The sequence below is a fragment of the Cetorhinus maximus genome, chromosome 12 (genome assembly GCF_964194155.1).
Source record: "Cetorhinus maximus chromosome 12, sCetMax3.hap1.1, whole genome shotgun sequence".
Lineage (NCBI taxonomy): Eukaryota > Metazoa > Chordata > Chondrichthyes > Lamniformes > Cetorhinidae > Cetorhinus > Cetorhinus maximus.
Genome location: NC_135890.1, coordinates 59,404,893 through 59,530,357, shown reverse-complemented (window position 1 = coordinate 59,530,357; position 125,465 = coordinate 59,404,893). Strand labels below are relative to the sequence as shown.

The 125,465-nt window shown below is 44.9% G+C and overlaps 2 protein-coding genes across 2 annotated transcripts; one reads left to right on the top strand and one right to left on the bottom strand.

Annotated features, from left to right (window-relative positions):
- Positions 1-4,747: 4,747 nt before the first annotated feature.
- LOC144687078 (uncharacterized) lies at positions 4,748-65,434 on the top strand. Its single transcript, XM_078552842.1, has 9 exons — positions 4,748-4,849; positions 5,378-5,445; positions 19,038-19,118; positions 32,802-32,977; positions 41,871-41,970; positions 48,126-48,183; positions 54,627-54,778; positions 61,630-61,835; positions 64,810-65,434. Exons 4-8 carry the CDS (start codon positions 32,908-32,910, stop codon positions 61,685-61,687), a joined length of 438 nt encoding a protein of 145 aa, XP_078408968.1. The 5' UTR covers positions 4,748-4,849; positions 5,378-5,445; positions 19,038-19,118; positions 32,802-32,907; the 3' UTR covers positions 61,688-61,835; positions 64,810-65,434.
- Positions 65,435-78,383: 12,949 nt separating this feature from the next.
- snrpf (small nuclear ribonucleoprotein polypeptide F) lies at positions 78,384-82,143 on the bottom strand. The gene is made up of 4 exons (XM_078553723.1): positions 82,024-82,143; positions 81,257-81,382; positions 79,834-79,898; positions 78,384-78,695 (listed from the first exon to the last, which is right to left on the bottom strand). Exons 1-4 carry the CDS (start codon positions 82,024-82,026, stop codon positions 78,629-78,631), a joined length of 261 nt encoding a protein of 86 aa, XP_078409849.1. The 5' UTR covers positions 82,027-82,143; the 3' UTR covers positions 78,384-78,628.
- Between the last annotated feature and the right edge of the window lie 43,322 nt (positions 82,144-125,465).

Below are 125,465 nucleotides of genomic sequence, written 5' to 3'. Positions count from 1 at the left end.
GTTTTGGTTTCCTGTCTCCTTTCTTTTGCAGTTAGATAAGAACAGCACTAAGGCCTGTGGAGGAAGCATCAGCTACAACTGTGGGTGAAGTGGGGCCGTAATGTGCCAGGACATCCAAGGAGATTAATTAGTCATTAATGGATTGAAAGGCTATGCATTGTTCATTCCCCAAAAGCATTGCTGGACTTTCCTTAGGAGGTCTGGTATTGGTTCTGAGTGTGGCTAAGTTTCAGATACACCTGCCTGCCTGGTTTACCATCCCTAAGAACCACTAGATGTCTCTGATACACATCAGTTGGGGAAAATCGGTAATGTCCTTTGTTTTGTGCAATACCATATTTTTGAATAATATGGCCTAGAAATGTTATGGTGGTCTTGTCGAATTCATTCTCGTCTTTCAGCATGAAGCCTGCTTCCTGGAGAAGTTATCTTACCCTAAGCTCATGCTCTGCTCTTGTAGAGCCAGGTATGAGGATGTCATCCATATGGTAGGTAATACATTAGTTGCCCCCTAGGATTGTGGACATGATGCGTTGAATATCTCGGGGGCAGACGAGATGCCGAAAGGGAGGTGATTAAAACAAAACCGGCCTAAAGATGTGATAAAGGCCATCACAAGTCTGGACTCAGCAATGAACAATGAGCGAGAGGTACTTGCCAAAACCCACTGTTGGCACAGGTTTGGTAAAAAGGATGCTATTGGCGTGCTTCTCCGCACTTGTCAATGGATGCCATTTGCTGGACTTCCCTCTGCACAGCTTTGTTTAATTAAGTGAGATCCACACAGAGCCTGAGTTGACTATTGGGTTTGGGAACTATAACCAGCCCGGAACACCACCAGGCTGGTTGTGTGGCCAGTGAAGTAACACCTCTGTGCAATATGCAGTCAAGTTCCTCTTTGACCTTCAGTAGTAGAGGATGTGGTACCCTTCTGTATGTGAACAGGCAGACTGGCATGGCCTCTGGGAGCAGAGAAATGTGATATTCATTCTTCAGCTTACCCAGTCCCTGAAAGAGTCATGGAAATTCATGCGGAATGTGGTCCTGACGTCCAGTGAAAGGATCTCATCGACTTTCTGTAGGATACACAAATCGTATGTAGACATCCCTGCTGAGTAAAGAAATACTTTGGTGACACAGAATATAGAGGGTCTCTTTGATCTGTCACCCCTTGTGGCATAGAGTGGATGTAATCTGATCCTTGACGTACAGATTAGTTCCTCCCAGCCCTTGGAGTTTATTTTTGAAGGTGGAACAGGAACTGTGTTGAGCGATGCAAGGTGATCAGCCAGTATGGATACCCCTGCGTGTATTGAGTTTGAAGTGGGTTGGAAACCCTTTGACTTCTCAAGTGACCAACCAGAAGTCTTGGGAATGATCTTGTACTTCTCCTAGAAAGTCTGAAATGAGCTTTGTCTGTTTGTGGTTTATCTCCTGGGAGAATTGCGAGCAGCAGTAATTCTGCTGTTTTTTTCTGCTTATTGGAGGTTTTAAATGAATGGAAGAACTGGAAATGCCCCATCCTCCCACATCTGAAACATTCTACACTCCATGTTGGGTAATCCTGCCGCCTGTGTTGTTTCGTGCCACAGCGTAAGCACTTCAAGATGGTGACGGCACAGGTTCCCAACTTTTCGACCAGTTTGGTGGGCTTTGGTGTGGGCGGGGCTACTATGTTTGGGCCTGCAGGATGAGTGGACCTTGCCGACTGTGTCGTGGAGTGATGGGCCCAATTCGCTTGGTTGGAATGGGCTGACTAGCCTGATCATCTGCCACGAGCTGCTTTAGGCAAGGACTAGCTACTGGAGCATGGAGTAGTAGGAAGTGATTCAACAACATCCTCTGATTTGTGGGAATTGTGATTGTAAGGTTTTCTCCCTGCAGCTGGATCCCGGGATGAAGTGAAAAATGCATTAAAGGCTTTCAACACGGAGTCAAAATCTGCAGAGGTTTCATTGAGCCTCTAACTGCCAACGATCTGGTCAGTGGCTGAACCAACAAAGTAAAGAAATGAACTGACCTGGAGTTTTGTGTTTCAGTAAGAAGACCCAAGGCTGCTTGGCCTTCAGAAAATTACTGTGCCACGTCTTCCAGCGGTGAGCTCTGTGCATGCCTTTGAGGCTTGGAAACGGGCGGGGAAGGGGCAGTGACTGCTTGTGCAGTGCAGCCATCACTACCCTTCTTCAGTTAGGCTGTTGCTGAGGGGCACTTACAAGATGTCAGTCCGACCAGGGATTGTTGCCATTGTGGACCATGGGTGTTCATTCTATGGCATCAACTGTTGCTTAGATTTGTGCCACTATCACTGCTGCTATGTTTGAGGAAGATGCCAAGTCTAGTATATTGTGAAGAGAACCTGTAGCCAGACTCTGGTATTTATGCTATGTATTATATGTACAAGGTGGGTTACTGAGTAGGCACATCTCCTCTGACAGCTGCCTGTTTGCTGCACAACGTCTCCAGCACATGACAGCTGCTGTCACAGGTGCATCAGTTGTTGGCATGTCTACTCCATTAACCCTTTACACTACATAGGTCATGTTGCATTAGTTTATTATGTATGTTGTACTTTTATATTGTATGTTTATTAGGAAACTTCTAATTATGTTTAATCATGTTTTCCCCTCCTCCCACTCACCCACCCACTCATGCAACAACCAGATGAGGATAAGAAGCATCATCTGACAAATTCATTTACTATTCCTTCCAACGTGAAAGCAACCCGAGAAAAATTACAACTGCAACAAAAGGTAAAAACTGAGCATTCTGCAGCTGCTAGGAGACCAGAGTTCTAAGTACACCATCTCTGGAATCTTAGTAAATTTGCTGAAACTCATGCCATGCCCCCTACAATAATACAGGAATGATTGATTGATTGTAGGCTGTCCCTTACATAAACAGAAGGAATAGCAGCAGGCGGAGGCCATTCAGCTCATCAAGCCAGTTCCGTCATTCAGTAAGATCACGGTTGATTTTCTAACTTAACCCCATCTTCCCGCACTATCCCCATATCCCTTGATTATCTTAGTATCCAAAAACCTGTCAATCTTTGCCTTGAATATACTCAACAACTGAGCATTCACAGCCCTCAGGAGCAGAAAGATCCCACAGATTCATAATCCTTGGAGTGAAGAAATTTCTCCTCATCTTGGTCTTAAATAGCTGATTCCTTATCTGAGTCTGTCACTTGTAATTCTTGACTTCCCAACCAAGGGAGACATCCTCTGAGCCAACGCTACCTTAAAATTTAGCCATTGTGCACAGCCAGCATTTTCAGTATTGCGATTCCTTTAAAAAGTTTTGCATGCACATTATTTAATACAGAATAAGGCCTGTGCAGTACCTTCCAGGCTGCTGCATGGCCACACACCTGTGCAACTTAATGGAAACATTGTTCACAAGCCTCTTAAAAATTTTATAGCTTTCAATCAGATCATCTCACATTTTTTTCGAAATTCTAGGGAATTTACAATTCAATCTCTCTGCATTGGACAGTCCCAGGAATCAGTCTTTTTTCCATTCATAATGGAATTTGAGCATCACTGGCAAAGGCAGTATTTACTGCCCATCCCTATTTGCGAAGATGATGGTGAGCTGCCTTCATGAACCGCTGCAGTCCATGTGGTGTAGGTACACCCACAGTGCTGTGAGAGAGGGAGTTCCAGGTTTTTGCAAGGCTTGTATGTGACTGGGAGGGGAACTTGTAGGTGGTGGTGTTCCCAAGCATCTTCCAGGGGTACAGGTTTGGAAGTTGCTGTCAAAGGAGCCTTGGTGAGTTGCTGCAATGCATCTTGTAGATGGTATACCCTGCTGCCGCTGTGTGTCGGTGGTGGAGGGAGTGAATGTTTGTGAATGGGGTGTCAATCAAGCGGGCTGCTTTGTCCTGGATGGTGTCGAGCTTCTTGAACGTTGTTGGAGGTGCACTCATCCAGGCAAGTGGAGGGTATCCCATCACACACCTGACTTGAGCCCTGTAGACAGGCTTTAGGGAGTCAGGAAATAAGTTACTCACCACAGAATTCCCAACCTCTCACCTGCTCTTGTAGCCACAGTATTTATGTGGCTGGTGCAATAAAATTTATGGTCAGTGGTAACCCCTCAGGATGTTGATAGTGGGAGATTCAGTGACGGTAATGCCATTGAATGTCAAGGGGAGATGGTTAGATTCTCTCTTGTTGGAGATGGTCATTGTTTGGCACTTGTGTAACACAAATGTTGCTGTGAGAGCTTTAATCCCCCTGAGAGGGTAGATAACCTTGGTTGAATGTCTCATGTGAAAGACATACCTCGACCAGCATCCCCTTTAAATTTATTTCTCTTGTGTGTGGCCTGTTTATTTCAACACGCTGTACCTTTAAATTTCTTTTGTGTCATGTGTGGTATGTTAAAGGGGATGAGCAGCCTACATGGTACCTTCCAGTTGCTGCATGACCATGCACACGCACAACTTAGCAGAAACATTCTCTGACAGTGCAGCATTCCCTCAATACTACATTGCAGTGTCAGCCTACATTTGGTGCTGAAGTCTCTGGTCTGTGAATTGAACCCATGAGATTTTCACACTGGATGCCTGGTTCCCCGTGTTTAGAGATTTGGGAACTCCAGCGAAGTAGCATTTCAGTCAGTGTGTAAGTGACCATCACATTGTTGCCTGTTGTTGAACCGAATTCTTGTGTTTTTATTTAGGAGACAATAACTGCTGAAGGTGTTCCAGGTTATTCTAAAAGCACCCTTGCGTCAAGAAAAAAAGTTATTTCTAGCAGCCAGAGAAGATTTATTTTGGAGAAGGAGGTTGAAGGGAAAGGCGCAGGAAAAGAAGATTCCATGCCTGCATGTTTTATTATTGGAGGTAAAAGTTTGTTTGCGCTGGAGAATTCCTTTCTATATTTGTCCTTGGGATGTGGGTGAGTGTCAAACCTGCCCATTCCTCTGAGTGGGTGGTCACAAGCCTTTTCCTTGAATAGCTACAGTCCATGTTTGGTGAAAATGTTCTCAATAGCGTTGGGTAGGGGAATCCTAGATACTAGTCCAGTGATGATGATAGAGCCATGATACATGTTTGAGTCAGGACCCTTCATAAATTGCTGCAAAGCATCCTGGAAATTGGACATTCTACTGCCATGCTGTAATAAAACTGGAAAAATTAATGTAATTACTAACTAATTTTATAAAGGAATCTTTTTTGTGGTCAAACACCTACTGACGCAGTGAGATTCAACACTGACTGGGTTGGAGCTGGACAGATGGTGAGGTTATGCCCAAAAAGGAGACAGATGTAGATTGAGAAACCAAGAGACATAAGCAGGGGAAAGCAATCCAAAAAGGACCCCACAGGGAGACAGGGCTTCTATATTAAATATACTTTGTTTTTTAACAGGTGTTTCCACTGACAAATCTGGAGCGAAGGAGTACATTGATCAGCAGCGATATTTATTCTTGCTACAGGTATGGGAACTTTTCACAATACTTTTGTTTCTTGATAGTGTAATTTCTTCACCCCTGAAAATTACGTCAGGATCTGGATGGGTGAGTAACCCCCAGCAGTTGCTTCTGACGCAGCCAATATGCAAACTTTGTGTTGCCTGCTAATTTAAATGATTGCAGCATGCAGCCAGTATTAAATGTGCTGTTGATTAGCTGTGCATCTGAGCAGAGGGCACAAAATCATGAGAGAATGGTACAAGTTCAAACTAGCTTGGACCTCTTAAAGGGGAGGTGCATTTTGGCTGGAGCAGGTGCCATTCCAAAAGATTTTGACCTGGGAAAGACACAAGAATGACACAACGTGGTTTTCCAATGCTGCACTAGAATTCTTGGTGCAGGAAGTGGAGAGGAAGAAAAAAGTCATCCAGCATAGTGGGCCCTCCAGACAAATCTGCAGCAGGAGCAGATACTTGTGGCAGTCAATGCCAAGAGTTTAACTTTTAGGACCTGGTGTCCTCTAGTGCCACAAGAAACTCATTGACCTCACACGAGTGGTCAAGATCAGTGAATATATCTTCAAATGTCATATCCCACCCACTGCACCACTAGCCTCACACTGTTCAATGCACCATTAAACCCCACCACTCACCAACGACAACCTCTATCAATCAGGACTCATATACTAAGATTCATAGCTTCACCCCACCCTTACACACTCGCATTGCTGCAAGTCTCACACCCACAGCACACAGTTTGCACACATTGCCAACTATTCATTCATGACAGCCACATCACTCAAACACATTGCTGCACACTCATTGGCACACTTCCCTCTCTCTTACAGGACAAGATGGTGTGTAACTGAAGGTAGCGACACCTAAACAGTGAGGGACAGACGTTTCCTTATCCCCGATGGAGGAGACAGTACTGTCCATAACTGGAGTGACCATCAATGAAACCATTGATAATACACTCATTCTTAACTCTCCTTTTCAAATCCCACTTCTCCCTCATGCCACACTCTCTTCTGATTTACAAGTTGCAGATAGTGTAAGCATACACCTTGTTTCCCCCTCCTCTCTCCTCACCACAACCATATCTTTGTGATTTTCTCCTTTCAGATGCTAAGGAACTGCAAGCTGGGCAGGCAGAGGTAGAAGAGCAGGATACTCATGATGAAAAAGGAACACGATCACTCACTCTAACCCTCACAGCCACTGGCTCCGATACTGATACTGAGCCTTATTTAGAGGGTAGCTTAGAGGTGGGACCTGCTGCGATGGATCACCAGGCACCAGTGAGCTGCAGCCAGGGCTTGGGGCAATGGTAGCACAGGGGTCAGCTCGTCAGAAGATGGGTGTACACAAGTTCTGCTGAAGAGGACTTGGATGAAGAAATTGATAGACTGGCCTTCAGAATTCTGATGGGAGCGCACCATGAAATGCTTGCAGGGCTGCCAGAAAGCCTGTGGTTACTGTCAAGAAGCATGAAGGATTCCAGATTCCTTTACACAGAACTTGGAGCCCATTACCAGCATGAAAGTGTTGGCCAATTAGCACATCCGATCATGCAGCAACTGATGGCTAGAGAGGCCACTGTCAGAGCTCAGGAATACTGTACCACCACCATGCCTCGCGCATATGTATGCAGAAAAATGGTTACGAACTTAAGGTGAGGCCTTAAACCAGATTCCATTTTATATATCATCCAGGGGTGCAGGGTGTTTGGGTTTTGAAATGCAACAGTACTACATATCCTAACTGGCTTGCTGTAGTCATGTGACCTCTGCATGAGGCAATCTCTCTGTAAGCTGCCATTTTAGCCTGTCTTTATTGAACTGATCTATGAGAAAGCACTGCAATCTTTGAATAGGAAACATGGTATCAGGAATGGGATTTAAAATAGTTTTAAAATCCTGGGACTGCTACAGAGAAGCCACAGCTCAGAAAGACACACGGAATTGTTCAAATCTGCTGAAAAAAGAGAAGAAAAAGCAAAGATACAAACCGAAAGCAACAAATAAAATACTGGGTGAGTTAACTTGGCTGTAAACTTTCCCCTCCCTGCTCCTGTTGAAATGAGAGGTGATATGTGATAGTACTAGCAGATTTTCCACTTGCAATGGCTAAACTACAAGATTGCAACAGATTTGATTAACAAGCCAGAGCCGATAAGAGTAGCCACACTTCTAACACTGCTGGAGAGGGACTGCTACAAATTGTATTCCACCTTAAATCTATCTGACGAACAAAGGAAACAGATGACAGAGATTTTGAAAGCCTTGCACACACATTTTGAGCCCTAAGTGACTTATGAACGCTATGTACTAGAGCTCAAGGTGGAAAGGAAAACACAAATCGGTAGGTGACTACGCTAACCCAGCTTGCAGAATCATGTGAATTCAGGCAACGAAAAGATGATCTGATTAAAGATAGAATTCTCCTAGGCTTACGAGACCCCTCAGTGAGAGCAAGTCAACTGCAAGAGGAGAAGCTTATGCTCAGGAAAATGATAGACATGTGTAGGAATGCGGAGCTTGTAAAACGTCAGTTGGAGAACATGTATGGCAGAACAGACCAGGAGATACATTATGCTAAGAGACTTTTCCAGGCCAAAAGAGCAGAACAATCGCAGACAAAGGGTAGGATGCAAATACTGCAGACGACATCGTACAAAGGAAAAGAAGGATTGCCCAGCGTGGGGAAAGCAGCGTTTTAACTGCAAGAAGCCGAATCATTTCGCACACAAGTGTTTAGCTAGAAAGAAGCAAAACAAGCCTATACAGATGGCCACTAGAGATATCAACAGAAGAATCTGATGAAACACTATACATGATACAACAGGTTGGTTCTGTCAAGTCTATAGGTGACAAATGGTTTGTGACTGTTACAATGATGACCGTAGAAGGAGAGTATCAAGTGAACAAAAAGTGTCGACACTGGTGCATCATGCAACATCGTGACCTTCACAGGCCTGTGCGAAGTGTCTCAACACGTTGATCCAAAATTGAAGCCCTCGAAAGTAAGTTTGAGGCTATATGATAACTCATACCGAGAGGACAAATTAGCCTGAGAGCCCAATGCAATGGTAAGAAGGAATATTTAGAGTTCCAGATCATAAATGGAATGCAACAGCCATTCATCCCAGCAAACCTAAAGCTAGGACTGGCAACCCTGAACATGCCAACAGAGGTTTACAATGTGTTGCAGCACACAACATCATTGACTGCTAAACAGATCCTAGAGGAGTACAAAGATGTGTTTACAGGGTTGGGATGTCTGCCCGGAGAATATTATCTCAAAGTAGATATGAGTGTAAGATGGACACTGGTGGTAACTATTTAGCAAAATTTTTGCCTAATTTGTCATCAGAGTGTGAACCATTGCGCAAACTCACTTCCAAAGAGGTACAGTGGTATTGGAGCACAGGACAAGAAGCAGCATCACTAAAATCAAACAACTAGTGACAAGTGCTGAAGTGCTATGACATCAATGAGGAACTCACCTTGCGGTGTGTACCATTAAGATACCTGCACGATTTAAAGGCTGTATATACAATGCAAATGCAGAGACTGACTAGTAGAACAAGCAGTTAACAATTCATGAGAACAGTGAGTAACTTGGGTAACTCACAGTTACACATGATTGTGCATGCAAATGTGTCTTCTCATTAGGAAAAGGAGGGATCTTCATTATGAAAAAGGGGATGTTTGGATTTTGAAATGCAACAGTACTACATGTCCTGTCTGGCTTGCCTTAGTCATGTGACCTCTGCCATGAGGCGCTCTCTCTCTCTCTCTCTCCCCCCCCACTCCCCCCTCCCTAAACTGCCATTTTAGATCAGTTCAATAAAGACAGACTGTGAGAAAGCACTGCTGTCTTTAGAGCTCAGGAATACTGTACACTCTCCGCTACCAAGCCTCACGCATGTGCAAATGGAAAAATGATTACAAGCTTAAGGCCAGGCCTTAAACTGGATTCCATTTTACATAACATCCAGGGGTGCGGGAGAAGTAGTTTACAGGTACACCCAGCAATGAAACTCACTGAAACAATATCAACACACACCTGAAAACAGCCATGTTCAGCGAGAGTTTTGTTTAGTCAGCATCATAACAGAAAAATTAAACCTTTTCTTTGTCCTTAAAGGGAACGGGCATTTCTCTCTACAAGGACTGGCTGGTATGGTGGCCATTTTGGAATCATCCAACCTCTAATCTTCATTGGTTAATAGCAATGTCATTTAAAATGATTTACTGTAAATTGTGGCATTAACATCGATCCAGTGCATAAGACAACCCCATCATGTTTTTGCTTATATTCAGCATATGAGTCGACCCATACTTTTCAGCCATGACATGCTATACTCGCATTAGTAGTCAGCCTCCATTTTCCATCCCAAAAACGCATTTTTTACTTATCAGTACTTCATTGGCTGCAAGGGATCAAGCAGGCGATATGGGCTGTGTTACAAAGATGCATGGGAGTTTAAGATGCCCACACGGAGCAGACCCCGCCTGGCAAACGACAAAGATGTTGACCACCTAGGTGGTCACTTTTATACTTGGTGTATGAGTTGACCCCTTTTTTTTCCTGAGGATTTTTTTTTGAGGCTTCAAAGGTTGACTTGCATGCTGACATCTACGGTATATTGGTTGGCGAGTGCCTGTGAACAAATATCTTTATGGACCTGCCTCAGGCTGGGTATTTACAAATTCAAAATGCTGGACATTGGACAGACCTGCCGAAAGCTGGACTCTCCAGTACAAAAGCAGACAAATGGGCACCCTCCGGATGGCCGATGTCTCAACTTCCATTGCAGCGCAAGGAGAAGCCATCCAGGGTCGGGGTGCTGCAATAGAAGCTCAGATTGAGGTTAGGCAATATCAGTTTGCCGCACTCAAGCTCAGACTGCTGCTACCATAGCTGAGGATACCAGTGTTCAAAGGGCCTTGCAGCAGCCCAGCATTCTGTCCCCAACAGATTATTGGGATCGCTGAAGCACTGCCTCAGGAGAGTGGCAGTGGCTCAGTAGGGCTGCCAACTGTGATTTAAATGTATTCCTGGAGGTTTCAGCACTACTTGACCCCCATGCTGTAGCCCTTAGTCGGCCAACACATCCGTCCTTGTGATGTACTGCCTTCCTACGCCAATTGGAAAGCAAAAAGACTCATTATCCAATTGGATGATGCTTGACTGTCAGCCAAACAACCTTTTCCCCCATTTTCAATATTTTTATATCTGGTAAAGAGAAATGTTCAAAGAAATTGACAAAAAACAAACTTTTTCAATGCTTTTTAAAAAATTTATTCTTTCATGGGATGTGGGTGTCACTGCCCAGCCCAGCATTTGTTACCCATCACTAATTGCCCTTGAGCTGGGTGGCTTGCTAGGTATTGCAGAGGGCAGCTAAGAGTAAACCTCGTTGCTGTAGGTCTGGAGTTTCATGTAGGCCAGACAAGGTAAGAACAGCAGATTTCCTTCTCATAAGGACATTAATGAACTGGATGGGTTTTTACAACAATTGATGATATCTTCTTTCAACTTCAGATTTTTTTATCAATTAAATTTAAATTCATGTAGCTGCCATAGTGGAATTTGAACCAGTGATCCCAGAGGATTCGCCTAGGCTTCTGGATTATTACTCCAGTGATATTACCACTACGCCACCATCTCCCCAGAGTTGGTCTTCAATTCCCAGAGACTCCAGGCTAATCCTGGAGGGTTGGCAACCCTATGGCTCAGTGGGGCACACACCTGCAGCCCTGTCTCTGAGGGTGATCCTCCTGCTACTGCTGCGCCAGTATGTCTGCTGTTGCCTATCAGCCAGCCAGTACAGACTATTGGTGCCCATGTCAAGATGATGCAGTGCAAAGCTGGGCCTTCTAGGTCCAGAGCAACTCAAGGTAATCCTGCAAGGCCATCTGCAGTCTCCCCAACTGAACATCAATGGCCTTCCACCAGCCATGCAGCAGCCACTGGGGAAACAATGTGTAGGAGCACTAGGACAGGCAAAGCCAAATGGAAGGGCAAATTGTTGACTTGTGTTTGGAATATTGGATAGTTTGAGTTATAAATTTGGTTTGGAATGTTTGTTTGGTCGTGGCTTTTATTTCAGTATTGTGACCAAGAGGACACTGTGATGGTCATTATCAGGGTGAAGGTGAGATGTTGGGCTGTTGGTCAATGAAGAATTTGGATTGCATTCAGTGGTTATCACAATCAAATGAGTCAGTCATGGACCTCGCATCCAGAAAGATCTGTCTTAGTTACCTCTTTCCTTCCGTCACCTCCCTTCCTCCTCTCCAGATGGTTGTGGTGCAGCTTGTGGTATAGTATGATGGCGAGGTTGTTCAGCATGCAGCACATCACCACTTGATATGAGCTCTGCTGAGAGCTGCAGGACTCCTCAGTGCGTTTCAGGCAGTTGAACCATTGCTTGAGCACCTCAATGGTCTGCTATGTCGTGTTTTGTGTGGCAGAATGGCTTTTGTTGTACGCACATTGCTCTCGTGTGTGTGGGTTACACATTGGAATCATGAGCCATGTCATCAAAGGAAAGCCACTGCTGCTCAGTAGCCTCCCTGAAATTTGTCATGATGGCTCAATTGTAGCTGGTACAATGAACAGTCACAGAATGAAGGCACAATAACTGCCACTAGGATCCCAACCATTGACCTACATGATACACTGAGTATGGTCACTCACCAGTTAAACATGAGGGAGTGGAATCCCTTTTGGTTGTGGTATACCTTGCCTACAAAGCAACATATGTGTGGTCAATGTCACTTTGCACCATGGGAAAGCCTGCAGTCCCTGCCATGCTGCATGCTCGCTCTGCCTGCTCCGCCACGCAGGCCCTGTGTATGTATTTGATCATTGTGCATCTGCTGGCTTTCTAGGTACTTTCTGTTCCTAATGGGCACTACAAGTTTTCGCATGTGTTTCCTGTTGTCACATTTTTACTGTAGCATTTTCCTGGTTGGCTCAAAGTAAAAACAAATAGAAGGGGTAGAGAATCAAAGGAAAAATTATAATGAGACAAGTGAGCTCTTCTGAAATCCTTCCAAACGTTTTTTTAAAAGTCAAAGGAAAAAAGTGAGCTAATAGAATTGCTCAAAATGCATTTTTTTAAAAAAAAACTGACTCTTTTTCAATAACCGAAATTTCTAATGTCCAAATTAAAGGCCGGAATTTTGCGGCCCCTCCTGCCGGTGAGATCTTCCGGTCCAGCTGAAGCCTTTTGAATGGTTTGCCACATTTTCCAGCCCCGTCCATGCTGCAACAGGGCCAGAAAATTCCACCCAAAGTTTCTAACAAAATATGGATATCTAAAGATTGTGTCATTTTTACAGCAATAGATCTTCTCACTGAAATGTATTTTAATATCTTGGTTAAAATTTTTATTTCAAGGCTTAGCCTGTCTCGAAAATCTAGGGCTGAATCTTCTGGCTGGCGTGTGGGTGGCAGAGTCCGCAAGCCAGCGCTTAAAATGTCGCGCAAGCGTCCCGACGTCAGTGCGCAGCATCGCGATATTTCGGTCGGCGGGCACGCTGTGCAGCGGGACACGTGCCCACCATTAATTAAAGGCCTTGTTAAGGCCATTAACTCTCCAATCGACCAGGATTTTGAGGGGCCCATGCGAACTTCGGCTCGGCGCATGGGCCCAACGGGCAGGCAGGTAAGTGATATTTTTACAAACCTCATCCAGTGGCGGGATGAGGTTTGATGTCGGATTTAAAAATGTTTAATAGAGGTTTTGTGTACTTCATTAACAAGTCCCATCTCGTGTGACATTTTCACATGAGGGGGACATGTTAATGAATTTTTTATTGTTCTATTTTTAATATTTGACAGCCTTTCAGCGATCTCCCTGAGGCAGCACTTTCCCCCAGACCAGGTGAACAGGAGTTAACAACCACAAATGTGCTCTTTGAGCAAGAGAAGTTTTCAGGACAAACCAGCATGTACTAGTTGGTTTCTCTGAGTTAAAACTGAGAGGTGTTCTCTTGCCCCGTGAGGATTTTAAACTCTCAAAGCTTTATTTCTGGTACTTTACACATTTGAAATATGAATAATTGTTTTTCTAGTATAAACTGCTTAGCTTTAACCTCACATGCTAACAGGTAGGAACATGGCAGCTAGTTGTGGAATCGGAGAACCAGACTGCACAGGGACCATTTGGTCCAAGGTGTTTATTCCAGCTCCTTCAAGCAGCCAGCCAATAGGTCCCTATCTACTGCTCTTTTCCCAGAGCCTGACCAACTCTTTTTTTCAAGCATATATCCATTCCCCTTTCGAAAGTTATGACTGAAACTGCTTCCAAGACCCCTTCAGTTAGTGTATTCCATTTCATCATAATTCACAAGGTAAAAACATTTCTCCACCTGGATTTTTGGCTGTTTATTTTATATCTGTCTCCTCTGGTTACTAATATTCCTCCCACTGCAAACCGTTTTGCTCCACCTAATCTATCAAAATCCTTCATATTTTTGAGCATCCATATTAAAGCTCCCATTAATCTTCTCTGCTCTAATGAGAACATTCTCAGCTGAGATTGCAACAACAGAAATTGCGAGCACCACTCAGCAGGTCAGGCAACGTCCACATGAATGATCTTTTATCAGAATCTGCTGAGTGTTTCCAGCATTTCCTGTTTTTATTTCAGATTTGTAGTATCTGCAATATTTTGCTTTTGTCTGACTTTTCTAGTCTCTCCATCTAACTGAAGTCCCTCATTCCTGGAACCATTCTAGTCTTCTGCACCATCTTTCCTAAAGTTTGGGACCAAGAATTGGCCTGTCCAGCGATTTTATAAATGTCTACCATAACTTCCTCGCTTTTTGTGATGGTCTGAAAGGCCAATTAAGGCCTCATTTTTCTAGATCACCTTACCCCTGGAGGCTGCCAGAACCTTATCAATACCCTAGTGCTCACTTCCCAAGATGTTCCCTACTCCCCAATTACCTCCCACCCCCACTCCTCCCACTTCCTCATCCCTGCAATGATGCCAAAGCTGCTAGGTTACTCCTGTCCCTCAGCCAATTCTCCAAGAACTCCTTTCCACGGTGCTCCCAGATCACAGGACCCACTATCTCCCTCTCAGAATAATACTAGACACTGAACTTGCCCAAACCTGCTCCTGCCATCACCAGGGGCACCCCCACCTCCCAAAAAAAACTTTTCTGCACCCCCAGAAATTCAATTATACATATATATGTTAAAGTACAAAATTCGACCTCACACTTGTAACATGCTGCAATTATCAAATAACCACATGAATATAGTGATTTATTAGGAGTTCCTCTGTAAATGACCTCAGATACAAATTGAAATGCTGGGCTTTACATAATTTTTTTCGTTCTGCATATTATATAAAAGCAAGTTCAAATTGCCTTGGCTGATTCTAATAATGAATTCATTGCAAGGGTCTTTTGTTGCCCTCCCTTCTCCATTGGGGAGGGCTTTCAGACCATCACAAAAAGCAAGTCCTGGCCTGTTTCATGATTAGCCAGATTCTCTGTCACTTATGTGGCGGTTGCTGACACAAGTACATCCTGGGAGCCAAGGCCAACTGCCTGGTTGAATCACTGCAGCAGAGTGTGAGTGGTATAAGAAACCCTATGAGTTCGAGACTGGATTCTTGCACTGGCGCAGGCTCCTGACAAAGTTTAACGAAGGTGTTTCCCACACACAACAGTGAACAGTATCATTCAGAACAATTTTTTAATATATCTTTAATCATGTACAGAAGTTATTTCCTGTAGTAAATCCTCTGCAGCAAAATGGATAAGAAAGATTTGTAGGGCAGAAATTCAATTAATAAAATCTGGAATTGAAAGCTAGTCTCAGTAATGGTGACCATGAAACTACCATCAATTGCCGTAAAAACCCATCTGGTTCACCAATATCCTTTAGGGAAGGAAATCTGCTGTCCTTACCTGGTCTGGCCTACATGTGACTCCAGATCCACAGCAATGTGGTTGACTCTAAAATATCCTCTGAAAATGGCCAGTAGGCCACTCAGCTCAAGGGCAATTAGGGATGGGCAACAAATGCTGGCCTTGCCAGCGATGCCCACATTCCATGAAATAATTTTTTTATAATTTGCTAGTTTGTCCTCGCTATCCCTGTTTTGTTTTAAAAATTGTCCTTTGGTAACACTGGAGAGACATGCATTTATTGCCTTTAACTTGTAGTCCCAAAAATATTAAGAGTCAATCACAGTTCAAAGAACTGGAATCACCTATGTGCCCAGTACAACAGTAAGTATGACAGATGTCCTTCCCTGAAGGACATAGTAAACCAGTGGGGGGTTTTAACAGCAATCCGAGAGCTTTCAAATTGTGCTTACCCACAAGTTATTGACTAATTTAATTTCCCAACATGGCATGGTAGGTTTTGAACTTGCGACCTCTTGAGTTTCTGGTCCAGCACCTTAATTACTAGGTTCAGTATCTGCTCCCGTACTGCCCAGACCCAAGAGCCTTTCAAGTGGCATGTTGCCAAATCAGTTCAGTTATGATTTGTTGCTCTTTGTTTGAAATTTGAGCCAATTAGTGAAAGTATGACACTGAAATGTAGGTGTATGATAAATGCTGTAAATTGTATGGATATAATGAGATTTTAAATCCACTCAATTGCCAAATAAATAGATTGTGCTGCTCAACTTCAAATGATCGGGCCTGATTAATTTATACAGACAATGGCAATCTGTCTATCTACTGAAAGTCCCTAATTCAAACTCTGTTGGTTGTCTGTAGTATACGTTAGGAGTGAAAGAAAAATCGATAGCAGCCTTGGAACAAACAACCCACGAAAACCAGCAACAGCTGCTTGATGACGAAAAGCAATTCACGCAAAATAAAATCGCCATTGAAAATTTAATGGTGGAAAGTCAGAGTAGGAGAACAGAGGCATTGTTACGGTACTTTAGGAGTGGTAGTCATTTGTTGAATTGAGTAATTGTTTAAAAATAATTAGCTCATAGCCTGGCATTATTGAATGAGTGGGTGCTTACATGATTTAAAACTGACAACACTCTGTAATGTAGCACACAGAAGAGATTAGACGGATTTTTGATCTACACTGGAATCAAAGGTTATGGGGGATAGGTAGGAAAGTGGAGTTAAGGCCAAAATCACATCAGCCATGAGGCAGGCTTGATGGGCTAAATGGGCTACACTTGACCCTATTTCTTATGATATGATTAAGCCTGTAGTTGTCAGTCATTTTTTCACTTATTCTTTTCATGTTGCTCTTTTAGTTTCCGACACCTTTACTTTCTCTCTGACTCCCAATGGGTGGCTTGTACACTCTCCCTTATTGTCAAACCTACCTGCTTCTTCAAGGGAGCTGATGCCTCCTCAGCTGCTCCCTTTGGTGCCACTCCCACCACCTCCACCCCCCACCCAAACTCCCCCCTCCACCTACACCACCCCCCCCACTCTGAGGGGTGTCTGGTTAAACTTGGAGGCAGAAGAAGAATGACAGGATGAACGGAGAGGGAGGCTGTTGGGATGAACAGGGGAGGGAGGCTGTCAGGATGAACAGGGGAGGGAGGCTGTCGGGATGAACAGGGGAGGGAGGCTGTCGGGATGAACGGGAGGGAGGCTGTCGGGATGAACAGGGGAGGGAGGCTGTCGGGATGAACAGGGGAGGGAGGCTGTCGGGATGAACAGGGGAGGGAGGCTGTCGGGATGAACAGGGGAGGGAGGCTGTCGGGATGAACAGGGGAGGGAGGCTGTCGGGATGAACAGGGGAGGGAGGCTGTCGGGATGAACAGGGGAGGGAGGCTGTCGGGATGAACAGGGGAGGGAGGCTGTCGGGATGAACAGGGGAGGAGGGCTGTCAGGATGAATGGGGAAGCAGAAAGAGCGAGAGTCTATCTGGACTAACCCTGGAAGTGAATTCCTCTGTCTCACAACTGTGTTGTGAAGTTTCTCCTGTCCTCTGTTCTAAATCTCTTGTATTTAATTTTGTAGCCATGACCCCTCCTTTCAGATCCCTCAGCCTGGATTTTTACTTCCAGGTCAGGAGCGCAGAGTCGGGATGTTTCCCTGCTCTGCAAACCCAAACCAGGAGGAAGTGCCCCTTCAGGTTTATATTCTGGGGAGGCCTGGGCTTCTGGGAGTCGTGGTGGGTTACCCCGGAAACAGTGCGGAGACTGCTGGCTGTAGAGGTGGGCTGGGTGAAAGGTCTGCCTCAGTGCACCGGCACTTTGTTGCAGCTGTTTTAAACAAAAAAGCAAAAGAAACTGCCCTCCAGTCTTCACCCCTCACACCCCCACTCTCTCCCCATGCCCCCTTCATGCCAACCTATGTCCCTCTACCCACCCCCATGGCCCTTTATAGCCCCTATGTCAACTTAATGCCAAACCACATCAACCCATGCACCCCCATCCATCCTTACACCTACCATGCCAACTCACCCAGAATCCACCAGGGGAAGACCTCAAGGCCCATGCTGAGATGAGATTAAATAGAGTTCTTAAGTGCCTAGTGAAGAATTCACTATTTTTAAAAAAACACTCCCATTGATAAAAACTCATTCACTACATTTAACTTCCTTTAATCCTTTATAAGAACAAGCACTGGAATTAATAGTTCTACTTAAGAGTCTATAACCACTTGGAGCTGTTAATCAAACTGCGAAATGGTAGGCACTATACTGTGATGTACTCAGTCATGCAGCGCTAATCCGGTAATGATGGTCCCCAGGCTTATGTCAACAGGTAGAGTGAAATAGTAAGCTTTTTTTTAACACTGCAGACGGTTTTTAAAAAATATTTCAAGGGCAGGAGTTGAAATGCCTTGACAGCTTGTTGGTTATTTTGAACAGTTCCAATAAATTTATGTACATTCATGTCTAATTTTAGCAATCCCAAAGGGCAGCTTACCTTTCCAACAGGGTGTCCCGGGACCATATCCAAAGGGGCATCCCTCTCCAAAAGGATACTGTACCTATCCAAGCAGCACCACAAAGTTTAGACCTGCTCCTACCAGGTCTCATCTGCACACATTGTATTTCCCAGTCCTAGTTGACGAAAATCAGACATGACTGGAGGCAGCTGCTGTTTAATATGGGCAATATATGCAATTTGGAACCCACCCTCATTCATCCCTCTGCAAAAATAGTAGGTGCTGTGTTTGAAAGCATGGCCTCAGGAGCCATTTTCACAGCTCCAAAATAAGAGTCATGTTGGACTTGAAACTTTTCCCTATCTTAGATGTTAAAGCTAACTGGTCTGTGATTCCTTGAATTAGCTCTGTCTTTTTATAAATGGATACTATGTTGACCATTCTCCAATCCTACAACTCACATCCACACACTATAGAACCTGATGTACAACTTCTGGGGTCTTCTACCTCTTCACCTCTCAGTCAACCCCAGGATCTTATGGTATATTCCTTCTGGACCTGGCACTTTGTTTCCCTTTAACTTCAGTTAAAATTTTCCTTTCACCCATAAGAACCTGGGAGAAGGAAGGGCAATGGGACTAATTGGACAACTCCTTCACTGGGACAATACACAGAATGGCTTCCTCTTGTGCTGTATATATAATTCTATTAGATACTTTATAAGTGATGTTAACATTTTAATATATTCTTCTAGGGCAGAAGACAATACGAAAGATAAACTTCGTACAATAGCTGAAATAGACAAAACTGCTGAGGAAGTGCAAAGGCTTAAAAGGTGTGTAACATTTATTTTAAATGTCAAAGTATGATATAAACTGTGTTGCATAACTATACCATTTAAAAGCTGCTCCTGAGTATTTATCAAAAGGCCTAATGTTGAGGTGTAACAACACATTAATTAAGAAGTGGAGCTCAGTGGTACCACTCTTGCTTCTGAGTCAGGGTGGGGCGAGGCCATAGACGGATTTGAAAACAAGGATGAAGATTTGAAAATAGAGGCGTTGTTTAACCAGGAGCCAATGTAGGTCAGCGAGCAACAGGATGAGAGGTGAACACAACACAAGAATTAGGAGCAGAAGTAGGCCATTCAGCCTCTCAGGCCTGCTCCCCCATTTGATAAGATTATGGGCGGGATCATCCCAGGTTTGCTCTAAGTGCGGCAGCGGGCGTGAAAAATGTTGTTTTACCCACCAGCCGCAATCGCCATATCGTCCCATTCCTGGCAAGTCCTGCCTCGTTAATAATGCATTCATGGGAAACATGCTGGATCGCTGGCAGGGTGGCCTCTGATTCACCCGCCCACCATCAACTCAGGCCTTCAATAACCTGGGCGCCCCTGCACAGAGCCAGCACTCTCTAAGGGATCGAAAGCTGCTAGAAAGTCATGGCTGCCAAAGGGAGGAAACATGCTACCCCACATTTAACGATGCCTCACTTGGGCACCTGCTGGACACAGTGGAGGCCCATCGTGAAGACCTCTACCCCCGCTTTGGGCGAGGACCAGCAAGCAAGAACACCAATCCAGCATGGGAGGTGGTGGCAGTGATGGTCAGCGCCACTCAGTGCCAAAAGAGGATGAATGGTCTCCTCTATTCTGCCAGGGTAAGTCACTCCTCACAATCTCAACTCTCACACTCACAAACCCATCACACATTCGCAGGGCCCTCACTCACTGTCAGTTCAAAGGACATCATCATTCACTTTCTCTCACACACCTTCATCTGCCCTGCGGATGTGACCTCATCCCATCCATGTCACCACTCAGCACTCAGTACCCACACATGCTAGACATCCTTATTATCTGGCCTGGCAGGCATCCTGCTTATACTTTCTCCATCTCTATTCATACAGGACAAGCTGGCATACAACAAAAGGGAGAGGTCGCAGACTGGTGAAGGAATGCCCAACATCAGGGTCCTCACAGACTTTGCAAACAGAGCCATCCAGCTGGCCGGCGAGGATCTGGACCACTCCTGTGGTGACGGTGAGGTTGGCAGCGCCCAACCAAGTGAGGATCCAGCAGTGCAACATCCATCAGACAACCAAGGTGTGAGTGAGTTTCCCGGTTACACAGTCCCCTGCAATGCACTAATTATCTTTTCTCAGACACATCTGGGAAGCTGGCAAGGGGGTCCACAAGCGAGCACCTCGATTCAAGCCCCAAAGACACCTCTGAAGAAATATCTGATGACACCCGAGTTGAAGTCCCATCACAGCACTCATCCACACCCTTCACCAGTGCAGAGACACACACCTCAGTGGGACCTAGTTCTAAAATAGCCTCAGGGTCACAATCTGGTGAGCACACTGCACTGTCTAATCTACAGCTGGTGGTAACAGGGACTTCCCAGGTTTCCGGCACTCAGAGGACTGCTGGAGGCCAGAAACTTGCTGAGTCCGAGTCAGATGATGAGCCTCTGGACTCGGTCATACCTCAGTTTCTGGAGCTGCAAAGGCAAGCTCGGGAACATCAGGAAGGGATGTCCGCTGCAATCCTCAGATTGGAAGGCACGATGGAGGAGTTTGTCCACCTGCACTCTGAGGTGATAGCACCAGTTTGCCAATGCACCGAGTTCAACACTGGTAGGATGGTGGCCGCCATGGAGACCTTGGTCCAGGATATCAGTCCTGCTCTGCTGCGCAGGCTCAACTCCACCACTGATGTCATAGCTGGCCTCCAACTGTGTCAATGCTAGAGGGGTGCAGGGCAGCTCGATCTCACTCCAGCTTCCCCTTCTCAAAGAGTCAGCCAAGGGCCCTTGGGCACCCATAGGGAGGAAGATCAGCAGGTGCACACCCCCTAGGCCCATCCATCTAGGTGACCCTGGGAGTGTATGGCCCACCTGAATCCCTTCTTCCTGTGACCCCAGCAGCTCCAGCTCCACAGACCGAGGACGGTACCACTGCCACACAGCAGGACCCCGCAAGCAAGACGGGGCCCTCCATGTCTCGGCCCTCCAGAGGATGGCCGCCAAGGTCATCATAGACAGGGCGTAGCAGTCAGCAGGCTGCTTCCATCTCCGCTGTGGATGTCCGGGGAACACCCCGGGCAGGGTTAGGAAGGTTAAGAAAATGTAGTTGCACAGCCTAGTCATGGGTGTTAATCACTTGTACATAATGTTCACTATTGTAAGTAAACTCCCAAGAATGTCTCCTTGTCTATGGCTCCTTGTTCTGATGAGCAGTGTTCGTGTCACTCACATATGAAACTTTTCTGCACAAGATAAAGGCAGGTGTCTCAGTCCAGGGCCTATTCCCCATGCATTATGTAACGTTCAGAGCAAAGTGATGGTCCGGCTTCACACCCATTGGACACATCACTGATGCCTGCACCTCGGTGGTGCTTGTCATTGCTTCCAGAATATAGTGGGGAGGTGTCACAGAGTTCCGTCATTCTCTGTGTGTGCTCTCAGCACCTTTTAAGATGGGGCTGGCCCTCATCTCTTCAGCATTTGTGTCCAATGACTCTGCGCTCCTGAAGGGCTCAGGTGCTGAAGACGGACAAAGGATCAGATGCATTAAAAGTTTCATGGTTGCATCTCCGTGATATGACCCTGATCACAGAGCATAAGCGAGCTGCCTTCAGCCAGATAGGGGTTAAATGTTCACAGAGGCTATGTGAAGACCTATGGCATGTCCTCACTGCATGTTGTCATCATACTTCTGGAATCTAGCTAATATTAGGCCTCCGCTGTGGCTCCATGACACGAGCCTGAGCACTGATGGTATGTGCACTGCCATCAGTCACACAGGAGTCAAATGTTCACAAATGCAAGGTGAGGATGTCAGGACTGTCCTCACTGCATCTCATCGTCATCCTCCACGAATCTTGCGGCTATGAGGGCCTCCTGAGCGTCTGCCTCATCTGGCCAGTGCGATGGGCCTGTCGAGGCATCAGAACCTAATTTTCAAGATGCCTTTTGTTTGTTGCACCAAAACCTGAGTCATGACATGAGCCTCGTTGTAGCGTCGCTCTGCTGCAGTCTGAGGCCGCTGCATGGACATCATCAACCACGGCCTCTGTGGGCAACACTTGTCCCTGAGGAACCAACCCTGCAGCCTATCTGAACCCTGGAAGATGTCAGGGAACTGAGACCTGCTAAGGATGTAGGAGTCACGGATGCTCCCTGGAAATCATGCGCAGACCTGTAGGATGCGTTTGTGGTGGCCACACACCAGCTGAACATTCAGCGAGTGGAACCCCTTGCATTCGATGTAGTTGACTGCTTGTTGCCATGGAGATCTAAGTGCTACATGAGTGCAGTAAATGGAACCCTGCACCTGTGGAAAACCAGAGATCTGTGCAAATCCCAGCACTCTTGCTCCCTGGCTTTCCTGATCCCAGGCGAAATACTCAAAGTTCTGTGCCTTTGCGAAGATGGCGTCCTTGACCTAGCTATACTTGTGTGTGGAGGCTTGCGAGATCCGGCACAGGTCACCTGTGGAGCCCTGGAAGAAGCCACTGGCGTACAAATTGAGCGCCTCAGTCACTTTCACGGACACTGTCAGTGGATGCCCTCCATGTCCCCGTGGCGCCAAATCCTGCAGCAGGTGGCATATGTGACTGACCAGTTCCCTGGACCTGCACAGTCTTCAGTGACACTGGTTCTCAATCATCAGCAGGGATGACAAGCGCTGTCTATAGACCCTATGCTTATGAGTGATGGCTTATTGTGGATCTTCAGCTGCATGCGCAGCAGGCCCTGCCACCCCTTCATCTAGAGGGAGATGCTCTTCCCTTTTCTCAGCCAGCTGCTTCTTCTCCTCTGCTCCCTGTAAGCCATGAGGCATACTGCTAAATCACCAGGTACCATGATCCTGATAAAAGCAAAATACTGCGGATGCGGGAAATATGAAATAAAAACAGAAAATGCTGGAAAAACTCAACAAGTCTGACAGCATCTGTGGAGAGAGAAACAGAGTTAATGTTTTGAGTCCACACAGCTCCTCTTCAAAACTGCTCTGAAGAGTCGTGTGGACTCGAAATGTTAACTCTATTTCTCTCTCCATGATCCTGATGTTCTCCTCCTGCAGGATCGAAGAGAGAGAGACGCGTGGGTTAGCTTAGGTGTCCTAAGAACCTCTCTTGGTTAAGTGTGAAGGCCCCTTCACACAAGCAGGAGAGTGTTGGCAATCACTTGGATGGCCAGTGTGTAGTGCGCTGCTTGGCTGTCCAAAGCCCCACCCACCTCCGCCCCACTCCACCCGGCCGATTGGCAGCAGTTTGCCCACTGGACTGCCTGATGTGCTCTCAGCTCAGGCGCAGGCATTCTCCTAACCCACACTGCAACGCTGCACTGTCAGCTTGACCCATGAGGGATACTGGTCCAAACCTTAATAAAGACATTGCAAGGGGCTGTGAGCGCCTCCACCAGTGACTGGGCCATGACCACCTTTCACAAGGGGATTGTACAACATGCCCAGTCAGCCAATTGCTCTGCTACCCCCTAAAATGCACATTAATTTGTAGTCTGCACCCGAGGGGTGAAAAGTTCTGCAGCATTTATTAGCATTTCATGTTTTTGTGTTGCTTGAGTGGGCAGAAATGCTTCAGAGGCCGGACTCCAAGCTTTTCAATGGAGCTGGTCTCAGCTGTGGAAGAATGTTCACTTTTGACAAGCTTTCCCTCACACCCCTTCCCCACATCCCCGCAGCATGTGCTTGTGTACTTCCTTCAGTCTGTGCTGCTTTGCCACCAGCACCCCACACCCCCAAGCCTGACCTGCACTGGAGCCCTTGCCCTGTTACCTCTATTGAAAGCCAGGCTGGGGAAAAAAGGACTTACCTGTGCCGCCCACGAATGTGCGGCACATCTTCCTTGATGTCCTACGGGTGATGCCCGCGAGCGCTGCGCATGAAGCATGTCATTCTGAAGTCATACTGACATGGGCAATAAATTTGACGTGGGGAGATGATTCTGTGAGCAGGGCTTATAATTAGATGCTAAAGTATCGAAATTAGGTTCCTGATGTGCAGCGGTGGAAAATGTGGCCCACCGTTGATGGGTGGAGCAGATGATCACAAACTGGTTTCACGATGGCGTGAAACCGACATTTGGCCTTCTCGTCATATTGCCCACGCCCCCCCACCTGCCATGATGCCCAATGCCAACGGGAGCGGACGATTCTGCCCTATGGCTGATCTGCTTGTGACCTCTACTTCGATTTCCTGTCTGACCTCCCCAACCCTCCCTCCACCCCCCATAACTCTTGACTCCCTTGTTGATTAAAAGTCTATTTACCTTAGCCTTAAATATATTCAATGACCCAACCTGCACTGCTCTCGGAGGAAGAAAATTCCACAGACTAAAGACCTTCAGAGAGAAAAATTCCTCCTCAATTCCTTCTTAATGGGAGACTCCTAATTTTTAAACTGTGTCCCCTAGTTCTAGATTCCTCACAAGGAGGAACATTCTCTCAAGCCCACTCAGAATCTTATGTTTCAGTAAGATCACCTCACATTCTTCTAAACTCCAATGGATACAGGCCCAACCTGCTCAACCTTTCTGCATAAGATAACGTCTGCATTCCAGGAATCAATCAAGTGAACCTTCTCTGAACTGCTCCTGGTGCAGTTATATTCCTCCTTAAGTGAGGACATTAAAACTGTACACAGTACTTTAGATGCAGTCTCACTGACGCCCTGTACAACTGCAGCAATACTTCCCTACTTTTATGCTTGATTCCCCTTGCAGTAAATGCCAACATTCCATTTGCCTTCCTAATCACTTGCTGTACCTGCATACTAACTTTTTGTGATTCACGTACCAGGACATTCAGATCCTTCTGTACAGTAGAGCTCTGCCGTCTCTCTCCATTCAATTAATATACTGCTTTCTAATCTTCCTGCCAAAGTGGACAAGTTCAAGCTTTCTCACATTGTACTCCATCTGCCAATTTTTTGCCCACTCACATAACCTATCTATATCCCTTTTCAGACACTCTATCTCCTCATGTCCTCTTGACAACTTACTTTCCTGCCTATCTTTGTGTCATCAGCAAATTTAGCTCCCATACTTTCATCCAGGTCATTGGTATCGATTGTAAATAGTTGAGCACTGATCCCTGTGGCACTGCACTAGTAACAGCTTGACAATCCGAAAAAGACCCATTTTCAAACAGAAACTTGGGGAGGCTAAGGGCATGGGCAATGGAGTTTTGGATGGCCTCAAGTTTACCAAGAGTGGGACATGGGAGACCAGCCATGAGTGCATTGGACTGGTCAAGTTTAAAGCTAACAAAGGATGAGGAATTCAGCAGCAGATGAGTTGAGGCAGGCATGGTGCCAGGCAATGTTACAGAAGTGGAAATAGCCTGAGAGGATGGTGGAGGCAGATTCAATCGTGGATTTCAAAAGGTAATAGGAAAATTATCTGAGGATGAAAAGATTTGCATGACTACAGGAAAGAATGGGGTAGTGGGACTAGCTCAATTGCTCTTGCAGAGAGCTTGCATGAACCCAATAGGCCAAATGGCCTCCTTCTGTGCTGGAACTGTTCCATGATTCTAAGTAAGACATTGTTGGCAGACTGTGTGGAGTCATCTCTCTCTACTACTTAGCTGCTGAGTTCCTTTGCTGTGGCCACCACCTTGTCAGTCTCACTCACTGGTATGTGATCTTATCATCCGTCAAAAATATATCAGAGCATTTTGTCAGAGATACGGGCAGCCTCCCTGTTCCTTCAATGACCTTTACATCAACATAAATAGTGTCCTTTTTTTTTGTATTTCTGGTTTAGTAGTAAAAGAAAGACTTGCATTTCTGTGGTGCCTTTAACAACCTCATGATGCCTCAAAGTCCTTTATAGCCAATGAAATACTTTTTGAAGTGAAGTCACTTATTGTAATGTAGGAAATGAGGCAGCCAATTTTGACACAGCAAGCTCCCAAAAATAGCAATGTGACAGTGACCAGATAACTCGTTTTCATGACATTTGCTCAGAGATAAATATTGGTCAGGACACTGGGGAGATGTCTCTCCTGATCTTCGCATAATCTTTTATGTGATCTTTTATGTTCAACCTGTGAAAGTAGACAGTTTAACAGCAAACTACATCAACTTTTTCAACCTTTGACATTAAATCTAGTTTTACCCATGTATTTTCTTCCTTGCATTTCAAAGCGTAACTATCTTGCTCTAATATTTAACTACACCACCATGTTCATTCACATGTGTGTTTTAGCTACCACTCTGGATCTGAACGCAACACTTCCATTTCTTATTTCTCTCTCTTTTCCACCTTCCTCATTGTGGTTCCCTGCCATCATGCCTCCTTTTCTTTGCCTTCGGGTACTCTACCCTCATGAACCACAATCCTTCAATGTTCACCGACTTTCCTAATCTCTTGACGCCATTACAGGCTTTATTCCCTCCTAAATCACCCCACGGCTTCTATCTGTGCTTTTCTTGGCATCCTCCAAAGGGGCCCTCAAGGCACTCTTCATTGTCTCCTAATGGGCAACAATCCCAATTGGCCCATTCTACTTTCTCCCTGCGCTTCCCACCCTCCATGCCTGACCAGGGCTAATTTACCAACTTCTTTTTGGACCCTCTCATAATCCCATCTCTGACTCCACGGTCTCTGCTAGTAAATTGGCTATTACTGATCATTTCCTTTCTATTACTCTTTATCCATATTCTCCTTTCCCCTATTAACATCACTTCTTTCTGTGTCTGTTCCTGGAGAAACCTCACCCTTGAGTCTCTCATCATTCCAATAATCTAACCTTTGGTCTATAATTCATCTTAAAATTTCTCCAGCTACTGATTTACTTAATCTCATACTCTCCACCACCTTTAATGCCCTTGCCCTCTTAAGAACTTTTATTCTGTCTCACTCTAATCATTCCCCAGGTATACACCTCACCTTCAGTCCTTTAAGTCCAGGGACGAAGATTTGAATATCTGGTGAAAAATTGGTTTAACCATCCATTGCCTGATCAGATCTCGTTGGAAGAGTCAATTACTAGGGAACATAGATTTAAGGTGAGAGGAGAAAACTTTAGAGGAGATGTGCGGGGCAAATTTTTTACACAGAGGGTAGTGAGTGTCTGGAATTCGTTGCCAGAGGAGGTGGTGGAAGCAGGTACAATAGTGGTGTTTAAGAGGCAGCTTGACAAATACATGAATAGGATGGGAATAGAGGGATACGGACCCTGCAAGTGCAAAATGTTTTAGTTTGACAGGCAATTTGATCGGCGCAGGCTTGGAGGGCCAAAGGGCCTGTTCCTGTGCTGTACTTTTCTTTGTCCTTTGAAAGATCAGACCACTTAAAGTATTATTGGATCATGCTCACCATCACCAAAATGGCTCATTATTCAAAGATCATCAGAAATGCAAAGTTAGTCCTGGCTTCTCTTCACCCCAAACTATCTTCTAAGGCATCGTCTCCTGCCTCCTTCACCTTCACCTCCAGCAGTAAGCATGAGGAGTGCAAAGATCGAGATAATACATTCAGCTGCCTCTGCCATTTCCCTCCCCTCCCCTAACCTTCAGGACAGATGTCCCCAAATGTTTGCCCTGCACTACCCCTGAACTCCTGTCTTTCTCTGGATTCTGTTCCATTTCTTAGAGTCCTCTCTGACTTGTCGATGAGATGCACTTTCTCCTCCCTCATTCCTATTCTGACCCAAACTATTGACCATTCAACTGCCCTTCCTGGACCACATTGTTAACAGGTCCCTCTCTTGTAGGATTGTTGGACCCTCCCTTCACCGACACCACCCTTCAAATTTTTTCTCATCACCCCTTTCTTCAAAAAATACCATTCCATTCCCAACCTCCCTTTCCTTTCAAATCCTTGAACTTGTTGCCTTCCAAATCCATTTTCATCATTACTACAGTGCTATGTTTGAATCCCTCCAGTCAGCTTTCCGGCCTGGCCACAGTGCTGAAATGACCTTTATTAAAGTCACAATGACATTCTTTATGACTATGATTGTGTTAAACTATCCCTTCTTAATCTATCTACAGCCTTCAACATAGCTTTATGCTTCTCCAACGCCTCTCTTCTGACATCCAGCCAGAGCAGGGAGCCGCCCTAGCTTGGTTCTATTCTTAGCTATCTAATCATATCCAAAGAATTACCTCCAATGAATTTTCTTCCTATTATCCCACTGTTACCTCTGGAGTCCCCCAAGGATCCGTCATTGTGCCCATGTCTATTTCTCGCCTGCATATTACCCCTCAGCAAAATCATCCAGAAACATCTCATACATGCGTGCTGATGAAACTCAGCTCTGTCTCACTACCACCTCCTTGGACCCTGATTTGCCATACTGCTTGTCCAATAACCAATATTGAATGAGCAGAAATATCTTCCAATTAAATATTAGTAAGACTGAAGCCATTGTCTTTGGCCCCTGCCACAAACTTGATTCCCTGTCCATTTTTTCCTTCCCTGGTAACTTTCTCCAGCTGAGCAAGATCATTCTTAACCTTGATGTTGTGTTTGAGTTGGTGATAAGCTTCCAAACACACATCCACTCTGTCCTTTGACTTCCATAACTTAACTTCCGTTAAGGGAAGACATTGGTGTAGTGGTATTGTCACTGCACTAGTAATCCAGAGGCCCAGGCTAATGTTCTGTGGGCATGGATTAAAATCCCACCATGGTAGCTGGTGGAATTTAAATTCAGTTAATAAATCTTGAAATAAAATGCACAACTAGAGGTAATCGTGAAACTATTGTTGATTATCATAAAAACCCATCTGGTTCACGAATGCCCTTTAGAGAAGGAAGTCTGCCATCCTTACCTGGTCTGGTCTACATGTAATTCCAGACCCACAGCAAAAATCCCATCTGGTTCAGGAATGCCCTTTTAGGGAAGGAAGTCTTCCATCCTTACCTGGTCTGATCTACATGTGACTCCAGACCCACAGCAATGTAGTTGACTCTTAACTACTCTTTGAAATGGCCAAGCAAGCCACCCAGTTGTGCCAAACCACTACAAAGTCTACAAAAAGAAATGAAACCAGATGGACACCTGGCATTGACCAAGGCACTGGAAACGACAAAAGCAAACTGAGCCCTGTCGACCCTGCAAGGTCCTCCTTACTAACATCTGGGAGCAATTGTGCAAAAATTGGGAGAGCTGTCCTACAGACTAGTCAAGCAAATGCCTGACATAATCATACACTCAGAATCATACCTTACAGCCAATGTCCCAGATGCCACCAACACCATCCCTGGGTATGTCTTGTCCCACCAATAGACAGAGCTAAGCGATCCCACTTCCAATGGATCAGATCTAAGCTCTGCAGTCCTGCCACATCCAGTTGTGAATGGTGGTGGACAATTCAACAACTTATTGGGGGAGGAGGCTCCACAAATATCCCCATCCTCAATGATGGGTGAGCCCAGCACATCAGGGCAAACGCATTGGCAACCATCTTCAACTAGAAGTGCTGAGTAGATGATCCAAATTGGCCTTATCCCAGCACCACAGATGTCAGTCTTTAACCAATTTGATTCACTGCACGGGATATCAAGAAATGGCTGAAGGAACTGGATATTGCAAAGAAATATGGGCCCTGACAACATTCTGGCAATACTATAGAAGACCTGTGCTCCAGAACCAGCCACACTCGTGGCCAAACTGTTTCAGTACAGCTGCAACACTACATCTACCCAGCTATCTGGAAAATTGCCCAAGTATGTCCTGTACTCAAAAGGCAGGACAAATCCAACCCGGCCAGTTACCGCCCCATCAGTCTACTCTCGATCATCAGTAAAGTGATGGAAAGGGACATCAACAGTGCTATCCAACAGCATTTACTCAGCAATAACCTGCTCACTGATTCTCGGCTTGGCTCTGCCTCAGCTCCTGACCTCATTACAGCCTTGGTCTAAACATGGACAAAAGAGCTGAACTCCAAAGGTGAGGTGAAAGTGATTGCCCTTGACATCAAGGCTGCATTTGACCAAGTGTGGCATCAAGGAGTCCTAGCAAAACTGGAATCCATGGGAATTGGGGGGAAAACTCCACTGGTTGGAGTCATACCTAGGACAAAGGAAGGATGATTGTGGTTGTTGGAGGTAAATCGTCTCAGTTCCAGGAAATCATTGCAGGAGTTCCTCGGGGTAGCATCCTAGGCCCAACCATCTTCAGCTGCTTCATCAATGACCTTCCTTTCATCATAAGGTCAGAAGTGGGGATGTTCGCTAATGATTGCACAATGTTCAGCACCATTCACGACTCCTCAGATACTGAAGTAGTCCATGTCCAAATGCAGCAAGACCTGGACAATATCCAGGCTTGGGCTGACAAGTGGCAAGTAACATTCGCACTACATAAGTGCCAGGCAATGACCATCTCCAATAAGAGAGAATCTAACCATCACCACTTGACATTCAATGGCATTACCATCACTGAATCCCCCACTATCAACATCCCGAGTGTTACCATTGACCAGAAACTGCACTGGACTGGCCATATAAATACTGTGGCTACAAGAACAGATCAGAGACTAGGAATCCTGCGGCAAGTCACCTCCTGACTCCCCAAAGCCTGTCCACCATCTACAAGTTACAGGTCAGGAGTGTGATGGAATACGCCCCTCTTGCCTGGATGAGTGCAGCTCCTACAACAGTCAAGAAGTTTGACACCATTCAGGACAAAGCACCCCATCCACCACCTTCAGCATCCACTCCCTCCACCACCGACTCACAGTAGTAGTAATGTGTACCATCTACAAGATGCACTGCAGGGATTCGCCAAGGCTCCTGAGACAGCACCGTCCAAACCCACGACTACTACCACCTAGAAGGACAAGGGCAGCAGATAGATGGGAACACCACCACCTGGAAGTTCCCCTCCAAGCCACTCACCATCCTGACTTGGAAATATATCACCTCTCCTTCACTGTCGCTGGGTCAAAATCCTGGAACTCCCTCCCTAACAGCACTGTGGATGTACTTACAGCACATGGACAGTTCAAGAAGGCAGCTTACCATCACCTTCACAAGGAGCAATTAGGGATGGGAAAAGTGTTTTTTCGATTTATTCCTTCATGGGATATGAGCATGACTGGCAGGGCTAACATTTGTTGCCCATCCCTAGTGGCCTTGACAGCAATGTCCACATCCCAAGGATAAATATATATTTTAAAAAGTAGCCGAGGCATGGAACATAAGAGCAGGGAGGTTCTGTGAGAACTGTATAAAACACTAGTTTGGGCTCTGCTGGAGTACTGCGTACAGCTTTGGTTACCACATTACAGGAAGGATGTGATTGCACTATGGGGAGGGTAAAGAGGAGATTTACTAGGTTGATGCCAGGAATGGAGAATTTTAGCTATGAGGAAAGATTGGACAGGCTGGGGTTGCATTTTTGGAACAGAGGAGGTGGAGGAGAGATTTAATTGAGGTGTATAATATTATGAGGGGCCTATTATTATATGATCTAATATTACATAGAGTGGATAGGAAGGAGCTATTTCCGTTTGCAGAGAGGTCAATAACCAGGGGGATTGGATTTAAAATGTTGAAGGATTAGCGGGGAATTGAGCTGAAATTCTTTCACTCAGGGTAGTGGGGGTCTGGAACTCACTGCCTCAAAGGCTGGTAGAGGCAGAAACCCTCATCGCATTTATGAATATCTTGGATAGGCACGTGAAGTGCTCTCACCTACAGAGCAAAAGCTGGAAAAGGTTGATTAGGCTGGATTGCGTTTTCTCTGGCTGGCACAGATATGATGGGCTGAATGGCTTCCATTTGTGCTGTAACTTTTTCTATGTTTTATTGGGCAGAATCTTGTGGAAGTGATGGGAGGTTCGGCGACCAGCTAGAGAGCTGGCAAGACCCCGCGTCATTGCTTTTCAGGAAGGTCTGGCCACCACACCTTGTACCAATCAAGCACTTAATAGGCCAGCGGCGGGCCTACCCTTGGGTTCAACGACCTCAGTGATGGAAGTCCCACCCACCAAGAGCTGCCAGCCAGTCAGAAGCCTGTAGCTATTCTGTACTCAGCAGCGCCACCAGCGAGGCAGTGGTTGCTGTTGGTACTACACCCACTCAAGGACTCTGATTGAGTGGGCATCTAGGCACAGGTTGAGTGATGGTGGGAGGGGGATTGCGGGGTGGGGGCTTTGGGGGAGGGGGTGGAGGCGGGTGAGCAGCAAGGGCGGGGGCATGACTCTCAGTGGGGCCCCCCTTCCCGATGCTGGGTCCCTCGATCAGGTACTGAGTGCTTTTAAATGAGGGCCTCCCTGGTTTACTATATAAAATGTGGTATAGAAATGAAAGTTGTTGTTGTCTTATCTACAAGATGCCGACTCCAACAGTCTAACACTCCCTCAGTACTGCACTGGAGTGTCAGCCTAGATTATTTGCTCAAATCTCTGGAGTGGCCTTCTGACTCCGAGGCAAGGGTGTTAACATATCAACCAGGTATTTTTGGTGATTGCAATTGTTACACAATTTGCTTCATATAGTGCTTTTTTTTTAAAAATTATGCAGCTTCATTGAAAAACAGCAACAAGAGCTGAATTATTGTATTGCTGCTAAGAACTTTTTTGAAGAACTAGCACCTGAGGAATGGAAGGAGAAGAAAAGGAAAGAGAAAATGGTTGCTAATAATAATAATAAAAACAACGGAAAGGAAGCCGTTCCCTCCAAACCACTTCCTCCAAGAGGTGTGTTGTTCTGATTGTCTAATGGAATATATTTTGTTCTTGATATGAAGTTAACATGATGCTAACGTCCTAATAACAAAAGCGAGGTGGGAAAGGAACTTGTAGGTGGGGTTCTGTTTAAATACTTTCAGCTTGTTTCCATGCTGCAGCCAGATCTGTAGTCTTACTGTTGGGCAGGAGGTAATGTGAAGTTAAGTCTGATGGAGGGAAGGATGGTAAATTGGGGAGTGGAGATGGGGGGGCGCGGCTTTGGCCAATCATGGGGTATGTCAGTCAGTCATGAGGGTCTTGTAATGGAGGCAGGGTTGGCTAAATGCCCACGTCCAGCTTCATTCCATGTTCTGCACCGTAGCCGGGATTATTGTACATTAATTAGTAATGGTGCCATTATCATGATCCGTTGAGTAGGGCAATACACAGAATCACACAGTGCAGAAGAGGCCCTTCGGCCCATCGAGTCTGCACCGACACGTGAGAAACACCTGACCTACCTACCTAATCCCATTTACCAGCACTTGGCCCATAGCCTTGAATGTTATGACGTGCCAAGTGCTCATTCAGGTACTTTTTAAAGGATGTGAGGCAACCCGCCTCCACCACCCTCCCAGGCAGTGCATTCCAGACCGTTACCACCCTCTGGGTAAAAATGTTTTTCCTCACATCCCCCCTAAACCTCCTGCCCCTCACCTTGAACTTGTGTCCCCTCATGACTGACCCTTCAACTAAGGGGAACAGCTGCTCCCTATCCACCCTGTCCATGCCCCTCATAATCTTGTACACCTCGATCAGGTCACCCTTCAGTCTTCTCTGCTCCAATGAAAACAACCCAAGTCTATCCAACCTCTCTTCATAATTTAAATGTTTCATCCCAGGCAACATGCTGGTGAATCTCCTCTGCACCCCCTCCAGTGCAATCATATCCTTCCGATAATGTGGTGACCAGAACTGCACACAGTACTCCAGCTGTGGCCTCACCAAGGTTCTATACAACTCCAACATGACCTCCCTACTTTTGTAATCTATGCCTCGATTGATAAAGGCAAGTGTCCCAAATGCCTTTTTCACCACCCCACTAACATACCCCTCCGCCTTCAGAGATCTATGGACACACAGGCCAAGGTCCCTTTGTTCCTCAGAACTTCCTAGTGTCATGCTGTTCATTGAATACTTCCTTGTCAAATTACTCCTTCCAAAGTGTATCACCTCACACTTTTCATGGTTAAATTCCATCTGCCACTTATCTGCCCATTTGACCATCCCATCTATATCTTCCTGTAGCCAAAGACACTCAACCTCACTGTTAACCACCCGGCCAATCTTTGCGTCATCTGCAAACTTACTAACCCTACCCCCACATAGTCATCTATGTCGTTTATATAAGTGACAAATAATCGGGGACCCAGCACAGATCCCTGTGGTACACCACTGGATATGGGCTTCCAGTCACTAAAGCATCCTTCTGTCATCACCCTCTGTCTCCTACAACTAAGCAAATTTTGAATCCACCTTATCAAATTACCCTGTATCCCACGTGCATTTGCCTTCTTTATAAGTCTCCCATGTGGGACCTTGTCAAAAGCTTTGCTGAAATCCATATAAACTACATCTACTGCACTACCCTCATCTACACACTTGGTCACCTCCTCAAAAAATTCAATCAAATTTGTTAGGCATGACCTCACTCTGACAAAGCCATGCTGACTATCCCTGGTCAAACGTTGCCTCTCCAAGTGGAGATAGATTCTCCTTCAGAATTTTCTCCAATAGTTTCCCTCCCACTGACATGAGACTCACTGGTCTGTAGTTCCCTGGCTTATTTGTACAACCCTTCTTAAATAGCGGAACCACGTTAGCTATATTCCAGCCCTCTGGCATCTCCCCCTTGGCCAGAGAGAAATTAAAAATTTGGGTCAGAGCCCCTGCGATCTCCTCCCTTGCCTCCCTCAGCAGTCTGGGACACAAATCATCTAGACCTGGAGATTTGTCCACTTTTAAGCCTGCCAACACCTCCAATACCTTGTCACTCCCTATATCAATTTGCTCAAGAATCTCACAGTCTTTTCTCCCTGAGTTCCATACCTTCATCCTCACTCTCATGGGTGAAGACGGATGTGAAGTATTCATTCAACATTCTAGCGATGTCCTCTGGCTCCACCCATAGATTGCCCCCTTGGTCCCTAATGGGCCCTACTCTTTCCCTGGTTATCCTCTTCCCATTGATATACTTATAGAATATCTTGGGATTTTCCCTACTTTTACCATCCAGAGCTTTCTCATATCCCCGCTTTGCTCTCCTAATTGCTTTAATTCCCAATTAAAGATATTTCTTTAACACATTTATCATCAGGAATCATTTCATTCTGAATTAGTTGCCTCCCATGCTATTAATTTCAATGGTGAATATCGGAAGGAGAATAATCGCTCTCAAATGTTAAAAACAAGAAACTAGTGATAAAAATCAAAATGCTCTCTTTGTATTTTAACTATGTTTTGCCTCATTGATAATGGCCCATGCCCCCACTTCACCTCTGATGTTGATAGTTGCGTACATTTCCTGCGGTGACCTCCAGACCAGAGATAGGGCTTTGCTGGGTTAGAAATACAAGTATTTGCAGAATATTTCTTGGGTGTGTATTTTTATTGCTAACAGATTATTTAGTTTCTAACAGCCTGTATAAACAATGCAATTGAACATCACTATATTTTGCTGGCAAGTGCTTTTCTTTTAAAACACTTTTGCTTTATCATTTTATAGCAACTGTGTATTGATCTCCTTTTGGATAATAAACTCTGTGGGAGCAAAAAGGTTTGACGAATCTTTGACTTTCAATTAGACCTCCCAGCTTTTGTGAGGGATATAGAATGACACCAAAGCTTAAAAAAAAACCTGCCCTCCAGCTTGATTGTATTCACTTCCTGTAGCCTACTACCTTCTGATGTTTTTGAAACTTTTCATGCCAGTAACATTATGGCCGGGATTTTCTGACCCCACCCACCACTGGGACCTTCTGGTCCTGCCGAAAGTCAATGGACCTTTGGCTGACCTGTAGTATCCCCCGCGGTTGATGCTGCCACGGTGGGGGGTGAAAATCCTGGCTTTTGTCACTACTTTCCGCAGGTGAAATGGATATTCGTCCATTGTATTTTATGACTCGTGAGGAAACCTCAAGTTTTTGACATTTCCATGGGTGGGATATGCTGTTCTTCAGAATCCATTATGGTAGTGCCAAGAAAAAAATAGCAGTTAAATTGTGATACACCTATGGTGATAAATAATGAGCAGTTTCAGGACCATTGAATCAAACACAGAGCACAATAGGAGGCCATTTGGCCCACCAAAAGAGCTATCCAATTAGGCCCACTCACCAGCTCTTTCCCCATCGCCATGCAAGCTTTTCCTCTTCAAGAATTTTTCCAATTTCCTTTTGAAAGGAAATTCAAGATGTACAGTGATGTAGAAATGTGTCCCAAGTGCTTCACAAAGGCATGAGAGCACTACAGGCAGCTACTTTTACAGCTATTAACAGTTAGCACACACGCCCTTTGCAAGCAAGGTCACATGCCCAGTATATTTGTCAGTGGCTGGTATATGAACATACGAATTAGGAGCAGGAGTAGGCCATTCAGCCTTTCCAGCCTGCTCTGCCATTTATCATGGCTGGTCTGATTGTGGCCTCAACTCCACTTTCTGCCTACCCCCGATAATCTTTGACTCCCTTGTTAGTCAGGAATCTATTTACCTCTGCCTTAAAAATATTCAATGACCTGCCTCTACTACTCTCCGGGGAAGACAGTTCGAAAGATTCACAACCCCCTGAGGGAAAAATAGTCTTCTCATCTCCATCTTAAATGGGAGGGGCCTTATTTTTAATCTGTGCACCCCAGTTCTAGTCTCTCCTGTTGTAAGTTTGTTTTGTATCTCACTGAGAAGTCTGGAAGCTTATGTGGTTGAACATAAACTGTTTGTTATTAACACATAACTATATACACCTCCAAGGGATAGCCCTGACCAGGTAATATCTCAATGCTAGCTTCTGCTGGACTACTCTATACCCACAGTCTACCATCATGTGACTCTCTACATCATAATGTGGCCAGTACTGTTTCCCCATTCCCACATTGGCCCTTACTAACCCAAACAACCTTACACTACACCTGCCCCCAGTCTTTACCTAAATATGCTTATAATACAATCTTTATTTCAATACTACCCCTTCTCCCCCCACTCCCCCCTCAAGCCTCTGACTTTATAAATTCAGACCATCTGAAGGCTTTACAATTCTTGAAGATCTCATTCTTGTCACATTCAGAGGGGTGGTAGCCTCAGTTGCTTCGAGCAGATTTTGTTGGTTCAGATTTGAAATCATGGTATTTGGTGTTTCTGGCACTTAGGTGTCTCCATCTAATTCACTTTTCATGCCTCACACCGTGGGTTTGTCCTGTTTCTCCCAGAGGAACTGTTCACTCCGTTCATTTGTGGAATGGACTCGGGCTTTCTTTTTCCATAGGGTCCACCATGTTCTTCCTGGAAGTTGACGTCTCAAAAATGGAATCTTAATTTCCACATCTTTCCCAATTTTAGCCTAATATTTGTTTACTCTCTTATTTTCCAATTCTTTTTCAAACTTATGAATCCTTTCGTTCAGCCCAGCCACTACTCTGGTGAGTTCAGTTGTCTTTTTTTCAGAGTTATCTGCAGAACCCTTATACAAGTTTAACAACTTCACCTGGGCATTCAGTCTTTTTGGAAACTTTCTTCCATGGTCACTAACTGCTCCTTAGACTCTTTCAATTCATTTGTTAGATGCTCAATCTGTTCCTTAGAATTTCCCTTTTCTGCTTGGATTTGCTTTTCCATACCGTGCGTCTTATCTTTCATATTCACCAGATTGGATCGAAGTTCAAGAATTTAGTAAGATTTGGTTGTTAATTCTGCATTCAACCAACTGTTCTGATTCATCAGCAATCCCTTTTCCTATTCCAGCCAATTTTCAATGATACTTAATTGAGACTTCTGATCCTTGAAGTTCATCCAGTTCTAATTTTTCGTTAGCAAACTCATCTTCCGTATGTGAAAATCAGTTCTCTACACTTTCGTTAGCAGAGCCTAATTCATGTGTGCTATCCTTCAAGCTCACATTCTTTAATTTGAATTTGCTAATTGTTTCCAAGTCTTCATGCTCCCTTGTGAGAACTTCTATTTTCTCTTGCAACTGTTCAAATTTGTCTTGACATTCCAGGTTCTTGATTTCATTTCAACCATGTCATTTTTCAACAACTCAATGGTTCTAAGTAAGTTAGAGGCATCCAGTGCTTTTCCTTCTAAGTTTCTTGGTCTTCCGCATCAGATTTACATTTTCTGATCTTATTTTCGTCTTTTCTTTCTCTGTCTGCAGGAGAAATTTGTCCTTGTCCCTCATTTGGGTTCACTTTTGGCCAGCTCTGTCTCCAGCAAAGTTTTAATGTGTTTCAGTTCTGTAAATGTGCTGCTCATGGCTTCATTATCTGCTCGTAGCTTGGAAAGTTTTATTGCTTTTCCTTTCAATGCCTCTTCTCCATTCAGCTGGTTCATCAGCTCTTCGGTCTCTTTCTTGGACCTCTTGGCTTCCTCCTAGAATATTGAACATTGCTGAGTCTTCTTTGCCAGCTGGTTCTTCAGTTTGTTCAGAGTGACATTAAATTCATTTTGCTTCTCTTTGTAATTTACCAGACGAACAAACTTTGATCTGGGGGATCCTTGTCGTGTGTGAAAGTCCTTCAACAGGTTTTCCTTTTCTTTGCGAAGCTCAATTGCTTTGTCTTGAGTTTTCTTGTAATTCAGCAGAGCCTCCTTGACTTTGTTCTGCTGTTCTTCCATTCTGCTGTTCAAGACAGTCTTCATTTCTTCATGCTGCTGAAGGGTTATGCATTCCTTTTGCATTTGATTTTGAAGGACAATTAGCTGTTCTTTCAACTGTTTATTTTCTTGTTGACCTCTTGCCAACTCACACTGCACTTCAGTGCATAGCTTTGTCGCTACAGATAATTCAAACACTGCTTTTTCTGAATTAGTATCCAACATCCTTTTAAACTCCTCATGTTTTTCCATGGGTACATATTGATTCTTCAAAGAGTCTTTCAGGGCAGTGACTTCTTTGAGTCCCTTTTCTGCCTGCTGTTGTGCCTGGCTGTACTTTTGGTTGAGTTCTTCCTATTCAGCTTTGATACAAACATTTTCCTGTGATATAGCTTCATTTTTTTGCAGGTTTTGTTTCTTTTGGGTTACATCAGATAGCTTTCCTTCATTCACAGCCTTCTGCTTGCTCCACACTGCCACCTGCTGTTGCAGTTTGGGTACTATGCCGGCATTTTCAAAAAGCTTTATTTTTAAGCCTTTCAGCTATTTCTCAGCCTTTCTCCTCTGCATAAACTCTTTGGCTCATACACTTCATTGTGTTGACATGGTCTGTGACCATCTTGTGCTTTTCTTGAGTATTGTCTCCCTCACCCTGGGGCTCCTTGCCCTTTTGGTGCTTTATTGGGGCTTTTCTATACATTTTTTTAAGGTCTGTGCTCTCCACAACTTGGAGTTTAAAACATTGGTCAAAGGCTTTTAATAGCTCACCAAATGTGGTTGAGGATTTGTCTACACCTTGTCTTATGATTACATTGTCGGCCATTTCACCAAAGAAGTACAAGAATATATTAACTTGCACTTCCTCTGATTTCCTACCTGATGTATTTCTATAATTTAAAAATTTTATTCCCTAAGGTGCCCAATTTTGCATCTGGTTTGGCCCTTGTGTCAGTCAAAATTGGTCTGTTAATTTGTTGTCCATTTTTACTTTAAAGTTTAGGTGAGTACAGCTTTGAATGCAACTTTTAAAGATAGTGCTGCAGTAACCATTTTTTCAAAGAGCCTTCCCACACTTGTCGCATTTTGGCGGGCTCCCTTGGTGATGTGTTCCAAAACCTCTTTGGGGATTCGATTTTGCAGTGATTTGTTAAATCAATCATATGGGGCCTTCCCCACGATTTTGATGGATTTTCAGGTGTATAATAATCGATTCCCGGTTTTGGCTGAGGTTTTTAAATCTTCCACTTCTTTTTATTTCTTTTAAACGAGCTCGGCCACCACGTGCAATAGCACCAGTTGTGGACTGGGCTGCAGCGTTCTTCCAGCCGCGTTCTTTAAACAGTTGGTATGCTAGTTCTAATCCTGATTACTGCCAACTTTAAAAGGTAATTTCTGCCTGTTTACTGTATTTTGTGAACTGGCTAGGTCCTATAACTCTGCATTCGGCCATGCCTGGCTTTTCATTTACACAGTAGATTCTTCTGCTGCCCTTCAGCCCTTTTTTCCCTTTTTGAATTTTGCTCAGCCTTTTGTGATCTGGCTAGGTCCTATAACTCTGTGTTTGATCAGTTCTGGCAATGGAGCTTTTTTAGGTGATCTCCAGCTGTGACTTCTCACAGGTCAGACTATTGTTTCTTTACTTTTTCACGCTTTAAGATTCTAGGGTCATTCTCCAGCTTCTTTGAGGTTATGGGTTCATTCCTTCACTGCCACCATGTTGTAAGGTTGTTTTGTGTCTCACTGAGGCTTGTGTGTTTGAACATAAACTGTTTATTGCTAACACACAACTATATACATCTCCAAGGGAAAGTACTGTCTAGGTACTATCTCCATGCTGGCTTCTGCTAGACTACTCTCGACCCACAGTCTACAGTCATACGACCCACTACATCATAATATGGCGGTACTCTTTCCCTAGTCCAGCATTAACCCTTACTGACCCAAACACCCAACGCCCTTATACTACATCTCCCACAAAAGGAAACATCCTTTAAGCATCCATCCCATCAAGTCCCCTCAGGAACTTGCATGTTTCCATAAGGTCACCTGTCATTCTTCTAAACTCCAATGGATACAGGCCCAGCCTGTCCAATTTTTCCCATAAATATCACCACCCCAGGTATCAGTCAAGTGAACGTTCTTTGAACTGTTTCTAATGTATTAATATCCTTTCTTGAATAAGGAGACCAAAACTGTACACTGTACTCCAGATGTGGTCTCACAAATGCCCTGTACAACTGTAGCAAAACATCCCTACTTTTATATTCCATTCCCCTTGCAATAAACAACAACATTCCATTTGCCTTTCTAATCACTTTCTGTACCTGCATACTAACTTTTTGTGATTCATGTACTAGGACATCCAGATCCCTCTGTACCTCAGAGTTCTGCAATCTCTCTCCATTTAAACAATATGCTGCTTTTCTGTTCTTCCTGCCAAAGTGGACAAGTTTACATTTTCCCACATGATACTCCATCTGCCAAATTTTTGCCCGTTCACTTAACCTATCTATGTCCCTTTGCAGACTCCTTATGTTCTCTTCACAACTTACTTTACTACCTATCTTTGTGTCATCAGCAAATTTAGCAACAATACATTCAGTCCCTTCATCCAAGTCATTGATATAAATTGTAAATAATTGAGGCCCTAGCATGATCCCTTTGGCACTCTGCTCATCACATCTTGCCAACCCAAAAATGACCCACCTATGCCTACTCTCTGTTTCCTGTTAGCTAAACAATCCTCTATCCATGCTAACATGTTGCCCCCTAAACAATGAACTCTTATTTTGCCTAGTAATCTTTAATGTGGCACCTTGTCAAATGCCTTCTGGAAATCAGCCCATCCACAGATTCCCCTTTATCCAAGTTGCTTGTTATTTCCTCAAAGAATTCCAACAAATTAGTCAAACACAATTTCCCTTTCACAGGTCTATACTGACTCTGCCTGATTGCATTGAGATGTTTTAAGTATCCCATTGTGTATAGAGCCCAGAAAAATAATGAAATACAACAAGTTATTAGTTGTTAACATTTGTTACACTTGTCATATTTCAGATCCGTCATCTCGTAAATCAAGCGTGCTTAGAAAGAAAAGGGCGCAGTGGATCTCAAAGCCCACAGCACCTCCACCAATTGTTACTTGGATGGAAATAGGGTGAGGGAACACAAGACAAAATGGTAATGCTTCAAAATCTTTTTCGCTTCATCAACTTTACAGGGAAACAGAAAAGGGATAACACCAGAAGAGCTGGAAACTCTGTGATTCCTGGTTCCCCCATTGCTGGCTAGGGAGCGACTTTAATGCAGTAAAACATCCCAAGGTGCTTCACAGGAGCATTATCAGACAGTTTGATATGGAGGCATATAAGAAAATATTCGATCAGATATCAAAATCTTGGTTAAAGAGAAGCTTCTTAAAGGAGGAGAGCGAGAGTTGTAGATGTGGAGACGTTTAGAGAGAGAATTCCAGAACTTTGAGTCCAGACAGCTAAAGGTGGAGCAATTAAAATCAGAAGAGGCCAGGATTAGAGTAATGTAAAGACCTTGAATGATTATAGACCTGAGGGAGGTTACAGATATAAGGAAGAAGATCATGGGGGCATTTGAAAATTGGGATGAGAATTTTAAAATTGAGGTGTTGGTGGATCAGAAGCCTCTGTGGCTCAGTGAGCACAGACGTATTGGATGAATGAGATTTAGTGCAACTTAGGATAGGTTCAGCAGAGTTTTGGATGAACTGGAGTTTACAGAAGATGTAAGACCCACCAGGACAGAATTAGTATAATTGAATCTGGAGGCTAAAAACTGAATGAATGGGGGTTTCAGCAGCAGGTGGAATGCAGTCAGTAGCCCTTGGTCATTCGCAGATAGTTGTGCAAGAAGCCTTGAAACCTTGTGACATTGGTGGCACAATAGTAGGTGGGGCAACCCAGCTCTGGTGACACAAGGGCCTAGGTTTTTGAGCAGTCTTCACTGGTTTTCCAATATGACGCTGGGTACCTGGATCTGGAAGTCCTGCCCCTATTTCCAATGGATCCTATTTTCACCAGTAGGGGAAAGGGGGCGGGACATGACTGATACCTGAGGGAAACCTGAATCCAGCGGGGCCATTTGAACTCCATGCTGAGTTCATATAGGCCCCATTTTCACTGGACTGAGGGCCTTGTTCCTCAGTGTGTGAGTTAAGATTTTTTAGAGAAAATGTAAATGCTCATAATGGTTGGATAAAGCCTTTGGAACTGTCAAGTTATTTAAATAGCCTGCCCTTTAAATTTAGAAAAACATAATAGCCTGCCTGTGTCTGAGAGTTGAAAAGAAAATCTGTGCTTGCAGTTTCAATATGTTTGTTGACATAGCTGTAACTGCTATCATTATAACATCATTACTGCTTGACTGCTTCCACAACCTGTCATTATCACAGTGGGGGCTCTGTAAGTCCACAGTTTGATTGACAGCTCTAAGAGGATATTAGAGGATTAGCTGTCTTTGATGTGGGGTTATGGATACAACTGTTTGTTTTTTTATAAGGAATTAAGTACTTAGGTGGATTTAAATGTATTGAATGGACATTAATGAATTAGACTTGTTTATGTAATGAAATTTGTAATAGGAACTTAGAACTTATTTCCCCTCAGCATGGTTCCTGAGGTCTGCCCATGGTGGATGCTGGGTGAGTTGGCATGGGGGAGTGTATGGGCAAAGTGTGGTGGGTGGGAAGTCATGAGTTGGCACTAAGTTGGTATAGAGGGTATAAGGGGCCATGGGGATGAATGGTGCGGGGGGGGCATTGTAAGTTGGCACTGAATTGCAATTGGGGCTATAAGGGGCCATGTGAATGAGTGGGGTGCATGAGTTGGAATGGAGGAAATGAGGGTCCATTGGAGGTTGATGGAGTGCCATGGGTTCGCGAGGAAAGTATGAGGGGCCACTGGGGGTGGATGGAGGGGCATGGGTTGGTATTAGTTGGCATGGAAAGGGCTTGGGGTAGGGGTGGGGGTGGGGCCTAGAGGGCTTAATATTTAACAACAGAGAACCTTTTAACCAGCTGCCTCGGTATTTGGCAGCCCCTGTGCCATATTTGAACTGTGTCCGGGGCGGTGGGCCTGACTCCAGCAGGCAGGAACCCCCCCGCCCCCAGCACTTGCTGAACAAAGACCCCACCATCCAGGACACTTTTCCCCAAGGCAAGTGAAGCGAGCCAGAAAATTTCCCAGCTCTGCGCACCTGCCTCAGCACGAAAGTTCAGGTCAGGATCTCCCTGTTGTGCCACCATCCATGGGGGGTCCATGTACATCATTTGTTAAAATGTCATGGAAAGGTGCAGAAAATAATGAAAAAAAAATTAATGAGATGCTGGCCCTTAACGCTGGAAAACTAGAATACAGAGGGAATAAAAGTTATACTCCAGCTGTAAAGCCCTGGTTGGACCATACCTGGAGTTACTGTATTCAGTTCTGGGCACTGCGCCTTAAGAAGGATGTACTGGCCTTGGAGAGATTTAGATTTAGATTGGGAGTAGATTTACAACAACAACAACAAAACGTATTTATATAGTGCCTTTAATATAATGAAATGTTCCAAGGTGCTTTACGGGATTGTTTGAAAGCAAAGTATGACACAGAGCCATATAAGGAGATATTAGGTCAGATGAACAAAAGCTTGGTCAAAGAGGTTGATTTTAAGAAGTGTCTTGAAGGAGGAGCGAGAGGTGGTGAGATTTGGGGAGGGAATTCCAGAGGTTGGAGCCGAGGCAACTGAAGGCACAGCCACCAATGCTGGAGCAATTATAATTGGGAATGCGCAAGGGGCCAGAATTGGGAGAGCGCAGCTATCTCTGAGGGGTGTGGGGCTGGAAGAGATTACAGAGATTGGGAGGGGCGAGGACATAGAGGGACTGGAAAACAACAATGAGAATTTTAAAGTCAGTTAAGACATTGCTTAACCAGGAGTCAGTGTAGGTCAGGGGGTGAATGGGGAATGGGACTCGCTGCAAGTTAAGACACGAGAGCAGAGTTTTGGATGACCTTAAGATTACAGAGGGTAGAATGGGAGAGATCATCTAGGACTGCGTCAGAATAGTCGACAGTCTAGAGTTAACAAAGGCATCAGTGAGGGTTTAAGCAGCAGATAAGCTGAGACAGGAGTGAAGTTATGGCAATGTTATGGAGGTGGAGAGGCAGCCTTAGTGATGGCATGAATATGAGGTCAGAAACTCATCTTGGGATTTACCAGAATGATACTTGGACTTCAAAGGTTAAATTATAAAGGACAATTACATATTTACCTGGAATTTAGAAGGTTATGGGATGAATGATTTCAAAGTATTAAGGGGAATTGATAGGTTAGATAGAGAGAACCTATTCCTACTGGTTGGGAAGTCTAGGGCCAGGGGGGATAGTTTGAAAATTACGGTGAAACCCCAGGGCGAAATTAGGAAACACTTCTGCACACAAAGGGCGGCAGCAGTTTGGAACACTCTTCCGTAAATGGCACTTGATGCTGGGTTACTTGTTAATTTTAAATCTGAGACCACTAGATTTTTGTTAACCAAAAGTACTAAGGGATATGGAGCAAAGGTGGCTGTATGGAGTTAGGTCACAGACCAACCATGATTTCATTGAAAGGGAGAACATGTCTGAGGGGCTAAATGGCCTCCTGTTGTTCCTATCTTCTTAATCAACTGCCCTATGATTCTCAATGTGCCAATTTAGCTACTTTTCTGTTACCATACACATTTAAGATCTGAAACAAAAACAGAAAATGCTGGAAAAACTCAGCAGGTCTGACAGCATCTATGGAGAGAAAGACAGAGTTAATGTTTCGAGTCCATATGTAGTCATACGGACTCAAAACGTTAACTCTGTCTTTCTCTCCACAGATGCTGTTAGACCTGCTGAGTTTTTCCAGCATTTTCTGTTTTTGTTTCAGATTTCCAGCATATACAGTATTTTGCTTTTATGCTTTCATTTAAGATCTGTTCAGGTCAACAAAAAGCAATAAAATCTCCAAAAGATGGAGACAGAAAATCATGGAATAGCATAGGACAGAAGTTGGCCATTCAACCCTTCAGGACTGTGATATTTCTTTAGTAGAGCTAATCCATTTAGTCCCTTTCCTCATAGCCCTGTGAATTTCTCCTTTTCAAGTACTTATCCAATTTGCTTTTGAAAGTTGCTACTGAATCTGCTTCCACTGCCCTTTCGGGCAGTGAGTGCATCCAGATTGTAACAACGATCTTCCCTTGTGATTCAGTTGCCAATTACCTTGAATCTGTGTCCTCCAGTTACCAACCATCTTACTAGTAGAAACAGTTTCTCCTTATTTACTCCCAAAGTCCCTCATAATATTGAGCCATTCTACCAAGTCTCCCCTTAATCTTCTTTGCTCTAAGGTGAACAGTCCCAGGTTCTCCAGTCTCTCCATATAACATCAGTGATGACCTTTGACCAGAAGCAGTACAGGAAGAAAAATTTGTAATTTATTTAAAATGTCTGTGGAATGTGTAATTATTTGTAAGAATGACTGGACGGATTATTAAGAGTTTGTATCAATTGTAAAGGGATCAATTGCACCTTTCTTGGACAATAAGAAATACTGGTCCATGTGATTTGGTGACCCATGATCTGGAAGCAGTGCCAACAGGAAGGAAGTTTAAGATATGACACCGTATGACCACACACACAGGAGAACTGAAGACACAAAGGAGAGCTACAAGCAGAGGATCTGGAGGGTGAATGTGATCAGTACACAGAAGCAGATCACAAAGAGAAAGCAGATAGAGACAGAAAGAGGAACACAGAATTCTTGTGAGGAGAAGAAGCAAATCACTTTCAGGAAGAGATCAACTTTTCTGTTTGGCAGAAAACAAGACAGGTCTCTTGGGGCAAAATGCAAGTTGATTAAAGAGGTCAAAAACCTGGAAAGCTATGTGAATAGGTTGGAAATACTAACGAGCTGGGTGTTTTCCCAGAAGTGGCCAAACCATGAACCAGTAAAAAGGAATTCTGGAAAGCTACACCATTAGGATTGTTGTGATCTGAGGGAGCGAGGGTTCGTAGTGCCTTGCTGATGATAATCATATCCGTGAAACCTGGAGCTGAAAGCTGTTCTCGGATCGGATTCCTATTCTACTTCCGTGAATAAAGAACAGCATCTTGTGGAACTGTGCAGCTACGTGGTGCCACTTTTATGTGAAGAATGATGCGAGTGCTTGTAGTCTTGTAAGACATATCTTTGTTGCATTGACTTTTTAAAGTGTAATTTAACTTTTTATTTGAAGCATCATTTTCCTGTTAATTGATGTTTAATTTGTGTTGATTCTGATTCGTGTTAAAATAAAAGTTACAAAAAGTGAAATATTTTTGGTAAACTCTTCTTTGGGGGTCATTCGGTAAATTTAGTTAATTTGATTAATGGTTTCTCCATGGAGATTGTAACACATTGTAAAAACATTAACAGCAATTAGCAGTCAATGTACCTTTAAAAGCTCCCTTTAACATACATTTGGCCTGAGGGGGTTGTCTTATGATGAGAGGCTGAATAAATTGGGTTTATATTCTCTGGAATTGGAAGAATGAGAGACGATCTCATTGAAAATTCTGAAGGGGCTTGATAGGGTGGACCCTGAGAGATTGTTTCTGCTGGTCGGGGAGTCTAAAATACGGGGGACACAGTCTCAGGATAAGGGGCCGATCATTTAGGACTGAGATGAGGAAAAATTTCTTCACTGAAAGGGTTGTGAATCTTTGGAATTCTCTACCCCAGAGGTTTGTGTATACTCCATCATTGAATATATTTGAGGCTGGGATAGACAGGTTTTTAGTCTCGCAGGGAATTAAGGGATATGGGGAGTGGGCAGGAAAATAGAGTTGAAGCCCAAGATCAGCCATGATCATATTGAATGGTGGAGCAGGCTCAATGGGCCGTGTGGTCTACTCTTGCTCCTATTTCTTATGTTCTTATGTTACCACCCTGGTCAAATGTGCACAAATAATTTTGGTTGGGGTAAATCTTTAATTGCTGCTCCAGACCTTCATTTTCTAAAATTAAAATTTTTGGACTTTCTGTGTGAGGTCACTGTGGTTTGATAAGTAAACTCACCTGGGAGCGCAGGACAACCAGTCTGCATTGTGGGGTGCCCAATTTTTCCAGTCCCCGAATCATGACAGCATTGAGCCTGTTGTTTGGCAAGTTGATCTCATGCTCACCAAGGTGGTTTGTGAGGTTGCTGAGCACTTAGCTGTGTCTAAACATTCTCAATTTATTGTTTTAAATTTGTAATGAAATTAAGCATATTTATTTTCTTATCAGAAGTGAATTTGATTCTGAAGAAGAGGCAAAGGAAATGAAGTTTGATGACAGTCCGATGGTATGTTAAAAATTACTTTAGCATGGATGTCCTGAACTAAATGGTTGTTTTCCAAGTTTAGTATCTCTTCCCGAGTAGGAAAGCCATTCTGATTCATGGCTGATAGTTACAAGATATTACTCAGAATTTTTATAAACCGTACTTTGCCATGTCCTGTTTAGAATGAGCAGTGCTGAGGGAGCGGTGCACTGTCAGAGGGGCAGTGCAGAGGGAGTGCTGCATTGTCAGAGTTGCAGTACTGATGGAGCACTGCACTTGAGTGGGGCAGTACTGGGACAGCATTGCATAGTCAGAGGGGTCAGTACTAAGAAAGCACTGCACTATCAGAGGCCAGTACTGGGGGAGCGCCATATTGTCGGAGGATTAACACTGAGGGAGTGCTGCACTGTCAACAGGCAGTGTTAAGGGGGTATTCACTGTCAGAGAGGCAGTACAGAGGGTGCTCTGCACTCTAAATGCAGCACTGAGGGAGTGCCGCAATGTCAGAGGTGCCATATTCCAGAGCTTCTACTTTTTGAATGATGTGTTAAGATGAGGCTGTGTTGAGGTGGATGTAAATGATCTGATTACAATGTTCGATGATGAATGGGGACCTCTTCCAGTCTCTTCCTACCTACAATAGTGACTCTTCTGATGGCCTCCATCACTTTAACAATTTCCAGTTTCCTGTCCCGGATTGCCTCTTTTTCACCAAGGACATCCAATCTTTCTACATCTTCATCCCCTGCCAGGATAGTCTGAGGGTTCTGATTTTTCCATGAACGGATGCCTAACCAGTCTCTGTCCATCACCCCTTCCTCCACATGGCTGAACTTGTTCTCATATTGAGAACTTCTCCTTCAACTCCACTCATTTCCTCCAAATCAAAGGTGTTGCTTTATGAATGTGATCCCAGCTAAGCCTGACTTTTTATGGGAAATGTGGAACATTCCTTGTTCCAGTCCTACTCGGGTCCCTTTCCTCAACTCTTTTTCCATTACATTGATGACTGTATTGGTGTTGCTTCCTACTCTGAACTGGAGAATTTAGTCAACCTTGCATCCAATTTCCAGCCTTCCCTTTTATATTGTACATTTCCCTTCCTCAACATCTCTATCTTCATTTCTGGTGTTAGGCCATCAACAAATATACACCCTAAGCCCACTGATTCCCACAGCCACCTTTATTACACCTCTTCCTACCCGGTTCCTGCAAAGATTTGCTTCCATTCTCCCAGTTTCTCCGTCTCTGTCACATGTTCTAATGATGCCATATTCCGTAGCAATGTTTCCAATACATCTTCCTTTTTCCTCAACTGACAGGTCTCCCCCACCATGGTTGACAGAGCTCTCGTCCACGCCATTTGATTTCCCACACTGCTGCTCTCATCCCTTCCCCTGGCTCCCAGTACCACAATAGTGTTACTCTTGTCCTTACCTTCCATCTTACCAGCCTCCTTATTCAACAGATCATCCTTCATCGAGGGTCAATGAGAGGAGGTCAAGGGTCACTGAAGGGAGAACAGAGTCACTGAGGTGAGGTCAAGGGTCACTGAGGGGTGATTGAGGGTTACTGAGGGGAGGTCAGGGGTCACTGAGGGGAGGTCAGGGGTCACTGATGGGAGGACAAGAGTCACTGATGGGAGGACAAGAGTCACTGAGGGGAGGACAGGGGTCACTGAGGGGTGGTTGAGGGTCACTGAGGGGAGGACAGAGGTTGATGATAGGAGGTTGATGGTCACTGAGGGGAGGACATGGGTCACTGAGGAGAGGATTAGGGCGAGCTCGGGAAGACCAGAATGAGCTCAGGTCCTGGTGCTTCATCCACAGCCACAAGTTTTTGTTGAAGGCCAGGTCACCATCGGAGTACTCACACTTACAAAGTTCTGACCTCTGCTAAGCTTCTGGGCTCAAAATGGGCCTCGTCTACTCAGTGTTCCTGGAGCCTCAGGAGCAGTGCAGAGGAAGAATGGAACTGGGTCCAGGTGAACAGTGGCCAGAAGACCATCGAGGAGCACAACCTGCAGCAGGACCACACATTGGAGGCAGTCAGGAGGGGGCCAATCAGGGGCCAGTTCAACAAGGATCAGTGGCATATCCCAGAGTTTACTGCCTCAACAACCTGCAGATGTCTGAGATTCAAAGCCAATGACAGCTGAGGGATGCCTAGGGAGGCAGTCACTGACTGCGTTCTCTACTGCAGAACGAGCTATGGCCCCCAGGATTCGGAGGGAACCCAATGTCAGTGTTTTTAAAAGTCACTGTGGCATTAAACTTCCACCCCAGTGGCTGCTTCCAAGGCTCCATGGGGAACATGTGCTCACCTCACAGGCAGCCACACATCACTGCATCAGAGAAGTGACAGATGCCCTGTTTAAAAGGGACGGAGAGTTTGTGCATTTCAGAATAGATTCAGAAAACCAAGCTGAAAGATCAGTGGGCTTCAGGACCATCGCAGGCTTCTCACGGGTTATTGACTGCACGCATGTGGTGATAAGAGCTCCCTGGGACCAGTCTGCAATGTTCGTAAACAGGAAGGGGTTCCACTCTATTAACCTGCAAATGGTGAGCAACCACAGGAGTATCCTCCAGGTGTGTTCCCAGAGACCTCTCATGATGCATGCTTTCTACTCCACTCCCAGGTGCCACAGCTCTTTGAGGCCCCACAGACTTGCACGGATGGATTCTGGGTGACAGGGGTTATCCCCTCAAGACCCAGTTGATGACACCGGTCAGGGACCCACGAACTCCAATGCTGCATTGAATCCCATGATTCCACAAGGACCATTATAGAGTAGACCATCGGATTGTTAAAAATGATGTTCTGCTGCCTTGACTGCTGTGATGGAGCTCTCCAGTATGTGCCTCAGAAGGTCTCCAGGATTCTAGTTGTCTGCTGCGCTTTGCACAATCTCGCGTAGTGAAAGGGGGAGGCCTTGCTGACCACAAATCTAGAGGAACCACACTCCAAATCTGATGGGGATGGATCAAAGCAGGCAGGCCTACATGTTGAGGTTCCAGCACCACGTGTCAAGGCCATGGAGAGACACATGAAGGAACTCTGTGAGTCCCTCATTCTCAACAGATTCCAGCAAGCACAATGCTTTGGAGAGCCATCAGCTTTAGTCCTTACATCCACAGGACCATTGCATCTCCACCCAACATCAACTCACCATGTTCACCAACAAGTCAGTGCATCCTTGCCAATCCAATCATGGAGAGGTCCAAATTCCCCCTTAACCCATACTGGCTTGCTATTTATTCTGCAAGCAATCACACTGCTAACCAGGTCCCAACAACAAGACATCCACCACACATGAATAAAGTGAACAAAACTATTTAATCACACACTAATATAGACTCCAATCCAAAGTTTGAATACCCATGCCACCCCTGGTGTGCTCTTTCTTTTACACTTATGGTCACTATGACATAGTGCAATCCCCAACATCTACGGCTGAAATGGAGGCAGGCATGGGGAGGCGGTGGCATAGTGGTATTGTCACTGGATTTGTAGTCCTGAACCCAGGGTAATTCTTGGGGGACCCAGGTTCGAAGTTGGAATTTGAATTCAATAAAAAATCTGGAATTTAAAGTCTGATGATGACCATGAAACCATTGCCATAAAAACCCATTTGGTCCACTAATGTCCTTTAGGGAAGGAAATCTGTCATCCTCACCTGGTCTGGTCTGGCTACATGTGACTCCAGACCTACAACAATGCAGTTGACTCTCAAATGCCCTCTGAAATGGCCTAGCAAGCCACTCCGTTCTCAAGGGCAATTAGGGATGGGCAATAAATGTTGGCCTAGCCAGTGACAACCCCATCCCATGAATGAATAAAAACAAAGGCTGCTGAGTGCAATGTCTCATTGCCTGAAATGACCTTGGCAGCCTGAAATGACCTCTGCCCAAGGCTTGGAAGACCGCAGCTTGCTGAGGGACTCTTGCATGGGTGATGGTGTATCCCCTTTGGCTTCAGCTATTGGGGTCACTGGCAGATGGGCTGAGGATCTGGTATTCCTCCTCCCTTTTGGTGTGTGATGGCACCTCCCTGATTATTGGAGGAAAAGGGGCACCTGGAGGGAGGCCCAAGTGCTTTGCCACCCTCTCGCCTAGCCACTACTCTATTCAGCCCATGACCTGTCTGAACTCAGATCCTCTGACTGCTCTGCTGAACCTGGCTCTCCATAACATTTGCCAATCTCTCCATGGAGGAAGCCAAGTGCTCACCCACCTGCAAACACCCCCACCCTATAAATAGACCATTGCTTGAAATGCATAATGACAACATTCAAGACAATTGTGCCCTTGTTGAATCATGCTGCCTTTGAGGAGCAGCCATATTCAATTCCCTCCTGCATTCACGAGTACGCCCTCTTGCACACTGTCCCAAGATTGTTCATAGTGAGGCCATACTCACCCTGGCCAACCTCATTAGGTCATTGAGCCTTTTCTGGCACTTGGACCAAGTCCTTCTGACCAAGTCAACACTGTTGACCACCTCCTGCCACGCTGCTTGTGTCTGACTCGGCTTCCTCCTCGTGCCTGAGGTTGGCATCAGCTGTTCACGTTGGTCCAAGACTGCACGCAGGAGGGCACTGAGTGAGTCCTTGCTGAATCAAGGGCCCTTCTAGCCTGCCTCTTCCCTTCATCCAATGGTGTTGACATCTCTGCATGGAAATATGTAATAACTGTACTACTCCTCCATGCAAAGACTTGGGAAATTTGCTGACTGCCAAGGTTGGGAGTCAGAACTCCAAATTAAATTCTCTCACCATACAGGCCAGCAAACTGCACAAATACAAAAGATTTCCAGAGATGCTTCACACTTTCCTGCATCGGCTGTGTCCCCTAACACTCCCATGACAGGGTGCCCTTTAAAGGATTGGCCATGACCTTGTTCCAGGTCTCAGACAGTGACCTCAGAGACTGGGCATCCCACCCTCCAGCAGTCATTGAGTGGGTTGAAAGCCTCAGATTTGCCCTTCAGATTATTGAGGCCCTATCAGCATATTTTCGGGCGTGTTCTAAAGGCAGGCCCAGAAGCCGAAACACCACCAACTTCCGGGTGTGGAATCCCCCTCGGTGCGCCAGTGTATTATGCCGCCCATTATCTTCATCACAGGAAGTTAATTATGTGACAGATTTTGTGACACACCCACACTGCATAACAAAAAGTAACAACACCAAGAAAAAGGCACTACCTCCAACAGTGCAGCACTCCCACTGGTGTGTCAGCGTGAATTATGTGCTCAAGTCTTTGACTTGAGTTTTGAACCCACAACCATTTGACTCTGAGTGGAGAGTGCTACCTACTGAACCAAGGCTGGTGCCAAACTGGCTGCCGCAGATATTTGAGCTACAGTCACAAAACCTGGTCAGGTGTGGGCGAGTCCTCAGAGGCAGATGATGCCTGGTTGCAGCTAGCCTTTCCAACCTAATTACAGTCAAACCTGGAAGTTTGGGTGGGTTTGGCTGTGCACAAATAGTTGGTGGAACTTCCACAGTGCCGGTCTAAAGAAATGGGAGATAGCTCTGCGATCCCAGGGGAAGCTATGTAGTAAGGATTGCTGGATCAGAGGTGGACCTACAAAATCGTAACCCGAATTCACCGAACCATGTCCTGTGGCTGTGCAAGGTTATGGAACCAGCCCTGGACAGCAAGTTAAGCCTTTTAATGTCACATAAGATATCCAGAGGTGAGGCAGGGCAAATAAAATAATGGATTGTATTTGTTAATAAACAAGAGATATTTACCAGATCGTGTGACAAAATTCCATTTAAACAATTTTAGTATGTTTCTCATTGAAGATAACTGGTGTTATACCAATTTTGTGAGGAAATAGAACTAGAGAGTGGGATAGGCAATCAGATTCTGGGGTAGAGACATTTCTGGAACATTTTTCTGGTAACTCTACGGTTCTCATTTGTATACTAAAATAAACTGCAGACCATTGCTCATTACACCATGATAACACTTACAAGCAGTTCATAACTAGAGTATGAGGAAAGCCGGGTTGTGAAGTGTAATGTTTGGAATGATATCCTTACATTTTACCCAGGTTTGACCGACTTTATAATGATAAAATGATCACCCTTATTATTAACAAAATGCTTAGTAAAAAAGTGGAATGTGTGCAGTGTCTTTACATTTGTATAAAGTGAGCCACACCAGAATGAAACTTACACTAATCAGCAAGTTTACTTTTCCTGTGTTTTTTTAACATTAATCTGCCAATGTATTGTCAAAATATGTAATAAATTTCTACAAAAGATGCATTTTTAATAAAAGTAAATGAAGTGTTGCTGAATATTAGGAATATTATATTACGATCTTTATATCTAACATAGGTTCCTCCATATGCTTCATAACTACTTTAGGTGGTTTTCTTACTTTGGGGGGTGGAAATGCAAGTTGTTGTTGCAATGTGGGCTAACCTGTTGTTTTTATTTAATTCTAAGGACGGGGAGCTGTATTTTAAGGACTCACAGGAAATACTGGACATTTTCTTTCTTTTGGAAGAACAGATATTTTTCATTCTCCAGTATTGCCAAGAAGCTGAGGAGGACATTCAGAGAGTTAATCAGAAATGGACAGAAGCACAGGAGACCATGTATGTGTGACCTTTTGATGTTTGTCTACTGCAAAAGATATCATCCATATGTTTGTGGATAAACTGTTTGAGAATGAGGGGCAACAGTAACATAAAATAGTCACCGACAGACAGGTAAAGGATTTCGGAGGGATTTATTTGAATGGTGAGAATGTGGGACTCGGTGCCACAAGGAGAGGCTGAGAGTTCAATCCTGCATGATAGACTTGAGCACATAGTCCAGGTTGTAGCCCTAGTGAAGTAAGGGAGCCTTGCACTGTCGAAGGTGCCATCTTTTGGATGAGGCATTAAACCTGCCCTTTCTGATGGAGGTAGAAGGTCCCTTGACACTATTTAAAAGAGAGTGGAGTTTTCCAGTGTCCAGGTCAACATTTGTTCCTCAACCAAGATCACCAAAACAGATTATCTGGTCATCTATCTTATTGCTGTTTGTGTGAGCTTACTGTGTGGCCTGTTTCCTATGTTAAAACAGTGACTATAATGAATACATATTTATGGTTTTAAAGAGAGGTGAAAAAGGGCTTTTCATTCTACCCAGTGGATTCCGCTGACAACCTCTTGAGTTATGAAGAAAAATCCAATGGCTAATGGCCTCCCCCACTAGCCAAGCTGTTCCAGTACAGCTACAACAGTGGAATCTATATCGCAATGTGGAAAATTGCCCAGTGACGTCCTGTCCACAAAAAGCAGGACAAATCCAATCTGACCAATTACTGCCCCACCCCCCGTCTACTCTCAATCATCAGCAAAGTAATGAAGGTGTCATCAACAAGTGCCATCACGTGGCACTTATTCAGAACACCAATGCTCAGTTTGGGTTCTGCCAGGACCACTCGGCTCCAGACCTCATTACAGTCTCGGTCAGTTGTTATCATCATCGGCTGTCCCTCACTTTCAGGATGACGTCTATTCAGGCACGAGTTCCTGCCATGGGTCTTCATGCGACTGAACAGGTCGATTCTCAACCCACGGATCTTCAGACACATGGGGCAGGATGTTCCATGAGGTACTGGGACCTGGAGTGCAAGATTTGCTTCTTTTTCTTTCCTACTTTGTCGATGTTTTGCCTCATCATTACGATGTTATGACTGAAAGTGTGATACAGTTTGATGGCCCATTTTGTCATCATTTTGAACAATTGGTAGCAAGTTCCTCCAAGTCATTAATGTCAATGCTGCTGTGCATGATAGGCTGAATGGCCTCCTCCTGTGCTGAATAATTTGAATCACCTGGTGCTTTAAGAATAGTCATCCTCATGGAACATTTTCTTCAGCAGGCAGTTTGTGCCACAGGTTAAATTGAAGTGCATTGAGTAACATTTATGCTCCATTTCTCAATTGCAGTTTAATTTGGCTCATGTTGGTCCCTCTTAGAAGGCTCCATTTGCAGACTTACAATCTCTAATCATTGCTGAAAAAGTGACATGTTGTTGAAGTTTTTCGTCTCGACAGAAGCAAGAATACCAAATTTCAAAGGGAGCAACAATTTATGCCACATGAGAAAAGGGTGCTGATTGGTTGGCAAGTCGACTCTGATTGGTCAAGACATTGCCATGGAAACTGAACCAGGGAACTATTATCCCCATGCTTTTGTTCGTTTGCAAGCAGAAAGAACATGTCCAGGCATTGTGCCTATTTTGAATTAAACGAAAGCTTTGACAGCGTGTCTCTTTTTCAACAATACTCAATTACCAATTATCTAATGAGCTTAGCCCCAACAACCAGCTACATGACTGGTCAACATTGTATTCCATAGTTTAGTCAATCAATTTTAACAATCAAAAGCAGCCGTTGAGGATTGAATGATGTTTGTCATGACTTTTTCAATCGATCATTTGTCTTGGAATCTCATCACAGCCTCACTGCGGTTAGAGTCTTCTTTTGCTTAACAATAAGTTTGTCAAAGTATACATACTATGTATATTTTGATTGAATAATGTTAATGATGCACACAGACAAAATCCAAAGCCTTGGGCTAGTGATAACCAATGAGATATCTGGTCCTTTGGTCAATAATGAGGACTGAAAGTCAAAAGTTGGAAATCCTTGTGCAAGTGATTAATAGGTTATGTTACCCTATAGGAAGATTAAAATACATTGTGTGAAGAATCAGGTTAAACACTATGAGGATACCATTGAGAAAGTGGAAAGTGAAATAGCAGATAAAGAGTTTCTTGCCAAGATGTTCTCCTGGGGGGTGTCTACAGGTGAAGATGAGGTAAACACTGCTTTTTCAATCCTTGTTCCTATATTATTTTCATTGCAAACACTGAAAAAGAATGTTAATGGCACATTTCTTCTTAAATTAAGTGATTAGGTTTGCTGAAATGTCGGAGATAAATTAATAGACTACAGATTCATCAGTATCACTGTACCATTTATACAAAGATATAGAAGTCTGGCATCCAGCACATCCATCAGCCTTCAAAGGGTCACTTGCCCAATCTATGGCATGCTTGCACATGATTGGCCCAAATAGCATATCTCTAAAACAGGATCAATCACAACATTATCCTCCAGCGCCTCTCTTCTGTCATCCAGCTGAGTGAGACTGCACTCACCTGGTACCATTCTTATTTATCTGGTCATAGCCTGAGAATCACCTGCAATGACTTCTCTTTCTGCTCCCACGCCGACGTCTCATTAATGTCAATGCTGCTGTGCATGATAGGCTGAATGGCCTCCTCCTGTGCTGAATAATTTGAATCACCTGGTGCTTTAAGAATAGTCATCCTCATGGAACATTTTCTTCAGCAGGCAGTTTGTGCCACAGGTTAAATTGAAGTGCATTGAGTAACATTTATGCTCCATTTCTCAATTGCAGTTTAATTTGGCTCATGTTGGTCCCTCTTAGAAGGCTCCATTTGCAGACTTACAATCTCTAATCATTGCTGAAAAAGTGACAGGTTGTTGAAGTTTTTCGTCTCGACCCAAGGATCTATGCTTCACCCCCTCTTATTTCTCGCCTACTTGTTACTCCTCGGCAACATCATTTGAAAACACATGATGTATGCTGACAACACCCAGCTCTACCTCACTATCAATTCTCTTGACCCTGCCACTGTCCTTGATTTGCCACACTGTTGTCTGATGTTCAGTGCTGGATGAGCAGAATTTTTCACCAACAAATATCAGGAAGACCAAAGCCATTGTCTTTGATTTCCAGCCACCAACTCTATCCTTCTTCCTGGCAATTATCTGAGGTCGAACCAGACTTTTCACAACCTTGATATTCTATTTCATCTGAAGAAGAGTTATCCACACGCACACATCATGACCAAGACTGCCACATCCACCTGCATAACATTGTCCAACTCTGCCTCTGCTCCAGCTCATCGGATGCTGAAATCCTCATCCATGCCTTTGTTACCTCCAGACTTGACCATTCCAGTGCTCTCTTGGCCAGCCAAGATCTTCCATTCTTTTTTTAAAATTCATTTACGGGATGTGGCGTTGCTGGCTAGGCCAGTATTTATTGCCCATCCCTAATTGCCCTTGAGAAGGTGGTGGTGAGCTGCCTTCTTGAACCGCTGCAGTCCATACTGCTGTTAGGGAGGGAGTTCAGGATTTTGACCCAGAGACAGTGAAGGAACAACGATATATTTCCAAGTCAGGATGGTGAGTGGCTTGGAAGAGAACCTCCAGGCGGTGGTGTTCCCATGTATCTGCTGCCCTTGTCCTTCTAGATGGTAGCAGTCATGAGTTTTGAAGATGCTGCCTAAGAAGCCTTGGTGAGTTTCCACAGTGCATCTTGTTGTGGATGGTACTCACTGATGCCACTGTTTGTCAGTGGTGGAGAGAGTGAATCTTTGTGGGTGGGGTGCCAATCAAGTGGGGCTGCTTTGTCCTGGATGGTGTCAAGCTTATTGAGTGTTTTTGGAGCTGCACTTAAATTTAAGCTCATCCAAAGCTTTGCTGCCCATATCTTAACTCACATTAAATCCTACTCACCCATCACCCCTATGCTCACTAATCTACATTGGTTCCCAGTTGAGCAACACATTGATTTTAAATTCCCCATCCTTGCTTTCAAATCCCTCCATGGTCTCTCCCCCTTTCTATCTCTAATCTTCTCTAGCTCCACAGGCAATGTTCCCTCAAAGCAGGCAGCTGTGCAGCAACCTGAAAGTTACACGAGTTGGCCCCTTAATTTTACCGTTTATGTACAACCATGCAAAGAAAATTAAAGGGGCTGCACACAAACAAATCTCTTGCACACTCCAAAACAAGTTAGATGGCATGTTGCCTACAATCCTTCCATGTTTGCATTCTTCCAATTCTGGTCACTTGTACATCCCCAATTTTAATCACTCCACCACATGTTGCCATGCCCTCAGCAGACTGGCCCTAACTCTGGAATTTCTCCCACCCCCACCCCACCAACCCTTAAACCTCTCTCTTCTTCTTTAAGATATTCCCTAAAATTTACCTCCTGACCAAGCTTTTACTTATCTGACCTAATGGGCTGGATTTTCATCGCCGAGGCAGGTGTCAGGAGTCAGGAAAGTCCCTGGCTTGGCCGGCCCACCTTGGGAGAAAGTGCCTGCAGAGGCGGGATGTGCATTGAGGAGGTGGGTGGGGGTAGTGAGTGCGGGCTGGAGTCAGGCCAGCCAACTCGGGAAATTTTGGAGGCAGCCTCAGGAGCTGCTGGGTGCGGAGGCAGGCTGTTTAAAAGGTCCACCTTGATGACGTGGGTCTTCATCCCAGTTAAAATAAAAACACAATGGCCCTCCAGCCCTCACCTCTCACACCCCCACACACTCGCCATGCCATCTCACCCCTCCTCCACCCACCCCCCTGTAGGGCTTCCCCATTTTCCTCAGAGACCCACCCCAGACCCAAGTTCGTGACACCAGATTCACAAGTGTATGGCTTGAACACAATGACAGCGAGACGTTTCTTCTAATAATTCACCATTGCTTTATTAAATCACTCACAACCCCACAGTACAAACCTAAATTTAAAACAACCCTTTCCCAGTACCCGACAGGAAGTCACCATGACCCGGGCTTTAACTTACAAAAAACACAAGCAAAACACATGCGTCTTGTCCTGAAACCTTAAGGAAAAACCCTCAGGCCAGTATCACCAAGATATGGCTGAAACAAATTACAAGTTACCGGCAAAAAAAAACACCAATTTTTCAACCCAAACCTTCACAAAACCCTCAGACCAATATCACTATGATTTGGCTGAAACTTACAATCCCCAATACCGCTGGTCTGTCCAGTGTTGACTGTAGGCCTGAGTCAAGGTGACCAAATTCGACATTTCTTCCGACTGCAGCCCAAAACCTTCAGGCCAATATCACCACGATATGGCTGAAAACACTGACAATCCCCAACATGGCTGGTCTGTCTGGTGTAGAATGAGTCAAGGTGACCAGCCCTGACCCCCCTTCCAACTGCAACCCAGATACCTAGTTCTGCTCTTCTTTTATAATAATTTAACTCAGACATGTCAAAACATATTTCCTATTGTTCCAATGTCCATTTAGTTGATTCCACACAAAGTCCAGACAAATATTATCAGCTCTTGCTGGTTGAAACAATATGGGGTTTTCCATGGAAGATGTACCTAGAAGAATATTATCACTTCTCATTGTATGAGCAATTCTCCTGATGTTTAAGGAAACACAGTAACATCATACTGGCTCCAAAGTTAATGAGGGTTTGAATGACCCTGTTGCTGTACCATTGTCTGTGGTGCAGACCTTAGTCGCATAATTCCTTGAGTGTATTGTATTGATGATATTCCCTTTGTGCTATTGTATTGGGTAATCAGACTTCTTGACTACATGAGCCAATGGCAGGTAATGGCAGTTCCCTGGTACCATTGTTCCCCGATAGCAGTCAAAACCCTTTTGATGAGTCACTTTTTTTTCACTAAATGTCTAAATTAACCCCTTGTTGCCCACGTCCGTACTGCTGACTGCAGCTTGGCCTTTGTAATTTATAGTTCCAATCATGAGATCAAAACATCTCCATGGGTTTGAAATTATATTCCATAAATTTCCCAGTTAAAGAGGATTCTGATCCTACACCATGTCCCCTCATGCCCCCTATAACAAGCATTGGCACTTCCATGTCTATTGACCCACTCTACACTGCATAGAACCAATGAACCCTATAGTGATGGTAGTATGTATAAAAATAAGCTTTAAAAAAAGTCATTAATTCATTCCTTTGCAATGTCAAAAATGTCATTTCACTACAGAGCAATAAAAGTGTCAATCATCCAGATGCTTTAAAGTAATAGAAGCACAGAAATCAAAATCACTTGAAACCACTTAACCTTGTGTAAATATACATTGTGAATTTGACTGTAGAGATCAGAGAGCCAGAGGTGTCAATCAAGCAATGTTTTCCCTGGGGCTCATGTGTTTCAACAAGAGTAATGGATGTCTGGGCTCTCAGCCAAGCATACATAATGAGGTTCCTGAGTCATCCTGACTCGGTGAGAATCCAACCCAATATCTCCTTATATGGCTCTGAATCAAGTTTTGCCTGATAACATACCTGTGAAGCACCTTGGAATGTTTTATGATGTTAAATCACAGAACTGTTACGGCGCAGAAAGAGGCCATTCGACCCATTATGTCTGCACTAGCTCTCCAACCCAGCATTATGACTTAGTGCCATTACCTTGCCTTTTCCCCATACCCGTGCACATTGTTTCTATTCAAATAATCATCTAATGCCCTCTTGAATGCCTCGATTAAACCTGCCTCCAACATACTTCCAGGCAGTGCATTAAAGGTACTATATAAGTATAAGTTGTTGCAAAATTAGAATAAAATTATTTGAAGGATTTTAGAACCGTGTTGTCACACACCAACTATTTCTATTTTAGGAAAAAACATTTGAACAGTTGGATCTGGGCCTCAATAAACTGCATCAGCTCTACTTGAAGGATGCCAATGTACCTGTGGATGCATTTCAGAAACTGAAAAATATTGAGAGTGAGATCAACAGACTGTTGGATTGCATTGACTCAGTTGCAACACAGAAGAGGGTCAGTGGCATCCTGAAAAGAAAAAAGCAAGAAAACCGAGAAAGGTGAAGACTTTTAATACTAACGTTTGTCAGATTGGCCTCATGTTAGATTACTTACAGTAAATCCCATGACTCTTCAAAAGACGTTCAGCTTCCCCAGTGCAAAGATGATTGCACCTATCTGTTAGAGGAATTGGCAGGGACATTGTCACTTTAAGAGGTTTCTGACGTGGGCAGACAATTGATCAGTCCTGTGGTGTGTAGGGTCTGGTTTTGCTAGAAGTCCTGCCCAGGTACTAAAAAACTGAGCTTTAGTATGTGGCTGCATCAAGCTGAGCATAGACCCTTGGTATGCAAACACCAAGGCCAGGATTTTATGGCCCATCCCACCCGGCAGAATATTACAGTCCCTCCGAACTGAATGGAGATTTAAATGGCCGCCGCATCCACCAGAGAGAGACACACTGTGGCGGGGCCATAAGATCCTGGCCCAAGTGTCACTATGTGTTGAGGTTCTATTTGTGCTTGGTGTTGTGAAGGATGGGTTTGACCATGTTGCCACAGAACACTCCATTCAGCTGGACTGTGTGTACCACCTATCCCTCTTGGAAAAGTTTGTACAAAAGAAACAGCTTTGGCCACAAGTACATCAGGCAGTGGTCAGCACATAACATCCTAGAGGCCCTGTGGGAAAAGGAGATGGTGGATCCTGTCAGATGATTCCCTGAGCAGACTGTCAAAGTCATTTGGCAGAATGTCTCATCGCCAAAACCCTCAAACAAGCACCAAGACGTAGCTGGGCTGGTGGTAACGTGGGCCCTCCCTGTCAGATCCTTCATGCATACCCAGTGTCTCACCCCTATGCACACTGCCTTTGAAGCGACTGTGGTTGGGGAGAGACTGTTGCCTACTTCCTTCTGGAATGTGCCTTTCCAAAGCAGGTCTGGAAAGACTTGCAGTGGTTTTTGTCGAGGTTCATCCTGAACAGCTCTGTAACTCTGTGTTCTATGGACTGTTCCCAGGGCCACACACCAAGATAAAGATCAACAGATGCTGGAGGATCACCGACTTGGTGAAAGACGCTCCTTTGTCTGACCGAAACTTACTGGTCTTCCAGTGCAAAGAGCTGTTGATGAGCAATAGTTACAGACTGGCATATTCCAAGGTCCAGGACTCTGTGCTGACAAACGCATTAAGGCTTAGGGCAGCCGCCGCAAAGGTTCAATGGGGAAAGACCACTGTCTAAGGCCCGCATACCAGAGTACAGCGAGGGGCTAGAATCCGTGCAACACCCCTTGGTGTAAAACGTATACTGTAAATATAAAATGTAATTAATTGTAAGTGTAGTGAGGCACCTCTAAGTGCCATATATTGTATGGAAAAAATCTGAACTATATTGTACTCTGCATCATAAGGTCAGAAGTAGGGATGCTCACTGATGATTGCACAATGTTCAGCACCATTCTCAACTCCTCAGACACTGAAGCAGTCATTGTCCATCTGCAGCAAGACCTTGTCAATATTCAAGCTTGGGCTGATAAGTGGCAAGTAATATTCGTGCCACAGAAGTGCCAGGCAATGACCATCTCCAACAAGAATCTAACCATTTCCCCTTGACATTCAATGGCACTACCATCACTGAATCCCCCATTATCAACATTCTAGGGGTTACCATTGACAAGTAACTGAACTGGACCAGCCATATAAATAAATACTGTGGCTACAAGAGCAGGTGAGAGGCTGGAAATTCTACGGAGAGTAACTCAGCTGCTGACTCCCCAGGGCCTGTCCACCATCTTCAAGGCACAAGTCAGGACTGTGATGGAATACTCACCACTTGCCTGGACAAGTGCAGGTCCAACAACACTTAAGAAGCTCAACACCATCCAGGACAAAGTAGCCCGCTTGATCGGCACCCCATCCACCACCTTCAACATCCACTCCCTTCATCACCGACACACAGTAGCAGCAGTGTGTACCATCTACAAGATGCATTGTAAGAATTCACCAAGGCTCCTTTGACAGCACCTTCCAAACCCATGACCTCTACCACCTAGAAGGACAAGGGCAGCAGATGCATGGGAATACCACCACCTGCAAGTTCCTCTCCAAGTCACTCACCATCCTGACTTGGAAATATATCTCCGTTCCTTCGCTGTCACTGGGTCAAAATCCTGGAACTCCCTCCCTAACAGCATGGTGGTGTACCTACACCATGTGGACTACAACGGTTCAAGAAGAGCAATTAGGAATGAGCAACAAATGATGGCCTAGCCAATGACACCCACATCCCATGAACGAATAAAAAAGTCAAATTTGAACAATTATGGAATATACTTTTACAAGTGTTATGTATAAAGTATATTTTTGGAAACAACCTGCCAACACTTGTTGCTGGTGTTTCATGTATGAACTGCAGTGGTTCCCTCACTGCGGGACTACATTCCAGCATGAGGCACTTGAGATTTTCAACCTGCCGTTTAGTGTAAAAGTACTTTTCTCAATGGCATTGAAAATTGGGCAATCTCTCTAACAAAAAAAGACTTGCTTCTCTATAGGGCCTTTCATATCGTCAAGACATCTCAAAGTGCTTTACAACCAATGAAGTACTCTTTGAAGTCTAGTCAGTATTGTAGTTTAGGAAACACAACAGCCAGTTGCCACAGCAAGCTCCCACAAACAGGAATGCGATAACCCTCAGTACTGCGCTGGAGTTCAGGCTGGATTTTGAGCTCACAGCATGGTATAGTGGGGCTTGAACCCTTCTATCAGAGGTGAGTATATTACCAACTGAGCACAGCCACACTTAGAGGCAAACAATCTGATACACCAAGTTTATGCCAGATTCCAAATTGAAAACATGCTCCCTACTGTTTTCATGACAGGAGAACAGAAAATTGAACAAGCAGAAGGTTGGTTCATCAATGGTCACGGGCGTTTTAAGGCATGTCCTGCGCTCATTCATGTTTTTTTTTGTACACTGTGCACTTGAATTAATTCTGATCACCTAAGATGCATGTTCTGTACTTTACCATAGGCTGCATGAAGAAGCGATGGCTCAAATGAAACTTCCAGCAGAAGCAAGACAGAAATCTTTGCTGAAGCTGGCAGCACAAAAAGTGACACACAGATGGGTATATATTTTCTGGATGCAAGCCGTTCTGTAACATGTGAAGTGCTTTCATCTCCAAACTGAGCAGATTACCAAATTTCTTTAGTAATGAGGCAACGAGTTGCTGATGGTGTAAATGGATGCATCCATCCTAAAGCCAAGGGATGAAGGCAATCCTCCAACTCAGCCAACACAACCCTGCCTTCCTTACTTGCTGCCTCGCTCGGTTTGAGTTGAATGGGCCTGTGGGGGTATGCAAACAGCTGCTTTTGACACGTTACCTCATTGCTGGATAAATTCTGAATCAGAGATCTATTAATGCCTACAACTCCAGATGTATCATCAAAATATATAGGAGACCATTGGGCCCATCTTGCCTGTGCTGGGTCTTTGAAAGAACTGTCCAATTAATACCACATCCCTGTTGCTTTCCATAAACCCTGCAATTTTGTCCTATTCAAGTATACATTCAATCCCCTTTTGAAAGTTACTATCCAATCTGCTTCCACCAGCACTTTAGGTAGTGTATTCCTGATCATTATTCACTATGTAAAAAAAAAAAAATTCTCCTTGTCTCCCCTCTGGTTCTTTTGCCAATTACCTTAAACCTGTGCCCTCTGGTTTCCTATTCTCCTCCCAATGGAAATAGTTTGTCTTATTTCCTCCATGATTTTGAACACCTTTATTAAGTCTTCCTGTCAAGAAGGTATAATAATTTTCATAATGTATTGGAATTTATTGTAAAATAGAGTAATAGTGGGATGTGACTATGTGTCTATATGTATGTGTGTGTGTGCGTGAGATTTAATTGAATTAGAGGCAACTAGCTTTGATCTAAGAAGAGAGGTTAGGTTTGAAATTTAATTAGATAAACACGGGGAAGTTTAGAAACATGGGTGTCAAGGGAACATTTGCATTTTGAAATAAACCAGGCTAGATCGTTTTCAAAGGAGGGGTGAAATGTGTCACCTAGCCAGGCAAAGTTTAGAAACAGTGGGCTGGATTTTGCCATCGGCAAGCAGGGGGGGGGCCTGCTCGCCGACGCGCAAAATGACGCGGGATGACATCAGGCGGAACCCCCGACGTCATCCCGCCCCATTTAAATTTTCAGGAAGGCGGGGGCACAGCAAAATCAGCGGCGGGCCCGCCGACCTGTCAATGGCCAATTGAGGCCATTGAAAGGATAATTAAAACAATTAAAGGACCTGCCCGTCTAACCTTAAGGTTGGTGGGCAGGCCAGGAGCCCAGGATGGGTTTCTGAAAAAACATGAAACCTCATCCACGGGCAGGATGAGGTTTCATGTAGGGTTTAAAAAACTTTAATAAAGTTTTAATGAAATTTATTAACATGTCCCATCTCATGTGACATTGTCACATGAGGGGGACATGTTAAGGATTTTTTTAATTTTCTATTTTTAATGTTTGAACAAGTGCAGGTGATCTCCCTGAGGCAGCGCTTAGCCTCAGGGAGATGTGCGCACTTTCGCACATATGCATGAAAGAACACACTCTCGCATTTGGGGAATCCCCCCCGCCTGCACAGGAAGCACATAGCGATTCCCGCCGGGCATCACGCTGGGCAGGACTTAATTGACCCGCCCACTTAAAATGGCAGCGGGGCCCGCTTCTCCGGCGGGGATCGGCTCCCCGCCCGCCCGGTAGGCAGAAAATTCTGCCCAGTGTGTCTATTTTCCCAAAGATTACTGGTAAAACTTAGTGTTATGAGAGCATTTTATTATCAGGGAGATAAAGTCCAAAGACATAGTCAAACAATGGGTATTTGCATCCAAAGAGGAAGATTTTACAAGTGTGTGAAGAAGCCTTCAGCATCTATGCCTCAAATTGCTGTCTTCAAAGGACTGAAGTTAAGAAAACTCACTTGGAAAGGCATTTGTTCAGGGGATCATTATTCTTTGCCTGGGTCTTTTAAAATTTATGTGCCTTACTGTTGCCTTAACGAAAGTGTAACTGGGAGTTAGATTGATTAAGGGGATTTAGAAATCATCATAGTAGTAGCTTGTAGATCAATGTATATATTTAAAATAATTCCTCTTGTTAATAAATGTTTAATCTTGTTTTATAAAAGCCTATAAGATTTGGTGGTCTTATTACTACTGAATTCAAGGTACCCATCTCGAAATTTTTACAAATTGAGAATTAGTCGTGACAGTTGTTTCAAGTTTCCCTCTGGGATTTGAACAGCTCAGGATTTACCATCTGCTGTGTCATAACATAGTTGAGGGCTCTTTGCGGGATATATTTGAAATGCCTTTTTTTTTGGACTTGGTGAATCTTAAGGTTACGAGTACGAGAAGCACTTTGAATTCAGGAGTTGGTGAGGTTTTTTTTAAGCGGTGATACTGAAATATGGCTTTGGCAGTTGCTCAGATTTGGTTGTGATTTGAGGTTATAACTTTGGCTGGTTTACAAAAGGCAACCAAAGTTGAGTTACTGGAATTGGCGGATAAATCACAATTGGGGCCACCTGCAGGGGCTAAGAAATAATTGAAGGTGTAGCACAACAAGTTGGAAGTGATACCTGACACTAGTGAGTCACAGCTGGAGGTAGTGAGACTTCAGTTAGAAATGAAAAAGCTTGAACTTGAAAAAAAGGAAATGAAAAAACTTGAGCTAGAGGCAGCAGAAAAAGAGAAAGAAAGGGCATTTCAAGGGAGCAAGCGGAAAGGCAGGAGAGAGAAACGAAGCTGGAATTGGAATTCCAGGCAAGAGAGAAGGATATAGAAAGAGAGGCAAGGGAAAGAGAGAAGGAAGGAGAAAGGGCATATCAACTTAAAAGACTGGAAGTTAAAAAAGAGACCAAAGAGACCTCAGATTCTAAGGAAAGTTCTGATGATGAAAATACCTTTAACTTAAAACCCAGTGGAGAGATGTTTCAATTTGTACAAGTTCTTCCAAAGTCCAAAGGTAAAAGATATTGAAGCATTCTTTATTTCATTTGAGAAGATAGCTAAACAGATGAAATGGCCACAGGAAAACTGGACATTGTTGTTATAATCCAGGTTGGTGGGTAGAGGACATGAGGTTTATGCTTCGCTGTCAGAAGAAATGTTAGTGAATTAAGATGTGGTAAAAAAAGCTAGAGGCATACAGGCAGAAATTTAGGAATATGAGAATACAGCTTGGGCAAACTTATATTGAGTTTGACAAAGTAAAACAAAGTAATTTTGAACAGCGGATATGGACATTAAAAATAGAGACAACATATGCAGCTCTTAGAGAAGTAATTCTTTTGGAAGAATTTAAAGATTCAATTCCTTTGGTAGTGAGAACTCATGTAGGAACAGAGGGTTCAAACGGTAATATAAGCAGCAGAGATAGCTGATGATTATGAGTTAGCTCATGGAGCTAAACCTTTTTTTCATCACCCTTTCACATCGGAAAAGGATAGAAAGTGGAAAGGTGAAAGGAAGGTGGGTAGTCAGGGAAAAGGAGGAGCAGGTGGAAATTCCCAGGAAGTTTTTTCTCAGAATAAAAAGGAAGGTGCTGAGGGTAGAAGTGACATTCAAAAATTGAGGTGTTTTCATTGTAATAAAGCTGGACACATATAATCAGTGTGCTGGAAATTGCAGGGAAAATCTGTTTGAATTATAGGGGTGTAGAAATGTTCTGGAAGTAAAAGTACTGTGGGTTCTGAGGTTCAGGCACAGGAAAAAAACATTGGTTTAGGTACAGGTAAAACAGGAAGAATCAGTGATAGGTAAAGAAGTAGGAATGTGTTCATAATTTACCCAAGAGAATTCAGAGGAGCAGGTTGCAGGAATGTTTAAAGATTTTGTATGTGAAGGGAAAGTCTTTCCATATGTACAGGGTGGAGTAGGTAAAGATGTTAAAATTTTAAGAGACACTGGGGCTAGTCAATCCTTAATGTTGCGGGTTGTGATATTTGTTGTTCAGGGGAGTATTTCAGGAACAGGTAATAATAAGTGGAATTCATGGAGATGCTAAACCTATTCCATTTTGGAAGGTAAATTTAAAGAGTAAGTGGAAAACAGGCGAAGTAACTGTTGGGGTGGTGGGAAAATTGCCCATTGCAGGGGTTCAATTTAGTCTGGGTAATGATATAGCTAGATCACGAATGTGGGTGATGCCTGTGGTAGTTGAGCAGCCTGTAGAGGTGGCTTCAACAGAAGTGTTACAGGGAGAGCATCCTGGATTGTTTCCAGATTGTGTGATAACAAGATCACAGGCTCATAGGTTGAAACAAGAAAAAACAGGAAGGACAGGCAGTTCAAAGGCAGGAAGGTGTTAAAATCCAATTAGCTGACACTGTGTTGATAACATTGTTCAGAAAGAGAGACTAAAGGATAATTCAGCTGAAGTGTTTAACTCAAGATAGTTAGTGGAGTTACATAAAAAAGATTTACAAATACAACACTTATATTGGACAACTTATTCAGAAACAGAGGCAAAATGTAATCCAGAATGTTATTATCTTAAGGGTAATATTTTAATCAGAAAATGGAGGTTGTATCATGTTTCTGAGGATAGTTAATGAAATTCCTTTGGGGGACATTTAGGAATTAGAAAGACACAGGTGAAGATGCAGAAACATTTTTATTGGCCTGGATTGCATAGGGATGTAGTCAAATCCTGTAGAACATGTCATACATGTCAGGTGATAGGGAAACCACAAGCAATGATTAAGCTGGCACCTTTAATTTCAATTCCAGCATTTGAAAAGCCTTTTACTAGGGTCATAATTGATTGTATAGGACCCCTTCCTAAGATAAAAAGTGGAAATCAATATTTACCGACAATAATGGACGTGTCTACCAGATTTCCTGAAGCAATATCTTTGAGAAACATTACAACAAAGAAGATTGTGGAAGAGTTAACTAATTTTTTTACGAATTATGGTTTACCTAAGGAAATATAATCAGATCAGGATTCAGATTTTATGTCACAGATGTTTAAGGAAGTAATGAACAGTTTGGGGATAAAACAATTTAAGTCAACAGCTTATCATCCTGAGTCACAAGGGGCTTTGGAAAGATGGCATCAAACTCTAAAAACTATGATGATAGTGTACAGTCAAAATTATCCACAGGATTGGGATAGGGGAATTCCATTCTTGTAATTTGCTATTAGGGATGCTCCTAATGCATCGTTTGGTTTTAGTCCTTCGAACTAATCTATCGTCATGAGGTAAGGGGACCACTGAAATTGATTTATCAGAAAATGGTGGGTCAAAATTCAGAAACTGTTCTCCTGGCTTACATATCAAACTTCAGAGAGAGATTAGACAGAGTGTGTGAGTTGGCTAGGGAACATTTAAAGACAGCACAGCAGGTGATGAAAGTGAGAGCAGACAGGAAAGCTACAGCTTGGAATTTTGTTGCTGGAGAGAAAGTTCTCTTACCAGTACTGGGTGACTCTTTAAAGGCAAGGTTTATTGGGCCTTACAGGATTGGAAAGAAACTGAGTGAAGTAAATTATTTAATAAATACTCCAAGTAAAAGAAAGAAGCAGAGGGTGTGTCATGTTAACTAGTCTCTCATTCCTGGAACCATTCTCGTAAATCTTTTCTGCACACTTTCTAAAGCCTTCACGTTTTCCTAAAATGTGATGTCCAGGGTAGCGTAGTGCAGTGCTGAGACCTGAATGAATTTTGGAACTACTTATTTTTCAACAGTTGGGTCGAAAGCTGATGTATCGCTCACAACCACCCAAAGATAAAGATGAAGAGCAAGATTCAGCGGTCAAAGGAGCTGAGAAGGACAATGACGAAAGAGAATTTTTCACCTAAGAACCAAGATTTGAAAATCATTGCACAGCAAACAGGTCTTTATTTTGTAACCTGTGAATTGTTTAATTGATATTTATCAGTTCATTATTAATGTTGGTATCATAGATGTAGCTGGCAAGTTTATATATTAGGATGCTGCGGTCTACATACTGCCTTTATATGCAGGCCACTGTAGGCCTAAAGGCAAAGGGCTCTGGGAATTTGCAAGACACCTGGCCTTTTTTTACAATGTGTGACACATTGCATGGTTATCATTGCATCTACTACTGCTCGTTTTTTATTGGAGTGGGAACTAAATGCTTTTAAATCAGTATTGTCCAATACATGAACCTCAGCAGCTCACTGGGAATGCAGCTGTGCTAATTGTAATTTTGAATAAAAGTAAGTAGTATACATTGTCATTAGGCATGCAACCTTAATACTGTTTGAGCATTTCTTGGTAATTGTGAATATTTTACTTCTGGATTGCGCTGAATCTCTTGGAGTTAAAGGTTAATCCCCTAAACATACCTGAATACAATCTGGGAGAAAAATTATAAGAACATTGTAATTGCCAAACTAAAAGCAAAGAGTGTGAGTGTTTATTGATTGTGGTGAGTGCTTTACTTCCTAGGTTATTGACTGAATGGTAGGAGATGTTTGAGTAAATGTGCACATATGAAATACATTTACCTGGATTGTGTGTGTATGTGTGTTTACTGCATGAGGCCAAAACAGTGTCAGCATAGCCACATGTGGCCACACCAACACTGTTTTGGCCACGTGCAGTAATTTTAGTAGGAAATACCTGGAGCACATGCACACACACACAGACACAGAGACATACACACGAACACACAGAGACACAGACACAATCCAGATAAATGTATTTCATATGTGTACATTTACTTTAACATCTCTTACCATTCAGTCAGTAACCTAGGAAGTAAAACACTCACCACAATCACTTAACACTTACACTCTTGCGATCTGAGGCTGTAGAAATGCAAGTTTGTTCTTTCTTGTTGACCCAAGGTGCCACCTTATTATTTTTCCATCATATTATTGACTCTAGAGTTTGTAGAATATTGCAATACAAATTGTAAATGATACTGTAATGTTTATATCTATCCTAATTTAAGTAAATAGGCTGATTATTTTTAATTTAAAAATTCCAAAAGTAAAAGCTGTTAAAAAAAGTGGTCTATCTTCCTCAAAATAAAGGTATACATTACTGTGAAAGACAAGTAATCTTTAAATGATAAAAGACTATTTCTGTTCATTTTTCTAAACCATAGTGTTGACTGGTGGCCCAGCTTTAGAGAATTTTGGACCCCTCAAAGTCAAGTTGTTGGTGACAAAGTTTTCTTACAAAAGACTTCTGTATATTCATGTGGTGATGCAGGCTCCTGTACTCTCACTGTGCAAAGCTGCAGGCCAGGAGTGCTCATTGTAAAACCTCTGAAAATTGCCTTCCATTCTCAACGGCTGTCGTACTTCTCCCAGTGCAGTATTTTTTAAAATTATTGTTTTGTTTTTAAACAGACCTGTGAAATTTTACTGTGGCCCAGCTGAACTAGCAGCAGATTTCTTTTCCCCCACATACATCTCCAAAAATTTTACTGTACCTGATCCCATCCCTGGCCATTCTCCTGAGCAGTTTTTTTCACTCCGTCATGGGATGTGGGTGTCGCTGGCTAGGCCAGCATTTATTGCCCATCCCTAATTACCCTTGTGAAGGTGGTGGCGAGCTGCCTTCTTGAACTGCTGCAGTCCATGTGGTGTAGGTACACCCACAGTGCTATTAGGAAGTTCCAGGATTTTGACCCTGCAACAGTGAAGGAACGGTGATATATTTCCAAGTCAGGATGGTGTGTAGTTTGGAGGGGAACTTACAGGTGGTGGTATTCCCATGTGTCTGCTGCCCTTGTCCTTCTAGGTGGTCGAGGTCATGAGTGTGGAAGGTGCTATCATTGGAGGCTTGACGAGATACTGGATTGCAACTTGCGGATGGTACACACTGCTACCACTGTGTGCCAGTCGTGGAGGAAGTGGATGTTTAAGTTGAGGGATGCCAATCAAGCAGGCTGCTTTGTCCTGGATGATGTTGAGCCTCTTGAGTGTTATTGGAGCTGCACGCATCCAGGCAAGTGGAGATATTCTATCACACTCCTGACCTGTACTATTAGATAGTGGACAGGTTTTGGGGAGTCAGGAGGTGAGTTACTTTCTGCAGGTTACCCAGCTTCTGACTTCCTATTGTAGCCACAGTATTTATATGGCAGGTCCGGTTCAGTTTCTGGTCAATGGTAACCCCCAGGATGTTGATAGTCGGGGATTCAGCGATGGTAAGGCCATTGAATGTCAAGGAGAGATGGTTAGATTTTCTCTTGTTGGAGATGGTCATTGCTGGGCACTTGTGTAGCTGGAATGTCTGTTATCTTCCCCTCTAGCCTTCTAAAGCCAGAGGGTCACCTCTGCAGTACATAGACAAAATAGCACAGGGAATTTCAAACCAATGGCCTGTACAAGCTCACAAACACCCCTGTGAATTATATTCTGACCATCTTAGCCTAGTGTTAGCCAATACAAACCGATGACCAGCCACAGTGAGGATACTGACACCATTTTAACCAAATGCACTAATTTAGGTAAAATACACATACAATACAAATGTATTTCATGTGCAAATTTACTGAAATATCACACAACACCATGCTCAAAATCCTGTTTACATCTCTAATTTTTTTCCTAGTTCTAATGAACTGTCATTGACCTAAAACGTTAACTGCTTCTCTCCTCACAGATGCTGCCTGCTGTGTATTCCAGCATTTTTTTTTTGTTTTTATTTCAAACATCAACCACCTATTCAGTGACCAAGGAAGTAAAGCACTCTTGGTAATCAAGGTGCTCACAATCTTATCATCTCACCATTTTACCAATAAATGCATACAAATTTTAAAGTTCACATGCATATAGCATGCAAATGAGTGATCGGATCCCAGGAACATTGAGCACCTAATATGCATTTAAATTTATTGATCAGAAATGCAATTACACATGCGTATTATTAATGTATTGGAAAATATGGGTCGAGCTCAACACTGTTATATTCTCGTTGCAGTTGTCACACATGATTTGTGGTTTTAATGAGCTAAGGACCAGAACTCCAGATTCTACTTCCCACGTATGCAACAGGGATGGTCCCTGAATCCTTGTTAATTTGTACGTGCTTTGTTATGTCCTCCTTCAGGATGCCATCTATTACCTTTCAGTTTTACCTTTCTGTGGGAAAGCAGATCCTTCTCTCCTACCTCTCATTATGTTTTACCACCTGGTTCCTGGTAATTTATTCTATTCCTATTACATGAGCCTTTTATGTGGTACTTTATCAAACACTTTCTTAAAATCCATATAGACATCATCCATTGCATTCCCTCCATCTGTTACTTAATCAAAAAACTTAATTCAAGCATGATCTGCCTTTTACAAATCTGTGCTGGCTCTTCTTAATTAATTTAAAACACTCCAAGTGCCTGTTGATTTCTTCCCTGATTATTGTTTCTAAAAACCGTACCCACAATGATGTTAAACTAACTAGCCTATTCTTTGACTTATATCACTTATATAGGACCAGGAAGCCATTCAGCACCTTGAACCTGTTCTGCCATTCAATCAGATTATGTCTGGTCTGTACATCATCACCATTTGTATTTTTGAGATGACTTACTTGGCTCTGCCAGCACATCCAATTACACACAGACATACAAAATAGGAGCAGGAGTAGACCATTCAGCCCCTCGAGCCTGCTCTGCTATTCAATAAGATCAAGGCTGATCTGTTTTTGTTTCAAATTCCACATTCCCATCAACCCCCGGTAACCTTTGATTCCCTTGCCTAACAAGAATCTACCTATCTGTGCCTTAAAAATATTCAATGACCCCGCCTCCACCATCTTCTGAGGCAGAGAATTCCAAAGTCACACAACTCTCAAGAGAAAAAAATTCTCCTCATCTCTGTCTTAAAAGGGTGACCCCTAATTTTAAAAGTGTCCACTAGTTCTGGACTCACCCACAAGAGGAAACATCCTTTCCACATCCACCTTGTCAATACTGTTCAGGATCTTATATACTTCAATCAAGTCACCCTTCACTCTTCTAAACTCCAGGGGAAACAAGCCCAGTCTGTCCAACCTTTCCTCATAAGACATCCCAGTCATTCCAAGCATCAATCTAGTAAACCTCCTTTGAACCACCTCCAATGCATTTACATCATTCCTTAAATGAGGCCAAAACTGCACACAGTATTCAAGATGTGGTCTTACTAATCTGACGTGCCACTCATCTTTGTGCAGTTATATGCTTTTTCCTTAAGTTTGATGCATTCCTTAACTTCTTTAGTTAACCACGGATGATGGATCGTCCCCTTAGAATTTTTCTTTATAGTAGGGACATACTTATTCTGAGTATTCTGAAATATATCCTTAAATGTCTGCCACTGCTTCTCTAATGATCCATCCCTTAGCCTAGTATCCCAGTTCACTCCAGCTAGCTCAGCTTTCATGTCCATATAGTTGCCCTTATTTAAATTTAAAATACTAATCTTAGACCCACTCTTCTCCCTTTCAAACTGGATGTAAAATTCAATCATTTTGTGGTCACTGCTACCTAGGGGTGCCTTTACTCTGAGGTCATTAATTAATCCTGTCACATTACACAATATCAAGTCTAATATAACCTGCTCTCTGGTTGGTTCCAAACGTGCTACTCTAAGAAACTATCTCAAAAGCATTCTATGAACTCCTCATTCAGACTATTGCTAATCTAATTTTTCCACTTTATATGTAGGTTCAAGTCACCCATGATTATTGCCATCCCTTTATCAGAGGTACCCAATATTTCTTGTATACTTTGTCCTACATTGTGGTCACTGTTAGGGGGCCTATAGACCAATCCCACTAGTGATTTCTTTCCCCTACTATTCCTCATCACCACCCAAAACGATTCTACATCCTGATCCCCTGAACCAAGGTCATCTCGAACTATTGCACCAATGCATTGTTGATTAATAGTGCTACCCCTCCACCTTTACCTAGCTTCTTGTGCTTCTTGAATGTCATATACCCCTCAATATTCAAGACCCAAGCCTTGTCATCCTGCAGCCACATCTCCGTAATGGCTAGCAGATTATATTTAATTACTTCAATGTGTGCTATCAATTCATTTACATTGTTATGAATGCTATGCGCATGCAGGTACAGAGCCTTTAGTTTTGTCTTTTTGTTATCCTTGTAACATCTAGTCTTGATTGTTGGTGCATTCTTAGGTTTTTTTCTCTGTCCCTTCCTGTCATTCTCTGACCTGCATTTCCCATGTTACTATTTTGCTCTCCTGCCTTCACTCTATCCCTTGATTTGCTACATCCACCCAAGCTTGATCCCTCACCCCCTTGTTTAGTTTAAAGCCCTCTCTAATTCTCTCGTTATGCAGCTTGCTAGAACACTGGTCCCAGCACTGTTCAGATGTAGACTGCCCAATGGTACAGCCCCCACTTTCCCCAGTACTGATGCCAGTGCCTCACGAACCAGAACCTACCTCTCCCACACCAGTCTTTGAGGCACACATTCATTTCCCTAATCTTATTTGCCCTATGCCAATTTGCACACGGCTCAGGTCATAATCCAGAGATTATTATCTTTGAGGTTCTGCTTCTTAATCTGGTGCCTAGCTCTTCGTACTGACTATGGAGAACCTCTTTCCTTGTCCTGTCTATGTCGTCAGTGCCTACGTGGACCAAGACAACTGGAACCTCCCCCTTCCTGTGCAAGTTCCTCTCTAGCCCTGAGCAAATGTGCTGAACCTTGGCACCGCGCAGGCAACACAGCTGCCTGGACTGTTGCTCTTTGCTGCAGAGAACAGTGTCAATACCCTTCACTAATCCTGATCTGGAATTCCTCTAGCTGCTTACATTTTCTGCAGACGTGTTTGCCCTGGATCGCCTTGGCATCCAATAGCTCCCACATTCCACAGCTGCAACATAAAAAAAAATGGTAGGACAGGTGTTATGTTATTTAGTTAATTTAATTGCTCTCTTAATTAACTTAGAATAATTCCTACATACACTACAATTTACTGTACTTATTAACTAGTACCATCTGCAACTAAAAGTTAAATGTTACTTCATTGCACAGGTCTGTGTTTCAGGTATTTATTTGAATTATTTTATTTTAAAGTTTGTTATTTTTATTTATTTTCTTTATCTTAATAAACCCTACTACTCCCTAAAAGTTTTACTACTATTACAGAAACCTATGAAGGAAAACTTAGTTATCAATAAATTGTACCAGTATTTAAAAGATAAATGAGCAAATCAAGCAAAATACTCACCAATCACTTACCTAGTTTCCTAAGATGTCACACTTGATTTTCTCGTTTGGTCGATCCACTGAGACCCACATTGCCACCACCACCACCACCGCCGGCAGCAGCAGTAGCATCTTTCTGAACTCCCAGCTCCCCTCTCACTCCATCTCGCAGTCTTTTATCTCCCCGTTCCTCTCACGTTCTTTCATTGAGCTCCATTTTGGTATATCTTTTCATACAAGGTGACAGTTTGGCATGTATCTCAAATGGCAGCAATTCAACCAGGAGAGACACCTGAAGGATTGGAGTACCAACACGGACTCATTATTCCAGTCTACTTTAACCACTATGCAGGGCATCAGAGATACATCACAGAGACACTGATGTTGTGGCAAGCCATGTCACATCTAGAAAATACTTGAGCACTTCCCCTGCTGCCAAACAATCCCCTCATTCCTTCTTGTGAAGATCAGGATAATCTTGTTATTCTCAAGGTCTCAGGTACATCATTTGTATCTATTGAGTTACAGCCGTTCGCTTTTTAGACTTTTGAGAAATACAGAACACATTCCATCTAGAGCTGCTGCCAAATCCACCCATCTTTGTCAACAAGTTTACAAATACAAAAGTTTACAATTGCCTACTTCCTCAAATGTGGAATACTATTGCATAGATTGTGAAAGAATCAGCACTATGGTAAAAAAAAATCAAATTTTATTTTAGGGGAAAGAAGACACTAGTGGGAGTGGTCTATTTTTTATTAAAAAATCAGGTCCTATGGGTGGGAGTTTGGGCGTCAGTCTCAGTGGTGCTCTGAATAGTTATCACTGTTTTGGATGTCTGTAACAAATCAGACAGAATTTCCACGCAGGCTTGCTCACAGCAGTGAAATTAGGAAGTGCTTAAAAAAATTAACGGTGGTAGAAGTTTGGAACTCCCACAAACGGCTGTTGAGGTTGGATCAATTGTTAATTTTCATTCTAAGATCAATAGATTTCATTTAATCAGAGGTTTTAAAGGAAATGGGGCAAAGGACTGTATATTGAGCTAGGTCACATATAAGTCATGATCTCACTGAATAGCAAAGCAGGCTTGAGGAGTTAAAAGGCCTACTCCTGTTCCTATGTGCAGGTGACAGTGCAGGCCTTCTTAAACATCAGTACAACACCGAGCCATTTTTGGAAATATCACATCCACCTAAGCAATCATTAAGCTAGGATCTGCAATGGAGTGAAAGATGCAGGTGTTTACCTGCTATAAGGACACCTGGATGTTGTGTAGATCTCAGTTTAGAGAATGAAGATGCCAAACAGGAAAATGTACCATACTGCTTCAAGCAAAGGCATTGGCCAAGTCCTGGGAAATGACTTGTTCACGCTACACAGTAAACTACGCGATTGAAAAGTTTTTATTAGTTCAACTTACATCCAAATTCACATTTGAACATGTGCAGAGAGTCAAACTAGAAGAGTCGTGTCTACAATTAAATTACAGTTTGTCCTGAACACTTTGCACCATAATACAAACCCCCTGACCTAGTCAGTACAGCCCCAAATACAGCATATTTTAATTGCTGGACATAAAAAAAGTATTCAAAAATTGTACACATGGTTATTCTTCAAAATAAAAGGAAAATTACTCTCTCATTTCTCCATCTTCTTCTTCTTCCTCAACTCCTCTGATGTACAGAACATTGTTACACCTGTTGAACAGAAGGGAAATTGTCAGTATCCAACAATGTTTACTCTGCAGTGTTACTACCATCACTCTAAATGTGATTAAAAAGTAATGTAAAGGACATATCTTTATTTCAGTTGGACTGTGGATTAAAATTACACTGGCTGCAGTTTGAAGGACATATCTACTGGAACAGTGAGAGGAATATATACAATGTTGCTGTCCTGGAACAGTGTGTGCCATGAAAGACAGGATGGTGCCGAGGAAGAGTCCGGGCTAATGGGGCAACAACATTTTAACTGGCTTCTGACCAGGTGACCAGGGTTTGAGAGAGAGCAGTGCAGCAGAATAGCTCCTAGCCTGAAAGGAAAAATACCTAAAACCTCTCTCTCCTATGTGTAAGATTCCAGTAATTCTACAATAATATCTAGCTGGCTTTTTCTCCTCATATCTCTATAACCTGCTCCCACTCTCTAAAAACCCCTGTCAAGAGAAAAAAGGGAAAATCACTGTTAGAGACACTGAAAGGCAAGTGCTCAACAGTGACTGAAAGTGCTGGAAGGCCACCTCATGTCATCAAAGGAATTTGGAAGACATCGATCAAAATCAACTCATCGAATCCTATACTCCGGAACTGGTGCTATTGAACTGTTTTATCCCACCCTTAAAATCCACATTTTTGTGTGTCTTGTCTGTGTGTGTATAGCGATTTAAGAAGGGGTAGAGTTTAGGTGTTAGAAGTTAGCAATTCATATTTCTTTTGCCACTGGTTAAAGACAATTTGTTCATTAAACAGTTATTTATTTATTTATTAAGTTTACAAACCTTGTGTTCATATTCTGTAAACCTAAATTAAACAATTAGGTGGCTTGATCAAACTTTTTCATACTTGTTATGGCTCGGAGAGCAGTGGGGCATGATATTGCAGCGCACTATCCCCAGTGAGTCGTGACAGTAAAATGTGCAGGTAGGGGAGGTGGGGGTCATTATCACATTGCTGTTTGTGGGAGCTTGCTGTGTGAACACTAGCTGCCACATTTCCTATATTATGTTAGTGAATACATTTCAAACAAGTACTTCATTGGCTGTAAAACGTTTTCAGATGTCCGAAGGTTATGAAAGGTGTTATATAAATGTAAATCTTTCCTTCAAGTAATTCTCACCTTATTAGGACTTCGCCAAGGTGACCCGCTAAAGCACCATCAATATATTCTTCTGTGTTCGCCAGCTTGAACAAGAGGAAAATAATTCAATGTTTTCTCCTGCTGAAATCTACATAGGTTAAAGAATCCATCTGAACAGTGGAATACATTGAATATTGAGATGGATAACAACATCTTTACCCATTTGACAAAAACAACACTGGGTCAGCCCTATGTATAGCATCAGTTGGCAGTCCTGGAGAAAAACTCCATAGTTTGGAGGAAAGGGATTTATTCCAAAACTTTCCTCACTATAGTCTTCCATACTAATGTCTGTGACACAGGATCCCAATGCTGCTTTGAACCAGACACCAAGAGGCATACCAGTCTACCAGTGCCTGCTTCAGAGCTGAGTTGAGAGACAAGGCTCTCACATTCACAACACTTCCAGAGATCAGGAGCACAGCAGAACAGGCGAGGGCTTTACTCAGCACAGACCTTCCATCACTACACATCCAGCAAGACAACTGGTGAATCCCAGATAAATGCAAACTTAGATGGAGGATTATTTCAAAAACAAAAGGGCTCTGTTCCTAAATGCTTGTTGGTTGAAAGGAAGATAGTTACAATCATGGAATGGCTACAGTGCAGGAGCTGGCCATTTGGCCTGTAGAGTCCACGTCAGCTCTCTCAGAGCAATTTAGCCACTCCCACACCCTTTCCCTGTACCCACGCAAATTTTGTGCCTTCAGCTGCTTATTCAATACCCCTTTGAAAGCCATGATTGAATCTGCCTCCACTACATACTCAAGCAGTGCATTCCAGATCCTAAACACTCACCATTTTTCCTCAAGTTACCATTAGCTCTTTTGTCAATCACTTTAAATTGGTCTCCTTTGCTTCTCAACCCCCTTGAAAAAGGGAGCAGTTTCTATCTACTCTGTCCAGGTCCCTCATGATTTTGAAAACCTCCTTTCAACCTTCTCTCGGGAGAACAGCCCCAGCTTCTTCAATCTAACCTCGTAGCAGTATCCCTCATCCCTGAAACCATTCTCTTTTGTGCATCGTCTCTAACACCTTCACATCTTTCCTGAGGTGTGGTGCCCACAACTGGACACACAATACTCCAGTTGGGACCGAAACAAATTTTTATAAATGTTCATTCTAACGCCCTTGCTATTGCATTTGGTCATGATTTATAGCCTTATTCAAGTTAACCAGACTGTAAAATCCAGATTTACTTTGTACAATTGTACATCTTACCTCTCAGATTTTACAGTTAAATACGAGATGATTCCGTATGATTTGCGATTTCAGCAAGTTGATGGTTATGATTAACAGATTGAAAAGTAGCGCATAAAAAACAACAATGTCACCAAAGCCATACTCTTGGCTAGTCAGCAATATCTATGGCTGACGGTGGAATTGTCAACTTATTCCTTACCTGCATATTCATATATCCATCAACTGACACCAAATAGCCCTTGTATTCCATTCCCCATTTTAACTTCACCATCACCGGTTTGCCAGTTAACCCGTTGAGGAAAGGTTTTGGATTCAATGGTAAACTCTGGAGAAAAAAGGAGCAGTCAGAGAGGGGCCCAACTCCCAACACATATAATTCTGTCAAAACAGATCACCCTGGGGAGGGGGCGGTAAGGGGGGAGACACATCACCCTGGGGAGGGAGGGTGGGGGGGAACAGATCACCCCAGGGAGGGGGCAGTACAGGGGGAGGGGGAGGCACCACCCCGGGGAGGGGGCGCGGGGGGAACGATGACACACAGATCACCCCAGGGGAGGGAGGGGGGGTGCAGGAGAGACAGATCACCCCGGGGGCGCGGAACGATGACACACAGATCACCCCAGGGGAGGGGGACAGGAGAAACAGATCATCCCGGGGAGGGGGCGGGGGGAACAGATCACCCCGGGGAGGGGGCGCGGGGGGCAGGAGAGACAGGTCACCCCGGGGTGAGGGCGCAGGGGGGACAGATCACTCCAGGGATCGGCACGATGGTTGGGGGACACATCACCCCGGAGAAGGGGCGCGGAGTTGCTGGAGCTGAGCGATTATCAGCCCTGGTGCAGCCTGGGGTACTAGGCCGTTACCGGCCCTGGAGCCTCCTCTTCCCTGGATACGGGAGTGTAATTTGGAGCGGCTCCTCCTTCCCTCCCTCACACTCCTCATTCATTCACTCATTCCCTCCCTCACCATGCTGATGTCTGGCTGAGGCTGTAATGGCGGCGGCCCTGAAGCTGACTCTGTCTGTCTAACGCGCGCCAAGGGCCGAGAGCAGAGGCTGCCGGGATCTGCACACTTTCACCTCTCACCTCTCACCTGGCGCCCTGATTGGACAACAGTTACCATGGGGATCCTTCGACAGGCCATCAATGCACTAATAACCCACAGAGAGAGGTGTAAGCTGTGGCTCAGTTCATAGCACCCTCGCCTTTGAATCTGTGGGTTCATGTCCCACTCCCGGAAACTAAGAACTGTGATTGTACTCGAAAGCGTTGCAATCTGTGACTGTTGATAACTCGAAAGAATAACCCACAGAGACAGTTAAAGAATCAAGATCCTTCAATCCGCACAGAGCAGAACCTCTCAAACTGATCCCTGTGAAATAATCAGTGATTTTGCTGAACAGATTTTAAAGCAGTGTTAGCTCCTGACAATATTCATCATAAACTGCAGCAACAGGACTTATCCTAGAATGGTTCATGTGGAAGAGAGCTCTTGGGAATAGTGCAGTTTGCAAAGCCTCCTGCAGGGGTAGGGGTGGTTTGTGCTGTGGTCTAGAGAGGTATAAGTGAATGGGCGGTGGCTGAAGATAGGTTTGGTGCCAACTGTGGACAGAGTGCAGCCACCACATGATCAGCATGGAGCGGACTGGCTGTGTCACCTCGGAGTGGAGCACACATTGAAGAGCACTGAGAGCAGCACCAAGTTCGCCAGGTGGTGGGCACCAAAAATTTGATCAACAGTTAGCACATGAACTGCTACTCTGCGGTTTTCTGGTGAGATGGCAGATTGTAGAATTCCAGACCTTTTGGTGGAAAAGAAACATGTAGTGGCAGCCTTGATGGTTTGCCCTGTGGTGATCAACTTTGTGTTAAGCCTGTCTCCAGTGCTGTGTTAACACTCTGCAGTGAAACAGGGTGCAAGCCTGGACAAAATTTATGGAGACTTTGGGCTGCCCAACACCAGAGTCTCCTTCTCAACCTCCCTGGTTGAGTCCAAAGGAATGCAAAGCACTACATTTGACATCAACTTGGCTGCAGGAGTTGCCAGAAAGATGACCCTTTTAGACATCAGTCCACTTTTGGGCTGGACTCCAGATTTTTTGCCCCTTAGCCTTCAACTCTCCTGAGATACCCACAAGGCAGTGGAGCTGTTTGCTGGGAAGTTGGTGCATGGAGAAACATATTTTAGACCATATTAATCCAGAATTTATTGCTCCTGATATTAAAATCAGCAGATTCTAAAAGTTACTACTTGATGTGGTGCTGACTCCATCCCTTCCCCTGGCAGCAGTCTGAGATTAAGTTGGTCTGTTCTCATCCTTGGTGTCACATTTGATCCCAAGATGAGCTCCCAACCTCATATTTTCACCATCATTTAGCCTGCATATTACCACCTGTAACATTGCCCAATTTCATCCCTGTCTCATCTGTTCTGCTGCTGAAGCCCTCATCCATGCCTTTATTACTTCTAGACTCGACTATTCCAACAGATTCATGGCCAGCCTCTCACATTCTACCCTCTGTAGACTTGAGATTGTCCAAAACTCTGCTGCCCATGTCCTAATTCACGTCAAGTCCCATTTATACATCATCCCTGTGCTCGCTGATCTACATTGACTCCTGGTTAAGCAACATCTTGATTTATAAATTCTCATCCTTGTTTCCAAATCCCTCCATGCCTCACCTCTCCCTATCTCTCTCATTCCCTCCTGCTCCACAGCCCTTTGAGATAATCTGCGCTCTTCTAATTCTGACCTCTTGAGCATCCCCGATTTTAGTCACTCCACCACTGGTGTCTGTGACTTCAGTTGCCTAGGCTCAAAGCTCTGGAATTCCCTCCCTAAACCTCTCCACCTCTATCCCTCGCTTTCCCCTTTAAGATGCTCCTTGAAACCTACATGTTTTACCTAGTTTTGGCCATCTTCCGTCGTATCTCATCATATGGCTCAGTATCATATTTTGTTTCATAATGCTCCTTCATTTTGTTAAAGACGCTGTATAAATACAAAAAATTAAATAAATACAAGTTGTTTTAGGACCACAGGTAAGTGCAATTGTATTTGTGATCCATTTTCAACATTTGTTACATCATCATATGCCATAAGTGGGAAAAGAGAAGAGCTGATGGAACTGACCTGTGATCACTCGCTGAAAATTATGTTTCAGGAACAAACCCCTCCCCAGTTTGGTCATCTGTTACTGCAATAAGCTTTACAAGATTAGGGGTGAATCAGAGTGGCTATGAAAATAACAAGTAGGTTGTGGACAGAGTTTTAAAGTAGGTAAAGTGGTAAAAAGGCAGAGGGGTTTAGAAGAAGAATTCTAATAAGATGAGGGCTGAGGATTGCAAATAGCCTCATTCAGAAAAGTAGAGGGTATTGTCAGGGCGTATAGCTAAAAGGAGGTTGGCGAGTAAAGTAGAAAATTGAGAGATTTATATATGGGGACAACAATTTAAAATGGAAGTCAACAAAGATGAAAGTAACAGCCATAAGATAGAATGTGTATGTAAAAGCTTTGATTGACCTGGAGTTTGTATGATGAAGTTTGAAAGGCAAGGTCAGCAATTAGATTGTTGAAGTAGAAACTGGAGATTGCCAAAGTGTGTATGAACATATTGATGTCAGTGGGGACAGCAGTTATCACAATTTCACAAGTTTTAATGGGAATATAGAACTTAAAGGAGTAGGCCATTTAGCCTTTGTGCCTGCCCTACCAATCAATAAGATCATGGCTGATCTGGTCCTGGTCTCAATTAGGGGGAGGCAGTGACATACTGGTATTGTCACTGGACTAGTAACCCAGAGACCCAGGGTAATGCTCTGGGGGACCTGGGTTTGAATCCCACCACGGCAGATGGTGGAATTTGAATTCACTAAATATCTGGAATTAAAAGTCTGATGATTACCATGAAACCATTGTTGATTGTCATAAAAACCCATTTGGTTCACTAATGTCCTTTAGGGAAGGAAATCTGCCATCCTTATCTGATCTGGCCTACATGTGACTCCAGACCCACAGCAATGTGGTCGACTCTTAAATGCCCTCTGAGCAGGGCAATTCGGGATGGGTAATAAATGCTGGCCTAGCCAGCGACACCCACTTTCCATAAGTGAATTTTAAAAAACCCACTTTGCCATCTACCCCCACAACCCTTGACTCCCTTGTCTATCAAAAACCTGTATAATTCAATTCAATGACCCAGCCTCCACTGCTTTCTGGTGAAGGGAATTCCACATACTAACGACCCATTGAGAGAAAAAAAGTTCTCCTCATCTCTATCTTAGACGGTAGACCTATTCTTAAACTGTGTCCCCTGGATCTAGTCTCCCCCACAAGTGGAAACATCTCTAACTGCCAGATAGGAGGTTCATCTGATTCTCAGTAGCATAAATCAGAGAGGTTAAGTGCACTGTCACAGAGTGCAATGGTACAGTGTGGAATTACGCTGATTTTGGTGAGAAGGGGAGGGAGGTGCTCTTTTTCTTTCTCAGCCTGCAGGAGATCAGGAGTTAAAAAGCTGCATGAGTTTTGAAAATATCCAAGAGTGACATCACAGGAGACCAGGAGAAACGTAAGTTCATCAGTTGGTGAGAAACTGCTGTTAGGAGGATCTTCAAGTAGATGAAAATGAGAAAAATGCATTATTTTTAAAAAGAGCTACTTAGATTTCAGTAAGAAACACAAGCAATAGGGAAGTAAAGTTAAGTCAAGGCCAGATAAAGTAGTATAAGTAAACCAAAGTAAGATAAAGTTAACATAAGGGAAGTAGATTGAAGCCAAGGCAGGACAGCTCTGTCATGTGGAATATGTGTCCTGTAATATGTGGGAAGTCGTGGACGGTACCAATGTCCTTATCGACCACATGTGCAGGAAATGTCACCAGCTGCAGAACCTTGAGCTCCAAGTTTCAGAGCTTGAGCGGTGGCTGGAGTCACTCTGGTGCATCCTCGAGGCTGAGAATTACATGGATAGCACATTCAGAGAGGTGGTCACACCGCAGCTTAGGAGCCTGGAGGCAGAAAGGAAATGGGTGATCACCAGGCAGTCCAAGAGAACTAGGCAGATAGTGCAGGGGTCCCCTGAGGTACTCACCAATCGATTTTCCGTTTTGGATACTGATGGTTGCTCAGAGGAGTGCAGTCAGAACCAAGTTTGTTGCACCACAGGTGGTGGTGGAATTCCTGTACAGCAGAAAATACAGGAGGGGAGGAAGAAGAGGGGAAGAGCAATAGTGATAGGGGATTCATTAGTTAAGGGAACAGACAAGCGTTTCTGTGGCCGTAGATGTGACTCCAGGATGGTATGTTGCCTCCCTGGTGCCAGGGTCATGGATGCAATGGAGCGGCTGCAGGACATTCTTCTGGGGGAGGGTGATCAACCAGAAGTCGTGATCCATGTTGGTACCAATGACTTAGGTAGGAAAGGGGATGGGGTCCTCAAAGCAGATTTTAGGGAGCTGGGAAGGAGATTGAAAAGCAGGACCTCTAAAGCAGTAATCTCACGATTACTCCCAGTCCCACATGCAAGTGAGTATAGAAATAGGAGAATTGAGCAATTGAACACATGGTTGGAAAGCTGGTGTAGGAGGGAGAGCATCAGATTTCTGAGGCGCTGGGAACAGTTCTGGGGAAGGTGGGACCTGTATAAGCTGGATAGTTTACACCTGAACAGGACTGGGACGATTATCCTCGCAAAGAGATTTGCTAATGCTATTGGGAGCAGTTTAAACTAGATTGGCAGGGGGCTGGGAACCTGAGGGCAAATTCAGAGCAGGGAACGAGAAATGGGGAATTAGTGAGTGACTGTGAAGGCAGAAGAAGCACAGGTTAAAAAGTGTACAGCACAGGAATTTGACAGTGTTAAAAGGTGTATATGGAAATGTAAGGAGTATAGCAAATTAAGCCGATGAGCTGAAGGCACAGGTAGACACATGGCAGCATGAAATCATCACTATAATGGAAACTTGCTTAAAGAGAGGCAAAAATGGCAGCTCAACATCTTTGGATATAGTTTTCAGGCAGTATAGAGAGGGGGATAAAAAAGATGGGAATGTAGCATTATTGGTTAAAGAATCAATTACAGCTGTGAGAAGGGATGATATATGAAGCATCAACTGAGGCCATGTGGGTTGAACTCAGAAATAAAGAAGGGGCAGCCACATAGTATAGTGCACTGTAGACCCCCAAATAGTGAGAGGGAGATAGAAGAGCAAATAAGTAGGCAAATTTCTGAGTGCACAAACAATAGGGCAGTAATAGCTGGAGACTTCAACTACCCTAATATCAGTTGGGATACAAACAGTATGAAGGGCACAGAGACTACAGAACTACATTCAAGAGAACTTTTTCAGCCAGCACGTAACAAGCCCAACGAGAGGGGGTGCAATTCTAGATTTAGTCATGGAAATAAAGCTGGGCAAGTGGATGAAGTAGCAGTGGGAGACCATTTTGGAGATGGTGACCATAATACAGTTAGATTTAGCATCATTATGGAAATTAAGGACAAAGATAGAACAGGAATAAAAGTTCTAACTTGGGGGAAGACAAATTTTATAAAGCTGAGAGGTGAATTGGTGAAAGTGGACTGGATACAGCTACTAGAAGGGAAAATGGTGTCAAATCTGTGGGAGGCATTCAAAAGTGAGATTCTATGGGCACAGTGTAGACATGTGCCCACAAAGAAAAAGGGTGGTACTGCCAAATCTAGAGCCTCCTGGCTATCCAGAAACATACAGGGTAAGATAAAGCAGAAAAAGAAAGCTCATGACAGTCAGAAAAAGCTTAATACTGTAGAAAGACTAGAGGAGTATAGAAATTATAGGGGTGAAGTAAAAAAGGATATTAGGAAAACAAAGAGAGGATACGAAAAAATATTGGCAGATAAAATCAAAGAAAACCCAAAGATGTTATACCAGTACTTTAAGAGCAAGAGCATAACTAAAGAAAGTGTAGGGCCTGTCAGAGATGTACATGGTAACTTGTGCGCTAATGCTGAAGATGTGAGCAGGGTTCTCAATGAGTACTTTATCTCTGTCTTCACTAAGGAGAGGGATGATGCAGACGTTCTAGTTCAGGAGGAGTGTGAAATATTAGATACAATAAACATAATGAGAGAGGAAGTACTGGACCGACATTCTCAAAGGTGGATAAATCACCACGGCTGGATGGATTGTATCCCAGGTTGTTAAAGGAAGCCAGGGAGGAAATAGCAGATGATCTGAGGATCATTTTCCAATCCTCACTAGATACAGGTGAGGTACCAGAGGATTGGAGGTCTGCGTATGTTGTACCAATATTTAATAAGGGTGTGGGAGGTAGGCCAGAAAATTATAGGCCAGTCAGTCTGACTTCAGTGGTGGGCAAATTATTGGAACCAATTCTGAGACACAGGATAAACTGTCACATAGAAATGCATGGATTGACGAAGGATGGTCAATATGGTTTTGTTAGGGGGAGATTGTGTCTTACTAACTTAAGCGAATATTTTGAGCAAGTAACAAGGAGGATTGATGAAAGTAGTACAGTGGATGTTGTCTACATGGATTTTAGTAAGGTACTCAAAAAAGTCCCACATGGCAGAATGGTCAAAAAAGTGAGGTCCCATGGGATTCAGGGGAATGTGGCGAGTTGGATCCAAAATTGCCTCAGCAACAGGAAATAAAGGGTAATGGTTGATGGATGTTTTTGAGAATGGAAAACGATTTCAGTGTTGGGTTCCTTACTTTTTTTGTATATATTAATGATTTGGGCTTAAATGTAGGAGGCTTGATTGGGAAATTTGCAGATGACACAAAACTTGGCCTTGTAGTTGATAGTGAAGAGGATAGCTGTTGTCTCCAGAATGATATCAATGGTTTGGGTGAGTGGGCGAAAAAGTGGCAAATGGAATTCAATCTAGAGAAGCGTGAGGTAATGCATTTGAGAAGGGTAAATAAAGCAAGGGAATACTTAGTAAACAAGAGGATATTGAGAGGGATTGAGGAAGTGAGAAACCTTGGAGTACATGTCCACAAGTCCCTGAGGGTAGCAAGACAGGTGGATAAGGCGGTAAAGAAAGCATATGAGGTATTGAACACAAAAGCAGGGATGTAATGGTGGAACTGTATAAAATGTGATTAGGCTACAGCTGGAATTTCGTGTACATTTTGCGGTCTGGTGACCACATTACAGGAAGGACATAATTGCTCTGAAGAGAGTACAGAAGAGATTTACGAGAATATTGCCAGGGCTTGAAAATTGTAGCTGTGAGGAGAGATCGGATAGGCTAGGGTTGTTTTCGTTAGAACAGAGGAGGCTGAGGGGTGACCTAATTGAGGTGTACAAAATTATGAGGGGCCTAGATAGGGTAGACTGGAAAGACCTGTTTCCCCTAACTGAGGGGCAAATTACCAGGGGGCATAGACTTAAGGTGATTGGTACAAGGATTAGAGGGGACATGAGGAAAATCTTTTTCATCCAGAGGGTAGTGGGAGTCTGGAATTCACAATCTAAATTGGTAGTTGAGGCTGAAATGTTAGTCTTATTTAAAAGGTACCTAGATCTGCATCTGAAGCGTTGTAACCTGCAAGGCTATGGACCAGGTGCTGGAAAGTAGGATTAAAAATGGGCGGCTAGTTTCTTTTTTCTTCTTTTTTTAGCCGGCGCAGACACAATGGGCTGAATGGCCTCTTTCTGCATGTAACTTTTCTATGGGCAGAATTTTCTGCCTGACATGCGGGGGCCAGGCCCCACATGTCATTGCGTAAAATGACACGCGGTGACGTTGGGCGAGCGCCATCGCGATATTTTGCGCAATGAAGTTCGATACACACCCACTATTAATTAACGGGCTAGTTAAGGTCCTTAAGTCATCAATCGACGCCGATTTTCAGGCGCCCATGTGATCTTCGGCTTGGCGCACAGGCGCAATGGGCAGGCGGGTAAGAGACTTTTTAATAAATCTCATCCACGGGCGGGACAAGAGGGCTCAATCTGGCCTGTGAGTATTTATTGGAGAAAGTTTTTTAAACTTGCCTGTGTGATCTGCAGCAGTTCAGAACGAATTCCAGCAGCTTTCTGTGTACTTTGAACCTTCAGGTCAGCACTCTGCAGTCAGTAATCTTTATCGGGCCTGCAGCTTTCCGGAGGCCTTCCTTTAGCCTGGGTATGGGTTCTGACATGTCCACTGGAGGCAGATCCTCTGAGGAGGAAGGGAGGGCTAGAATAAGGAGGAGGCCAGGAGTGCACAATCAGCCTCCAAGGGAGCCACCTTTGGGAGTACAGGCACATGCATAAGGGGCACAGGGCCAAGAGGTAGCCCAAGGTGGAAGGTGCCACAGAAGATGTCACTATCCTGCTGCCAGGGTATACAGGCGACGAAGCAGCTACCTCAATGACTGAGGTGCAGTGCCGAAGGAGGCTCCGACTGTCAAGGGAAACAGTCAACTACATCTGTCAGATGATTGGCCCTGAGATCTCCCCTAACTGTGTGGGTGGACACCCCATGCCAGTGGCTCTGAAGGCCACAGTTGCCCTCAACCTCTATGCCTCTGGCTCCTTCCAGGGCTCGGTGGGTGATCTTTGCGGTGTCTCCCAATCAGCTGTGCTCACTTGTGTCAAGCAGGTTACAGACGCTCTGTTCAGGCGGGCATTGACCTTCATCCACTTCCGCTGCGACCAGGCAAGTCATACACAGCAAGCCAGAGGCTTCGTGGCCATTGCTGGCTTCCCCCGCGTCCAGGATGCAATAGACTGCACACATGAGGCCATCAAGGCACCAGCAGGTGAGTCCAGTGCCTTTGTCAACAGGAAGGGCATCCACTCCATGAACGTGCAGATAGTGTGTGAGCACAGGATGCTGATTCTACAAGTCTGTGCAAGGTACCCAGGCAACTCCCATGACGCCTACATCCTCAGACACTCGCAGGTGCCGGGGCTCTTCAGTGCTCTGGCTCGGGTTGATGGATGGCTGCTGGGAGACAAGGGCTATCCCCTCAGAAGGTGGCTCGTGACGCCTCTCTGCTATCCAATATCAGAAGCTGAGCAGCAGTACAATAGGAGTCAAGCCTCCACAAGGGCTGTGGTGGAGAGAGCCATCGGTCATCTCAAGATCCGCTCCTGATGCCTAGACTGCTCAGGGGGCGCACTCCAGTTACCCCCAGATCGTGTGTTGGTGATAGTGGTTGCATGCTGCGCTCTACACAATCTTGCGCTGGGAAAGGGGGGACGCAGTGGACGATGAAGACGTTGACACAGTGGATGCACCTGTACATGATGAGTCCAGCAGTGATTCTGAGGATGAGGAAGCACAGGGGAATGCTGAGGGGCTAAACGCTGACCCGGGACTACACCAAGGAGACAGGGATACCCGGGAGGCTTTAATCCAACGATCCTTCAGCTAGCTCCACACACATGGATCAGCAGGACCAGCCTTGCCTGGCGCTTCCATACTCGGCACCTAAGTGCTAAATCTGCCACTTCATCAGCTGCAACTAAGGGCTTTGGACATAAACCTCAATGTCCACTCAAACACTCATGACATGTATGTAAAACATACAAATGCAGCACAAAGGAGCCCCCCTCAGCCATGGTAACACATCAGGTTTTAATTTTCACCATCATAAGGTCACACAAAGTCAAAACAAAACGTTTTTCAAGCATAAACAAATAATAATTCCCTAATCTAGGGCCAACACAAAAGCACCAGTGAGAAACCCATGGTGTGCCTAAGGTGCCTTATGCTTACGTTTACGGGTGCTATGTCTTGGTGCCGCCCCATCGCTCGGAGTGGCATCTGAGACAGCCTGCTGACTGTGCTGACCTGTTGGCCTTGATGACCTTGGCGGCCGTCCTCTGGCCCGTGGAGCCTGTGCTGGCCCCGCCTGGGAGGGATCTGCCAGGTCCACAGCTGGCATCACCCCAGTCGTCGCAGCCTCACCAGATGAAGCGGTCACTGGGAGAGGGGCGGAGCAGCTGTTGCCCTTATCCGGAGCGCCGTGAGAGGAGCCCGCAGATACGACAGGCAGCTGCTCCGCTGATGTGAGGTCGCCCCGGACCTCCCTGCTCACCATTTATGGATGGGCAACGAGCTGGGAAGCTTGAAGCCCACACCATCTCCCACATTGGCACTGACCAGCTGTGGCCACTGGCGCTGTGAGGGCTTGCATGTCCGAGCGTAACCACAGGAGAAGCTACTTGTTCTCCTGGAGGCCCCTTTCTGTGAGAGTCACCACTCTCTCCATGGAGGAAGCATGACGCTCTGCCATGAGGCTCATTGCATCAGTGATGCTCCACCTGGACTCCTTCACCACGGACACCAAGCGAAGCACAGCCTCATGCAATACTCCCAGATGCTCCCGCACACTTGGCCGCATTTCCTGCAGCTGCTGCGTCATGGACGACTCCAGAGGCACATCATCACGCACCGACTGATCATATGCCTGGTCCCCGGCAATCCTCCGACTGCTGGAGCCATCGGCACTCTGTCTCTGCCAGCTCCTCCAGCAATTGTGAAGCGCCCTCTCCACTGTATCCCAGGACAATAACCGATGTTGCAATGCCCACCAGGTGCCAGTATCTGTGCTGGTGCCTGCCTCACGGAAATGGTGTGACGCAGGTGACAGTTGAGGGCCCTCAGGTGTGAGAGGGGGCATCTGGAATTGCTCCTGGTAGACAGGCTCTGATGATGCTAAAAATAACAACAAGGACAGTGGATCAGTTAGCGTACACACAGTGACACACTTCATCCCTTTCCCCCTGGCTCATTGTGTGCTCAACTTTCCAGAACCTACGGAGACGAATATTGGTGGGGTGGCAAATAGTCAGGAGGATACCCTAACATTATAGGTGGATACAGACGGGCTGGTCAGATGGCCTAAGGAATGCCAAATGGAATGTTATGTGAATAAGTGTGAGGTGATGCACTTGGGCAGGAAAAACAAAGTACTGGAATACACGAGGAATGGTAGGACCATGGAAAGTAAGGAGGATCAGATGGACCCTGCTGGGCATGTCAACAGGCCCGTTAAGGTATCGGGACAGGTACATAAGGCGTTTAAGAAGGTAAATGCCATATTTGCCTTTATTAGCCGAGGAATAGAATATAGGAACAGGGAGGTCATGTTGCAAGTGCAGAAAACGCTGCCTAGGCCACAGCTATAGTTCTGCGTGCAGTTGTGATACATGCTTCACAGGAGGGATGTGATTGGAGTGGAGAGAGTGCAGAGGTCGTTGACCAGGATGCTGGCTGGGCTGGAGAGTTTGACTTATGAGGAGACATAGCATAGACTGGGGTTATTTTCCCTGGAGCAGAAGAGATTGAGGTGTGACATTATTGAGGTTTATAACATTATGAGGGGCATAGATAGGGTCGACAGAAAGGTAAGGGGAATGAGGTTGACAGGTGAGGTGATGTGCAACTTTTGCACACAGTAATGTGGGACGCAATGGCTGAAAGGGTGGCGGACGCAGAAACCCTCCTAACATGTAATAAGTATTTGGATGTGCAGTTGCGATGCCATGGCATACAAGGCCATGGGGATAGTGGTTGGAAATGGGATAAGACGATTTTGGAAGGCGCTTGACACGTGCATCTTCAAAGGGCTGAGGGACCTTTGTCTATGACCCACACCTCTGACTCTATCAGTCTGTGATCGAGCAATGTTGCAACAATAACAAATCAATCAATCATCAGTGCTATGGATGGTGGGAAGACAGAGCGGATGTCACTGTTGGCCTCAAATACCTGGCCGCTCCACCCCAGCATCAATGACACCAGTGGACCTGGGCGCATGGCGCCTCTCAAGCTCCAGGGCCTCCTGCTCGAAACGGCTTAAAATCAGCAACTGGGCCTGGCCGCCTCCAGTCCATGAACGCTCACAGGCATTGTGAGCATTCTTCTCCTGAAAAACAGAGAAGACCATTCATTGTGGCTAATCGCACATGGATCGCACATGCACGCGTACGCTGCACCCCAACCACAATGGCCCATCTCAGGCCTCCAGTGCCTCCTCTCCCCACTATTGCTGATCAGTCACACAAAGATAATACGCCTGCTCCCAACACCCCCTAACAGTCACCTTGGACACATTCTGCGTCCATCACTTTAGGAAACACTCGGTCTTTCCCCCCATAGCATGGAAGCACAACTACGTGCAGCATCGAGGGCAGCAGATGGCCCTTGGCCACGAGACCTTGAGGTTCTCCTTCCACAATCTCATCACTGTGAATAGGACATGTGTTGGAGTTCTGAGTATGTGCCTAGCTGCATCTCCTGCAGGTTGCACCCAGGCTAGTCATGTGCGACGAAGAGCAACATGGTGCAGGGGAGAATTCATCTCCTCATGAACCACTCAGGCTGATCTAAGCATGGGCACTATCTGCTTGCCCACCCAGCGTACAAGAAATGCCCAACATGATTCAATGCGGTCACGACAGTAAGACTTGCGTTCCCTCAAAGGCTAAAGCTACCTGCTGGGTTAAATGCCCAAAGCCAACATGGTACTCACCCTGCCAGAGCGCAACAAATCGTTGAAGTGCTGACGGCACTGGATCCAGGTGCGCCGCACCACGTCGCGGGAGCTCACCACCTCCGCCTAGGCGCGTTTGGTCATGTGGGAGGGGCCTCCTCCTCCCATTCTGGGGGAACAACACCTCCCGCCGTGCTGCCACCTCCTCGAGGAGGGCAGCAAGGCAGTCATCAGAAAAGCTAGGGGCTCATTGGCCCCCTCCTGGCCTATCCTGCAGCCTGCCCTGCTCCTGTGGCAGACCCTGCAGCCTGGCCTGCTCCTGTGGCAGACCCTGCAGCCCGGCCTGCTCCTGGGGCAGACCCTGCAGCCTGGCCTGCTCCTGGGGCAGACCCTGCAGCCTGGCCTGCTCCTGTGACAGACCCTGCAGCCCGGCCTGCTCCTGGGGCAGACCCTGCAGCCTGGCCTGCTCCTGTGACAGACCCTGCAGCCCGGCCTGCTCCTGGGGCAGACCCTGCAGCCTGGCCTGCTCCTGTGGCAGACCCTGCAGCCTGCCCTGCTCCTGTGGCAGACCCTGCAGCCTGGCCTGCTCCTGTGGCAGACCCTGCAGCCTGCCCTGCTCCTGTGGCAGACCCTGCAGCCCGGCCTGCTCCTGTGGCAGACCCTGCAGCCTGCCCTGCTCCTGTGGCAGACCCTGCAGCCTGCCCTGCTCCTGTGGCAGACCCTGAAGCCTGCCCTGCTCCTGTGACAGACCCTGCAGCCTGCCCTGCTCCTGGGGCAGACCCTGCAGCCTGCCCTGCTCCTGTGGCAGACCCTGCAGCCTGCCCTGCTCCTCTGTCCTTCCCTTCAGTGTGCCCTGCTCCCCTGCCCTTCCCTCCAGCCTGCCCTGCTCAGCCAACCTCCTGCAGTGTGACCTGGAAGTGGCCATTGTGAGCAGCCTACAGGAGGCTGCCAGGCCTTCCTTTAAACAGACTGCCGGGTCACCATTGGCCGCAGCCCACACACTCCCGCTATTCACAGGAGTCGGAAATGCGCTGGGCGGGCACGCGTCCGCTCCTGCTCCGCCCGCCCGACAGGCAGAAAATTCAGCCCTATGGTTCTATCCTCCCGGTATCTACCCTATCAAATCACTTCAGGATCTTATATACTTCAATAAGATTGCTTTGTTCTTCTAAACTTCAATGGTATAGGCCCAACCTGTTCAACCTTTTTTCATAAGATAAGCTTAATGATGGGATTTTTGGTTGATTTTGACTATCCCATGGTGGGCTATAATAAAAGTAATACACAGTTAAATTGGGGATACCTGTACTCTTCAGCACGTGTCCAGCACTGCCTCCTCTGTATTTCCATTTCAATAAAGAAAGAAACAATGCTTGATTCACTCTGGGAAATGAAGTGGAGTTTCAAAACTGATGAGAAAGTAGGAGAACAATTGGAGAATAGTGATTTAAACAGAAGAAAGGACAATATGTCAAAGATAAAGTGCTGGACTGGAAAAATATAAGTTCAGTGAGATGAGAAGGCTTAAGTTAGATAAACAGTAAAGGTAATAAACAGGTTGATAGAACACCAATATGAAATCGCCAAGTGAGATAGAGTATATAAATTCCTATGGGGAGAAAAGAGGTTTATTAAATAAAGTTGCATGGATAAATAAAGAGATTAAAACTAAACTGAAACTTTAAAGAGAATGGGATGGTAAAGTTAAGGTTAACAAAAGTAAAAATAAAAGGAAGAGAAAATGTAGGGAGCTGGAAAGGGAAATTAGAATGGCTAAAAGGCAATATTAAAAAAACATCAAGGAAATCCTAAGCTTTTCTAATTATAATTAAAAGGGTCAGGCTGACCACGGAATGAAGGAGGAATGTCTAGTTATGGAAGATGCTAGTATGACAGAGATATTAAATATTTTGTAGAAGCAGAGATTCTCAAGACATTTGCAATCAAATTAATATGTAACAGTATTTCTTCAAATCCCCTTCCCATGACATTCCATCCATCCCTTGTCATCTCTCTCATGCACATTCTTTCCTTCCATATCGTTCCCACCTCATCCCCCAAATTCTTCCTATGCATCCTGCTCACCCATTCCACACCATGCTGTCCCCTACCCCCCACTTTCCTCCCAAACCATCTACCCCCTCCCTCCCATCCCCTTTCGCCCTTCCTGTCTTCCTCTCATAACATCACCCCTCCTTTCTCCCCTCATCTCCATGCCACCTCTCCCACCCCCATACCATCTTCCTCCCGTTCAATGAAGACTGTATGGCACCATGTCAGGACCAATTACCATCACTAATAGTCTGCTTACCAATGCTCAGTTTGGATTGTACCAGGGTCACTGAGCTCCAGACCTCATTACAGCTTTGGTCCAAACATGGACAAAAGAGCTGAATTCTGGAGGTGAGGTGAGAGAGATTACCCATAACATCAAGAATTGGTGGGAGAGGTGGCATGGAGATGAGGGAAGAAAGGAGGGGTGATGTTATGAGAGGAAGACAGGAAGGGCGAAAGGGGATGGGAGGGAGGGGGTAGATGGTTTGGGAGGAAAGTGGGGGGTGGGGGACAGCATGGTGTGGAATGGGTGAGGAGCCAGGTGACTCTGGGGAACCCAAACTGAGTAGAAGTGAGCAAGTTATTACTGAATTAGTGCAGCTTTATAGCACTATCGATGACACCTTTCATCACTTTGCTGACAATTGAGAATAGACTGAGGGGGTGTTAATTGGCTAAATTGGAGTTTTTCTGCATTTTGAGAACAGGACATATCTGGAGAAGTGCCCACATTGGCAACACCATCATGTGCATGTTCCCCTCCAAGCCACTCACCACCCTGACTTGGAACTATATCGCTGTTCCTTCACTGCTGCCGGGTCAAAATCCTGGAACCAAGCCAACCTGTTCCAGTACAGCTACAACACTGGCACCTACCCAGCAGTGTGGAAAATTGCCCTGGTATGTCCTGCAGGACAAGTCCAACCCAACTAATTACCGCCCCATCAGTCGACTATCAATCATCAGTAAAGTGATGGAAGGGGTCATCAACAGTGCTATCAAGCGGCACTTGTTGATTAGCAATAACCTGCTCTTTGACGCTCAGTTTGAGTTCCGTCGGGGTCACTCAGCTTCTGACCTCATTACAGCCTTGGTTCAAACATGGACAAAAGAGCTGAACTCCCGAGGTGAGGTGAGAATGACTGCCCTTGACATCAAGGCCACATTTGATCAAGTGTGCCTTCAAGGAGCCCTAGCAAAACTGGAGTCAATGGGAATCAGGGGGAAAACTCTCCACTGGTTGGAGTTAAACCTAGCACAAAGGAAGATGGTTGTGATTGTTGGTGGTCAATCATCTCTGTTCCAAGGGCATCACTGCAGGAGATCCTCAGGGTAGTATCCTAGGCCCAACCATCTTCAGCTGCTTCATGAATGACCTTCCTTCCATTATAAGGTCAGAAGTGGGGATGTTCACTGATGATTGCACAATGTTCAGCACCATTTGCAACTCCTCAGATACTGAAGCATGTGTAAATGCAGCAAGACCCAGGCTTGGGCTGACAAGTGGCAAATAACATTCACAGCACACAAGTGCCAGGCAATAACCATCTCCAACAAAAGTGAATCTAACCATCACCCCTTGATATTCAAAGGCATTACCATCACTGAATCCCTCACTATCAACCTCCTGGGGGTTACCATTGACCAGAAACTGAACTGGACTAGCCATCTAAGTACTGTGGCTACAACAGCAGGTCAGAGGCTAGGAATCCTGCAGCGAGTAACTCACATCCTGGCTCCCCAAAGCCTGTCCACCATCTACAAGGCACAAGTCAGGAGTGTGATGGAATACTCCCCACTTGCCTGGATGTGTGCAGCTCCAACAGCACTCAGGAGATTTGACACCATCCAGGACAAAGCAGCCCGCTTGATTCCGCAAACATTCACTCTCTCCTCCACCGACGCAGAGTAGCAGCAGTGTGTACCATCTACAAGATGCATTACAGAAACTCACCGAGGCTCCTTAGGCAGCACCTTCCAAACCCACAACCACTACCATTTAGAAGGACAAGGGCAGCAAATACATGGGAACACCACCACCTGGAAGTTCCCCTCCAAGCCACTCACCATCCTGACTTGCAAATATATCGCTGTTCCTTCACTGTCGCTGGGTCAAAATCCTGGAACTTCCTCCCTAACAGCACTGTGGGTGTACCTACACCACAGGGACTGCAGCAGTTCAAAAAGGCAGCTCACCACCACCTTCTCAAGGGCAATTAGGGATAGGCAATAAATGCTGGCCTAGCCAGCGACATCCACATCCCATGAATGAATTTTTAAAACGTCGGCTAGTTGTCAGTGTTGTAACTGTACTGGAACTGCTTGGCTAGGGCTGCAGCTAGTTCTGGATCACAAGTCTTCAGTACTCCAGCTGGAATGTTATCAGGGCCCAGGGCTTTTGTCATATCCAGCGCCTTCAGCCCTTGCTTGATATCATGTAGAGTGAACTGAATTGGTTGAAGTCTGTCATCTGTGATGCTGGGGACTTCAAAAGGAGGCTGAGATGGATCATTTACTCAGCACTTTTGGCTGAAGATGGTTTCAAATACTTCAGCTTTGTCTTTTGCACTGACAGGCTGGGCTCCCTCATCATTGAGGATGGGGATATTTGTGGAGCTTCCTCCTCCTGTTAGTTGTTTAATTGTCCACCACCATTCACGACTGAATATGGCAGGACTGCAGAGCTTAGATCTGATCCATTGGTTGTGGGTTTACTTAGCCCTGTCTACCATCTGTTGCTTCTGCTGTTTGGCATGCAAGTAGTCCTGTATTGTAGCTTCACCAGGTTGACACCTTATTTTTAGGAATACCTGGTGTTGCTCCTGACACGCCCTCATGCACTCCTCATTGAATAAGGGTTGATTCCCATCTTGATAGTAATGATAGAGTGAGAGATATGCTGGGCCATGAGGTTACAGCTTGTGGTTGAATACAATTCTGCTACTACTAAAGACCCACAGTACCTCATGGATGTCCAGTTTTGAGCTGCTAGATCTACTCTGAATCTATCCCATTTAGCACAGTGGTAGTCCACACAACACGATGTGGGACGGGACATCATCTCCACAAAGACTGTGCAGTGGCCACTCACAATACTGTCATGGACAGATGCATCTGTAACAGGTAGATTTGTGAGGGTCTTGTTGGTTCTCTCGCTCAGGCCCAATCTGACAGATATGTCCCTCAAGATTCACCAACTCGGTCAGCAGTCCTGCTACTGAGCTACTCCTGATGGTGGACATTGAAGTCCCGCATTAGGGTATGTCTGTGCCCTGGCTACCCCCAATGTTTCTTCCAATTGGTATTCAACTATTTAAAGGTAGCCTTGACCTCTTAATAGGGAGGTATATTATGGCTGCTGAAGGTGATGAGAGTATTTTCAGAAGTGAGCTGTGGAAGATACAACAATGGCTGACCGCAGTAGATGAGGACCACATTTATCATCCAACTTCTGTCACTCTGCCTCTCTGTTGCCAGTTAGTCAGCTCAGACTGCTGTCACTATGGTAGCCAGTTCCAGAGGCCACCAATATCAAACAGTGTTGCAATGCGTGGGGATAATGTCATCACATATGGTGTGGCATCATCACGCACAGAGTTTCATTGACAGACATTTGGGGACGTGGTTAGAGAGGTGCTGGTGGGAAAGAAATATGAAAACTGACTTATGTTCTGTGTTCCAGTCACATCAAAGCTGCTGCAGACGGGGAAAGGAACAAACACAGGCCCCTGTCAGTGCTTCACTGAGGTAAGTGTACTAAGGCACAAAGTACCGGACATAAAGCCATCTGGTACCAGACAGTAGCCAGGCCTGCTAAATACTGGGCTGTCTGTAACAAAACTGGATATCTGGCCACCCTAGTTCCTACAGGTTCCTAGATGGTGCAGTTCAAAGCGCTGGGCGGTTCTAAGCCAAGAGCTGCTTGAGATCACTCTCCAAGGCCATTGCAGCCTCCCTCTCTGAAAGTCAGCAGCTGTCCACCATCCATGCTGCAGTCCCTAGGGGTAGCACTGCATAGGAGCACTAGGCCAGTTAAAACCACACAGAAGATGCACTGAGGGGATGTATAAGGGTGCTTAGTTTATTTTTGTATGTGTTATGTCATGATTTAATTTAATTTGATTTAATTTAGTGTTGGCTTTTATTTTTACATTATGGGAAAGAGGACGATGTGATCATCAGTGACAGGAAAGGTAAAGAGTGTGGGACTGTTGGTGAATGGGGAGGTGTGGTTGAGGTTACTGGTATCATGCGTTAATTATTTGATCATGTAGAACTCAAGCAGAAATGGGCTATCAATGTTATAGACACCCATCCTTTTCCTGTTCCTTCATATACTACTCTTCCACTTCCACCTCCTTGTCCTTCTCGTGTTCCTCGTCCTCAGCTTCTTGTCTGATAGATGGTGGTATGAACTGTTCCCTCCTAATAACCAGGTTAAGCAGCATGCAGCATGTTCCCACAAATCTTGAGAACTGCTCAGCTATGTACTCCAGAGCAGTCTAGACAAAGGAAGTATTGCTGAGGACCCCAATGGTGTGTTCTGTAATATTCCTGCGGCAGCATGGCTCTCAATGTGGTCCCGATCTGCACTTGTGCATGGATTCTGGACCAGAGTCATTTGCCGTGCCATCTGTGGATAGCCAGCCTTTTATTTGTCATGGTGTGTCAAATAGAGCTGGCACAGCGGAGTACTGCAGGATGAATAAAACCCTGCTGCCAGGATACTGAGTATTCACCTGAATGAGGCACTGTGGTCACACAACAACTGCACATAGAGGGCAGAACTTTACATCCCACAGGCAGGTGCGCACCCAACCCACTCAGGCATAGAATAGCGCTTGATGATGTCAGGCAAGTGTCCAGACATCATCACACACTTGCGCGATATTTAGGTCAGCAGGCGAGTGAGCCCGCCAAAAAGTAAGAGGCCTATTAAGGCCATTAAAGTATTAACTATGAGAGATTTTTTGCTGCCTGTCCAACCTTATGGTTGGCAGGTGGGCAAATTGGCCAGGCGGCCTTTGCATTTTTGAGGAAACCTCATCCATGGGCGGGATGAGGTTTCCGACATTAATTAAAAAAAAATGTTTTGACATGATTTTTATTAGGTATATGTTCATGTGAGTAAGTCCTATGTGGGGACATATTTTTCAGAATTTCCAAACCTTTATTTTTGATTTCAAAAATCTTCAGCTACCTGAGGCAGCTCTGTGCCTTTGGGAAGCTTTCAGTGCACGGTCCCCCACGCCTGCACAGACTTCAGTGCTTCCCCTCCTCCTGCCCACACCCCAGCAGCACTGAGCCTTTCAGTGCCCCTTTCGTGCTGGCTGACCGTTAATTGGCCAGCCAGCGTGAAATTGCGGCCGGGAGCCGATCGCGTGCAGCATTCAGTTTACCGGCCCCCCCGCTGCGTCCACCCAACGACTTGAAAATCCTGCCCAGAGGGTTGGCATGATGTGCGCGCAAAGCAATGCGGGTGCAGTCAATGGCATCTTGTACTGTAGGGAAACCTGCAATTCCTGTAAACCTTCGATGCTAGAACTGTATAAAACACTGATTAGACTGCAGCTAGAGTTCTGTGTATAGTTCTGGTCACCACATTACAGGTAGGATGTAATTTCACCAGAAAGGGTACAGAGGGGGTTTATGAGGACATTGCTGACAATGTACAATTTTAACAATGAGGCAAGATTGAGTAGGCAGGGATTGTTTTCTTTGGAGGCTGAGGGGAGATTTAATTGAGGTGTATAAAATTATGAGGGGTCTGAATAGAGGGGATAGGAAGGATCTATTTCAATTAGCATAGCGATCAATAACCTGGGAGCATAGATTTAAAGTAATTAGTCGAATTAGCCACACTTGGAATATTGCGTGCAATTCTGGTCGCCACATTACCAGAAGGATATGGAGGCGTTGGAGAGGGTGCAGAGGAGGTTTACCAGGATGCTGCCTGGTCTGGAGGTTATTAGCTATGAGGAGAGGTTGGAGAAACTCGGATTGCTCTCACTAGAGCGACGGAGATTGAGGGGCGACTTGATAGAAGTTTACAAAATTATGAGTAGCATGGACAGAGTAGATAGTCAGAAGCTTTTTCCCAGGGTGTAAGAGTCAATTACTAGGAGAGGAGAATTACGTGAGAGGAGAAAACTTTAGAGGAGATGTGCGGGGCAAGTTTTTTACGCAGAGGGTAGTGAGTGTCTGGAATTGGCTGCCAGAGGAGGTGGTAGAAGCAGGTACGATAGTGGTGTTTAAGAGGCAGCTTGACAAATACATGAATAGGATGGGAATAGAGGGATACGGACCCCGGAAGTGCAAAATGTTTTAGTTTGACAAGCAATATGATCGGCGCAGGCTTGGAGGGCCAAAGGGTCTGTTCCTGTGCTGTACTTTTCTTTGTTCTTTGTTCTTGTTCTAGAGCGGAGTTGAGGAGTAATTTTTTCACCCAGAGGCAAGTGGAGTCTGGAACTCACTGTCTCAAAGGGTGGTAGAGGCAGAAAGCCTCATTGCATTTAAAACATTCTTGGATATACATTTGAAGTTCTATAAGCTACAGGGCTACTGACCAAGGACTGGAAAATGGGTTTAGACTGCAAAGCTCTCTTTCAGCTGCATAGACATGACTGGCTGAATGGCCTCCATCTGTTCCATAACTCCTTCTAGGTTTCTGTATTTATAACTCATTCATTCACCAAAAAATGTCCTTTGTCAATGTCAAATGTATATCTAAGAATGTTTTAAATGCAATGAGGCTTTCTGCCTCTACTGCCCATTGAGACAGTGAGTTCCAGACTCCACTTGCCTCTGGGTGAAAAAATTACTTCTCAACTCCTCTCTAATTTGACTAATTACTTTAAACCTATGCCCATCCAGACCACTCTCTATAAACCAGGAGTCCTCAAACTGTGGGTCACAATACCTCATGGGGTCACAGATGTCACATTTGGGGTCACAAGCTGCCGCTTCTCTGAGCAGTAATGGCAACCGTGGAGAGGAGACAACCTAGTCTTGAAGCTCTGGTGGGATAGCTCTGGACCCAGTGGGTCAATTCCACCAAACAGCACAGGGCGAATGGTGAGCCCTAGGTGTTCCTTAACTTCAGAAACACTCTAGCAGCAAGGCCACGTGGAATGTTTGTGCGCTGACTTGTCACAGGCAGAGGCCAGCAAGTGTGACTCAGTAACTTCCTGAGAGGTCCTGCAACTGAGCCAAGAAGCCCAGTGGCAGCTTCAAACTTTACTGTGTTTGTGCTCTTGTCTGCTCCTTCCCCAGGATAGTGACTCTGCTTCACAGACACCAGTAACTAGACCTAAAAGGGGTAAGGGGAGAGGGGCTAGTGAGTGAATGTGTGGGGTGGGGGGGATGGGGAGGGGGGCTGCTGAGTGAGTGAATGCATTGGGGTGGGTGGGGGTTTGGAGGAGGGGCTGCTGAGTGAATGAATGGGGAGGTGGGTTGGGAAGGGGGGCTGCTGAGTGAGTGAATGGGGAAGGGGGGTGGGGGTTTGGAGGAGGGGCTGCTGAGTGAGTGAATGGGGAAGGGGGTTGGGAAGGGGGGCTGCTGAGTGAGTGAATGGGAGAGGGGGGTTAGGAAGAGTGCTGCTGAGTGAATGAATGGGGGAGGGGGGTTAGGAAGAGTGCTGCTGAGTGAGTGAATGCATTGGGGTGGGTGGGGGTTTGGAGGAGGGGTTGCTGAGTGAATGAATAGGGAGGTGGGTTAGGAAGAGTGCTGCTGAGTGAATGAATGGGGAAGGGGGTGTGGGGGTTTAGAGGATGGGCTGCTGAGTGAATGAATGTGGAGGTGGGTTGGGAAGAAGGGCTGTGAGTGAGTGGGTGGGTGAGAGGGGTTGGGAAGGGGGGCTGCTGAGTGAATGAATGGGGAAGGGGGTTAGGAAGAGTGCTGCTGAGCGTGGGGGTTTGGAGGAGGGGCTGCTGAGTGAATGAATGGGGAGGTGGGTTGGGAAGAGGGACTGCTGAGTGAGTGGGTGGAGCAATGGGGTTGGGAAGAGGAGCTAATGTATAAGTGAATGGAGGGGATGGGGGTTGAGAAGAGGGGCTGGTGTATGTGGGGAGGACGGGGTGCTCTGAAGAGGGGCATGAGTGTGCATGTGTGTGTATATCTGTGTGGGGTAGGGGAGAGGGGCTGACTACAATGGGTCTGTGGGGTGGGGGGAGAGGGGCTTCACTAAGACTCCTGTCACCAGGGAATATGGAGGGTTTAGCTAAAACTTCCATGAGTTCATAAAATAATAACATTTTTACAAAGTGCTTTAAAACACAGATTTTCATATTTATGTGATATATGTAGATCTATAATATGTGAACATTAATAATTTTATACTGAATGTTATTATGCTGCTTTGTTTTTGCTAGCATCTGAAAATATTAATTTTCAGATGTTAAAATGGGGTTACATTAGAAAATAGTTTGGGAAACATTGCTGTAGACTTGGAGCATTTAGTCAAGTATGGAAAAGCTTGTAGAATTGCAGCAACAGCCAGAAGAAATAATCCAACACCTAACCTGTAAGGTGTTCATGATCCCTTTAAGCAGCAATTTTAGGGGGTCCTTCATACTGTTTGATATGGTGTTCTGCTCTGCGCGATTAAGAGGAGGCATAAGCTGGAGCTTTTTTTATTCTTTCATGGGATGTGGGCATCGCTGGCTAGGCTGATTATTACAGATCCCTAACTGCCCTTGAGAAGGTGGTGGTGAGCCGCCGCTTTGAACCGCAGCAGTTCAGGTGGGGTAAGTACACCCACAATGCTGTTAGAGAGGGAGTTCCAGGACTTGACCCAGTGACAGTGAAGAAACGGCGATATAGTTCCAGGTCAGGCTGCGGTGTGACATGGAGGGGAATTTCTTTATTGACTCTTTGAACCATTTACAAAAATACAGTAAAGAGTACAAGCTAGGAGCTGTCTGCAAGCTTGCTGATACAAATGGCTCTGTCCAACATTAGACTGACCCTGGCTGCTGGTCATGTGCTCTCTTACATCACTGTGTGGACAGTATTCCACATTAACTCTATATGTGCCAGACCCTTATACTGCAGGAGAGAGGGTCGTTGAACAGTGACAGTTTTTAATATGGATCTGGAAAGATTTTTTTCCCAACCTTCCTCAACATCTGTTGCCCCTGGTCCTAACAGCCCCACATTAGCCCACCTAGGCTAGCCTCTGCTGAGAGCCTGACAGGCTATTGGGGAAGAGGTGCGAGGCAGCTCAGGAATCAGAGCTCAGCTTGAACCTGCCTTCTACTTGTCCACAAAGACACTTTCCTCCAGCGATTACTTCATGCTAAATAGCAGTGTGGCAATCCTGACCAATATCTCCCCTTCTCAGCCCAATTTAGCCCCTTGCATCCCCCACACTCTGCCAGAGGGTGGCCAGAGACCCCCTGATACCGGACACCTTCGTGACAGGGAACATCATCACGTTTGGAGATTCCGTGCCATTGGAGAAACAACGTAAGGGCTGAGGGTGCAAAAACAGTATCGAAACAAACCTGACCTTCACATTCCCATCACATTGAGGCTGCTGCAGACGAGGCAAGGAACAAGCACAGGCCCCTGTTAGTGCTTCACTGAGGTCAGTGGACTAAGGGTTAAAATGCTGAATGTGAAGCCAGCTGGTACCAGACAATGGCCAAATTGGCTAAAAAGCGGACTGTCCAGCACAATACCGGACGCCTGGCCACTTTACCCTGCCCCTGGCTGAGACTGACCAATTGACCACATACTAGAGATTGCACTTCCTGGCTCGAGCACTTGGGGGAGCTCCAATTCTGCACATGCCTTTGAGAGCTCCACAGCCAGTCAGCACATCTTCACACCCGCCACACAGGGGTTTCTTTACATTTGATTCGGGAAAACCATGGCAGCTCCGAGGGCAAAAAAAGAGAATTCTCCTGCTCTTTTTCCAATCCTGCCATGGGATTTTTTTACATCTCGCTAAGAGGCAGACAGGATCTCAGTTTAATTCTTGTTCAATAGACAGCACCCCCAACAGTGCAGCACTAAGGTGTCCACTTGCATTATTGAAGTCTCTTGTGAATCAGGGACCAGAGTGTTACCGCAGAGTCAAGTCTGACTTTCTTAACTGGGGTCTGAAGAGATGGTGAGTGAACCATTCGCAGTCTGTTTAACTGCGTGATACTTGATCCTTTACACATGAAGATCATGTCTTGTTGTAATAATTTGGGGAATATGGAATCACGCATTAATCTTCCTGTTTATTCATTGGTCCTCCCCTGAACTTTATGTTTGTAGAGTATTGTACGCACAGTTACACCATTGCATCAATAAATAAGAAGCTCTCCTTGTTAATGTGCTTCCCCATCTGTAAATATTGATCTGTATCTGAGCTGAAGAGGGGTCTTTAGACGTAATTTAAAACAGGATTCATACTTCAGCAGAGTCACAGAAGGGCTATTTCAACTCAGAGCGGGTTTCCAATGGGTGTCTGCTCCAGTGAGTTAATTTCCCACCTGCTAGGGACAGCAGGAGACTTTTGGTAGCTTTAAGCGCTAGGTCACACACTCGGCTCTCGACCAACTACCACCCACAGGCAAGTGGCAGGAGGAGGGGGTGGGGTTGTGGGGAATGGGGTAATGGGGAGTTTGCAGGCAAAGGAGACCATGATTTTCCTTGTGGGGTCCGGATGATCTCTGCTCTTAAATAGAAAAGCAGAATATTATTTAAATGGAGAAGGATTGCAGAATGTTGCAGTGCAGAGGGATCTGGATGTCCTCATATGTGAATCGCAAAAAAGTTAGCATGCAGATACAGGAAGTAAGTGGGAAGGCAAATGGAGTTGGCCTTTATTCCAAGAGGGATGGAGTATAGAAGTAGGGAAGTCTTGCTACAACTATGCACACAGCATTGGTGAGACCATACCTTGAATACTCTGCAGATTTTTAAAAATTCATTCACGGGATGTGGGCATTGTGGCTAGGCCAGCATTTATTACCCATCCCTAATTGCCCTTAAGGTGGGGGTGAGCTCCCTTCTTGAACCACTGCAATCCATGTGGTGTAGGTACACCCACAGTGGTGTTAGGGAGGGAGTTCCAGGACTTTGAACCAGTGACAGTGAAGGAACGGCGATATATTTCCTAGTCAGGTTGGTGAGTGGCCTGGAGAGGAACCTCCAGGTGGTGGTGTTCCCATGTGTTTGCTGCTCTTGTCCTTCTAGATGGTAGTGGTCGTGGGTTTGGAAGGTGCTGTCTAAGGAGACTTGGTGAGTTCCTGCAGTGCATCTTGTAGATGGTATACACTGCTACCACTGTGCATCGGTGGTGGAGGGAGTGAATGTTTGTGGATGTGGTGCCAATCAACAGGCTGCCTTGTCCTGGACCGTGTCAAGCTTCTTGAGTGTTGTGGAAGCTGCACTCATTCAGGCAAGTGGAGAGTACTCCATCACACTCCTAACTTGTGCCTTGAAGATGATGAACAGGCTTTGGGGAGTCAGGAGGTGAGCTACTCGCTGCAGGATTCCTAACCTCTGACCTGCTCTTGTAGCCACAGTATTTATATGGCTAGTCCAGTTCAGTTTCTGGTCAATGGTAACCCCCAGGAGGTTGATGGTGGGGAATTCAGCCATGGTAATGCCATTAAATGTCAAGGTGTGATGGTTAGATTCTCTCTTGTTGGAGATGGTCATGGCCTGGTACTTGTGTGGTGTGAATATTACTTGCCACTTGTCAGCCCACCCCTGAATATCGTCCAGGTCTTGCTGCATTTGGAGATGGGACTACTTCAGTATCTCGGGATCTAGAACTAGGGGAGCGCAGTTTCAGAATAAGAGTCTCCCACTTAAGATGGAGATAAGGAGGAATTTCTTCTTTCAGAGGATCGTTAATCTTTGGAATTCCCTACTCCAGAGAGCAGAGGAGACTGGGTTATTAATGTTGAGTTAGTCAGGTTTTTGATTGACAAGGGAGTCAAGGGTTATGGGGGTGGCAGACAGGAAAGTGGAGTTAAGGTCACAATCAGATCAGCCATGATCTTATTGAATGGTGGAGCAGACCCAAGGGGTAAAATGGCCACTCCTGCACCTATTTCTTATGTTCTATGTTCTTCATGAACTCATAAAGGAAAGTTTCTTATCTTTTAGACTTCTTCTTCCTTGCCAGCCTTCCTTCCCCTGGTGAGAAAAGCAACTTCCCCACTCAAGTCCCGGGTTAAATATTTTAAGCATTCTTTCATGGGATGTGGGCATCATTGGTAAGGTCAGCATTTATTGCTCATCCCTAATTACCCTTGAACTGAGTGGCTTGCTAGGCAATTTCAGAGGCAGTTAAGAGTCAACCCTATTGCTGTGGGCCTGGAGTCACATGTAGGCCAGACCAGGTAAGGATGGCAGATTTCCTTCCCTAAAGGACATTAGTGAAGCAGATGGGTTTTTACAACAATCAATGATAGCTTCATGGTCACCATTACTGAGATTAGCTTTCAATTCCATATACTATACATATATATTTATTGTTAATTGAATTTAAATTCCACCAGCTGCCATGGTGGGATTTGAACATGTGCCCCAGAATATTAGCCTAGGCCTCTGGATTACTAGTCCAGTGACATTACCACTACATCACCATTGCCCCTAAAACTCAATTGGGGTATTGTAAGTTTCCTAAATTCCTTCTTTATGCGGCTGTCACAAAGGCCTGTGGGTCTCAACCCTGGGGGTTAAGATTGCAGGCAGCTGAGGGAGGGGTGAGTTCTGAGTGAGTAGCTAACCAGCCCTTTATTAACTGCCAACCCACTTGGATTCTGCCAGGAGAGTAATCTTAAAATCGACCTCCGCCTCTCAATTTCAATTTTAACTTATACCCTACCCAGCATCCACCCCCACCTCTTTTTATTTCATATTGAGCGAGTTTAACTAGTAATTCTAGGGAATGCAGCTGGGCAACTACTCCAGAGATGTGGCCCATGGTATGAAGGAATTGAAGCAGAGACGCAAGGCTAAGCCCAACGTTAACTCAGCTGAGGTGAATCCAATACGCCTCAGAGTGAGAGTCTCACGACCCCACTCCACTCCCAGTCAATAGCAACTGTTATTTCAACAAAATTGGATCAACAAAATAGCAGAAAGGAGCAAAAACATGATTAAAATTTAATCTAATGATAAGGCGCTCCCTTGCAGTTTAGAAACAGTAATAATTGTTGACATTCCTTTGAAAAGGAGAGAGTTGGAATGTAGCGCCCTTTGTGAATCCTGCAGCCCACGGCTGGGACTCTCAGTCGTACAGTTGCACCTTGTGCACAATTCAAGCCCAGAACATAGAAGCTGTCCAGTGAAGTATATGATTTCCAGTCAATTCTGGCTCACAAATAAGGGCAGATGGTTTCTGGATAGTGATCCTAGCAGCACAGGCTGTGGTAAATACATAGAGTTCCATTGATTATACACCACAGAAGCAGGCCATTTGCCCAGCTGATCCATGCTGGTGTTCATGCCCCACATGAGCCTTCTCAACCACTCTTTGTCACAATCAGCATATTTATCTAGCTTCCCCTTAAATGCATCTATGATATTTATCTTAACTACTCGCTGTGGTAGCAGGTTCCAAGCCACTCTTTCAATAAAGAAGCTTCTCCTGCACTCCTATTGGATTTATTAGTAACTATCTTATATTTATGACATCTAGTTTTTACTGTATCATAAGTGGAAACAGATTCTCTAAATCTACCCTATCAAATCCCTTCATAATTTTAAATCAGTTCAGTCCTCAGTCTTCTCTTTCCCAGAGACAAGGCGGCCAACCTGTTCAGCCTTTCCTGACAGGGATAACTCTTAGTTCCAGTATCATTCTTGTAGGCTTTTTTTGTAGTTTTTCCATGTCTCCGTATAATTTTTATAATATGGGTTCCAGAACTATTCACTGTACTCTAAATGTAGTCTAATCAAGGTTATGAATAAGTTTAACATAACTTATCTGCTTTTCAATTCTCTCCCTATAGAAATGAACCCCAGTAATGATGTCAGCTTTATCACAGTATAAGGCTGTGAGAATTTCAGCTCCAAATGCTGAGGTCTTGGAGGGTTCGGCTCAGCCCATCTGTCAGGATACTCCCATACTTGGACAGCATCTCCCTCCCCTGTGACCTGCACCACTGAGTAGGTCAAGAGCAGCAATGATGTGAAACACCATCACCTTCCATTACTCTCCAAATCCACACAATCCTGACTTGGATATACATTCTGTGCTTTCATTGTTGCTTTTTTCAGAATGTTAGAATTTCCTACAATACCATCATGGAAACACCATCACCACGAGGACTTCAGCTGTTCAGGAAGGCAGTCCACCACCACCTTCTCAAAGGCAATTAGGGATGGGCAATGCAACTCCTCTGGGTGACACTGGAGTTCCAGCTTGCATTAAAATCAGCCTCTAATGACCAGAATGGTTGTGAGGTTTCTCTGCAGCCTACATTGTTGGAGCAGCTTTTGCGCACTGTTGGGTGGTGACTGTATTTTTTTTCTTTATTCTTTCATGGGATATGGGTGTCTTTAGGGTGCAATGGGCACAAGACCAGCATTTGTTGCCCATCCCTAATTGCCCTTGAACTGAGTGGCTTGCTGGGCCATTCCAGGGGTCAGTTAAGAGTCAACCACATTGTTGTGGGTCTGGAGTCACATCTGGCCAGACCAGGTAAGGACGGCAGATTTCCTTTCCTAAAGGGCATGAGTGGTGGGTTTTTACAACAATTCAATAGTTTCATGGTTACCATCACTGTGACGAGTTTTATATTCTAGATTTATTAATTGAATTTAAGTTCCACCAGCTGCCATGGTGGGGTTTGTACCCATGTCCCCAAAGCATTAGCTTGGGTCTCTAAATTACTATGCAAGCGACATTACCATGAAGCCGTCATCTCCCCAAACATATGGTGTGAGACATGGAGACTGGCCAATCGTTCATGTTTTGAAGTTGTGTAGTGTATGACATTCAAGCTGGAGATGAGGGTCTGTAATATCTTCCATTCACAAATGAACAAGTGAAGGAAAGTATAGAGCAAGAAATGGAAAGAGAGTGAGAGAAAAGAGGAAGGGACAAGAAGGAAGAGAAAATAATAGCAATTGAATATTGGAAAGAATTTGACAAAATTGAGGAACCTGAAACTTTGTAAGAAGATGCAGAAAGCTTGAGCTGATGCAGTTGATTATTTTCAGCAGATGCTGACATCATTCAGTATAAAAACCTCATCGATGCAAAAATTAAAAGGCATTGCTCCCATAAATTGCCAATTAGCCTGAAAGAGAGAAACATGAACCTGCATTTTTGCAGCATCTTTTACAACCCGATGACATCCCAGTGTTTTACAGCCAAAGACATACGTTTGAACTGTTGTCATTTCAGAACGGGGACAGGGATACAGAAGATAGGGGCCTATCAAAAGAACAGTGTTTTCTGCACACCAGGAATTGCAGCAAGCAATTTGTGCACAGCAGGCTCCCACAAACAGCAATAATGATAATGACCAGATCATCATATTTTAAATGATGTTGGATGACAGATAAATATTGGCCAGGGAGGATGACCCTGTTTTGCTTCAAAATGGTGCAATATTCTTTTACATTCACCTGAGCAAGCAGGGTCACATGCCACAAAGGAGTTGGCTTGTGACCTTTCCTTTGACAGATGTTCTGTCTCCTCCTGTAGGCCTAGTGCTATCACCTCTGGTTGAACCATATTCTGGGAGGTTTCCTCATGTGCCCTTCCACCTGCCCCTTCACCTTTGCCATCAATTGCCTAACATGCCAGTCAGTAATGGGGCTCCAATAACCATAATGTGCTGCACTCCATCAGGTGGTTTAAATTGAATATGTACCAGGGTAGGGCTCTCAAGCTACTCCATCACATCCCTCCTCATGCTCACTTACCTTGCAAGTGCACCTCTCGCTTTCTATTTATGCATTTTCTCAGATCCCAATATATCTATCCGCCAGTGACATTCATCTTCATACAGTTTCATGTGTCTCTCTAATACTCACCCTCACTAAATGCTCTCCATCCATTAGATGAACACATGCCATTATACTCACTCATAAGTCTGTGCTTCCATTTCTTGCAGAAGAGAACCAGAAGTGGCCCTTCAGCCATCTCACAAGTCACAACTGCAGAGGTGGAGGCAATGGAGATCAATGGAGTCTCGCTGTGCCTGGCTGTCAGAGATGGTGACTTCCCAGCTACCTGGTGACACATTGAATATGAGACAGCCAAGTCATATAACACTCAGTCGCATTGACAATGTTAACAGCAAGTGAAATATTATTTCCTAGCAAGAAGTTGCAACATTTTTAACTTGACAATCTTTGATCTCCCATGATGCAGTGGCTCAGATACTCACATGTTCCTGGACCAGTAAGAGAGAGAGAGAGTTGGGTTTTCACCTGGAGATTCACACTTCACACGTGAGTAAGAGCAGATGGTGGGGGTGGAGATAGTAGTGGAGAGTCTGTGCCAGAGGATGCAGCCCTTTCCAAGCTCTGCTTAGCTGGATACAGAGACTGTACCCAGGAGCCATAGGTGAAAAGGAGAATCACTGGACTGTAATAGAGATTGTCCGATGCACTCACAGGCCTTCCAAACACGCTGACCACGATTACAGAGAATGGGGGAGCCCATCTCAAACATGAGTGGGTTGATATTGTACAGAATTGTGTTGATTTCTTCCTGCACAGATAGACTGGCCAACTGCAAACACAGCAATCACATGAGTCCATGCAGGCTTTGAGCAAGGGCATGCAGACTCTGGATCCCATCTTAAATAGGATGACAGATACATTAGCCTTGGTCTTACAATACCACACTGATTTGCACCAAAGCTCTCTCCAACACAGTGGCAGCAGTGAAATGTGGCTGGGCCATAAGAGGGATGATGGCAAAAGGGGACATGGAAGTAGGGACTCCTCTCGGAGTGCTTCCACTCCTCACCTGTAACCTCCCCTCCCAACTTGTCCTTAGTTGGTGTCCGTTATACTGTAATTCTTGATTGCTGCTAGCAAGCTGTTTGATGAAGAGTGGGAAGCCAAGAATTGATAAATGGGGATGTAAAAGGGGGGGTTGATTGTTTGCAGGACCACTTTGTGTTAATTCTATTAATGGAGGGGATGCGGAAAAATAGCTGCTGTATGTGGTCCTGAGATCAGTCCACAGGTGGACCCTAAGTGAATCTCAATAATCAGGGCATCCCAGGCAGCAAGTGAACCGCTAGTAGTGCATTACCCTGATTACCTTCTCCACTCTCGGAATCCTCAGAAGAGGCTCTGTGCCAGTGCCATGGTCTTCCTGTAGGTCCAACCCCAGTCTGCTGTGCATGTTCTGCAAAGCACAGCAAACCACCACCATGATGGAGAGCTGTCTGGTGTGTACTGAAGGGCACCTAAAACACATCTTCAACATGCCAATGACATGTTCAAACACACATCTGGTGGTGATATGGAATTCATTGTAATTCTCTTGAACACCATTCCTTGGATTTAAGTGTTTGAAGCGTCTCCTAGGAGCCAACTATTAACTCTGCTTCCAGAGGGGAAGAGTTCAGGGAGGGTGAACTGCCTGCCACAGGATGCAAACATTATGGCTGCTGCCCGGGAATCTTGCTCATACTTCTATAAAGATCTTTATGCGGCTGCACTCCAACTGGAGATTGACGGAGTGCAAGCCCTTGTGGTTGACAAACACTCCTGGGTGAACTGGGGTGCCTGGATTGCCACATTTGTATAGTCAGAGTTGCCCTGCACCTGTGGAAACCAGCAAGGGACACAAACCCAAGCACCCGCTCACTCTGACTGGCATCATCACAGGCGAACTTGATATAATTGCCAACACTGGAAAACAACCCATCTGTGTACTTGTGAAATGCTGACCGGGAGATGCTGCAAATGTCTCCAGCAGAACCCTGGAAGAAACCAGATACACAAATGTTGAGGACAGGTGTGACTTTGAGAGCCAATGGTAAAACATGGCCACCAGTTCCAGCAGCTGCAAATGTCTGGCATCACCTGACATAACCACCTGAGTCTGCTGAGATTCTGCTGTTCTGACATGTTGAGGAAACTGATTATCTGTGTGCAAAGCCTGTGTGGTGGGTATGGCTCCTTGCAATCTGTACCTTTCTGCTGCTGCCCTCACTCCTGTATAGCTGCAGGCCTGTGACCAGCAGGCTGTAAGTGCTGCTCGTGCTGATCATCTTGATCTTCAACTGAGGTCCAATCTTTGGCAGCTTAAGAGGCACAAATCCTGACCTGATAGATTGGAGCTCCAAAGTACAGAGAGTAAAAGAACCGTGAACACCTTTCCCACTAACTGGTAAGAAAACAGTTGTGAGCACTGAGTATGCCGTGCCACATATCCCTGAGATTAACTGACCCCCTCACTTGCTGTGTTCCCACCTTGCTTTCCCCGACGAGTTCAGGAACTTGTGGATCACACGTTAAACTGAAAAATCAGTGTCAATATCACTCAAACTAAGTATTAACATACATTTATAGGCAGGCCACCTCTTTCAAGAGATTTACGCACACACAGCCTAACATGCTGGAGTGAACTGCAGTAGTTGGTGGCTTGGAGCTAGCTTCCTGATACGTTGTCAATTTCACAGCCTATAATCCCCAACTGCTTTCAAACTCACGCACCCTTCCACATTAGAAATGTTGTATTATCACCGCTGATCACAATGCTGTGTTATGATGCCATCACTGTGGTGTCTCAGTTATGAGATCTTGAGACTCGTACGTTTAAAAATGAACCATTTATTGTTAATCTTTAACTATGTACAGATCCCAGATATTGCTGTCATGCATAATGCTGCTCCATGCAGATAGGCTGCTTCTAGAGTGTTCTCTTAGTCTATTACCATGTGACTCTATACATTCATACCATGGACGATGCTATTCTCCAGTCCCACATTAACCCTTGCTCTGCCGAGCACCTTTACATCACAATGACATACAGGCACACACAGCATCATACAACAAAAACTCTTAAAATTCCACCCAGTATTTCCACTGATTAGTTTTGAATTTACCTCTCAAAGTACAGACACGTCCTCTGATACTACTGTTCAGAACAAGTTGAAACAACTTGTCATGGTCTACTTTATCCTTTGAAGTACTGAAAACAGCAATCAGATCATCTCTCAATCTTCTCTTTTCCAGTGTGAACATGCCCAGTTTATAAAATCACTCCTCATAGTCCAATTATTCCATCTTGTCAATCATTCTGGCTGTTCTTTTCTGCACCCACTCAACAGCAATGAAGAGATAGGAGCATCTGTTTTTCTGCCTCCCAGTTGGTTTGTCATCTCTGGTAAGTGCTGTTCTCACTGGAGGCTGAACCAGATTTTGCACATTAAAGGAGGAGCCCAGAAAATGGTCTGAGCTCTGACCTGACCGGCGATTCTCACTCCTCATTACACCTAGCTCTCACCAATTTTTAAGACCACACCAATTCTAGACTTGCAGTGTGAATGCTCACCTTAGTCGCACATCATAGCAAAGGTGCAGGATTTGAAAGTGAACACAAAACTCTGTCTTAACTGTTGCCTTAACCAGCACTATTCGACCCAAAGCTGACCAGCACAGACCCTAGCAGATCATTGGGGCCAGACCCTCACTTTATGACACCTGTAAAAAAAAGTAATTAAAACGATGAAGAAAGAATGCCTTGCATTTACATAGCGCAATCTCAAGATGTCTCAAAGAACTTTTAAGCCAATGAAGTACTTTTGAAATGTGATCACTGTGTATTAGCAAATCCAGCAACTAATTTGCACACAGCAAGCTCCCACAACACAAGACACCTGCTGTTAGGTGGTTGGCTGATGGATAAATATTGCCCAGGACAGTGAGGAGAACTCCCCTGATCTTCCTCGAAAGTGCCATATGGGATCTTTTACATCCACCTGAGGGGGCAGTTAACCAAAAGACAGCACCTTCATCAATGTGACACTCCCTCTGTTGTGTCAGTTTAGATTGTGCGTTCAAACCTCTAGAATGGACCTGTTGACTTAGAGACGAAAGTGCTAACCCACTGAGCCAAGGCTGAAAAAGTACTCCCATCGCTTATTTATTGCATTATCTCCAAGCGTTTTCATTATCGGTACAAGGATATTGTTTATAAAGATATTTAAAAGCCCACATGGGCTTTCTCACATTTCTGCTCTAGTGAAAGCACTTCTAATTACTGTGTTTCTCGAGGATCACAATGAATGATGCACTAATGATATACAGGGTGGCACGTTAGAACATTCAGAAATTATTGTTTGTATTAGGCAGACAGTATGAAAACTATGGGCCCCATAGACCATGAATTCAAAATGAACCAAAAGTATGTTGTGAATTCAATAGATCCCAGATCTTCTGGCACATACTGGGCAATTAAAAGATATACTGGACAAACATTTATGCAAACCACTGCATATCTTAAATTGGTTAGGTAAAATTTATTTTGCTCAGCTTTCAGTTCAGCTGCTTCTCTGGATTGTGAAATGAAATACACACCATAGGAAACACTTGAAATCATAACAACAATTTGCTTTTATTTTAACCTAGAAAAATGTTCATGCAGATGCCGAGCCAAAGGAGGGGCAACCGAAAACTAGGCCGAGGAGATTTAAGTCGGATCTTTAGGGAAAGAATTATACAGTACAGAGCCCGAAGGCATGGCCACCAATGGTGTGATGAAGGAAGAGGGGCATGTACAAGAAGCCAGAGTCAGAGGGATTGTAGGGCTGGAAGGATTTACAGAGGTAGGGAGAGGCAAGGCCATGAAACAATTTAAACATGAGGATGAGAATTTTAAATTGGAAGACATGGGCCTGGAGCAATAATGTAAAAATGCAGGTCAGCAAGAGCAGAACTGATGTGGCAGCTGAGTTCTGGATGAGCTGAAGTTTATGGAGGGTGTTAGGAATACATTGGAATAGTTGCATCTGGAGATAATAAAGGCATGGATGAAGGTTTCAGCAGCAGGTAAATTGAGGCAGGGGCAGAGATGGGCAATACTAAGGAGATGGAATTAAGTGGATTTTGTGATGGAGTGGATATGGGGTTGAACGCTCAGCTTAAGGTCACATAGAGTTGAATTTAGAGACATTCTAATTCCTAACTGGGTCAGTGTGGTTCGTTGGGTATCATTCTTCCTCTGAACTGAAAATCATAAATGTGGGGAAAGATATAACTGGACTGCTAATTCGCTAACGCCTGATTTACACGATCACACAAGGAATCTTCCCCAACCATGTTGGTTGGGTCTGGAGTCACATATAGACCAGGCTGGGCAAGAGTGGCAGGTTTTAGTGAACCATTAAGGTTCTTATGATAATCTGTGTCCAGGCCAATAGCACCTCGCTGCCACAGCAGCCCAAGAGTGTTTCAAAATGAAAGGAGTTTTGAATCAATTCACTCAAGTCTCTGGAGTGGGTATTGAACAATGAGCTTCTGACTCAGCGAGAAGAGGAGTAAGAGCACTTATACAGGATAGCCAGGTTGCACCCAGAACCACTGTTCAAGCTGAGAGGTTAACTACTACTGTTGGGGGAGGGTTTAAACTAACTTGGCAGAGGGAGATGAACCAGAGAATACATAAAGGAGAAGCAATGCGATCAGAGCACTGAGGCGTATAAATAGTAAAATTGCAGGGACCAATACGGGGAAAAGAACAAATGTAATGAAGGAGGTATTTAAACTGTATCTGTGTTAATGTCCCTGGTGGAACTAATAAGGGTTGGTGAACCTCAGGCACAGGTTGTCATATGGCATTGTGCTGTTGTTGCATTAACAGAGACATGGCTCAAACAAGGTCAGGAGTGGCTTCTGAATATTCCTGGTTACTAAGTATTCAGAAATGATAAGAGAAGGAAACAAAGGAGGGGGTATGGCAGTATTTGTCAAAGATGATGGCCGGGATTTTCCGCGCCCAATCGGGACAGGCATGTTTGGTGGCGAGACTGGAAAATCTCGCTAGAAGGCCCTAGGTGCGTTTCCTGGTGATGTAAATCTGGACAGCGATTGTCCCCTCCCCCCATGAATGGCAGGCTGTGTTTCCTGCCATTGAATGTCAGGAACGTACTTTGAATACATTTTCATATCATTATTGTGGCCACACACCGGAATCACCCCCAACGTGCCTAGGGCCTTCTCATGAGATTTTCCAATCTCGCCACCAAACACTCCCGTCCCAATCAGCAACAGTGCCGGAGAGAAGGGAACCTGAGGACAAGGGCAACAGTGCTGGAGAGAGATAAGTCCCAGGGCAAGGGCAACAGTGCAAAGGGGAGTCATTAGCAGCACAGACTGAAGGCTGTACACTAACACGTTGGGGTTGGTGGGATGGGTGGGAAGAAAACAGCCAGGCAAATGGAAAAACAGAAACAGAAATACCTGGAAAAACTCAGCAGGTCTGGCAGCATCGGCGGAGAAGAGCACAGTTGACATTTCGAGTCCTCATGTTCTGTTGAAGGGTCATGAGGACTCGAAACGTCAAGTGTGCTCTTCTCCGCCGATGCTGCCAGACCTGCTGAGTTTTTCCAGGTATTTATGTTTCTGTTTTTGTTTTGGATTTCCAGCATCCACAGTTCTTTTCTTTTATAAATGGAAAAACATGTCAAAGATGAGCACTTTTCTGCAGCTGAGACCGTCTAACTTGAGCCCAAATGATATGCTTGGAGTCAGGCTAGTCGAACAATTGTGTCCTCTCAAGCAGCACTAATTCCTGAGTGTGACAATAATTGCACCTCTACTTTTAACCCCTCTGTGGTGATTGTAGGTATAACCTTTCCTACTGCCTTTAGGGGTCACGTGATTGTATTGATGAATGAGCCCTAAGAGCGGGTAATCTTAGGGGTGGGACTTTCTAGTCATGGACCTGGTTCAAGCACGTAGCTTCCAAACGAGCTCTGTAATAAAGTTATCTGTTTTAAGTAAGAAACCTGTCCAGTACATCAAGCTCATTATGCCCTCGTGCACAGACTACAAAATCAAATGAGTGCAATGGTATTGCAGAACCATTGGGTGACTGGGCAAGCTTGAGGATCAGTTTAGGAAAGGTGGCCATGGAACACTGATGGAAGGTGCGCTACTAATCCCTTGCATTGTGTTTAAGTAAACATTGAAGTCACCCTCATGGGCCAAGCAAACCACGAAGCCTTGGAATGCAGGTTAGGACGATGGCTGCACCTGAAATGAGAGTTCAGGGTGCAGTCGAGTGGCCGAAGCTGTCGCCACTCGGTCATGTGGTGTGTGGTAGTGGTGAGTGGGCTCTTGTTCAACCATCATGCGCACTAAACACTGGGCATCCATCTCTCGCATGTGTAAAGCGGCCTTGAGAGGCAGCAGCAAGGGATGACTTGACCAAGAGTGGTCCTTAGGAAGCAATTGCTGACCCTCACATCTTTCTCTGGAGAGGAGACCATCAGGAAGATGGAGCCTGGTGGCTTTGCTGTCTGCTCTCGCTGCCACACGCAGGAGAGAAGACGGAGGAGAATGCGACGGAGGCGCCTGGCTCGCCAAAGTGGGTAGCAGAACCCTCAAGACCAAGGGGCAGCAGGGCCTCCTCCTCATGCAGAGGATGAACCCTAAAGAGCCGTCATTCATAGGCGCCTCACTGGACCCAAGATCTATGGACAGTGCATGTGCTACCTGCTAATGAGCGAGAACAAGTGTCGCCGATGACTGTGAATGTCAAGGGAACTGGTCAGTCACCTTTGCCACTGTCTGCACAATTGGCACTATGGGGACTTGGAGGGCATCCACTGCCAGTGGCAGTGAAGGTGACCGCCGTGCTCAATTTCTATGGCTGTGGCTACTTCCAGAGCTCCACTGGGGACCTGTGCAGGATCTAACACGTCTCCACCCACAAATGTATCCAGGAGGTCACAGACGCCATTTTTGCCAAGGCACACAACTTTGACAACTTCGACAGACAATGTGACAATGTGATCTTCACATTGCATCTGGGACGTCTGATACCTGTCTGGCTGAGGGCAGCGCACATATATGCTCTGTGAAGAGGCTTATATCATGGAGATACAGCTGAAATACAACGGCCACATGGATTTTAACAGCACTTGATCCTTTGGCAGGTTTCATCACCTGTTCCCTTCAGCACCACACCTTCACCTGTCAGGAACGCTGACAAGATGGCAGGACAGCCCTGCCTCTAGGTTGCTGAGAGCACACAGAGGACATCACAGAACCAGGTGACGCTTGAGCACGAGACTCTGCAGCAAACACAAGCCACATCGAGGTGCAGGCATCACTGATCTGGAGAGTGACTTTGAAGCTGGACACTTACTGTACTCAATAGGTTACACACTGCACAGAGGAGAGGCCCTGGACTGTGACAGTAGTTTTCATTTTGTGCAGGAATCAAGGTTTCACACCTGTTGGTGCGAACACTGCTCATCATAGCAAGGAGCCATAGAGAAGGAGACATTCTTGGTCAACATTATGTACAAGTGATTAACATCCATGCCCATGTTATGCAACTACATCTCCTTGACCTTTCCAACCCTGCTGCTATGTCTTAGTGCATCCCCAACATCCACACAGGGGGTGGAGGCAGCCTGCTGACTGCTATGCCCTGTTGTCTGTGATGACCCTGGGGAGTGTCCCCTGGAGGGCCGAGACCTGGAGAGCCCGGCCTGCTTTCGGGGTCCTGCTGTGTGGTAGTCCCACCCTCCTCGGCCTGCAGAGCTACAGCTGCTGGGGTCACAGGAAGAGGGGATTCGGATGGGCCGATCACTCCCGGAGTCACATGGGTGGATGGCCCAGGGGTGTGCACCTGCTGATTCTCCCTCCTATGGGTGCCTGATGGCCCCTGGCTGACTCCTTGAGAGGAAGGAGCAACTGGAATGAGCTCAAGATGCCCCATCCCTCTCTCGCGTTGACAATGATAGATGCCAGCAAGTGCCTCAGCGATGGAGTGTAGCTCCTGCAGCAGTGCAGGACCGATGTCTTAGACCAAGGTCGCTATGATGGCTGCCACCCTACCAGTGTTGACCTTAGTGCGTTGACATGTCAGCACTATCACTTCAGTCTGAAGGCAGACGGAATCCTCCATCGCACCTTGCAATCTGAGGAGTCCAGCAGACATCCCTTTCTGATGTTCCCGAGCTTGTCTTTGCAGTTCCAGCAACTGAGGTATGACCAAGTCCAAAGGCTCCTCATCTGACTTAGACTCAGCAGATTTCTGGCATCCAATTGTCTTCCATGTGCCAGAAACCTGGGATGTCCCTGCCTCCGTCAGCTGTGGATCAGACAGTGCGATACGCTCACCAGATTGTGACCCCTAGGCTGCTCTAGAACTAGATCCCACCAAGGTGTGTGTCTCTGCGCTGGTGAAGGGCTGTGATGAATCTTCAATGTCAGTGTCTGCAGATTCCTCTTCTGCGGTGGCCTTGGGGCTGGAATTGAAGACCTGGCTCATGGAACCACTCGGCTGCTCCCCACATGTGCCTGCAAAAGAAAGGAGAGATAATTAGTGCAATAGTGAAACAGGAAACATTACTCACAACATGGTTGACTGATGGATGTTGCAGTGCTGGATCCTCACTTGGATGAGTGCCACCGACCTCACCGTCAGCATAAGAACGGTCCACATCCTCGATGGCCAGCTGAATTGCTCTATTTTCAAAGTGTGTCAGGACCTTGATTTCAGGCATTCCTCCACCAGTCTGGGACCTGTCTCTTTTGTTGTGTGCCAGCTTGTCCTGCATGAAGACAGATCGACAGAATGTAAGCAGGATGCCTGCCAGGCCAGATGAGAAGGATACCTGGTATATGTGGGTGGTGAGTGGTGCCATGGACGGGATGAGGACACTATCTGCAGGGCAGATGAAGGTGTGTGTGAGAGAGTGAATGGTGATGTCCCTTGAGTTGGCAGTAATGAGATCCCTGTGGATGGGTTTGTGAGTGTTTGCGTTGAGAGCGATGAGAAGAATTACTTACCCCTGGCGGAATGGAGGAGATCATTCATCCTCTTTCAGCACTGGGTGGCTGTCTCTTTTGGAGTGCATTGGCACTGACCACCACTGCCACTGCCTCCCGTGCATGATTTGTCACCTTGCTTGCTGGTCTTCACCCAGAGCACGGGGTAGAGGACTTCAGGGCAGGCCTCCACTGCGTCTAGTAGGCGCTTGAGGGAAGCATGGCTAAATTTGGGGGCAGCACGTTTCCTATCTTTGGCAGCCATCAGTTCCCAGCAGCTTCCTATCCCTTGGAGAGTGGAAGTTCTGTGCAGGGGCAGCCTTTAAATATGGTGCCCGGATTACTGAAGCTCTGAGGTCATGGCGGGGCGGACGAATCTGAGGCTCCAACATAAAACCTGTGCCTCTAACTTTTTTAACAATGTTTCACATGATACAGGGTGAAATTCCACCATTGCTGTTGGCGGGTCAAATGCCAATTTCCCTGCCGGATATTGGACTTTGCCAATTTCAGGGAAAATCCCGGCTGATATTACAGTTCTAAATAGAAAGGATATACCAGCTGATTCTAGGACTGATTCTGTTTAGTTTGAGTTAAGGAACATAGGGGGAGCTGTAACATTGCTGGGAGCTTTTATAGAGCTCTCAACAGTGAGATAGATGAACAAATTTATCGACAATGTAACAAAATTGTAGTAGTAATATTAGGAGGCGTGATTACCCTAATTCAGGCTGGGAAAACATAGTGCTAAGGATAGGGAAGGACAGACATTTCTAATATGTGTACAGGAGAATTTTCTCGATCAGTATGTCTCCAGTCCAACAAGGAAGGAAGGAGAATTGGATCTTGTTCAGGGAAATGAAGTAGGGCAAGTATTACAGTGGGAGATCATTTAACAGTGACCATGGCATAATTCCGTTTAAGTAATTTTGGAAAGAGACCAGAAATCATTGAAGTTCAAAATGCTGAAATGGGGAGCAGCTGATTTCAGTGATCTAAAAAGGGGCCAAAACTCTTATTAGTTAATCCTCAGGTTTACTGACAGCTCCAAAACTTCATGATCATGAAGACTTCTGCTTTTAGTTCTGTTCTGAGACTGTTCTGTGATCATTATTTATTTGTTTAATCTATTTAAGATATAGCCTCTGCTTGCACTTTTATACCTTTGTCAGGATCTACTACTGTGAGATCTCCCTCTTGCACTATTGGAGTGTTTTCCTTCCATACTTGATCATTTTCAGACACAAGAGTTATTTCCAGACTCACTATCAGTACTTGCATTGCACTTTCTTACCCTCCATTCTTACACCCCATTCTGCCAGTCTATGGACCTCACTTCTTGGCCATCATCCTGAACATTCAACCAATATTTAAACTTGTTAGTAGCTCTTCCTGCACGTCCCACAATTGTTGCATCCCTCCATTCAGTAGACCTCTCTGGAAGATATGTTACCCACTCTGGGCAATTGTCCTTTCGACGTGATAGCTCGATGCTATTTGACATGACCACTCACATTACCAGTAGCCGGCCCTTTGTCTCTCATATTCAGTCCCTCAGGATCTTCATCACAATACACATGAGGATTTGAGGTACAAGGTGCCTCATTTACTTCTATCAGCTGCTCAGAGTCCAAGATTTTGTAATTATTTCTGATTAATCATGAGGAATGAGCCTTAACAGTTTAGTTACCATTTTTGATAAGTACTGTCTTATCATCGTGACCTAGTACAATCCCCTCTGACTCTATCTTTTATAACACACAAATCTCCTGAGTTAAACTCTGTCTCAGATGGATATAGTAAGTAATGAGGAGGAAAGTAACAGACTTCAAAAAATCTATATGTCACTACTCGCTGCTTTTTATCCTTTTGCTAATTTTACATCCATGTAATCACTGCTCCTTTAATCACATGGGCTCTAATGTAATTAACAAGTCTATTATGCAATATTTTGTGTAAATTCATATACACAACATCAACTGCAACACCAAAAGCTCGTGAAATGGGCAGACACACGGCAGATGAAATTTAACACAGAGCAACGTGAAGTGATACGTTTTAATAAGAAGAATGAAGAGAGGCAATACTAAATGTTACAATTTTAAGATGGGTGCAGGAACAGAGAGACCCAAGGATGTATGTGCACACAACTTTGAAGGTGGCAGGACAAGTTGAGGAAGCTGTTAAAAAAGCACATGGAATCCTTGATTTTATAAATAGAGGCATAGGCAGAATCTTCTTAACCTCAGACACTGCTGCAATGGCGGAATCATTTTTGGGTTTGGAACCTGATTCGTTGATTCATTGAACAATGCACCCAGCAGCTACTCTTTGCCAGAGCAAGCTAACTGTCATCCCACTTTTGGACTCCCCCAACCAGATAGGGAGGGTGGGTAGGATAATGTGTGCATTCTGTCGAAAGATTTCTTATTAAAGGGGCCATAGCAGGGCATTCCAGACCTGAACCACTCGTGTGAAAAAGTTTTTTCTCACGTCACACTTGCTTCTTTTGTAAATCACTTTAAATCTGTGCCCTCTCCTTCTTGATCCTCTTATGAGCAGGAATAACTTCTCCCTATCTACTCTATCCAGCTCCCTCATGATTTTGAACATCTCAATCAAATCTCCTCTTAGCCTTCTTCTCTCCAAGGAGAACAGTCCCAACCTCTCCAATTTATCCTCATAGCTGAAATCTCTCATCCCTGAAACCATTTTTGTAAACCTCTTCTGCACTCCCTCCAATATGTTCACATCCTTCCTATAATGTGACGCCCAGAACTGTACACAATATTCCAACTGCAGTCTAACAAGTGTCTTATATAAATTCAGCATAACCTCCTTACACTTGTACTAAAACTAGAGGGCACAGTTTAAAAATAAGGGGTCTCCCTCTCCTTGAAGGTCGTTAGTCTTTGGAATTCTCTTCCCCAGAGAGCAGCGGAAACTGGGTCATTGAGTAGAGTGCTGGA

Bases quoted from the DNA above. Each gene is read 5' to 3' on its own strand.
- LOC144687078 (XM_078552842.1), top strand. From the start codon at position 32,908: ATGGTTGCTAATAATAATAATAAAAACAACGGAAAGGAAGCCGTTCCC. The intron at 48,184-54,626 runs GTATGTTAAAAA...TTTAATTCTAAG, and splicing joins AGTTTGATGACAGTCCGATG to GACGGGGAGCTGTATTTTAA. The intron at 54,779-61,629 runs GTATGTGTGACC...TTTCTATTTTAG, and splicing joins ACAGAAGCACAGGAGACCAT to GAAAAAACATTTGAACAGTT.
- snrpf (XM_078553723.1), bottom strand. The intron at 79,899-81,256 runs GTAAGGAATAAG...CTCTTGTTCAAG, and splicing joins ATGGATATATGAATATGCAG to CTGGCGAACACAGAAGAATA. The intron at 78,696-79,833 runs GTGAGAATTACT...TCTGTTCAACAG, and splicing joins CTTGGCGAAGTCCTAATAAG to GTGTAACAATGTTCTGTACA.